The sequence below is a fragment of the Suncus etruscus genome, chromosome 17 (genome assembly GCF_024139225.1).
Source record: "Suncus etruscus isolate mSunEtr1 chromosome 17, mSunEtr1.pri.cur, whole genome shotgun sequence".
NCBI classification, from domain to species: domain Eukaryota; kingdom Metazoa; phylum Chordata; class Mammalia; order Eulipotyphla; family Soricidae; genus Suncus; species Suncus etruscus.
In genome coordinates, this window is record NC_064864.1 from 22457044 (window position 1) to 22598964 (window position 141921).

General features: G+C 48.1%; 5 protein-coding genes and 2 non-coding genes across 7 annotated transcripts in view; 4 read left to right on the forward strand and 3 right to left on the reverse strand.

Annotated features, from left to right (window-relative positions):
• The first annotated feature begins 2037 nt into the window (after positions 1–2037).
• SDF2L1 (stromal cell derived factor 2 like 1) lies at positions 2038–6184 on the forward strand. Its single transcript, XM_049790743.1, has 3 exons — positions 2038–2218; positions 3803–3999; positions 5784–6184. The coding sequence occupies exons 1-3, from the start codon at positions 2038–2040 to the stop codon at positions 6063–6065; spliced, it is 660 nt and encodes a 219-aa protein (XP_049646700.1). The 3' UTR covers positions 6066–6184.
• Positions 6185–14702: 8518 nt separating this feature from the next.
• On the reverse strand, positions 14703–14809 carry LOC125995255 (U6 spliceosomal RNA). The gene has a single exon (XR_007490806.1). It is a non-coding gene; the product is annotated as a U6 spliceosomal RNA (small nuclear RNA).
• Positions 14810–33768: 18959 nt separating this feature from the next.
• LOC126033755 (60S ribosomal protein L35a-like) lies at positions 33769–34189 on the forward strand. Its single transcript, XM_049790761.1, has one exon. It carries the CDS (start codon positions 33811–33813, stop codon positions 34141–34143), a length of 333 nt encoding a protein of 110 aa, XP_049646718.1. The 5' UTR covers positions 33769–33810; the 3' UTR covers positions 34144–34189.
• A 19544-nt stretch (positions 34190–53733) lies between these two features.
• PPIL2 (peptidylprolyl isomerase like 2) lies at positions 53734–76334 on the forward strand. The gene is made up of 20 exons (XM_049790686.1): positions 53734–53872; positions 56375–56424; positions 58978–59023; positions 60723–60785; positions 61675–61726; positions 62978–63029; positions 69946–70037; positions 70893–70982; positions 72255–72330; positions 72779–72939; positions 73136–73211; positions 73533–73639; positions 73816–73905; positions 74087–74120; positions 74481–74598; positions 75105–75161; positions 75602–75674; positions 75754–75816; positions 75902–76041; positions 76125–76334. The coding sequence occupies exons 1-20, from the start codon at positions 53841–53843 to the stop codon at positions 76219–76221; spliced, it is 1569 nt and encodes a 522-aa protein (XP_049646643.1). The 5' UTR covers positions 53734–53840; the 3' UTR covers positions 76222–76334.
• Positions 76335–80762: 4428 nt separating this feature from the next.
• YPEL1 (yippee like 1) lies at positions 80763–107968 on the reverse strand. The gene is made up of 5 exons (XM_049790756.1): positions 107848–107968; positions 86558–86900; positions 85320–85363; positions 84319–84427; positions 80763–81353 (listed from the first exon to the last, which is right to left on the reverse strand). The coding sequence occupies exons 2-5, from the start codon at positions 86672–86674 to the stop codon at positions 81264–81266; spliced, it is 360 nt and encodes a 119-aa protein (XP_049646713.1). The 5' UTR covers positions 86675–86900; positions 107848–107968; the 3' UTR covers positions 80763–81263.
• A 22628-nt stretch (positions 107969–130596) lies between these two features.
• LOC125995233 (U6 spliceosomal RNA) lies at positions 130597–130703 on the forward strand. The gene has a single exon (XR_007490787.1). It is a non-coding gene; the product is annotated as a U6 spliceosomal RNA (small nuclear RNA).
• A 6070-nt stretch (positions 130704–136773) lies between these two features.
• MAPK1 (mitogen-activated protein kinase 1) overlaps positions 136774–141921 on the reverse strand; it is a 78598-nt gene continuing 73450 nt past the window's right edge. Inside the window, exon 9 of the mRNA XM_049790714.1 lies at positions 136774–138432. The gene's annotated coding sequence lies outside the window, so the exon portion shown is untranslated. The remainder of the gene's footprint in view (positions 138433–141921) is intronic.

Here is a 141921-nt window from a genome sequence, read left to right on the forward strand (position 1 = left end):
GCTGGGAGTGACCTAAAACGTTACAATGAGGGTGAGAGAGGTGGCGCTAGAGGTAAGGCGTCTGCTTTGCAAGCGCTAGCCTAGGACAGACTGTGGTTCAATCCCCCAGCGTCCCATATGATCCCCCAAGCCAGAGACGATTTCTGGGTGCATAGCCAGGAGTAACCCCTGAGCATCAAATGGGTGTGCCCCCCCCCAAAAAAAAAAGTTAAAATGAGTTGAGTGTCTGTAATGTGGCTCAGTGCTGGATCACATGGCTTACCATGTATCCAGTGCATGGACTCCCAGAATTGTTTTAAAAAATAAAATACACCCTCTTTGTAAACCAGATTAGAACCACCACAGATGGAGGATAATTCCTGAAAGCTCAGGAAACCGGGGGTTCTGCATGTCTGTGTGCAGGTGAAGATGGTCAGTGAGGCTGCAGAAAATCTGGAATCTCTCTCTTCCCTTTGCCTGCACAGGGTCTGAGAAGGGTGATGCCCCGGCATGGCCACGTGAGGGTAGGCCACCCCACATCCTGAGCATGATTTCCCACTCAAGGGACTAATTTTGTGATTGCAGAGTCCTTAGAATTCTAGGGACAAAGAGTTATGATACTTTTTTGTTTTTTTTTTTGGTTTTTGGGCCACACCCGGTAACACTCAGGGGTTACTCCTGGCTATGTGCTCAGAAGTTGCTCCTGGCTTGGGGGACCATATGGGACACCGGGGGATCGAACCGCAGTCCGTCCAAGGCTAGCACAGGCAAGGCAGGCACCTTACCTTTAGCGCCACCGCCCGGCCCCAGTTATGAGATTTTTTTTCCCTCTGCAGCCAATACAGAACAAATCCTGGTTCGAATCCTGCCATCCCATAGGGTCCCCTGAGCCTGCCAGGAGCTAATTCTGAGCGCAGAGCCAGGAGGAATCCCTGAGTTCCACAGGGGGTGGTTCCCCCCCAAACCAAAACAATAGCAACAACAACAACAAAAACCTATAATCATCCAGCAAATTCAGATGCTGCATTTATTTTATTTATTTATGTATTTATTTATTTTGGTTTGTGGGTCACACTCAGCAGCGCTCAGGGGTTCTTCCTGGTTCTATGCTCAGAAATCGCTCCTGCCAGGCTCGGGGACCATATGGGGTGCGGGAATTCGAACCAATGACCTTCTGCATGCAAGGCAAATGCTTTACCTCCATGTTATCTCCCTGGCCCCTATTTTTGTTTTGGGGCCACACCCGGTGACACTCAGGGATTCCTCCTGTGTCATGCGCTCAGAAATCGCTCCTGACTTGGGGGCACCCTATGGGTTGCCGGGAGAATCGAACCGCGGTCCGTCCTACGCTAGCGTGTGCCAGGTAGACGCCTTACCGCTTGCGCCACCGCTCCTGCTGCACCGGGAAGGGGGCGCGCGCGCTCATATTTATTAGCACCGACGGCGCGCATTCCCCCCCCCCCCTCCCCAGCGCATGGCACCTCACTATGTCCACCTGGCCTCTCATTGGTTGCGCCTTAAAAGCGTGGACCAATCAGAACTCTCCTCGTGTCTCCATTCAGTCCAGCCCGCCCAGCCGCTGGGTAGGCGGGGAGAAAGCGGATCCCCTTCACCGCTCAACCAATGGGAAGGCCGAGCGAGAGTACGAAGGCCTTAACGATTGGCTGCCGCCGCGAGCCTTGTCAGAAGCGGATTGGCCCGTCACCGAGAGAGAGGCGGAAGCGCCCCGGAGAGCTGCAGCTGGGAGGGAACCTCGCGGTCCACCAGCCCCGTCCCGCCCAGTTGCTGGGATAGGGGGCGGATCCCCTTCACCGCTCGACCAATGGGAAGGCCGAGCGAGAGCACGCGGGCCGTAGCGATTGGCTGCCGCCGGGGATAGGGAGCGGATCCCTCCTCCGCTCCACCAATGGGAGGGCCGAGCGAGAGCACGCGGGCCGCAGCGATTGGCTACCGCCGCGGGCCCTGTAGGAAGCGGATTGGCCCGTGGCCGAGAGCGAGCGCGAGAGAGGCGGAAGCGCGCCGGCGAGCGGCGGCCGAGCGGGAGCCTTGCCGGGGGCGATGTGGCTCGCGGGCGGCGGCGGGGCTCTCGGGCTGGCGCTGCTGGTGGCGGCCGTGGCGGTGCGGAACGGTGGCGCCGCCAAGGCGGGCGAGGGGCTCGTGACGTGCGGGTCGGTGCTGAAGCTGTTCAACACGCAGCACCGGGTGCGGCTCCATTCCCACGACATCAAATACGGATCCGGTGCGGTGCGGTGCGCGGCCGGGGGCGGGGCCGGGCCGGGGCGGGGCCTGCAGGGAGATGCGGAGCCTTGAGGGGGCGGGGCCTGGTGGGAGGGCGGAGCCGGGAGTTGGGTGGGGCCTGGGTGGAGGGGCGGGGCGGGAGTTGGGGCGGGGCCTGTAGGGGTGAGGTGGGATTTGGGGGGCCTGGAGGGAGGGGCAGGGCCGGGAGTTGGGGCGGGGCCTGGAGGGAGGGGCGGGGCGGTGGCGCAAGCAGTGAGGCGGCTGCCTTGCACGCGCTAGCCTAGGACTCACCCGGGTTCGATTCCCACTGGCGGCCCATAGGGTCCCCCAAGCCAGGAGCGATTTCTGAGTGCATGAGCCGTGAGGAACCCCTGAGTGTCACCGGGTGTGGCTCCCCCAAAAAGAAGCAAAACAAAAAAGTTGCTTCTTAAAAATTAATGCAAGGAGGGCCAGAGAGACAGCATGGAGGTAGGGCATCTGTCTAGCATGCAGAAGGACGGGGTTTCGAATCCTGGCATCCCGTATTATGGTCTTCTCCCCCACCCAGCCTGCCAGGAGCGATTTCTGAGCTTAGAAGGGTCAGGAGGAACCCCTGAGTATCACCGCGGGTGACCCCCCCCAAAAAAAATGGGGGGCCGGAGAGATAGCATGGAGGTAGGACATTTATTTATTTGCCTTGCATGCAGAAGGACAGGGGTTCAAGTCACGGCATTTCGTATTATGGTTCCCCGAGCCTGCCAGGAAGGATTTCTGAGCACAGAGCCAGGAGGCACTCCTGAGCATCACAGGATGTGACCCAAAAACTGAAAAAAATGGGGGGCCTGGAGAGATAGCCTGGAGGTAGGGCGTTTGCTTTGCATGCAGAATCCGGTATCCCATATGGTCCCCCGAGCCTGCCAGGAGCGATTTCTGAGCTCAGAGTCAGGAGGAAGGAACCCTTGAGTGTCACCGGGTGTAACCCAAAAACCAAATATAAAAGTTAGAGGAACAGGGGCCGGGCGGTGGCGCTGGAGGTAAGGTGCCTGCCTTGCCTACGCTAGCCTAGGACGGACCGCGGTTCGATCCCCCGGCGTCCCATATGGTCCCCATATGTTACCAGGAGCAACTTCTGAGCGCATAGCCAGGAGTAACCCCTGAGCGTCACAGGGTGTGGCCCAAAAACAAAAACAAAAAAAAAAGTTAGAGGAACAGAGCCATAGGACAGTAGTTAGGATATTCGCTTTGTACACATATAACCCGGGTTCGATCCCCAGCATCCCATATGGTCCCCTGAGCCTGCCAGGAGCGATTTCTGAGCGTGGAGCCAGGAGTAACACCTGAGCGCTGCCGGGTGTGACCCAAAAACAAAACCAAAATAAGAAAAAAGAAAAGAAAAGGGGAAGAAAGGGGGTTCAGGCCTTGTAGCAGTTTGAGGTGATCCCGGGGGATGTTCCCAATGGAGAAGTGTCCAGGGAACGGGGTGCTGGAGGGAGACCTGCCTGGAAGCTCAGCAGAGAGCCAGCGGGCAGTTGGGGGGAGCGTGGACGCGGTCCCAGGCCCTCGAGGTAACTCAGGTTGTTGGGGTGTTTGGGGTGTCGCCCCTCAGGCAGCCGCCAGCAGTCGGTGACCGGCGTGGACGCATCGGATGACGCCAACAGCTACTGGAGGATCCGCGGAGGAGCGGACGGCGGGTGCCCACGCGGGGCCCCAGTGCGCTGCGGGCAGGCGGTGCGGCTGACACACGTGCTCACCGGCAAGAACCTGCACACACACCACTTCTCGTCTCCGCTGTCCAACAACCAGGTGGGGTGCACGGGGATGGGGGGCTCGCAGGGCTCAGGCTGGTGCAGGATGCAGGGATGGGGAGCACCGACTCCACCTGTTTCCTGCCCTAGCTTAAGATTCCTTTGGGAGGAGCACACCTGGTGACACTGAGGGTTTACTCCTGGCTCTGTGCTCAGAAATCGCTTCTGGGATGGGGCCGGAGAGATAGCATGGAGGTAAGGCCTTCCATGCAGAAGGACGGTGGTTGGAATCCCAGCATCCCATATGGTCCCCTGTGCCTGCCAGGGGCGATTTCTGAGTATGGAGCCAGGAGTAACCCCTGAGCGCCGCCGGGTGTGACCCAAAAACCAAAAAAAAAAAAAAAAAAAAAAAAAGAGAAATCGCTCCTGGCTTGGGGGACCACATGGGACATGGGGGATTGAACCCAGGTCCATCCTAGGTTAGCTACATGCAAGGCAGATGCCCTACCGCTTGCGCCATCGCTCCGGCCCCTAGCTTCAGATTCCTACCTTTTGACTGACTGCGTGTCCCTCTGGGGAGGGGACCCAGAGGAGGCTCGGCTAGATCCCATCTCCCGGAAGACAAGCCATGGGACCCCTACAGCATATGCTCCAGGCAGTCTCCACAGAGCAGAATGCACCAGACTCTGGTCTGGGCCCAGGAACTGGGCAGGAACAGTCCTGATAGCAGGAGGACTTTCCTGGTGCTGCCGTCAGTGGAACTGAAGGGTGCAGCATGGCCTTCCTATGGCTAGTAGGCAGAGATAACACAGCGGTAGGGCGTTTGTTTGCCTTGCATGCTGCTGACCCAGGACAGACCCATGTTTGAGCCCCAGCATCCTATATGGTTCCCTCGAGTCTGCCAGGAGCGATTTCTGAGTGCAGAGGCAGGAATAACCCCTGAGCACCGCTGGGTGTGACCCAAAAACAAAAACAAATTGAGATTGGGATGTGGCTGTCAGAGTTGGACTTTATGATAGGGGTGGGTGGGGTGCTAGAAAGATAAGGGATGGGGGCAACAGATGGAGGACAAAGGAGGCTGCAGCTGTGGGAGGGAGCAGTGCCCACACTGCACAGAGATGTATTTCTTTCGTATTTTATTTGGGGCCCCATCTTGTGAGCTCTGGAGAGTCATCCATAGGATGCTGAGCCCAGGGGCCAAGGACCAAAGCCTGGGCTCTCCCCAATTTGGTTCTCCCCAGTTTATGTTTCTTTTTTTTTTTTTTTTTTGGTTTTTGGGCCACACCCTGTGATGCTCAGGGGTTACTCCTGGCTATGCGCTCAGAAGTTGCTCCTGGCTTCTTGGGGGACCATATGGGACGCTGGGGGATCGAACCGTGGTCCGTCCTAGGCTAGCGCAGGCACCTTACCTCCAGCGCCACCGCCCGGCCCCCTGGTTTATGTTTCTTTTCTGGTTTTTCCTTTCCCTCTTCTTGTCCCCGCTGCCCCTTATCCTGTGATGACTGTCGCATCCATACTTGGTGTTGGTACCTTGCCTGCTTGGCTGTGATGTTCGCCAGAGGCTGCACACACGTTCTGGGCAGCATCGCCCTCCTCTCTCCGCTGCTTACACAACTTTGGAGCTCATTGGGGGTGGCAGACTTTAGGTGTGGCTGAGTATCTGAAGAGAGTGCTGGGTGCTGGGGTCATGATTGGGGTCCCATTTGTGGAGGCTCAGAAAGGGGAAAGGAAGGACATGAGGCCCAGAGACTTGGGACTGAGAGCTGCTGCCAGGCTAGAGACTACAGGTGACCTACTGTGCCTTTAGAAATGACCCGTGTGCTCCCCATCCTACACCCCTAGGAGGTGAGCGCCTTTGGCGAAGATGGCGAGGGCGATGACCTGGACCTGTGGACCGTCCGCTGCTCGGGGCAGCACTGGGAGCGGAAGGCCTCTGTGCGTTTCCAGCATGTGGGCACCTCCGTTTTCCTGTCAGTCACCGGGGAACAGTATGGGAGCCCCATCCATGGGCAGCAAGAGGTGCACGGCATGCCCAGTGCCAACGCACACAACACCTGGAAGGCCATGGAAGGCATCTTCATCAAGCCCAGCCCGGAGCCCTCTGCAGGTCACGATGAACTCTGAGCCTGGGGGCCTCGGCGGATGCAGGGAACAGGGCAGAGGGCCACAGAGCCACTCTTGGTACAGACTGTGGGTTTGAGGGAGTTCTCAAGTGCCTTGATTAAAGAAGACCCGTCAATGTGGGGCTTTTGTTTGGTTCTCTTTCTTTTATAGCCACACCTGATTATACTCGGGCATCTTCCCAGCTTTGTGCTTGGAGGTTGCTCCTGGGGATGCTCAAAAGATTTTTATTGTTACATGGAATGTTTGGATCTCCCAGATATAATGCCTTCACTCCAGCCCTTTTGAGACACCTCTCTGGCTCCGTGATTATGTCTTTTTTTTTTTTTTTTGGTTTTTGGTTTTTGGGCCACACCTGGCAATGCTCAGGGGTTACTCCTGGCTCTATGCCCAGAAATCGCTCCTGCCAGGCTTGGGGGATTTGAACCACCGACCTTCTGCATGCAAGGCAAATGCATTACCTCCATGCTGTCTCTCCAGCCCCATATGTCTTTTTAAGAGTCATATCTGGGGCCCGGAGAGATAGCACAGCGGCGTTTGCCTTGCAAGCAGTCGATCCAGGACCAAAGGTGGTTGGTTCGAATCCCAGTGTCACATATGGTCCCCCATGCCTGCCAGGAGCTATTTCTGAGCAGACAGCCAGGAGTAACCCCTGAGCACCGCTGGGTGTGGCCCAAAAACCAAAAAAAAAAAAAAAAAAAAGTCATATCTGGCAATGTTCAAGGCTTGCTTCTAACTCTGCACTTAAGGATCACTCCTAGTGGAGCTCAGTGATCATATGGGATCTAGGGATCAAACCTGAGTCAGCTGCATGCAAGGCAAGTGCCCTGTAGCAGGTCAGCCCCTGAAGAGGTTGACTGATGGAGGGATGGAGAATGAGGCCCTTTTCTTCCAGCTCGGAGCACGCGTCTGCCACCCTGTCTAGCCCACGGTTCTGAGGTGAAACAGCGGGTAAACAGCTCGCAGACAATCAGGCTCGTGGAAATATTTGCTTTATTCGGATGGACAAAACTGAAGTCCAAAGACTCAGATTCAGTTCCAGCCAGCAATAAGCTCCTCGCCTTCCACAGACCCTTGCTCTTATACTCCAGAGTCAGGTCCCACCCAATGGTGGGATCAGATACCAACCAATGGTGGAAGCAGAATCAGGTCCTACCCTAGGGTGGGGGCAGAATGCCAGGTCACACCCTAGGGTAGGGCACAGATTAGGGTGAGCAACATAGTAATCCCCCAAAATATTTACATACACAACAATTCCCCCTTTTGTTTTTAGTAAACAAACAATATTTCTACAATTATTAAAAGAAAAATTAGTCAATAATAAAAGAGCGGCTGTTTGCATAAGCGCATCACAGGAAAATGTAAAGAAAAACTTCTAACCTAAGCACAGGGTGTCTAAAACCAGAAACATGTATCAAGGAATCAACTACAAGCTCCTGAGAAGATAAATCTAAGACGTACATAGATCTTTCGAAGAGACACCAGAAAGGTTGTGTAGCAGGCAAGAAGAAGCACCTTTTCTTTATTTGTTGTTGTTGTTGTTGGTGGTGGTGGTGGTCGTTTTTGGGTCACACCTGGCAGTGCTCAGGAGTTATTCCTGACTCCACGTTCAGAAATCGCTCCTGGCAGATACCGGCATTTGAACCAATGACCTTCTGCATGAAAGGCCAATGCCTCACCTCCATGTTCGGCCTCCATGCTATCTCTCCAGCTCCATTTTCATTCAAGTTCAGGTAGACCAGAAAGCCCATCTTTGAGGGCATTGAACTAGGCCTTTATTTCGGAAGAAGAGGCACATACACCCTCTGCACAGTGGGGAGCCACTGCAATGATGATCAATAGGTATCTGAACTTGGTCCAAGTTCTTAATCCAGTCTGAAGTCCATAAGATGTCTGAAATTGATGTCGACTATTTATAGATGGGAGCTTAAGTCACAAACCAAAACAAAATGTTTAAGGCAGAGACCCTCCCTGTGTAAATAAACAACTTGAGGGCCCATCCAAAATGGATGGAACCTTCTATAAACCTAGTATTTTGCCTATGATGCACCCACGCAAAAAACCCTGAGAACAGACAAAAATATCATTTGGGAAATTATAGACAATAATATATAACTCACAAACCTAAAGTCAAGAAAGCAAAACCTTAATGTAATACAACATCGATTCCTAATATTAAAAACTAAAATAGAAAAACATTAATTACGATAGTCAAAAGAAGTGTAGTACCAAACATAACTTCAAAGGATTACAGTTATGGGAAAAACAACAGATGTAATTTCTACAGAGTTCAATACCAATCTGTAAATATGAGGGGTCTGGAACTCCAAAAAGACCGGCAGAAGACACTTGATGGGTCTGGAAAAGCGGGTTGAAGCCTTGTACAGGAGATAACATCAGCTGAATGAAGAAGGAAGGCCAGTACAGTCATCCATGTATTGGGGCATCCCCAAGCGTTACATCATTACATCATAAGTTGGTTGGGCTTCTGTATTTCCTTTGGGATCGGTGCAATCTTGGGGTAGCCATTGTAGAAACGGTCAACAATAGCATTTTGTATGTGGATGGAAAACCAGAAATTCAGATAGCACAGTTTAACTGGGATCCAGAGACTGTGGGTCTTGTCCATGGATCTTTTCTCTGGTGTTACATTGTGACACAAATCCCAGGTGGCTTCATTTCCAACAAGTTTGCAGCATATATGGTGTAAAACTCCAACAGTCATGGATTTCTTCTTCCCGCCGAGATCAGGAAGCTTGTAGTTGTGGGTGAAGGAGATGGGTTGCACATGTGAAATCCTGAAAATTAAAATGTTAAGGACTAGGAAGAGAGAAGGAAGGATAAGGAAGACTAATTTGGGGAAGATAAAGTTAGGAAAAAGGAAACTATATACAAAATATGCAGAACAGACAGACACTAAACAAGACATACATACACAGACTTCACAAAAAATATGGCCATAACACTCACTCATACTAAAAAATATTTGTTGGAAAGGATCCAAAATAGAGCAAAAGAAAAGAGAATTCAGCTGAATCAATTAAAAGCTCCTTAAAATGTAATAGCCGGCAATTGTTTAGATAAATCATTTCAAATTCACTAAAAATATTTTTTTGCCTAGCAGATCTGAAAGAGAATTTCATGCGTAATACAAACATGGACAACTCTACTATACGTGTATATCAGTATATATACAAAGTTATTGTATAACAGTAACTTTATGATAATCATAGGCAAGAAGCACTGTGAAGAAAGTCCACCTAAAATTATCATTATGTAAGCGTCTTAAAACCTAAATTGAGGGAAATAAAGCAATGATGTTAAAATAAAAAGAGTGAAAGTCGTTAAATGAGTATACCTAGAAAGAAAAACAACATTAATATGATGAGAAATTTCTCTTTCAGGTGAACCTTGACTAAATTAATTTGTAAAATTTCATGATTAACTGAGACCTAGAGCAATAATGAAATTAAGACATAAATCCATCCTACAAGGAAACACATTGGGGATTCATGATTTTCAATCTATATTCATTGATCATGCCTGTGGAAAGAATCCTAGAGCATTAATAACAACTGATAAGGAAGTAAAATGATTATCTGGTGTTCATTGTAGATCTCTAAGAAGTATAAAACAGGATGTATGCTGCTGTGGATTTCACCAATGTATTAGGGACTTTTTTGATCTTCTTGTCATCAAAATTGATCCAGTGTTGTTTTGCAGCAATTTTACAGTATGAAGTACAGTGTCCATAGTGAACTTTACCATAATGGTTTGACACCGATGATAAGTTCTATTTCTTAATCTTGCTTTTATTCTCTGAAGTGAATTCCTCTAAATTGAGGTCTTCTAAAGGAAAATCTACATAAGTATGCAATTTTTTGGGGCCGGAGAGATAGCATGGAGGTAAGGCGTTTGCCTCTCATGCAGGAGGTCATCGGTTCGAATCCCGGCGTCCCATATATGGTCCTCCCGTGCCTGCCAGGAGCAATTTCTGAGCCTGGAGCCAGGAATAACCCCTGAGCACTGCCGGGTGTGACCCAAAAACCACAAAAAAAAAAAAAAAAAAAGTATGCAATTTTTTTATTTGTTGGCCATCAAAAGCAAAACGTTTCAAGTGTATTATAAGTACTGGTGGCAGTTTCCATAAGTACGTTTTCTTTGAAAAATCCCTTCTATTTTTGCAACTGTTGCACAGAACTTTGTTGTCATTTCTTAATTCTTCTTCTTTAAAAAATTCAGAGAGGCATTCCTGTAATGTACATTTATCTGTAGATGTAACAGCCAAAGACAAATGAACAAATGTCTCATAAACCTCAGACTTTTGGTGGCAAGTGAGACACTGGAGTATAGATTTGAATTGTCCTTGAAAGAGATCATAAATAATAGATTTATGAGCCTTTTGGTGTTCTGGACTAAATTGTTCATAATTTTCATTTCCCATGAGATGTGTAGTTTTGTCTGTCATTAGATTTACAGTAAGCAAGTCCTGATGTAATCCCTCTATTAGGAACATCAGTAGTTCGTGAGGATCCTGCTGATTGTGTCCAGCAAACTGGTCATTAAGTAAACCAATTGTTACTTTGAAGCTTTCAGGGTTAATATATCTATGAAATCCATTTCCCATGGTTTTGATGAGCCGACCAAATTCTTCGGCTAATTTACCTTCATGCCCCATCGGATTTTTCTTGTTAATATCCTTTTTATAATGATCTTTATAAAAATACTGAGTTAAGTCTGAAATATTATACAAGCATTGCAATATTGAGTTCATGTAGCAAGAGTTTCCTATATTTTGGAGCCCAGTTAAGACAGATTCCTGTCTTTCCTTTTGCATCTCGGAGTGTAAGGGTTTATCACTACCATCAGTCTCACTCATTGTATGGTGTGTGACAGCTAAATCGTTCCCCCCCAGAGACCTCAGTAATATTACTGCTGTTAGTGTCTGAAGTATTCTGTTTTTTCTCTGAAGGGGAGTTTGTAGTCTGAACCTGATCATTTGTGCTAGCCCGATTTCTAACAAGACATAATGGAACCCAAAATTTCTTGGGAGGGTCATCATTTATAGAAACATAGGCATAACCCCTTCCTCTTAGGAGAAGATAGCCAGCTATCCATTTTTCATCCTCCTTGATCCAAATAGGTTTATGGGTTGTTTCTTGTCTCTGAATATCTTCTTTAAAATGTCTTTCCGCTGCAGTGTAACTTTCCCCTTGGGGTAAGTTAAAGTAATTTAGTGTGATAAGAGTCAAAGATAGCAAATCCGTTGGTGGTAAACCTCTTTTTCTATTTTTTTGCAATTGAGTTTTTAAGGTTCTGTGAGTCCTTTCTACAATGGCCTGTCCCCTACAATTGTAAGGAATTCCTCTGAGATGTCTTATCTGCCATTCCTTACAAAAAAATTCAAAAGTTTTGCTAACATAGGCTGGCCCATTATCAGTTTTTATAGAATATGGAATACCCATCACAGAGAAACATTGTAAAAGAAAACTACAAGCAGCCTTAGATTTTTGAGAAGACATGGGAATTGCCCACATAAACCGAGAATAAGTGTCCACCACAACATGAAGATAAGGTTTCCTTGGAAATAAATCTGTTTGAGTTATATCCATTTGCCAAAGTTTGTTAGACTGTAAGCCTCTTGGGTTTGCTCCTGCTATGTGAGTCTTTTTTGTTAACGGTGCACATACGTTGCAGTTTTCTACGATTTCTCTAGCTTGCCTCCATGGAATTTGGTAATTCACATGTAAACGGCGAGCATTTGTGTGTAGGGCTGAATGTTCCTCTATAGGTGATTTAAATATAGGCATTGCTAGCAAGTCAGCAGTTTTATTTCCTTGAGCCATAGGTCCTGGAAGACCTGAGTGGGCTCTAATATGTGTGATGAAGATGGGCTCAGTTCGTTTTTGAAGAAGCTGCTGTAATTGTTTAAGTAAGTCCTGTATGATCGGGTTATTAGCATTAAGGGATGCAGTGGCTATCACATGACATAAATTTACCACATACAAAGAATCAGAAACTATATTCATGGCTTCAGATACATTTTCTAATAGGTAAATTAACGTTGCTAATTCAACTTTCTGTGCAGATTTATATTTGGTATCTATGGTCATATTAATGTTGTCTCCAGTTATTCCTCCTTTTCCATTTTGGGATCCATCAATGTAAAAAACCTTGGCATTGGGAATAGGGGAATCCCGAACAATTGAAGAAATAACAAACTGAGTTTTCTTTAAAAAGTCCCAAATTTTTCCTGCTGGATAATGGGAGGATATTTCTCCTGTGAAATCTGAGAGGGCCCTTTGTAGAGATTCATTAATTGGCAATATTGACTCAATTTCCTTTTTTGGTACTGGCAAAACTATTATATCTGGATCAAAACCTAGTAAGGATATAGATCTGAGTCTTGCCTTGATAATAATCTCTGAAATCAGTTGTAAGTAGGGGACAACTGAGCGAGGTTTTTTGTTATGTAAATACACCCATTCCAAAGGTCCTGACTGTTGCATCAAGGCCCCTGTGGGGGTTTCTATAGTAGGGAAGATTAACAGTAATACCTTTTCTCCTGGGATGAATCTTGAGAGAAACGATTTTTGTAATCTGCTCAAGAAGATGTCCAATTCATTTTTTGCAGCTGTTGTTAAATTTCTCGGGCTATCTAAAGCAGGATCACCCTCCAACGTTTTAAACAGATTAGATAACTCTGCATTTGGGATTCCTAGTGCAGGGCGGAGCCAATTTACATTTACGTCACCTAAAAGTCTCTGAAAATCATTAAGCGTTCTGAGGTTTTCTTTTTTGATAGAAAATTTTTGTGGACGTATAGACGTCCGGTCCAAAATAAAACCCAAATATTGATACGGTGGCATTATCTGTATTTTTTTCTAAAGCTATTTTCAGTCCTGATGTTTGTAAACAGTCAGTAACATAAGAGTATAATTCCTGTAAATCTGTTTCGTTGTTCATTGTGAGCAAGATATCATCTGTATAATGAAATATCATGGCTTGAGGAAATTTTTCACGAGCAGGGCTCAAAACCTTATCTACAAAAAACTGACACATGGTTGGGGAATTCAGCATGCCTTGGGGGAGAACAGTCCATTGGAAACGTCTGCAGGGATGGGTATTATTGAGAGAAGGAACTGAGAATGCAAAACGTTTTTTATCATCTGGGTGGATAGGAATATGGTAGAAGCAGTCTTTCAGATCAATTATAATTAGTGGCCATTCCTTTGGAATAACTACAGGTGATGGTAAACCAGTCTGCAATTTGCCCATAGGTATCATGGATAAATTTATAGCTCTAAGATCCATCAAAAGTCTCCATTTACCGGATTTCTTTTTTATAGTGAATATAGGTGAATTCCATTGAGAAAAAGATGGTTCAATATGTCCTAAACTTAGCTGTTCCTCCACTAATTCTGTCAGCACCTTTAATTTATCAGTTTTAAGGGGCCACTGACCTGTCCAAATTGGTTCATCAGATTTCCATTTTATTTTTATTGGTGCTGGTGTTTTTACGGCAGTGGCCCCCACTAAAATTTTTTGGTTTTTAAATCAAAAGAAGGTTCGGGCTCTTCTGGAGCTAATGGGATGTGGAATTCTGCTTTCCACTGTTTGTGTAGGTCACGGCCCCACAGGGATGGTGAAAATGGGCCCACGTGAGGTCTGATTATTGCTTTTTGATTTTCTGGGCCGTAAAATAGTATAGTCCTCGTACTCAACAGACAGGAACTCAGGCCTCCTAGTCCTTCTAGGGAATACGGGATTTCCTGAAGAGGCCAATTTTCTGGCCATTCTTTATCAGAAATTACGGTAACCTGAGCACCCGTATCTATCATTCCATCAAAGGGTTTGCCTTCCAAGTGAAGTTTGATCATTGGGTGTTCATCTTTACATTTAGTAACCAGAGCCACGATTGGGTTTTGAGCAGCATCCGGATCTGTGCTTCCAAAACCTCCAATTCTAGTCTTATCTGAAGTCCCAAATTTGACATAAGGCACTATTACTATCTGGGCAATCGCTTCTCCTTTTTTAAAGGTCCATGTAACTGGTACAGTAATAACTACAATGATTTCTCCCATAGAATCTGAGTCAATGACACCAGTGATTACTGATATACCCTTTATGTTGAGGGAACTTCTTTTTTTTTTTTTTTTTTTTGTTTTTTGGGCCACACCCTGCGGTGCTCAGGGGTTGCTCCTGGCTATCTGCTCAGAAATATCTCCTGGCAGGCACGGGGGAACATATGGGACACCGGGATTCGAACCAACCACCTTTGGTCCTGGATCGGCTGCTTGCAAGGCAAATGCTGCTGTGCTATCTCTCCGGGCCCTGAGGAAACTTCTGCCAAGAATCAAACCCATGGTATCTGGGGGTGGCGGGCCTACAATGCCAGTTTCTAACATGTAAGGGCATGCTCCTGGGTAAATTGTAATGTCCTCTGGGCATAATATGTCTAATCCGGCACTCCCTGAAGTAGAGTGGATTAATTCCCTTATCGTGATGAATTTTCTTGGGCTGGGCTTGGAAGGATTATTGTCTGTGAACTTTGCCCCTGATTTGGAAGGGCCTGGGGGGAGGCCCTGTGGGCGTTTCCCTGCATCTTGTATGTGTGTTCTTTTTTTTTTTTTTTTTTTTTTAAATATGGAACGCTTCACGAATTTGCGTGTCATCCTTGCGCAGGGGCCATGCTAATCTTCTCTGTATCGTTCCAATTTTAGTATATGTGCTGCCGAAGCGAGCACGTATGTGTGTTCTTGGGGAGCTGAATTTATAAGGAGACGACAATTTCTTTTGATATGTCCCTGTTTTCCACAATGGTAGCAGGCGATTTGCCTCCTGGGGACTGTGTTGAAACCTCTACTTAGGTTATTATTAATGAGGTTTCTGGATCTGCAATCTTTCGCCCAGTGGCGACCCCTTTTGCATTTTGGGCAAAGACCTGGTTTCCGGAAAGTGTTCTGTCCCCGAGGGGAGTAAGGCATTGTTCCCTTGGTAACTGGGAAGGTTTGTACTGAGTCTGAGTGGGGTGGGGGTTGGGGTTCCACAGAGACATTCCGGCAGGCATAAAGGTAATCATTCAGATCTGACTTTTCATTTAATGTATTCAATACTAATCTACAGGCTGAATTTGCATTATGATAGGCCAAAGATTTTACTAGGAAGTTTCTAATCTCCTCATCTTCCACCTGTAACTTCAGAGCATCTTTAATCTTACCTACAAACTCTGCAAATGACTCATAAGGGCCTTGGGTAATTTTTAAAAAGTTTCCTCTACCAATGCTGTTAGAATCAATTTTTTCCCATGCTGACAATGCAATCTCCCTGATTAAATTTAAGATTTCCTTAGGTAAAGCTGCTTGTGTCTGAATATTTGCAAATTGATTTTCTGCCATCAATAATTCATACGATAGAGTAACACCTGCCACTTGCTTTTTCATACCATCCGGACTATATAATTTAGCTTTTACGCCTTCTGAATAGTACATTTCCCATTCAGTTCGCTGTTTAGACGACAGGCATATTTCAGCGATTCTTTTAAAATCATACAAAGTCCAAGATGAGTTATGACTCCAAAGTCTTAATAACTCCACACTGTATGGCGATTTTGGCCCATTTTCTTTACATGATCTTTTAAACCGATCTAATTCTTCCATCTGATAGGGTACATAGTTAGAAACATTTACCCCGTCTATAGGGGATAAGGCCTGATTAGCAAAATTACTCTGAATAGAGCTCTGAGACCGAGCATGTGGTTCATCGTTTGAATCTGCTCTGCTCTGCGATTCAATTTTGTGACTAGAAGGAGGCATACTTCGGGGAGTTAGCACTGGAGGTAGATCATTATCTGAGTCACTACTGTCAAGCAATTCACTAGAATCAGGCTTAACATTCTGAGTTGTTTTTCTTCCAGCAAAAATTTCTATATTGTTGATGGTGGGGCTGGATTCGTCAGCCTGCACCTTGGTCTGAGTTTTCGTCAGATAAATTTCCTTATTATCTATACTGGTTTTAGCCTCACCATTTCTACACTTTCTATTTCCTAAATAGAAATAACAGCAAATAACTATGCTCATAATAATAACGTTAGTCAACACAGAAATTCCACAAACTATGATGGCTAGAGACACTACACTTTTCATTTGAAATATAGACCACAACCATCCAACTGCAGTGATTGTCCTTAGATCAAAACCAATTAGTTTTAAACAAAATGGAATGATCCACTTGTATACTAGAGCACCAATGCGTAAGACTAAGGGTGGTAAAATCCACATGACTAACCACAGAAACCATTTGATGGTCAGCATAGAAAATTTCCAATGAAATATTTCACTTACAGTTCTGAGGGTCCAGGGTTCAGGTCCCTGTCCGGGCGTCATTATGTAGCAGGTCAGCCCCTGAAGAGGTTGACTGATGGAGGGATGGAGAATGAGGCCCTTTTCTTCCAGCTCGGAGCACGCGTCTGCCACCCTGTCTAGCCCACGGTTCTGAGGTGAAACGGCGGGTAAACAGCTCGCAGACAATCAGGCTCGTGGAAATATTTGCTTTATTCGGATGGACAAAACTGAAGTCCAAAGACTCAGATTCAGTTCCAGCCAGCAAAAAGCTCCTCGCCTTCCACAGACCCTTGCTCTTATACTCCAGAGTCAGGTCCCACCCAATGGTGGGATCAGATACCAACCAATGGTGGAAGCAGAATCAGGTCCTACCCTAGGGTGGGGGCAGAATGCCAGGTCACACCCTAGGGTAGGGCACAGATTAGGGTGAGCAACATAGTAATCCCCCAAAATATTTACATACACAACAGTGCCCTACCTGCTGTACTATCTCTCTGCACCTCCCCCATGATTGTTTTGCTGTGAAGCTGGACATGGCCATGTGTCCGGCCTCCCTAGCTCACAAACCTCTTCCTCGTTGCAATACTATGTCCCCAGCATAGTCAGACAGCCGAACCCTTTTAAGCCTTCTCGTACTTTTTCATGCACTCAGCACTCCTCAGGCCTTTCACAGACCCCAATCCAACCTCCAGTGATCTGGTGGCAGGTGACCCTGGTTTACCCAGAGGCTCCTGACGAAGCATGTAATTTCCTGTTTAGAGCTGGGTCCTGAGTTCAGAGCCTCAGCTGGACTTGGGTACAAGCTTTCTGGTGTTCATTTCTTCAGGTAAGCCCCCATTTTCTGGGCAATACCCCTCACTTTCAGCCCTAAAAGCAATTCTTATGTTGATGGCACCTACCCACCCCAACTTGCTCAAGCACATGGTATCTTATTTCCCCATCTCAACTTTCCAAAGTCCCTGAGAGCTATAAAAACTTTCAAAGATTCTGCAGAGGAAAGTAACCAAAAGTAACTACTGCCTGCAGAGATCTAAGGCATCCTGGAAGTGGCAACATTTGGAAAGATAAAGCTTGGTGATTTTTTGTTTTGTTTGAGACACCCAGTGGCACTCAAGACTTACTCCTAGCTCTGTGCTCAGGGATCCTTCCTGGCAGTCCTCAAGAGGACCACATAGGATGTGGAGGATCAAACTCCAGTCGACCACAAGCAAGGCAAGCACCCTCTATACTATTGATCTAGCCCCATTAAAATGACTTAAAATGTTTCATTTTAGGGGCCGGAGAGATAGCATGGAGGTAAGGCGTTTGCCTTTCATGCAGGAGGTCATCGGTTCGAATCCCGGCGTCCCATATGGTCCCTCGTGCCTGCCAGGAGCAATTTCTGAGCGTGAAGCCAGGAAAGGAAGAACCCCTGAGCACTGCCGGGTGACAAAAAAAAAAAAATGTTTCATTTTATTTCTCCCCATTTCCTTTTCTCTGTTGAGATTGTGATAACCTGGGTCACACAGATGTTGGCAGTGCTTACATACTTGGCCATGGTGTTCACTGGGGTCACACAACTTGAGTTGTATTCACACTCACGCTCACCAGGAAACTGTAGTCTTAGTCATTGCGCTTGCATATTTTTATTTTGGCCACTCTCTGCACAGTGCTCGGGGCCATGTGTTTTGGGGCATTGAATCTGGAGCTTTCTCATGCAAAGCCTGCACCCCAACCCTGCTCCCTCAGGCAAAGCCTGCCCTCCTTCTCCCTTGCTCTCTCACTACTTTTGTGTGTGTCACACTAGAGTGGATTGAGCATCTCATATGCAAATTATGAACCACATCCATGCCCCACATCCTTTCACTGTGGAGCTCAGTAGGTACAACAGCTTAAGATGGCACTTAAAACAGCAGGGAGCAGTGGAGAGTGGATTCAGCCTCACCTGTGCAAGGTAGGTGGCTGTAGTCAAAGAGCTTACTCCTGCCTTCAACACATTGCAGTTGTTGTTCTAGGGTCACAGCCAGCAGAGCTCCGGGATATTTCTGATCTCTGCTCAGGTTCACTCCTGACTGGTTTAGGGGACCATATGCAATGCCAGAAATCAAACCAGGGCCACTCACATATAAAAGAAGAATTTTTTACTCCTGTATGATATTTCTTCAAAGCATTGAAATTAAAAAGTTAAATACCACGATGTATATTGCTGTTTTTTTATTTGTTTGGTTTTTGGCTTTGGGGGCATACCTGGCGGTGCTCAGGATTCCTGGATCTGCACTCAGAAATCACTCCTGGCAGCTGCATACAAGGTGAGCACCCTGCTCGCTGTACTGTCCTTGTGCCCCCCAATCCCCCCAAAACCAGCTCTCTTCAACTCAGCTGGATTTGGCCCTGGTAACATGAATTAAAGGCTGGAACAATAAATTGGCCTCTAATGAAGGAACTTAACTGTTTTGTTGGTCCATGGGTGACCTCTAGTGGTAATGACGAGATTACAGTCTTGGTTCTAGCAGTATGGGCGGGTAGGAACTTGAACGGAGGGGTTTAACGTTTGAGGGTAGAGGATGTTATTTTTGAATGAGAATCCGCTAGAGGCTAAGGGTGGCAACTAATTGGAATGGACCTAAGTGTGGGCAGAGCACTTGACATTTGAGAAAACTATTGATCTCATGGGGGTTGAAGAGAAATTCCAGCCAATTGTGAGGCCTGAGAGGAGGAGGCTCCAGGCCTATTCCCTGTTTTGTTCAGACACCCTCTCTGGCACATTCACTGCTGATCACTATTTATAATGCTACAGTTTTTGCTTTGTTCTGTTTTGGGCGGAGCTCGGGAGTTATTCCTTGGCTCTGAACTCAGGAATTATTTCTAGTGGGCTCAGAGGACCATATGGAAAGCTGGGGATCAAACCCAGGTCATCCAGGTACAAGGCAAGTTCCTACTTGCCGTACTATCTCTCCTGCTCCATAAGGATGGCCACACCTGGTGGCACTCGAGTTGAGTTACTCCTGGCAGGCTCAGGGTGGGACCATATTGGATGTTAGGACTTGAACCCGGGCAGACCGCATGCAAGGAAAGCACCCTACCTGCTGTGCTTTCACTTCAGCTCCTACCTAATTCTACATTCTTGAGAAGCTGAACAGCATACTTGAAGTCCTAAACTTGATTCCACAGGTGTTTGTTTGTTTTTTTTTTTTTTTTTTTTGTGGTTTTTGGGTCACACCCGGCAGTGCTCAGGGATTACTCCTGGCTCCATGCTCAGAAATTGCTCCTGGCAGGCACAGGGGACCATATGGGACGCCGGGATTCGAACCGATGACCTTCTGCATGAAAGGCAAACACCTTACCTCCATGCTATCTCTCCGGCCCCTTTTTTTTTTTTTTTTTTTTGCGAGGGGGGGCAATACATGATGATGCTCGGGGGTTACTCCTGGCTCTGTGCTCAGAAATGAAATCACTCCTGCCTTGGGGGACCATCTGGAACGCCAGTGGATTGAACCTCGGTCTGGCCTCGGTTAGCCCGTGCAAGGCAAACATGCCCTACTGCTTGCACCACCGCTACGGCCCTGATTCCACAAGCAGTTTTATGATACCTTCGCCACATCTCCCACAACTAGCACCACCAATTGTAGCTAGCCCCAGTGGTTGCTTCTTAAGAACCAGTAGCCCTGCCTGAGCACTGGCCATGAAACCTTCAAACCTGCATAGCCAGCTGAGTATCTCTGGGAGTGTTTTCCCCCACCCCTTAATCTCACCTCACCTGAAACAGGAGAGGGTGAGAGAGTAGATCAGAGAGTGAACAGGAGTAGCTGGTGAAGGCTGCATGATCCAGTACATCACTCCTGTGGCTGGCTCCTGGAGCTTCAGCCTACTGGGGAGCTCTGGGCGCCAGTGTAGATAATGGGGTCACTTAATCTAACCAAAGTATCTTTCCTCCTGGACTGAGGACGGTCCTCCTGGGTCAGTGGAGGAATTATTCTGAACGTCCTTCGGGTCAGGGGCTCCAGCCAGAGATGAGTGTTCATGAACCCTAAGTGCTGGCAGTGAGCATTCTTGCTGCAGAGATGAACGCCAGAGCTTTGGGTGGGTACCTCGGGGAGATCCAGCACAGCAGTACTCCTCTAAACTGCATAACACCATCAATCCATCTGGGGTCAGAAAGCTCTGTAGCTGAGTGTGGGGGTGAGGAAAGCGTTGGTTTAAAATAAATTAAGGAGGCAGGAGAGGTATCTCAACAGGCTTAGCACATGTTTTGCATGGGGGAGACTGAAGCTCGATTCCCATGGTCCCTTGAGCACTGCTGAGAACATCTCCTGAGCATAGTATCAGGAGTTGCTCCGAAGCATGACTAGGTGCAGCCCCCAAAATAAAACTATTATCAGTAAAAGTTTCGTTTGCATACCTATTTTATATACCCGGGTCGCACTAAAATCTTTTTTTTTTTTTTTTTTGGATCACACCCAGAAGTGCTCAGGACTTTTGGCTCTGCTCTCAAGGATTGCCCTTGTGGGCTTAGAGGACCATGTGGGGTTGGCCACATGCAAGGCTAAAATTCTACCTGCCTTACTATCACTCTGATCCTCCCCAAAGTCTTTTTAAGTGAAAGATCTTTTAAGGACTGACTGGAGAGAAAACATTTAACTTTCCAAAGCAACTTAAAGCTCTTGCTTTGCATATGGCTAACCTAGATTTAATTCCCAGCATCACATATGGTCTCCAGTCACCACCTGAAATGATCCCTGAGCACAGAACTATAAATAAGACCTAATCATCATGCATTGCCAAGTGTCCCAAAACATCCAAAAAAGAAAAAGAGGAAGAAGAGAAAGAGAAAGAAAGAAAGAGGAGAGGAGAGGAGAGGAGAGGAGAGGAGAGGAGAGGAGAGGAGAGGAGAGGAGAGGAGAGGAGAGGAGAGGAGAGGAGAGGAGAGGAGAGGAGAGGAGAGGAGAGGAGAGGAGAACAGAGGAGAGCAGAGGAGAGCAGAGGAGAGCAGAGGAGAAAGAAAAAAGCCAGAATGATAGCACAGTGGGTAGGCTGTTTGCCTTGCACACAGCCAACCAGGGTTCAATCCTCAACGTCCCATATGGTCCCCCAAGCTTAGCAGGAGTGATTTCTGAGCACAGAGCCAGATATGGTTCAAAAAAACAAAAACAAAACAGAAAGAAAGAGAGAAAGAAAGAAAGAGGAGAGAGAGAGAGAGAGAGAGAGAGAGAGAGAGAGAGTTAAAACAGGAACAATAGTACAGCAGCAGATAGGACGCATGTCTTGCAAGTGTGTGTCTTGCATGGATTTGTTCCTTGTACCTCATATAGATCCTCTGTCACCAAGACGGATCCCTGAATGCAGAGCCAAAAATAATCTATTAGCACAGCTGGGTATGTGGCCTCCAAACCACACAAAAACTAAAAAAGGATTAAAAAAAGAGGTTACAGGGGTTGGAGCAATAGCACAGCAGGTATTCTGTGCTATCCCATATGGTTCCCTAAGCCTACCAGGAATAATTCCTGAGCGCAGAGCCAGAAATAACTACCAGGTATGGCCCATAAAACAATAAAGGGGTGGGGGTTTGCACAAGTGTTTTGACCCTATCTGCAGGCAAGAGAGCAAGAGTCAACTTCTTTCTCCCAGTGCGTTTAGGGACCACGGCACAGACATTCCCCGCAGCTCATGATCTGGAAAGAATGGGTCCCAGGCTGGTGACCAGAGACAGTTTGTTTCCTTGCAATAGTGCTTATATAGGACCAAAAGAGGAATTGGGATAGCTGAAGGATAACAGGACTTAGGGGAAGGGGGATAGTTGAGGCACTGGGAGCTCAGCCTGAACAATGGGGTTCAGGACTGCCTTGGAGCAAGGCATTTGCCTTGTACGCAGCCAACACAGGACAGACCCCGGCTTGATTTCTAGCATCCCATGTGGTCCCCTGAGCCTGCCAGGAGCGATTTCTTAGCGCAGAGCCGGGAGTAACCAACCCCTGAGTGCTGCCAGGTATGGACCAAAATCCAAAACCAAACAAACAAAAGAATCGTGGGGCGGGGTATGGCACCCCCCTTCTTCTTTGTGCTGTCCGTCCCCATCTCTGGTGTGGTGGTGTCTCTGAAGCTTTCAGACTCAGAGAATCCCTGTAACAATCGCTCTAGAAGGCCCCTTGGAACAAATAGCTTTACAGAGGTTCAATCTAAGATTCAGGCACTTTAAGAACAGTGCCACAGAGGGCTTCCAGCACACAGGAGAACATTTAAGAAAAGCTCTGATTTTATTTATTCATTCATTTAATTATTTTTGGTTTGGGGGCCACACCTGGCAGCACTCGGGTTACTCCTGGCTCTGTGCTCAGAAATTGCTCCTGGCAGGCTCGGGGATCATATGGGATGCCAGGGATTAAACCTGGATCTGTCCAGAGTCAGCTGCGTGCAAGGCAAAATGCCCTATTGCTGTGCTATCTCCCCAGCCCTATTTTTCATATTTTAAGAAACCCTGATTTTAAGTTAATTTTTGGTGCTTACATATTCAGAAACCTTTTACTGTTGTCAAAAACTTTCCACAACCCCACATTTAGTTATCATATCGGGTCTCAATGCACAGTTTTAAGAAATGAGGCTCAGGGCCAAAGAGATAGCACGGAGGTAAGGCTTTTGCCTTGTATGCAGAAGGACAGTGGTTCAAATCCCAGCATCCCATATGGTTCCCTGAGCCTGCCAAGAGCGATTTCTGAGTGTAGAGCCAGGAGGAACCCCTGAGCGCTGCCGGGAGTGACCCAAAAACCAAAAAATAAGAAATGAGGCTCTTGAGGCTGGAGAGAGAGCACAGTGGTAGGGGTCATTTGCCATGCACTCAGCTGACCTGGGACAGACCCGGATTTGATTGTCGGCATCCCATATGGTTCCCCCAAGCCTGTCAGGAGCGATTTCTGAGTGTAGAGTCAGGAGTAACCCCTGAGCACCGCCGGGTATGACCCAAAAACAAATATATATGTATATATATATTATATTTTTGAAGGGAGCCAAATCTGGAGGACTTACTCCTGGCTCTGTATGCAGGAATTACTATTCCTTGTTGGCTCTGAGATGCTGGGTATCAAACTTGGCACAGCTCTGTACAAGGCAAACTGCCTATCTGTTGTATTAGTGCTCTGGTCTCCAAATAATTTATTTTGCAAAAATGGCAACCAAGGTTTACAAAGATCAAAGTCCAGGGCAGAAGAGATGGTACAGTAGTCTGTAGCATATACTTTGTATGCAGTAGATCTGGCTCAATCTTGTCATCACATGGTCCCCAGCATCCCTCTACCCCACACTCAGTAGCAGTCTGAGAGTACCCAACTCCAGCACTGCTGGGTATGGTTCCCAAAATGAAGGGGGAAAAGATCCAAAGCCAATTCTGTTTTCTCAAACACATTTGCTCTAGGGCCAGAGAGTACAAAGGTGAAGATGCTGGGGCTTGCAGGGAACTGGAGAGATAGCACAGTGTTAGGGTATTAGCCTTGCAAGCAGCCGATCCAGGACAGACGTTGATTCGAAATGCGGCATCCCATATGGTCCCCTGAGCCTACCAGGAGCGATTTCTGAGCGCAGAGCCAGGAGTAACCCCTGAGCGTTGCCGGGTGTGACTTCCACCCAAAGAAAAGAAAAAGATGCTGGGGCTTGAGAGAAAGTAGAGTGGGCAGAGGGATTGCCTTGCATGTGGTGGACGTGGTTTTAATCTCTTGCACTCTATAGGATTCTCCAAACCCCACCAGGAGTGATCTGCGAAGGCAGAGCCAGAACTAAACCTTGATCAAGTTGGTTGTAAACCCCCCCCCCCAAGAGAAACAATAACAACAATAAAGGCTGAGGAGCTTGTGTAACATGTATTTGTGGCTTGAAACCCTGGTTTGAGTTATGATTCTCCACGAGATCCCCAGTGCAGAGCTAGGTGTGGTCTCTTCAGAAAATCAAAACAAACATTTTTTTTTTCTCAGTTATTGGATTGAAAATAAGAGGAAGGTGCCCAGTAAAGGCCATTTAAATGCTCATGTGGAATTAGGTGAGAAACTTGGAGATAAAAGCTCAGGGCAAGGCGGTAATGAATACTTATCCCAAGATGGCCATCATGTAAAGACCAAAACAAACACCCTTTACCTCCTACAGATAGATCCAAGAGCTTCCATGATCTACCGGACAGGGTGGTCCAGACTCAGGTGGTCTCAGCCATACTCCCTTAAATCAAGCCAGGGCAATTCAGTGAGGTTGAAAGGAAGGGCTGGAGAGAGATAGCACAGCGGTAGGGTGTTTGCTTTGCACGCAGCAGACTCAGGACGGACCTGGGTTCGATTCCCGACATCCCATATAGTCCTTAGAGCCTGCCAGGAGCGATTTTTGAGTGCAGTCAGGAATAATCCCTGAGCACTCCCGGGTGTGGCCCCAACCCCCCCCACACCTCCAAAAGGGATTTAGGGTAGTAGGGGAAGGGAAACAAATGATATTACCGTAGCCGTTGAAGCCCACCAGTCACCTCAATATCCCATTCTGGAGGTCCAGGGGGGCAGATCCCAAAGGGGGTTCTAACCCACACACAGTTTGAACCTCTTTATTATTATTATTATTATTATTATTATTGTTATTATTTTGTTTTTTGGGTCACACAGCAGCTTTAAGAAATTACTCCTGGGCCCGGAGAGATAGCACAGCGGCGTTTGCCTTGCAAGCAGCTGATCCAGGACCAAAGGTGGTTGGTTCGAATCCCGGTGTCCCATATGGTCCCCCGTGCCTGCCAGGAGCTATTTCTGAGCAGACAGCCAGGAGTAACCCCTGAGCACCGCTGGGTGTGGCCCAAAAACCAAAAAAAAAAAAAAAAAAAAAAAAAAAAAAGAAATTACTCCTGGCTCTACACTCAGAAATCGTTCCTGGCAGGCTCAGGGGACATAAGGGATGCTGGGAATCGAACCCAAGGCTGGTCCTGGGTCGTCTCTGTGTGTAAGGCAAATACCCTACTGTTGTTTTTTTTTCTTTTTTGTTTTTTGGGTCACACCCAGCAGTGCTCAGGGGTTCCTCCTGGCTCTACGCTCAGAAATCGCTCCTGGCAGGCTCTGGGAACCATCTGGGGAGCCGGGATTCGAACCCCCGTCCTTCTGCATGCAAGGCAGACGCCCTGTCTCCACGCTATCCCTTCCGCGCGAGCCGAGAAATGGCGGGCAAAGTTCCCCGGGCGAAGTTGTGAATGGGCCGCGCGTGTGTGTAGAACTCATTGTTAAAACCGCAGCCCGCCGCCGGCCAATCAGCGGCCCGGGGCCACTTTGAATCGCTCGGCTCGCAGCCAATCGGCGCGTGGGAGGGGCCGCCCCGCGCCCGCGCTGGCCAATGAGCGCGCTCGCCTGCGCGGAGGGGCGGGGCCTTGGCCCGGCCCGACTGTCAGCGGGTTAAAGATGGAGCCGGCGGGCGAGTGGGCGCCATGAGGTGCGGAGCGGTCCTCGGGGGAGCAGGGGGACCCCTGCACGCCATCGCGACGGCCCTCTCTTCCTGTGCCATGCCGTGTCGGGCTCCAGCCCTGCGCTGGAGTGGGGGAGGTCTGCCTGGTGAGTATTAGGGTTCAGGATTTGGGGGGGCGTGGGCCCTGGCTCACAGGAGGAATGTTGGGGCGCAGTCTTGGGGGGGGGCCCTGAACTCCCCAAAGTTCAGAAAAACATCTGTTTCCAGCCCCTCTCCTGAGCAGCTAAATGGAAGAAACTCTTTAAAGCCAGCATGCGCAGCTCAATTTGGGGCTAGCACCCAGAGATGGGGAACCCCCCCTCAGCCCGCAGGGGGTCCCAGAGTGGGACTGAGCTTATACCGGAGTTTCTTAAGGACCAGGTAAGAAGGGTGACCCTCCAGCCCCCCCCCCCGGGCGGGCACTTGTGAGTTTGGGGCTGTGGCAAAGTGTGGTCCCCCCCTCCTTTGTGTATGCACCCCTTCCCCAAGCCCCTCATCTGCTTCTGATCTGCTCTGGGACCGGAATATCCTCGCCCCCACCCACCTCCCTCCCACCCCAGCTCTTTTCTCCACTGTATACTTTTATTTATTGCACGCTCAGGAAGATCAGGGTTGCTCTAGGGAACTTGAGGGGACCCCAGGAAGACAGCCCCCTCCTCCCTGAAATTCTCTCAGCTCTGAGCTACAGGAAAGGGGCCATCTCAGCTCACCCATGGCTGAGCTTCCGCCCTGCTGTTTCGGGGTTCTGTGGGGTCCCCCCTTGCCGGCCACAGGTGCTCTGACGAGGTTGCACTACTGTGCTCTGAGAAGCAGTGCAATGATATTGTCAAAGCATCTGGGACCAGCCTTGGGGACCCCCTCCCCCACACCTCGGCCTGGCCTCCCTCCTCCGCCTGGGCCCCTTGGGCCTGCAGGGCCTCCCCTCCCCCCTGCTCAGCTCTTTTCCTTCTCCATGGAAACTTGAGATCCTGTCTGGGCCTGGGCCTCTGGGGTCAGAGGGCACCCTTCCCCCCAGGCAGAGGCCCCGCCCTGCCCGGCCAGCATTCCTGCTCGAGGATCCCCCCCCCACTGATCAGCAGACCCCGGGGAGCCACTGGCAGGCCTGCCTGATACTCTTTCCCTGTTGCACTACTGTGGGCCTCAGGAAGCAGTGCAATGATGAAAGGGCATCAGCCGGCCTCAGACCACCACCCAGAGTGCCTAGGGGAAGGATCCTGGCTACTTCACTTCACTTCCCAGCAGTTTTAGGCCCAGGCTGGGAGCTCCAGGGCTCTCAGAGATCTAGACCCTCCAGAAAATCTAGGCAGTGCTGGCCCCAAACTCAGAAAAGTAGTGATTTGGAAAGACTTTTCACTTCCACTCCCCAGGGAACTGGGAGCTGCAGGTTTGGTTTGGACTCTGAAGAAAGAGAAGTCCACAACTTTGTATGGACAGTTGCTCTCGCCCAGGCCGAGCTCTACCTTGGCCAGGGGAAAGGAAGAGGATCCAGCCTTCCCGATGGCTTTGGGGGGCCCAGGCTCTGGAGAAAAGATTCTGGTACATTCTCAGCAGGGGCTGGACCTCATGGGGCAGGTATGTGCCTGGGAGGGAAGTACAGGAGGATTTGAGATTCAAGATTTGGAGGTGAATCACACCAACCAACCATGCTATCGTGTAATCTTCAGGAGGATAAGCTGCCCTGAGGCGCCTGTATGTCCATTCCCCTGGCTGGAAATGGGGAGTCGATATTGAGCTGCCAAGGAGCTGGGTCCCAGATAGGCAGTAAGGTCACCTCTACCTTTATAAATCTGCTATGAAGACAAAGATCTGTGTGTGCCCATTAATAGTCCTTCCAGCCTGGGTCCCTAAGAGGGGGTTCAGATCTTTAAAGGGCTGAGCACATGGAGGCGTCAGTTTCACCCCCAATCTGGAGATGAAGCTCTGGGCTCCATTGGGGAATGAGGGTTACTGTCACTTATCTTGTTACCAGGGCCCTGAGAGATAGCACAGCAGCGTTAGCCGATCCAGGACCAAAGGTGGTTGGTTCAAATCCCGGTGTCCCCGTGCCTGCCAGGAGCTATTTCTGAGCAGATAGCCAGGAGTAGCCCCTGAGCAACGCTGGGTGTGGCCCAAAAACAAAAACAAAAACTTATCTTGTTACCTGCCAAGTATAACCCAGGATCCTTCCATCCCCAGGCTATCTGACTCTTGTTCCTTCCTGCCCCTGGGCCCTTGCACCAAGGTGACCATTCCTTCCTCATGTGTGGTGCTCAGGGGGTACTCCCTGCAGTGCCGAGGAATCCAGGGTTCCCCCCACATTGCAAGGTATGTGTTCCAGAACTTTGAGCCACCCCCCTGGGCTACATGTACCCGTGATATTCATATACTGCCCTTCTCTTCCTGAACTTACGTATTAGAGGAGGTTCTGTTAGGGTCCAGAGTTGAAGGACGAGACCACACAATTGGAGTAAAGCAAACAAAACTTTAATCCATCTACCAACAGCTTCAAATTGACCAGTGGAGGTTGTCTCTCAGATGAACTCCGCCCAAGGTCACAAAAATGGCATCTGTTGGGGCCAGAGAGATTGCATGGAGGTAAGGCGTTTGCCTTGCATGCAGGATGGTGGTTCAAATCCGGACATCCCATATGGTCACCTGAGCCTCCAGGAGCAATTTCTGAGTGTAGAGCCAGGAGGAACCCCTGAGCGCTGCCGGGTGTGACCCAAAAAAACAAAAATAACAAAAAAAAAAAAAAAAAAAAGAACTACAAATGGCATCCCTCCTCATTCCCTCCTCTTTTTTCTTTTTCTTTTTTTTTTTTTGGTTTTTGGTTTTTGGGTCACACCCGGCAGCGCTCAGGGGTTCCTCCTGGTTCTTCTACTCTCAGAAATCGCTCCTGTCAGGCTCGGGGTACCATATGAAATGCTGGAATTCCAACCACCATCCTTCTGCATGCAAGGCAAAAGCCCTACCTACATGCTATCTCCAGCCAGCACAAGCATCTTTTTTTTTTTTTTTTTTTTTTGGTTTTTGGTTTTTGGGCCACACCCGGCGGTGCTCAGGGGTTACTCCTGGCTGTCTGCTCAGAAATAGCTCTTGGGGGCCCGGAGAGATAGCACAGCGGTGTTTGCCTTGCAAGCAGCCGATCCAGGACCAAAGGTGGTTGGTTCGAATCCCGGTGTCCCATATGGTCCCCTGTGCCTGCCAGGAGCTGTTTCTGAGCAGACAGCCAGGAGTAACCCCTGAGCACCGCCGGGTGTGGCCCAAAAACCAAAAAAAAAAAAGAAATAGCTCCTGGGAGGCACGGGGGACCATATGGGACACCGGGATTAGAACCAACCACCTTTGGTTCTGGATTGGCTGCTTGCAAGGCAAACACCACTGTGCTATCTCTCCGGCCCAGCACAAGCATCTTAACTGCACCTATGCGTGAGATGGATGAGGAAATTATGCAAGGACCTATTAAGAGCATCACGAAATGAATAAACTGCCCTAGCCAAGGTAGTTATCCCGGGTGATGGAGTAAAACACAGTTTATACCTGGAGGTGAAATCTTCCTGTTCCTGCACACTGGCCTTCACCTGCTGTAGGATCCCCCAGAGACTCCCCCACTCTGTTCCCCTTGGGCCATATACAGTCCACCTTGTTTTAAACACCTTAAGTCCAAACTTCTGTTCTGCAGAGCCACTTCTGTTAGGGAGTCCAGAGAGTGCTCTAAATGTATGCAAAATCAACTGTCTGGCAGGGCTGGAGAGATGCGGTAAGGAGTTTGCCTCATAGGCCGATCGGGGATGGACCCAAGTTCAATTCCTGGCATTCCATATAGTTCCCCGAGCCTGCTAGGAGCGATTTCTGAACGCAGAGCCAGGAGTAACCCCTGAGTGCTTCTGGGTGTGACCCCCCCCCCAAAAAAAAAAAAAACAAAAAAACAAAAAAATCAGCTCAAATTATGTAATTATGTTATATATTTTTGTTTTGCAGGTTAAAGGTTTGTTTTTTTTGTTTTTTTTTTTTTTTTTTTTTGGTTTTTGGGCCACACCTGGCAGTGCTCAGGGGTCCTCAGGGGTTACACTCCTGGCTGTCTGCTCAGAAATAGCTCCTGGCAGGCATGGGCGACCATATGGGACACTGGGATTCGAACCAACCACCTTTGGTCCTGGATCGGCTGCTTGCAAGGCAAACACCGCTGTGCTATCTCTCCGGGCCCAAAGGTTTTTTTTTTTAATAAAGATACTATTTACGGTTGTGGGGGGGTGTGTGTGAAAAGTGTTTTCTTCTTCCTAGGGGTCCATGACAGAAAATAATTGAGAAGAACTGCTTTAACTGAACCGTCCATACTTGGAAGTAATTCTAGGCACATTCTCTTCTGTTTCACATTTTCTCTAGAAATTTCACCACCTTAGAAATTATTAAAGGGGAGTTTAAGTTCGTCATCTTTAACTTCTTTGGGGAGGGGGTTGGATCACACCCAGCAGCACTCGGGTCACTCCTGGCTCCACGCTCAGAAATCACTCCTGGCAGGCTTGGGGGACCATATGGGATGCTGGGATTCGAATCACTGTCCTGCATGAAAGGCAAACACCTTACCTCCATGCTATCTCTCCAGCCCCATCTTTAACTTGGCAAAGGACTGTAGGCTCTTCCTATAAGAAGGGGTAAAATCTCATGCTACCTTACTTCTTAATGAGGGTCCAGGGAATTGACTGGTTCAGGTCTGCAGTTATCAACATCTGGAAAAAGATCAGACTTTTTTCAGGAATATTAATTGATCAAGCCCTGAAGCAATAAATGGTTCCTTCTTGGGAGGACAGAGCAGAAGAGGATCTCTGGGATGATGACACAGAAGTTAAGCAACAGAAACCAAAGCATCATAGCACTATATTTGTTCCCTGAGTATTTTTGGCATCTGTGTGAGGTGACACTGCCAGTCTTCCTGAGCATATGCTCTCTAGTGTTACAGGTGTTGCCTGAAGAGGAGACCCAGTTACGCCCACTAGGATTAGTAACAGCACATCTACATTCCCCAATGTCCTCCTGCTCAGCCTAAGTTCTCTCTGGTAAAGTTCTGGTTTCCACTATTCTAGCCAGACTAATGATCACATGTACAACTTACAGTTCTTTTTGACCAGTCTATTACAACCAGTTAGGACATTTTCATATGGGTTACCCAAGAGGAGCGCTTTATTAAAGACTTAAAACAGTTCTATAGATTTTTCCGTCTTTTAGATATTAACAAGTACCATTACATTTAGAAAGAAGTAGCCTTGGCCCGGAGAGATAGCACAGCGGTGTTTGCCTTGCAAGCCAATCCAGGACCAAAGGTGGTTGGTTCGAATCCCGGTGTCCCATATGGTCCTCCATGCCTGCCAGGAGCTATTTCTGAGCAGACAGCCAGGAGTCACCCCTGAGCCCAAAAACAAAAAAAGTAGCCTTTACTGTTTACCATAAACTACGAGATTTTCTCAAGTACATTAAAGTTTGATGTGTTAAAATGATGTTTTAAGTTACCTTAATGATAGCATGCTCTCACAAAACAATATTGTCTAAAAAGGCTAATCATAATTTGCAACATTTTTTTCTGTTTAATTCTTCATTCTTAGAAGCTTCTAAAAATTAGAGAAAATTTCCTCCTACTTGGAAGTTTTTTCCCAATCATTAGCAATATAGACAGTAAGTTCTCTAGGAGGAAGGAGCTAGGAAAGTTTCCCTGCTCAGGTAATGAGAAAATTCCAATCCTTAATCACCGATAGGATCAATTCAGTATTTTAAAAATCACATGCTCGGGGCCTGCGAGGTGGCGCTAGAGGTAAGATGTCTGCCTTGCAAGCGCTAGCCAAGGAAAGATCGAGACCTGGTTTGCTCCCCGGGCGTCCCATATGGTCCCCCCAAGCCAGGGGCAATTTCTGAGCGATTAGCCAGGAGTAACCCCTGAGCATCAAACGTGTGTGTCCTGAAAAAACAAACAAACAAAAATCACATGCTCTAGTTCGTTTGGATTGGATTTAGAAAGTCATCCCCCATCTCCAGACAATTCCCATCATTGGAAAGGGGCCGTGCTGGTACCCCTACACCCATCTTCTAGGGACTTTCTTCCTTGATTTTTTGTTTGTTTTTTTGGGTCATATCTGACAGCACTCGGGTTACTCCTAGCTCTATGCTCAGAAATCACTCCTGGCAGGCTCAAGGGACCATATGGAATGCTGGGATTTGAACCAATGACCTGCATGCAAAGCAAATGCCTCTCCTCTATGATATCTCTCTGGCCCCTTCCTTGATTTCTTAATTCCACCCTCCCCCTCTCTCTGTACACGTGCAGATAAGCTCAGTTGATTTTCCTTCCCCCACCCCAAATTAGAATGGCAGGAAAGCAGCAGAAGTTGATTAGAATGACCAGACTTCTACAGAAGGAAATTAAGTCCTGTCAGCTGACAGATTTGTCCAGTGTTTACGACCCGCCCTTGCTGCTCCCTGGCCTGTGGTCTCTGGTGGAGCAAATAATATCAGACTTGCAAATCAAGCTTTACACCAAGGACAGACACAAGACTCAATGACAGGCATATAACATAATTTTAGCTGAACTCAAACGAAATGACACCAACCCTGAGTGGCATTTTCCATAGAATTTGTCTCTTGTGTTCTACCCAGAGAAGACAGTGGTATAGAGAAAATAACATTACTGACACAAATACAGGGAAACACCGTGACTTGAACCCCAGTGGGACTTTTTTTTTTTTTTTGGTTTTTGGGCCACACCCGGCGGTGCTCAGGGGTTTCTCCTGGCTGTCTGCTCAGAAATAGCTCCTGGCAGGCATGGGGGACCATATGGGACACCGGGATTCGAACCAACCACCTTTGTTCCTGGATCGGCTGCTTGCAAGGCAAACGCCGCTGTGCTATCTCTCCGGGCCCCCCAGTGGGACTTTTAACCCACATTGGTGTCGTCCCTGGTGGTGACAGTGGTCAAACCCGCCTTCTGTGGTTGAAGGAGTGGGGCATTTCCACACATCATTCACTCCTGGGGAGAATTGCTGTGTCTAGTTTCTCCTCCTTGGGCCCCCATCGGAGCTTCGTTCCCTTTAGGGTTTCACCACTTCGCAGGGGTCTTAGTGTATGTTTGCAGGACCTAGGCAGCTTTGTTGGTGACTGCATTGTTCAATCCTGGACAAGCCCCCCAAATTTAGGGTCTGGAGTTGAAAGACAAGACCACAAAACAAAACTTTAATCCATCAACTAACAGCTCCAAACTGACAAGTCAGGGTTGTGTCTCACAGGAGATGAACCCTGCCCAGGTCACAAGCCAGTTTATATAGGGAGGGATGAGGAGATTCTAGCTTCTGATGATCTTAAAAATGATTGGCTGCTGTCTAGTTGTCTACTGCATTGTCTACTAGATTGTCTACTGCATCTTTGTGTCCTTTACAGATAGGCTACCTGGTATAGCCAGGTAGTTTAGGGTGGTAATGGAAAATTAGGTTTAAGAAAGATGTGGTCCTTTCCAAAACGGCATCCCTTTTATTCAGGACCTAGGCCCCCACAGTCTTTGACCAGCAGCTGCTTCCTGTTTTTGTGGAGAGTGGAGTGTGGAGCAAGTCTGGTGAACTCATCTTGACTCAGATGTTCCTTCCATTTCTGTGGGAACCCTGCCCTGGGTTCAGGCATCCAGCATCCCTCCAGGAGATCTGTCTGAAATTTTCTCCCTGTGGCTTAGACCCTCTGACAGAATATAGGTACCAAGTCTTTACTTATTTGAGATAAAAATTGGAGGGACACACCCAGATATGTTCAGAGCTTATTCCTGACTCTGCAATCACTCCTGGTGAGGTGGAAGAACCGGAGGGATTGAACCTGAACCAGAGAACCAAATCTTTAAGCCTGTATCATGTGCTTTGCCAGGAATGCACCAAACATTGGGGGAAATACTGGGGAAAAGTCCTATAAAAATTCATAAAGACGTCTTTCCGCCATCTTGGACTCCCGTGGAGGCCCGGACTAATTAGGAGACAGACATGGCTGGAAGGCTGTGGTCTAAAGCCATTTTTGCTGGCTATAAACGGGGTCTCCGAAACCAGAGGGAACACACAGCTCTTCTTAAAATTGAAGGTGTTTACGCTCGGGATGAAACTGAATTCTATCTGGGCAAGCGATGTGCTTATGTGTACAAAGCAAAGAACAACACTGTAACTCCTGGTGGCAAACCTAACAAAACCAGAGTGATCTGGGGAAAGGTAACCCGTGCCCATGGAAACATTGGCATGGTTCGAGCCAAATTCCGAAGCAACCTTCCTGCTAAGGCAATTGGTCATAGAATCCGTGTGATGCTGTACCCCTCAAGGATTTAAGCTTACTGAAAAGTAAATAAATAAAATGTAGATACTTAAAAAAAAATTCATGGGGCCGGGAAGGTGGCGCTAGAGGTAAGGTGTCTGCCTTACAAGCGCTAGCCAAGGAACGGACCGCGGTTCGATTCCCCGGCGTCCCATATGGTCCCCCCAAGCCAGGGGCGATTTCTGAGCACATAGCCAGGAGTAACCCCTAAGCGTCAAACGGGTGTGGCCCAAAAAAAAAATTCATAAAGACATACTAAAAAGTGTCAAGTATAGTTGGTATAACATAAGGTACCAAGGGTCGGCTAGATTTCTCATAGGAGGCTTGACCAGTTTCTAAAATGGCATATAAGTCAAAGAAAAATTTCATATTGTAAGTCACATGGATATGCACAGCGGAATTTTTTTTGTAGTGTTTGTGTGTGTGTGTGTGTGTGTGTGTGTGTGTATTGGGGTGGGGTCATACCTGGCAGTGCTCAGGGCTTACTCCTGGCTGTGCTCAGGAATTCTGGCTGTGCTCAGAGGACCATATGTGGTATGAACTCAGATTATCTGTGTACAAGGTATACACCTTATTGCTGTGCTATTTTTTTTGGGGGGGGTGTCACACCTGGCAGCGCTCAGGGGTTACTCCTGGCTCCATGCTCAGAAATCGCTACTGGCAGGCTCGGGGGACCATAAGGGATGCCGGGATTCGAACCACTGACCTTCTGCATGCAAGGCAATCGCTACCTCCATGCTATCTCTCTGGTCCCGCGATGTGCTATTTTTCTAGCACCCCTCAGAGCTCATTTTTGGTAGGATCAGGACCATATGGGGTGCTAAAGTTAGGTCAGCTACATGCAAGGAAAATGCCCTCCCTGCTCTACTATTATTCCAACCCTATTATGGTGAGTTGTTTGTATGATCTGTATGCATCTGAGAGTAGCCTGACCTGTGGACAAACAACAGACTACATACACCTTTCTCTGTGGAAGTTGTCTTGAGGAGTGCCATGGACTAAGTTGGAAGAACTAGAGCAGATGGTTAGTTGATAAAATCTAATGAGAATTTTTAGGTGCACTCTGATTTGGGGTGGGGGGCAGGGAAGACACAATTCAATTGCATCCCACTCTGGTCACTTGTGGTTTGAGCACTGACAGAGAAGAGGTAGAGGAGAGAAGCAAATTTTGGGTGGAAAGGAAGAAGCGTACCATCCTAGTGTGAAATGTCCAAGAAACTATTCCTGCCAATCCATGAATACATATCAAATTTGAGGGAGATCTGGGCCTCAGGCATAGGTTTAGTTCAGTTCTGTGTTGAAATCTAGGTGTAAGATCATCCATGACGGTATGACTACAATCTTTGAAAATATCTAAGAAGAGGCTGAGAAAAATGGTTCAGAGGCAACTGAGGACTGCAAGAATACAGTTCAACATTGTACAACCTTGCCTGGGGTTTCTTGGTAAAGCCCTGGGTTTACTTTCCCAGTTGAACATAAAGTAAAAATAAAGGCTGGGGAAAGGACAGTGGAGGAGACAATTACCTTGCACAGTCAACCCAAGTATGATCCCCAAAACCGTGGCAGGAGTGACCCCTGAACAGAATCTCAGTAATCATAGGGAAACTGGAGTGATTGTACATGCTTGCCTTACACACGACCACCCTGGATTTGATCTCTGGAACCCCATATAGTCCCTTCCAGGAGAGATCCCTGAGCTCAGAGCCAGAAGGAAGTCCTAAGCAGCATCAGTTGTGCTCCCCCACCCAAATGAAGAGGAGCGGAAAAGATTAAAATTGAGAAGTGAGGTGTTTTTGTTTTTGTTTTTCCCACATCCAGCGGTGTTCAGGGATTACTCCTGGCTCTCGCTCAGAAATTGCTCCTGTGGGGTCAGAGAGATAGCATGGAGGCAGGGTGTTTGCCTTGCATGCAGAAGGACAGTGGTTCAAATCCCAGCATCCATATGGTTCCCCGAGCCTGTCAGGAGCGATTTCTGAGTGTAGAATCAGGAGCAACCCTAAGCGCTGCCGGGTGTGACCCAAAAACAAAAAATAAATAAATAATAATTAAAAAAAAAAAAGAAATCGCTCCTGGCTTGGGGGACCACAATAGCATGCCGAGGATTGAACCTGCGTCCATCCTGGGTCATCCGTGTGCAAGGCAAATATCCTACCACTGTGCTACCACTCTGACCTGGGAAGTGGATTTAATGCTGTAGAGTAAGCCAGAAAGAGGATGATGGAAAGTCTGGGGGAGAGATTCACCATTGCAGGTCTGGGCCTATCTGCGTGAAGAAGAGGGGATGCCAGCATGTGAAAGGGCTGAGGCCCACCCAAGGGAAAACCTGGCTGAAGGAAAAGTTGAGGTGCCTATCCTCCCCAGATCAAATCCAGCTAGAGGGCCGAGAGACAGAGAGTACAGTGGGTAGGACTCTTGCCTGGCAACGGGGTCCAATCCCTGGCATCCCATAGTCCCGGGACCACCTCCAGGAGTCATTCCTGGGCTTGGAACCAACAGCTGAAAATCACCAGGTGTGGCCCAAACCAACCAAACTAAATTTTTTTTAGCTAGCTCTCAGCTTAGCGGTGCCCCAAACCGGTCCCCAAATGTTTATGCCATCAATGGCACGAGGGCACATGCCCAGAATGGCTCATTGTCACGTGGAAGGGGCTCCCCGGGATTGCTCTGAGCGTTGGGAGCCCGGCAAGTAGCCGAGGAGCCAGCGGCGGGCGGTGGCACAAGGGACCAAGTGTGCCCCTCCATCCTGGGGACCTGAGCCACTGCACTGGGCACGTCGGGCCCTCGTGTGCCCGCTGTCGGCCGCCCTTTTCGGATGGAGGTCCTGGATGAGTTTGACAGCGAGTTCCCGCAGACCATGACCTTCTGCCAGCGCATCTCCAGCGAGGACTTCGAGCGACAGGCGGTCACCTACACGGGCCGCGCCCTGCGTCGCCTTTTCCGCAGCCTGGACCGCAATCCCGCACTGGCAGAACGCGTGGTGCGCCAGGGCAAGCAGGCCGAGCGCGAGCAGCGTGGGCTCATCTCCTTCCTCTGGGTGCGGGTCTCCCCCCAACACCCCTTGGGCTACCCGGTGCAAGGCAGTGTCACCATGCAGGGCAGGGCCTTCTAGAAGCCCAATGGACTGGGTGGGGAGGCGTAGCTAGCTTCTTCAGTCCTGCTGTGCCCCACCTTTTGCAACAGGCCAAGTTCCTCTGTGCTGTGCAAGGGGACATGAACTACTCTAACCGAATGGGGTCCCCAGAAATGCACCAACGTCTGGACCAGTTGAAGAGGAGCATCTATCGCGTGTATCTGTATTCCCAGGGTGAGGCTCAACCGATGCCTGGTTTAAGTCACCCAAACAGATGTGATTGGGGACCCACTTAGTCCCCCTGGTCCTGGGTTCAGCATTTAAGTATGAGAAAAGGTGGACTGGGGAGAGGGCGCAGTGAGTTGGAGCGTGGTCGATTCTCCCAGAGTGCAGAGTTTTCCTAGCATACCGCCAGGAGCCATCCATCCTGAAGCACTGAGCTTCGAGTAGCTAGCCCCTGAGGGTGTCCCATCCCCCCACAAAAAGAAAAATATTTTAGGCACTGGAGATGTATGTAGTACAAGGATTAAGGGACTTTTTTTTTTGGGGGGGGGTTTGGTTTTTGGGTCACACCCGGCGGTGCTCAGGGGTTACTCCTGGCTGTCTGCTCAGAAATAGCTCCTGGCAGGCACAGGGGACCATATGGGACACCGGGATTTGAACCAACCACCTTTGGTCCTGGATCGGCTGCTTGCAAGGCAAACGCCACTGTGCTATCTCTCCGGGCCCAGATTAAGGGACTTTCCACACAGTAGATCCCTGGTACTACATATTATCTCTTGAGTCCCATCAACAGTGATCTCTGAGCACATGACAGGAGTTAAGCCCAGAGAACAGAGTATGTTCAAACCTCTCAGAGTTATTTTGTTTTTCTGTTTTTTTTTTTTGGGGGGGGCCACACTCAGCATGACACTGGGTTTCTTCTTGACTCTGCATCACAGGGATCGCTCCTGGTGGTGCTCAGGGACCATTTGGGGGACTGAGGCTCTATCTGGGATTGACCAGATGCAAGGACTTTACTAGGTGTAGTAGTAACTCGTAGGCCAAGTTTTTTGTAGTTAAGGTAACATGGTTACTATGGTGTTAGGATTTATGGTTTTGATGTACAAAATCACTACCCACCGCCACCACCAAAGTGACCATGATTCTTTTCCATCACTGTCCTAATATCCCCTCTGGTCTGATCATCCCCCCCCTCCTTGAACCCTCCCTTTGAAGCTGTGATGAGTTTCCCCAAGTGCTCCCATGTTCAGCGAGGCATTGTGTTCGGCTTGCTTCTGTACCATCTCAGGAGAATCTGCTATTGTGGAAGGGGGTTGGCAATTCTCAGGGATTACTCCTGGCAGTGCTTGGGAACAAACACATGTTTCCTGCATGAGCTTGTTGACTGATCATTCTAGCTCAGGGACCGTTCCTGGGGTGCTTCCCATCACTTTCATCTGCCTGTTGTCTTCATGGCATGTGCAGGTCTCATCAGCTCCTAATCAAAGAGGATGTGGAGTGGAGGAGATCTACAGTCCAGAAAAACTGGACCCCAGGGAGTTTGGGACACCTTGGAAGATCATGTTGGGAATGAAGAGACTGGACTAAAACTCAGGTCTGGGTCCAGAAACTTGGGTCTGAGTTCTGGAATTTGGGTCTGAGTTCTAGAACTTGGGTCTGAGTACTGAAACTTTGATGATCCCATTACTGGCTCTGAGCCTCCAGCCAGTGCTTTGTGGTATGTAGAAGGGTGCATCTAAAGGGCTATGTGAGGAGCCTGTTAGCACTGCTTTGCTGATCATCTCAGACTACAACTAGACAGACTTCAGACCTCTTATTTTTTTTTGGGGGGGGGGGAGGGATTTGAAGTGTTGGTACCATATCCTGCAGTGCTCAGGTCTTACTCTTGATTCTGTGCTTAGGAATCATTCATGGCAGGTCTTATGACCATATGAGGTGCCAGGGATCAAACCTAGGTTGGCTACATGCCAGGCAAACTTCTACTGCTAAACCATAGCTCCAGCCCCCTAGCCAGACTTTTTGATGTAGGGGACCTAAATGGAGGGAGGAAGAAGTTTCTCTTCCTGAATCCACCTTTGCAAGACCTCCCCCATAAGGGTTTCTTGTAGAGGAAGGGACCCTGCTTGGCCCTGTTGCTGGGGACAATTATTAGTCCTAGGAATGCTTGTGAGACAGACAGGTTTGCCCTTTTTCTCTGGGGTAGCTGTGGAGTTGTTGAAGTGGCATATCTTGGAGCCTATGGGGTATTTCTAGGCACCACAATGTCCCATGGAGCCTTTTGGGCTCTTCACCACCTTGTTGGAAGAGTCATGTGGACCCTTCAGCCCCCTTCTTGGCACCTTTTTTGGTTTTGTTTTGTTTTGGGGCTACTGTATTCAGGGCTTACTCCTGAAGAGATCCTATTCTTGCACTAGCAGGCTCCGGAAACTATATGTGGTACTGGGGATGGAATCCAGGTCAGCCACATTCATGCAAGGCAAGCACCCTACCCACTGTACTATCACTCTAGTCCTCACTGGCACCTTTAAGGTTTTTTATTCTAGGGCTGGAGAGATAGCACAGCTGTAGGGTGTTTGTCTTGTACACAGCCAACCCAGGACAGACAGTGATTTGATTCTTGGCATCCCATATGGTCCCCCAAGCCTGCCAGGAGTGATTTCTGAGCGCAGAGACAGTAGTAACCCCTGACTCAAAAAAAAAAATGTTTTATTATAACACTGATTTGTTTTTCTTTTTTTTGTTTTTGGTTTTGGTTTTGGTTTTTCGGTCACACCCGGCAGTGCTCAGAGGCCACTCCTGGCTCTATGCTCAGAAATCACTCCTGGCAGGCTCGAGGGACCACATGGGCGCTGGGATTCGAACCACCGTCCCTCTGCATGCAAGGCTTCTGTTTTTAACTTTCAAATATAATTTGACGCATTCCTACTAGGGTGTCAGTACTGAGGAATTTGGAGGTGTCTTATGGCAGGCTATGTGGCCACAAGCTCTAATTCAGGATCTGTGGAGCTGGACTGATGAGTTAACATGGGTCCTCAGTGGGATGTGGGTGTATGTTGGGGTGGCTACCTGCCCCTTACTCTGAGAAGGCCCCAGAGTTTCGTTTTGTTTTGTTTTGTTTTCTTTTTTCTTTTGGTTTTTGAGTCACACCCGACAGCTCTGCTCTCAGAAGACTCCTGGCAGGTTTTGGGGACCATATGGGATGCAGGGATTCAAACCAGGGTCTATCCTGTATTGGCCGTGTGCAAGGCAAACACCTTACCACTGTGCTATCACTCTGGCCCCAGAGTTTTTAGCACAAAAACCAGCATACATGGAGTTTTGTTGGTTAGGTGTCTGCAGAGATTAGTGGTGAAGCCGTGAAGTCGTCGGGCTTTTCTTTGGCAGGGCAGTGGGTATGCGGGTGGATGTGGTTGGTTTCAGCAGGTGTGGGACTTGGTTCACCCCACTCCTGAGGGAACCCTAGAGTTTTCAGATCAATGCACCTGTGAATTTTTGTGGCTTGGCTTTCATCTCTTCTGAGAACAGTGTCAGTATGTGGAGCTGGCAGCTATGGGATGTGGCTGTCACTGAGGAATGATTTGTAGTAATTGTTATAGTTCTCCATGGTATTACTAAAGTCAGTGTTTAAAGATTTAGTGGCTGGTGCTACTTGAGCCTTCTGTGCTACTGTTTAGGCTCACTGTGCTTGGTGATCTTCTGTGCAATTTTCCCATCAGATTTGCTGTGATCCTAGTGGGATGACACTACTATGAAATGTGTTTTGTTTTGGGTTTTTGCTTGTTTGTTTTTGGGTCACACTCAGCAGTGGCAGTGTTCAGGTGTTACGCTTGGCTCTGTGCTCAGAAATCACTCCTGGCAGGCTTGGGGGACCAAATGGAATGCCAGGATTTGAACCACCATTCGTCCTGGTTTGGCTGTGTGCAAGGCAAATGCACCAGCGCTGTACTATCTCTCTAGCGCTCTCTCTCTCTCTCTCTCTCTCTCTCTCTCTCTCTCTCTCTCTCTCTCTCTTTGGTTTTTGGGTCACACCTGGCGGTGCTCAGGGGTTACTCCTGGTTGTCTGCTCAGAAATAGCTCCTGGCAGGCCCGGAGAGATAGTACAGCAGTGTTTGTCTTGCAAGCAGCCGATCCAGGACCAAAGGTGGTTGGTTCGAATCCCGGTGTCCCATATGGTCCCCCGTGCCTGCCAGGAGCTATTTCTGAGCAGATAGCCAGGAGTAACCCCTGAGTGCTGCCGGGTGTGGCCCAAAAACTAAAAAAAAAAAAATAATAAAATAAAATAAAATAAAAAAAGAAATAGCTCCTGGCAGGCACGGGGGACCATATGGGACACCGGGATTCGAACCAACCACCTTTGGTCCTGGATTGGTTGCTTGCAAGGCAAATGCCATTGTGCTATCTCTCCAGGCCCCCCTCTTTTTTTTTTTTTTGCCACTTACAGTAATGCTCAGGTGTTACTCCCAGCTCTGTGCTTAGGAATTACTCCTGATAGTGTTAGAGGACCATATGGGAAGCTGGGGGATTGAACCTAGGTAGGCCTCATGCAAGGCAAGCACTCTACCCACTGTACTATTGCTTCTGTCCCTACTATTAAATTTTGAGGTGGCATATGGCTGTGTGCAGCTATATTATTTGGGATCTATAGATCTGGAGCAAATTTGGTGGCTTGACAGCTTGATAAGATTAGTAGTGGCACTGGTCAGGTTTCTATCAGTGTCTGTTGGGTGTGACTTTGGATTACTGTGTCTTCAGGCAGAAAAAGGAACCTACCTACCCTCATTCTGAGAAGGCCCTCAGAGTTTTTAGCCTGTAGACTGGTCCCACCTGGGGAAATTCAACTGCATATCATTTTGTTTGTGGGGAGCATATCCAATGATGCTCAGCGGTTAATCCTGGATCTACACTCATATGGGATGTTAGAGATCGAACCCGTTTGTCATGTGCAAGGCAAGCACTCTACTTACTCACTGTTATATTGCTCTGGCTTTATGTGCATCCTATTTATTGATTTTGAGGGAGGGTTGGGCCACACCCGGTGATGCTCAGGGGTACTCCTGGCTATGTGCTCAGAAATGACTCCTAGCTTGGGGGGCCATATGGGACGCTGGGGGATCGAACCATGGTTTGTCCTAGGCTAGCTCGGGCAAGGCAGATGCCTTATCGCTTGCACCACCACTCTGGCCCCCTATATCATATTTATTGAGTTCAGTTGTGGAGCTGGGCCATTTCTGTCAGATGTTGTTGGATATGGCTGTTTTGCTGCTGTGACTTTAGGTAGAAAGGGGAATCTGCCTGCCTGTACCCTGCAGAGACGGCATCTCACTGGGACCTTTTGTTGCAGACAAGAAGAGAAGACAAGACAAGAAGCTAAAACGGAAGACACCAGAGCCCATCATCTTACAGGACCGATCAACCTCCCCGCACCTGCCACCAGCTTTGCTATCTCCTCCACCACTGCCCCCACCTGTCACCACCATGTCTTCTATCCTGGCATCGGCATCCCCTGTTTACACTATGCCCAGGATGTTTGGTCCCTTCCCTCCACTGCTCAACAACATGGTCAGTGGAGAAATCCCCTACAGTACGCACAGCCTTGGAAGGGCTGTGACTGCCCTCCCCCCCCCTTTTATTTTTTTTTGATTTTTGGGCCACACCCGGCAGTGCTCAGGGGTTACTCCTGGCTGTCTGCTCAGAAATAGCTGGCAGGCACGGGGGACCATATGGGACACTGGGATTCGAACCAACCACCTGTGGTCCTGGATTGGCTGCTTGCAAGGCAAACGCCTCTGTGCTATCTCTCCGGGCCCTGCCCTCCCCTTAATTCAGACCCTCATAGTGACCTGCTCAAGTCCCCACAGTGACTCATGGACTTTGCATGTTAGCTTCCAAAGTGGGTAGCAGCACTTCCTTTTTAAGCAACAACATCATTTGTGCAGAAGTGTCTTGGGAGTGAGGTCAACAGGATTCCAAATAACGGGTGGACTGGAGGGCAGGGAAGAGCCGGGTGGAATCCAGCAGGCCCTGAATATGCAGTTAGTTCCACCTGATGAGTCTTAACTGAGTCCCTGGCCCCAAATACCTGAAATAGAATCTTGGGACTCCTAAATCTGGGTGGGTGAAGAATCCTGGGCCACCTCCAGTCTCACCTCTCACCAGTCTCACTTGTTTCTCAGCCCATTTCATCCCTTGTACTACTACCGAGTTCACTGGGATTAAGTCAAAGCCTAATGAGTTTGATGAATGAGTGGAAGTCACATGGCTCTCAGAGGACTTGTCTATGGGGTTTCTTTTTTGGGGTTGGGGTCACACCCGGCAGCACTCAGGGTTTACTCCTGGCTCTGCGCTCAGAAATTGCTCCGGGATACCATATGTGTTGCTGGGATTCGAACCATTGTCCGTCTTGGGTCGGCTGAGTGCAAGGCAAACGCCTTAATGCTGTGCTATCTCTCCGGCTCTCTGTGGGGTTTCTTATCCCACTGGGGTTTCCACAATAGTCCTAAGATATCCTTTGTTTTCTGCAGATGGAAGAACTGAATGTTTCAAGGTCTAATAGGAGATCAAACTGGTGTGGCTTATCATCAAGCCCAAAGAGGTGGGCTTGATACGGATGAGAAAGGAATTTTGGAGGATATGTCAGGATCAGTTGTCATTTTTATTTTAATTTTACTTATTTATTTATTTATTTGGTCTTTGGGTCACACCCGGCGGTGCTCAGGGGTTACTCCTGGCTGTCTGCTCAGAAATAGCTCCTGGCAGGCACGAGGGACCATATGGGAAACCGGGATTCGAACTAACCACCTTGGGTCCTGGATCGGCTGCTTGCAAGGCAAACTGTGCTATCTCTCCGGGCCCGTCATTTTTATTTTTATTTTATTTTGGGAGGAGGCAGGGTTGGCACTATACATGATGCTGCTCAGCGTCTATTCTTGGCTCTGTGCTCAGAGATCACTTCTGGTGGTACTCATATGGAATGCTGGGGATTCAAATTGGGGTTGGATGCAAGGCAAGGACGTAAACCCCTGTATTATTACCCCAGCCCTCAGTTACTATTTCTTCGTCACTTCTTAGTTCATCCTTACCACAGTCTTGAGGGTGAGTTTCTTGTTACATGGCAGGAGCCTGCTGTGCTGTTTCTGGGATTTCATGTGCTTACGTCATAGAGGTGCCCATCTAGTGGTAGAGAACCTGAAGCTGATGTCCCTTTCTCTCCCTTTTCTTGCAGCCACATGGTTGATCTGACTCCATTGATCCTCAATCCAGGAGGTTGCCATGTCTCATACCTGGGTCCAAACAGTGCACAGAAGCTCCATTGCACTGGCTCCCACTGGTAAGTATCTCTGAGGTTCTCCTGATTATACCAGCTAGGCCTTGCCCAACCTTGTGCCTGCCCCGCACTTTGCACAAAAGCTAAAAAAATGTTCAGTGTGTTGGTCTCTTCTATTTCCAAGAAGGTTCTTAAAATAATATGGGTCCTCAATGGGACTGGAGCAATCGCACAGTGAGTAGGGTGTTTGCCTTGCACATGGACGACCTGGGTTTGATCTGGCACTCATTATGGTCTCTGAACCTGCCAGGAGTGATTCATGAGCTAGGAGTAACTCTGAACACCTCTGAACACCAGAATGTACCTCCCAAAGGAAATTACACATATATCATCTAGGGAGGCAGAGTGATAGCACAGTGGAGAGGATATTTGCCTTATATGTAGTCAACTTAAGCATCCCGTATGATCCCCTGAACCTGCCAGAAGTGATTGTTTTGTTTTTGTTTTCCAGCAGCACTCGGGTTACTTCTAGTTCTGCACTCAGAAATCACTCCTGGCAGGCTCGGGGGACCATATGGGGTGTCAGGGATCAAATCTGGGTCAGCCGTGTACAAGGCAAATGCCCAAATCAGAGAGCTATCTCTCTGGTCCTTAAAAAGGTTATTTGTGGGGGCCGGGTAGGTGGCGCTGGAGGTAAGGTGTCTGCCTTGCAAGCGCTAGCCAAGGAAGGACCGCGGTTCGATCCCCCGGCGTCCCATATGGTCCCCCCAAGCCAGGGGCGATTTCTGAGCGCATAGCCAGGAGTAACCCCTGAGCGTCAAACGGGTGTGGCCCAAAAACCAAAAAAAAAAAAAAAAAAAAAAAAAAAAGGTTATTTGTGGGCCCGGAGAGATAGCACAGCAGTGTTTGCCTTGCAAAGCAGCCGATCAAGGACCAAAAGTGGTTGGTTCGAATCCCAGTGTCTCATATGGTCCCCCATGCCTGCTAGGAGCTATTTCTGAGCAGACAGCCAGGAGTAACCCCTGAGCACTGCCGGGTGTGGCCCCCCCAAAAAAGTTACTTGTTTTGTTTTGGGGGGTCACACCTGGTGGCGCTCAGGGGTTACTCCTGGCTCTGAGCTCAGAAATCGCTCTTGGCAGCCTCAGGGGACCATATGGGACACCTGGAATCATATAATCAACTGTCCTAGGTCAGCCGCAGGCAAGACACATGCTCTACTGCTGTACTATAACTCTGTGGCTCTGCTCTTAAATTATTTGTGTGTGTGTGTGTGTGTGTGTGTGTGTGTGTGTGTGTGTGTGTGTGTGTATCTGTTTGGGCTATACCCTGCAGTGCTCAGGGATCACTCCTGGTGCTGCTTGGGAGGTCATATGGATGCTATGGATTGAACCCAGGTCAATTGTGTGCAAGAGTAACATCCCACCCTCTGTAATATCTTTCTAGCACTGAGCTTTAGAGCTCTTAGCATGTTGCATGCCTAATGCCCTGGCTCTATCCCTGACAATGCAAAAAAGAAAAACAAGCCCTAAAAACCTCAAAATAGTCTGTTGTGGGGAAACATGGTAGTTGGGCTGATATATTGTGGCAACATGCATGCGTTTGAAGAGGTGTGAATATTACTCTAGATTAGAGCATGATAGGTTTAGGATCCAGGATATGGTTCAGTGGTAGAGCACATGCTTTATCTGAGTGAGTCTCTGGGTTTGATTATGCACACACACACACACACTTGAACACACACTTGAACACACACTTGAACACACAAAGGCAGGGACTGGCAGAGAGCTCAGAGTGGGAGAACACATGCCTGGCCTGCTGGACACCTGGCATTGCTGGGTCCCTGAGCATATGCCACTGTGACAAGTGTTGTTGGGAGTTACTGCCAGATTTCCTGAGGACTGGGAGGTTCCTATTAAAAACCTAACAAGGGTAGGCCGGAGAGATAGCATGGAGGTAGAGCGTTTGCATGCTGAAGGACGGTGGTTCGAATCCTGACATCCCATAGGGTCTCCTGAGCCTGTCAGGAGCAATTTCTTTCTTTTTTTTTTTTTTTGGTTTTTGAGCCACACCCAGCGGTGCTCAGGGGTTACTCCTGGTTGTCTGCTCAGAAATAGCTCCTGGCAGGCACGGGGGACCATATGGGACACCGGGATTCGAACCAACCACCTTTGGTCCTGGATCGGCTGCTTGCAAGGCAAACGCCGCTGTGCTCTCTCTCCGGGCCCGCAATTTCTTTTTTTTTTAAATTAATATCTTTAGTTAAACACCTTGATTACAAATATGATTGTAGTTGGGTTTCAGTCATGCAAAGAAAACCTCCCTTCACCAGTGCAACATTCCCATCACCAATGTTTCAATTCTCCCTCCTCCTGCCCCACCTCCACCTGTACTCAAGACAAGCTTTCTATTTCCCTTATTCATTCACATTGTTAGGATAGTTCTCAATGTAGTTATTTCTCTAACTGCACTCATCACTCTTTGTGGTCGTGAGCTGGACCTTCCAGCTTTCCTCTCTTTTGTCTTTGGGAATTATTGTAAGAATGAATTTTATTTTTCTTAAAACTTATAGATGAGTGAGATCATTCTGTGTTTATCTCTCTCCCTCTGACTTATTTCACTCAGCATAATAGATTCCATATACATCCATGTATAGGAAAATTTCATGACTTCATCTCTCCTGACGACTGCATAATATTCCATTGTGTATTTGTACCACAGTTTCTTTAGCCATTCGTCTGTTGAAGGGCATCTTGGTTGTTTCCAGAGTCTGGCTATTGTAAATAGCGCTGCAATGAATATCGGTGTGAGGAAGGGATTTTTGTATTGTATTTTTGTGTTCCTAGGGTATATCCCTAGGAGTGGTATAGCTGGATTATATGGGAGCTCAATTTCCAGTTTTTGGAGGAATCTCCAAATCGCTTTCCACAAAGGTTGAACCAGACGGCATTCCCACCAGCAGTGAATAAGAGCTCCTTTCTCTCCACATGCCCTCCAGCACTGCTTGTTCTCATTCTTTGTGATGTGCGATAATCTCTGTGGTGTGAGATGGTACCTCATAGTTGCTTTGATTTGCATCTCCCTAATGATTAGTGATGTGGAGCAATTTTTCATGTGCCTTTTGACCATTTATGTTTCTTTGGCAAAGTGTCTGTTCATTTCTTCTCCCCATGTTTTTGATGAAATTAGATATTTTTTTCTTGTAAAGTTCTGTCAGTGCCTTGTATATTTTGGAGATTAGCCCCTTATCTGATGTGTATTGGGTAAATAGTTTTTCCCACTCAGTGGGTGGCTCTTGTATCCTGGGCACTATTTTCTTTGAGGTGCAGAAGCTTCTCAGCTTAATATATTCCATCTGTTTATTTCTGCTTCCACTTGTTTGGAGAGTGCTGTTTCCTCCTTAAAGATGCCTTTAATCTGGGCCCGGAGAGAGAGCACAGCGACGACGTTTACCTTGCAAGCAGCCGATCCAGGACCAAAGGTGGTTGATTGGAATCCCGGTGTCCCATATGGTCCCCCGTGCCTGCCAGGAGCTACTTCTGAGCAGACAGTCAGGAGGAACTCCTGAGCATCGGCCAGGTGTGGCCCAAAAACCAAAAACCAAAAAAAAAAAAAAAAGATGCCTTTAATCTCAATGTCATGGAGTGCTTTACCTACGTGTTGTTCTAGATACCTTATGGTTTCAGGTCTGATATCAAGGTCTTTAATCCATTTGGATTTTACCTTCGTACATGATGTTAGCTGGGGGTCTGAGTTCGCTTTTTAGCAAGTGGCTAACCAGTTATGCCAACACCACTTGTTGAAGAGGCTTTACTTGCTTCATTTAGGATTTCTTACTTCTTTATCAAAAACTAGGTGATTGTATGTCTGAGGAGCATAGGGGCAATTTCTGAGCATAGAGCCAGGAGTAACCCCTGAGCGCTGCCAGGTGTGACCCCCCAAAAAAAACCTAGTGAAAAAAAACCTTATTTATTTTTGGTTTTGGGGCCACATCTGGTGGCATTCAGGGGTTACTCCTGGCTCTGCAATCAAAAATAGCTCCTGGCGAGCTCAGGGAACCATATGAGATGCTGGGGATTGAACCTGGGTCTGTCCTGGGTTGGCCATGTGCAAGGCAAACTCCCTACTGCTGTGCTATCACTCTGAACCCCAAACCATTTATTTACAACTTTCTCTTTTTTTTGGGGGGGGGAGCATTACTCAGGACTTATTTCTGACTCTGCTCAGGGATCACTCTTTGCAAGCTTGGGGGAACCATATGGGGTGCCGGGATCAAACGTGGAGTGGTTGCCTGCAAAACAAATACCTTAATCTACTGTGCTGTCACTTTGGTCCCCAAACAAACCCTATAAATTCATCCATAATTGTAACTAGAAAACACCTCATCATGAGACTGGAATAATAGAACCGCGGACAGTATGCTTGCTTTGCACACAGCCAACCTTGTTTCTCCAGCAGCATCAGGAGTGATTTCTGAGTGTAGAGGCAGGAGTAAGTAAGCCCTGAGCACTGCCAGATGTGGCTTAAAACCCAAATCAAACCAAACCAAACTAGAAAACCTCATTAAATAGGTGGAACATCCTTTATACAGCTGACCTTGTTTGTGGAAATATTTCTCTAATGGAGACAATTTTAGGTTATTGGTACCTGCTGCTTCTAAGTGAACTGTGCTTTCATGGCTGAATCACCAAATTGGGGTTATTTTTAACTGCAATTTTAAGGTCACAAAGCAAAACATGGTCCATTGGGAAAAAGTTCTTAATATAGTCATGAATATATAAATAAATATAGAAACTATAGGAAGAGTCCTATACTACTAAGAGCTCTATAGCTAAGGAACTTATTATTTTTTGGGGGGCTTTTTGGGGCCAGCAGTGATCAAAGCCTACTCCTGGTTTTGTGCTCAGGGATCACTCCTGCTGGGCTCAGAAATCCTATGGAATACCAGGAATCAATCTGGATCAGCTGAATGCAAGGCTAATACCCTACCTACTGTACTATCTCTCTAGCCCCCTATGATGCTCAGAATCACTCTTAGATGTGCTCATGAAACCATGTAGTGCCAGAGATGGAACCAGGGTTGACTTTGGGCAAAGAAAATCCTTTAACTCCTATGCTATCTTTTGATCCCCTAGCTAAGGGTATTTTTTGCGTGTGTGTGTCCTTCCAAATATTTTGTTTCCTTATGTACAGAAATGTATTAACTTTGTTAAGATAGAAGTTGCTTGTATTTCTCTAAATTACTTTCCCCTAAACCTGCATTACTATGCTATTGGAGTATATTTGCCCAGGCTATACAAACCTGCCTCTACCCTTTATTTATTGTTATCTATTTATCTTTTGGACCACACCCAGCTGTGCTCAGAGGTTATTCGTGGCTCTGTCTTTGGGAATTACTACTGGCAATGCCTGATTATAGGGGCTGCTGTAGACTAAATTTATGTTGGTTGTGTGCAGGCAAGTGCTCTATCCGATGTACTAGCTCTTCAGCCCATGGGGTAAGTGAGATTCTTGAAACAATTACTTATCTGCTGCTACGGTTTCTACTAGAGATGCAAGAAAAAAATTGTTTGGTTGTGGCAGCTCATATTGAATGGGGGAATAGCAGGAAAAAAACCAACCAACCAACCAACCAACCAACCAACTAACCAACCAAAACAAGTGCAGAACGGTAGCCTGTCTCTATGGTTTTCTTAACTATTTTCTAATGGATGATCATATTGTGTCCAGGTTATCACTGTCACAAACATTGCTGCAATGAACAGCCTTGAATAGAAACTCTCTAGGATGAGATTAGAAACATAATGAGACAGACCCATCCCTAGCCTGGTGGTCTGTCATATATAACTCAGTTGGCAGTGTGGCTGGTGACCCCTCTCATGATGTGTCTTGTTGTGTCTTATACAGGAGCACAGCCTGTGGTGGCTCTCCCAACATCAAGGACATGCCACTTTCGCCTGGGAAGGCCTCCATCTCCTCTCCGCTCAAGTTCCAGCCTATATCAAAACCCAAAGATGATTCAGAAAATGATCCTGGGAGTTCAGAGTACTTGCCCCAGAAGAGCCCATAATTTTTTCCTTATAGACCATGGTTGGAGGAATGAATAAAGTTTTATGGGCGAAGGTCCCAGGTCTGTGTCCCAGAGTTTTCTCTAAACTGCAAGGTTAGCAAGTCCAACCAGTGGTGGAGTCTGCTGCATGCAGAAGAAATGAATATTTTCCTCATCTTTATTGACTCAGTGGCCCCTTTGGACATCACATGACTTCATAGAATTGTAGATACCTTTCCCTTCACCCTCACATACCTCTAGCCCCTAAACACAAACCTTATGTGGGTTCACAGGTTAGAAACCTGGAAATGGCCCTTCTCAAAGGAAAAGGAGTGGGAGATGTAGAGTCAACTTGATGCCTCCTTAAATTCCAAGATAGAAGACATCAACATCTGACATGCTGACCTTAGAATCAACACTTATATGTGTGATCAAGTCTTTACCCACTGCTTGATGATGGCAGAATATCAGCAGATAACCCTGAAGCCATGGGTATGCGCCCTCCCTTGATAGAGAATGGCACTGAAGATAAACCCAAGCAGTTGGGCATTCTCTGTCTTTAAGGTGTTTACATCTTATCTTTCCCTTGTACAGGGCAGAGTGTGGCTGAGGGGAAACTGGTATACAGAGCAAATCAATATAGGATTATGTACCAATCATGATAAACCTTGTGAGACCCAAGATGGAGAAATAGCGGGGGGGGGGGGGCAGTCATGGATTTCTCTGAAGAGCTGAGACCTCGAGTGGGGGGAAAAACTCCCTCTCCCTCTCTACCTCCCTTTCTCCTTCCTTTCTCTCTCCTTTCCCTCTTCCTCTCCCTCTCTCTCCCCCTCCCTATCCTTCTCTTTCTTTCTCTTTCTCCCTCCCTCTCTTCCTCTCTCCCTCTTTCTCCCTCCCCTTCTCCCTCCCTGTCCCTCTCTTCTTCCCCTTCCCTCTCTCTCCTCCCTCTCTCTCCCTCTCCCTGTCACTCTTTTCTCTCTCTCCCTCTCCCTACCTCTCCCTCCTTCTCCCTCTCCTCCTCCTCCTCTCTCTTCTTTCTTCTCTCTCCTCCCTCTTCCTCCCTCTCTCCCTCTTACTCCTTTCTTCTTCTCCTTCTCCCTCTCCCTCCTCTTCCTCTCACTCCCTCTGTTTCTGTCTCTCTCTGTCTCTGTCTGTCTCTCTCTCCACTCTAAGAAAAAAAAAAAGAAAAAAAAAGAGACCTAGAGTGTGAAGGCAAATGGGGGTGGGGGGGGATAGGGTAAGGCCAAGTGGCTGTGAGTGTTGGGTGTGGATTGTGATACCTTTTAGCAGAGTGGGTGGAGAAGAGGGTAGATATGGAATATCTGCTTTGACTAGATGCTTATTTTTTTTTTAATTTTATTTTTGGGGTCATATCCGATGATGCTCAGGGGTTACTCTTGGCTATGCGCTCAGATATCACTCCTGGCTTGGGGGACCATATGGGATGTAGGGGATCTTTCTAGGTTAGTGTGTGCAAGGCAAATGCCCTATTGCTTGCACCACTACTTTGGCCCCTACATGCTTTTTTTTTTGGTTTGTGGTTTTTCGGGCCACATCCATTTGATGCTCAGGGATTACTCCTGGCTAAGCGCTCAGAAATTGCCCCTGGCTTGGAGGGACCATATGGAATGCCGGGGGATCGAACCGCAGTCCTTCCTTGGCTAACGCTTGCCAGGCAGACACCTTACCTCTAGCGCCACCTCGCTGGCCCCTGCATGCTTATTTTTTTTTTTTTTTTTTTTTTTTTTTGGTTTTTGGGCCACACCCGGTGACGCTCAGGGGTTACTCCTGGCTATGCGCTCAGAAGTCGCTCCTGGCTTGGGGGACCATATGGGACGCCGGGGGGATCGAACCTCGGTCCGTCCTAGGCTAGCGCAGGCAAGGCAGGCACCTTACCTCTAGTGCCACCACCCGGCCCCCTTATTTTGAGATCAGTAGATACCTAAGTAGAGATTTGGAATCTGGAGTGAAGAAGTCAAAAGTTACTAGTCAAACAGATGCAAGAGGTACTTCAAGCCACATCCAGGATCCAGGCAAGGCCACCCCAGTGCTTGAGCGTGTACACAGGAATGTAGCTGGGACCTTATAATCTTAGTGATGAAGTTGAAGGAAGAAACAGAGGGATCAGTGAGGATTCTCGATCTTGAAGTTTGATCTCAGTTCTTACTTGGGTCTCACAAAATAACTCCAGAGTAAGCAAATAGATTACTAGAGTGCATGAGACTTTAGACCGAGGTATGCCCCTCTTGAAAGAGCAATGTATGGGGCTGGAGAGATAGCATGGAGGTGAGCATTTACCTTGCATGCAGAAGGATGGTTCGAATCCCGGTATTCTATATGGTCCCCCAAGCCTGCCAGGAGCGATTTCTGAGCATAGAGCCAGGAGTAACCCCTGAGTGCTGTCGGGTGTGACCCCAAAACAAAAAACCAAAATAAATAAATAATAAAAAAAAGAGCAATGTAGAAGTAAGCTTGTTGAGGCTCGTGGTTTCAGATAGTATTTTTATTTATATTTATTATATTTTATTATATTTATTATTACATTTTTATTTATATTTATATTTTGACCAAAGTGGATTACATATCTTTCACAGTAATATTTTAGGTACGTAGTGACATTGACTCAGGAGCATTCCCACCACCAATGTTGTCCTCCCTCCACCCCTGTTCCCAGCATGCACCCCATATCCCCCTCCTTTATCCCCCGGGCTGCTGCTAGTATAAGTGGTCCCCTCTGTGTCTAGCTTGTTGTAGATTGGGCATCGATTCTGTTGTCGTTGGCTTTGGATTTTTGGGGGTGTGTGTGTTTGGGTCACACCCGGCAGTGCTCAGGGGGTTACTCCTGGCCCTATGCTCAGAAATCGCTCCTGGCAGGCTCAGGGGACCATATGGGATGTCAGGATTCGAACCACTGACCTTCTGCATGCAAGGCAAATGCCTTACCTCCATGCTATCTCTCTGGCCCCTAAGTCTGATCATTTTTTATTTCTACTTAATGATCATACAACTATTTAGTCTTGGTACTTTTTTTTTTTTTTTTTAAACTTGATTGATTGATTTTTGGGCCACTCTCAGCGGCACTCAGGAGTTTCTCCTGGCTCTGCGCTCAGGAATAGCTCTTGGCAGGAAGCCCAGATGGGATGCAGGAGCTCAGTCCGAGAACTGGGTCGCTGAGCCGAGTGCGCATGCGAGTGACGTCGTGGACTACAACTCCCGGCATGCTCAGCGCGGCACCCGGAAGTGGCTTTGGAGCTAGGCCTAGACCTGGTTGTTAGAGTCGCCTGCTGTCGATTTTCTTCGGGTTTATGGTCACCCCGCTACCTTCGCCATGGGGAAGCGACAGCACCAGAAGGACAAGATGTAAGTAGAGCCTCAGGGGGTCTGCCCAGGGGGTTCGTCGCTCCCTGCAAGCCGGTGTCTGCAGGAGGCCGCTCCTCCAGCCACACCAGCCCTACCTGGTGTGTTTCCCCGCCACTTCTGGGGCAATTGCTGCAAATTGCCATTGAGTGAGACCTGCGGGCTCTGTTGGCTCCTGAACTCTTCTTCCCTCTCCCTCATTCGTCTCTGCTCCCCAACCTGGGTCTTGTGTGATTGCAAAGTTCAAATTGCTGAACCTCCTAACTGGCTCACCCCACATTTTATCAGGCCTCTTAGTAAAATGAGAGTGGGATGCTTTAGGGGTCTGGAGTATAGCACAGTGGGTAAGGTGTTTGCCTGGCAAGTGGCAGACCCTATGGCCTCCTGAGCATCACCTGGAGTGATTCCTAAGTGCAAAGCCTGGAGGAATCTCTGAGCATCTTCTAGTGTGACCCCCAAACAGAAAAAGTAAAAAAAAAAACCCCAAAAACCTCAAACCCTGAAAATCTCATTTGAGGTTAAAGCATTTGCTTTGCACAGGGTCCACCCTGCTTTGATCCCTGGCACGATCAGAAGTCTGACCCCTGGAGCACTGCCGCTTTTGCCTTTACCCCAAACAACAACAACACAGCAAATGCACAAAGCCAAAACAAAATACTTCATTCTGTCCCAAGACTTGTTATTCAGCTTGTAAGGACCAAGATTCAACCCCTAAGTTCGTGATAAGGAACTCTAAGACAAGGCTAAACCCTAATAAAGTATACTTTTCCACTCCTAGCTGAAGGCAGAGAGAGTTAACTCGGAAATAAAACCAAAGTTGGTGCCCTCTAGGAATAAGGAACTAGGGGTTGAGTGAACTTGGAAAAAGGGTCCCTTAATAACCAAAAGTTTGAATCAAAGTTACCCCTGACAACCAGGTTCTGTATCAGAGTATTCCTTGAAAACCAAGGTTTGAATCAACCTAGACAACCAAAATTGAGCCAGTAAAATCAGTGACTATTTAAGACATCTATACAGTGAAATGATTGTTGGCTTGGGGGACATATGGGATCGAACCATGGTCTATCCTAGGTTAGCGTGTTCAAGGCAAACACCCTACCGCTTGTGCCACCGCTCTGGCCCCTTGTTTTCTGTTTTGTTTTTGTTTTTGTTTTTTTGGGCCACACCCCATGTTACTCCTGGCTATGAGCTCAGAAATTGCTCTTGGCTTAAGGGACCATTTGGGACACTGGGGGGATCGAACTGTGGTCTGTCCGCTTGCGCCACTGCTCCGGCCCTTGATTTTTTTTTTTTTTTTGGTTTTTGGGCTTCACCCCGTGACATTCAGGGGTTACTCCTGGCTATGCGTTCAGAGATCTATCCTGGCTTGGGGGACCTTATGGTATGCCGGGTATTGAACTGCGGTCTGCCCTTGGCTAGCACAGGCAAGGCGGACACCTTACCACTTGTGCCACCGCTCCGACCCCATTGATTTTATTTTTATTTTTTTTGGCCATGCACAGTAATTATTCCTGGCTCTGTGCTCAGGCAGGGATCACTTTTGACAGGGCTCAGGGACATAAGATCAAACCATAGTCAATTACATGCAGGGTTAGTGCCTGACCTGCTGTGTTCTCTTTCTCTGGCTCCAGGGACCGGAGCAAAGAATAGGACTATTTGTACTTGCTTTGTAGTTTGTGCAGACTCATCTTCTGTTGTGCTTATCTTTGTGTTTTCTTTTGTTGTGCTGTTGGGTTTTTTTTTTTTGTTTGTTTGTTTTTGGGTCACACCTGGCTGTGCTCAGGGGTTACTCCTGGTTCTGTGCTCAGAAATTGTTCCAGGAAGGCTCAGGGGATCATAGGGGATGCTGGGATTTGAACCGCTATCCTTCCTGGATCTGCTGCATGCAAGGCAAATGCCCTACCGCTGTGCTATCTCTCCGGTTCTATCTTTGTATTTTCAATACATAGTTTCAGGAAGGTGGATCGACCCACATCTGGTGGTGTTCAGAGGCCACTTCTTTTGTGCACAGGGTCACTCCTGGCAGTTCACAAGAACACAGTGGTGGAAGCAGGAGAAATAGCATGGAGGTAAGGCGTTTGCCTTTCATGCAGAAGGACGGTGGTTCGAATCCCGGCATCCCATATGGTCCCCTGTGCCTGCCAGGGGGCGATTTCTGAGCATAGGGCCAGGAGTAACCCCTGAGTGGTGCCGGGTGTGACCCAAACACCAAAAAAAAAAAAAAAAAAGAACACAGTGGTCATGGGTGCCAAATTGGTCACGCACACACAAGACAAGCATCTTTCTCACTATCATCTCTGGATGTTTTTCTGTTTGGGATAAGAAGGGTTGCCAGTTTTATTTATTGGTCCTTAAACATGCAAAGCAACTGCTCTACCACTGAACTGCATCCATTGCCATATAGAGCTGTTTATTTGCTGATCAAATGTCTCAGATAACAACTTCTAGGGACTGTGTCCTCAGTGGAAAGGTGATGGTAGTTATATTTTTTTCTCTCTCCTTCAGGTACATTACCTGTGCAGAGTATACTCACTTTTATGGAGGCAAGAAACCAGGTAAGTTCTTTTTCCTTCTTGAGGGTGTTTGTTTACATGCATGTATTCTGCATATGTCACTACATAGCAACTCTGTAAAAATTAATAACAGTACAGAAAATGTAGATCAGTTGACTGAGTTTCCATTGCACAGAAGAGGAGACAAACATGAAATAGCACATGAAATGACACGTATGAAAATGTTCAATCTAGGGGCCGGGGCAGTGGCGCTAGAGGTACGGTGTCTGCCTTGTCAGCACTAGCCTAGGGCGGACTGCGGTTCGATCCCCCGGCGTCCCATATGGTCCCCCAAGCCAGGAGTGACTTCTGAGTGCATAGACAGGCATAACCCCTGAGCGTCACCGGGTGTGGCCCAAAAACCAAAAAAAAAAAGTTCAATCTTGGTGTGTGATTTTGGGGGGAAGGTGTTGCTTAGTGGTGACTCTGGACACTGGGTTTTATTTGTTTTATTTTTATTTATTTTATTATTGTTATTATTTTTGGGTTTTGGGCCACACCCGGTGGTGCTCGGGTTACTTCTGGCTATGCGCTCAGAAATCGCACCTGACTTGGGGGACCATATGGGACGCCGGGGGATCGAATCACGGTTTGTCCTAGGCTAGTGTGGATAAGGCAGATGCCTTACTGCTTGCACCACTGCTCCGGCCCCTGAGCTTGGTAAGTTATTGTATGAAATTTCCATCAGATGTTCTACTGGGCTGACACTATTATAATATTAACATGTTGCTTGGCTGCAAGTGTTCCAGGATTTATAAACCTGACACAGATTTGGTGGGTTGGCAGTTTGATAAAGTTAAGTTGTAAGGCTGGGCCATTTCTATGGAGGGTATGGTATGGACTGTGGTAGTTCATATAGAGAGAGTAATCTGCCCCTCTCCCCATTCCTTCTGAGAATACCACAGAGGTGTCAGCCTGGACCGGATTACCTGGGAAGTATCAACAGCCATTATTTTCTTTTGGAGCTTGATGGAGGAGCTGGGCCATTTTTTTTTATTGGAAGATGGTGGCTGTGGGTAGACTGCTGGCTTTTCCAGGCATCAGGTTTTTAAGACAACCACCTTAGCTCTTGTTTCTCTGGCCCTAGCCTATACTTTTTGTTTGTTTGGGGGTTATACCTGGCAGTACTCAGGAATTGCTCCTGGCTCTGCACTCAGGGATCATTCCTGGCAGCCCCACTTGGTACCAGGGATCCAGACTAGGTTGGCCTGGTGCAAAGCAAGGGCCCTAATCTCTCTTCTATATCTCCAGCCCCTCAGCCTACATTTTAAGAAAAATCACCCCTGTGGTGTTGGAGATATTACAGGGATTAATGTGCTTGTGGCCAGTCTGGTTTTCTTTCTTTCTTTCTTCCTTTTTTTCAGTCTGGTTTTATTTCTACCATCACATACAGTTCCATGCACTGCTGTGTGTGACTTTAAAAATGACCCTGTCCAAGAAAAAGGTTAAGATGACTTCTTTTCTTTTGTTAAAAAGAACAAGAAGAGGGGCCAGAGAGATAGCATGGAGGTAGGGCGTTTGCCTTGCAAGCAGAAGGACAGTGGTTTGAATCCAGGCATCCTATATGGTCCCCAGAGCCTGCCAGGAATGATTTCTGAGCATAAGCCAGGAGTAACCCCTGAGCGCTGCTGCTCAAAAAGAACAAGAAGGAGGTTGGAGTGGTGGCACAAGCGGTAGGGCGCTTGCCATGCACACACTAACCTAGTATGGACCACGGTTCCATCCCTCGGTGTCCCATATGGTCCCCAAAGCTAGGAGTAATTTCTGAGCGCATAGCCAGGAGGAAACCCTGAGCATCACTGGGTGTGGTCCAAAAACCAGAAAAAAAAAATAAATAAAGAACAAGAAGATTGGTAATACCCCAAGTTGTTAAAGCTATAGCAAATAGAGCAGCACCAGGGTTGCTGTTGGCTTCATTGTGCCTCAGCCTTCTCATCTTTTTTTTTTTTTTCAGTTTTTGGGCCACACCTGGCATTGCTCAGGGGTCACTCCTGGCTGTCTGCTCAGAAATAGCTCCTGGCAGGCACGGGGGACCATATGGGACACCGGGATTTGAACCAACCACCTTTGGTCCTGGATCGACTGCTTGCAAGGCAAATGCCCAGCCTTCTCATCTGAGGTGTGGGCAGGCTTAGGGCAGAAGCTGGAAGGCCACAGTGACTCTATGGCGGTGCTTTTCCCTCAGGCCTGGCCTCATGTTAGCCACATGTCTGGGATTACCTGTTGAGAGGCTTCTCATCCATAGCAGTAATTGCTCTCTGATTTGTAGAGATCTTCTTTGTTTTGTTTTTTTATTTTTTTGGGGGGGCCACACCCGGCGGTGCTCAGGGGTTACTCCTGGCTGTCTGCTCAGAAATAGCTCCTGGCAGGCACGGGGGACCATATGGGACACCGGGATTTGAACCAACCACCTTTGGTCCTGGATCGGTTGCTTGCAAGGCAAACACCGCTGTGCTATCTCTCCGGGCCCGATTTGTAGAGATCTTAAGATGTCATTGAATAAAACATGTAATTGAATTTATTTGCATACTAACCAGATCTTTTCATTCTAAACAGATCTCCCACAAACAAATTTCCGTCGCTTACCATTTGATCACTGCAGGTAAGTAAGCGTGGTGAGTTATTTCCTCCTGTTAGTTCTCCCATAATCAGTTATTTGACTGAATCCCATCCTTAGAGATGTGGGCCCTGCTTTCATCCTGTCCCAGACCTAGCCCAGACTGGAATAAGGCGGTGCCCAGTGACAGCTCGGGAGTGTCCACTTCTGTGTGTGGGTCCCCAATAGTCTGTCTCACCTCTCAGCAGGATTCTATCGAGTTTGGTGCTGGGAGCTAAAGTTCCCTTAGTCCAGAATCCCATCCAGGGATGCCTGGCTCTGGGCCTTTTACCTTTTTCTTGTTTGCTTTTTTGTTTTAGGGCCACATCCAATGGTGCTCAGGGGTTACTCTTTGTGCTGCACTCAGGGATCACTCCTCGAAGTGGTTGGGGATCATATGGGGTGCTGGGGATGGAACACATATCAGCTGCATGCAAAACATCAACAAAGGATCAGCAAGAACCCTACTCATTATGCTATCTCTCTGGCCCCTCATTTTCAGTTCTGAGTCTGGGTGTGAGAGGCAAAGCTCTCAAAAGCTGGTAGAGGCAGGTCTGCCCCTGTGCTGAATAGTAGGGGAGTGGGGTGAGCACCTGAAGGCCTCCCTGAGAGGAGCTCAGGGAGGTGAGCAGTGCATCCCAGCTTCCTTTAGGGTAGGCCCGTCTGGTTTTAGGGAAATACTAGCTAGCCTCCTTGTTCCAGTTCCTGCAGGTCTCTGGCTTGCGCTTTGGGTTCTAGGTTAAAATGTGTCTCTTTGGGTCTCATTTGAGAGAAAGTGCCTGCACGCAGTATGTTGCTGCTTGGGCCTTGCTTTGGTGTTTTGGCCGGTTTTCTGGGGGCCATATCCTAGGAGGTCACTCCAGTTCTTGGTTGCTTAGATCTTGGGAACTGACCCAACCAAACTTCCATGAACTGATGCATAAGCAAGCCAGATGACTTGGGCTAGTGACGGAAGCCCCAGCGAGAAAAGATATTGGGGGCCAGAGAGTGAGTACCGTAGGTAAGGTGCTTGCCTTGCATGCAGCTACATGTTCGATCTGGGACACCAAGTCCCTTGGGAGTGAGTGATCCCTGAGCTTAGAGCCTGGTAAGCCCAAGCACCACTGGGTGTGGTCCAAACCCTCTCCCGTTCCAAAAAAGAAAAAGAGTGTTTTTAGTTCCAGGCATCTCCTGGCCTGGGCCCACTGTTTCATGGTCTTGCCTGCCCTATGCAGATCTGTCTGCAGGTAGGAAGTGGTGGTGTAGTGTGGGCTGATGCAGACCCCTCTTCTCCCACGTCTGTGGGTCAAAATGTCTCCATGGTTCCTGCTTTCAGGTCTGGATGACTCACCCATGGAGATTTGGGGTGGGAGCACTGAGGAACGCTCTGTTGTCACCCTCAGGAGCCCTAGTAGTCTCAGGGAAATGGTGGGAGGAGTGTACCTTTTCCTGTGCCTGCTAAGGGGATCTGTCCTGCTTCCCAGGGCTTCTTCTTTGGGACTTGATCACCTTTGTGCCCTGTGACATGTGGAATGGGGGGCAAGCTGTGGTCCTCTGGACCCTCGATACTTCTGAGGACCAGTATCTCATTGTCCTGGCTTGTGCTGGGAGCTTTTGAACGGTAAAGGAGGATGGAGGAGCAGGAGCTGGGGTTAGCCTGACCAGTCCCCCATGTTCCAAGCCCATTCTGTGCACTGACCAACGTAACCTTTGTTTTCTCTCTTAGTCTTTCTCTGCAGCCCTTTGCCTACCCTGTCTGCACTCCTGAGGGCGTCGTCTTTGACTTGCTGTGAGTTTGAGCTTCCCCTCACTTTTAATTTTACAAATGGGTGAGGGGCTCTGGGTTTGTGTCATTTTGTTGTTGTCATTGTTTACCTTGCTAGGAATTGAAGTGAGGGTCTCACACATATAAGACAATCTGAGTTGCAGCCGTAACCCCAGTGCTTTATTGTAGAGCACAGCTACTTTCTATAACCTTCTCATGTTCCAATTTCATTTTAGAAAATAAGAAAAATGCTTCCATGTAAAAGGAAAATTTACTAGGGACCATATGGGATGCCGGGATTTGAACCATCATCTTTTTGCATGCAAGGCAAACCCTACCTCCATACTATCTCTCTGGCCCCACCAAGAAGTATAATTTTTTAATACCAACCCAGTATTTTCTTGTATAGATGTATCAACATTTATGTTCTTTACACATAACTGCAATTAAAACCCTACACATGGGGCTGAAGAGATAGCACAGCGGTAGGGCGTTTGCCTTGCAAACGGCCGACCCAGGATCGAAGGTGATTCGAATTCCGGCATTTCATATGGTCCTCCGAGCATGCCAGGGGTGATTTATGAGCACAGAGCCAGGAGTAACCCCTGAGCTTTGCTGGGGGAGACCCAAACACCAAAAACAAAACACATGCCTTTGTGGTATTTGTTTTGGGGCCACACCCAAGTTGATGCTCAGGGCTTACTCCTGGTTCTTACTCCTGCCAGACTTGAGGGATACAGATGGGATGGCAAGATAATATTGGGGACTTGGGGCTTGGGGGACGGTACAGATGGAGCATTGGGATGGAGCCCGAGTCAGCCAAGTCCCTGCCTGCTGTGTTGTCACTCTGCCCCCCTGAGTATACTTTGTCTTTATCTGAAACCATCCCCTCTTCATTCTCTTCCAACTCCAGGAACATTGTCCCTTGGCTTAAGAAGTTCGGCACCAATCCCAGCAATGGCGAGGTAGGTGGCTGTGGGATTGAGTGGTGCGGGTCATGCTCTCCTGGTCCACCTTTTGTTCTGTGGTTTTCCTGTGCCCGTTCCTTCCAGGAGACACTGCGAGGGGTCTGTCCATTCCCTTCCCTGTTCCTTTCTGCAAATGTTTCCCCCATGTGCAGGGCACACTTGTGTATATTCTTTTTGTTTTTTGTTTTTGAGTCACACCCGGCAGAGCTCAAGGGTTAATCCTGGCTCTGCATTCAGGAATCGCTCCTGGCAGGCTCAAGGGACCATATGGGATGCCGGGATTCGAACCACTGACCTTCTGCATGAAAGGCAAACACCTTACCTCCATGCTATCTCTCCGGCCCCCACTTGTGTATATTCTCTTGGGCTGGGAATATGCTCTCCTGGCATGCACGCATGCATCTGTGTATCAGTCAGTCTGTCTGTCTGTATCCTCCTGTTCCTTTGTTAGTAAATGGAGTTGTAGACATGTTCAGTTACAGCGCTTGAACATTTGGTGGTGCTGCACCTAGCAGTTATATCCAGCTGTGCTGCTTTCATGTGCGGTTGTTGGGGATCGCATGTATTTGCTGGGGATCCCACTTTTCAGGCAAGTGGCGGCCACACTGCTTCAGTGCTGCTAGGACCCATGCTCCTGCTCACCGTGCTTGCACATCTTCTTAGTCACGATACGTACCTTACTGCCCTTCTCCACTGTTGTGGCACTGGGGGCCAAGAGAACAGAGGAACAGGGAGGCTCGGCCCCCGGTAGGTGGAGTGCAGGGGATCTTGCTCTGTTCCTGTGTGCGTGCCAGGCAGCATGGGATTGAATGTGCCAAGAACTGAATCATGGAATCAGGTGCTTTTGCCCTTCAGCCCCCTCGGCCCTCAAAGGCTTTCCTTGTCCAGTGTTTGGTTGTGTTCTGGGCCCAGACAGTCAGCAGCCCAGGCTGTTTCTCTGTCTGAGCTTCAAAGGCCTGGATCAGTGATGGCTAACCTTTTTGAGTGCCCAAACTGCCGCACAATGCCTGATCCTCCCAAAGGCCAGTCCAGCCCTGTTGCCAGGTGAGCTGCAAAGCAGACACCGGCACACTCGCCTCCCACCGAGTCGTAAATCTTAATTGCGGACCTTCCCGAGTGCCAGCTACAAGGCCTTCGTGTGCCACCGCTGGCATGCATGCCAGAGGTTTGCCATTGAGGGCCTGGATGGTCAGAGATCGTGTTATGTCATTACTTGTTAGTTTTCACACTCAGTTGTGCTTCCTGCAGAAACTGGATGGGAGGTCCCTGATCAAGTTGAACTTCGCAAAGAATAATGAAGGTGAGTGGTTTTTTGACGGCCACCTCTGGGTTGGCTTTCTGTCCAGCCACTCAAGAGTCCAGTATTCTTTTTCCTCAGCCTTGTTTTGGGGCGTGGTGCTTGGGACCAGATGGTACAGGAGCTGGAACTTGGGTCCCCCTGCACAGAACATGCAGCCACCCTCTGAATCTTCTCCCTGACTCTCTTTTTCATCCAGCGTAACAACATTTTTTGGTTGTTGTTTTTGGCTACACCTGGCAGTGCTCAGGGCTTACTCAGAAATCACTTCATGGAGCTTGGGGGGTCATATGGGATCTTGGGGATTGAACATGTGTTGACTGTGTGCAAGGCAAGCGACTTACCCACTATACTGTCTCTTGGGCCCCTCAGTCATTGTGCTTATTCTCAAAGATGTATATACTTAGGGGATGGGGCTCCTGTGAGGTTCTCAGGGCCCAGGAGATATTCCTCACAAGGCTGGACTGATTGGGCTAGTGCTCTATATTTGGGACTGGGATGCTCAGGGCCACTAGGGTCACGTTGGCAGTGCTGGGGCCCCTTAAGGGCCACACTCATGATGTTGGGTGGTGGGGCATGTTGTAATGATTGAATTAAATTGAACGAGATTTGATGTTTGCACGGCACACAATCAAATGCTTGTATTCTCTTCTTAGCTTTGGGGATTTCTTTTTTTTTTTTTTTTTTTTTTTGGTTTTTGGGCCACACCCGGCGGTGCTCAGGGGTTACTCCTGGTTGTCTGCTCAGAAATAGCTCCTGGCAGGCACGGGGGACCATATGGGACACCGGGACCAACCACCTTTGGTCCTGGATTGGCTGCTTGCAAGGCAAACACCGCTGTGCTATCTCTCCGGGCCCGGGGATTTCTTCATTAAAATTTTTTTTTTGATAGTTTAAACACTTTGGTTTACAAAATTGTTCATAATACAGTTGTTTCTGGCCTTGAGTATTTCAACACCAATCTCATCACCAATGTAACATTCCCTCCACCACTGTCCCCAGTTTTCTACCCATCCCTAAGCCTGAACCTTTGACAGGCACAAAATCACTTCTATTGCTGGTTACAACTAAATGCTAATGGAATCATTGAAAAAATGTTCAGTAAAAAAAGAAATTTGTGGCCGGAGAGGTGGTGCTAGAGGTATGGTGTTTGCCTTGCAAGCGCTAGCCAAGGAAAGACGGTGGTTCGATCCCCCAGCGTCCCATATGGTTCCCCCAAGCCAGGGGCGATTTCTGAGCACTTAGCCAGGAGTAATCCCTGAGCATCAAATGGGTGTGGCCCAAAAAAATCAAACAAACAAAAATTTGTAGGGGCGGGAGAGATAACACAGAAGTAGGGCATTTGCTTTGCACACAGCCAACCCAGAATGGAATTCAGTTTAATTCCTGGCATCCTATATGGTCCCCCGTGATTCCTGAGCGCCGAACTGGGAGTAATTCCTGCCACCGGGTGTGGCCCAGAAATGAAAAAGAAAAGGAATTTATAAGGGGCTTGAGTGACAGCACAGCGTGTAAGGCATTTGCCTTGCACATGGCCAACCTGGGTTCAATTCCTGGCATCCCATAGGGTCCGCCAAGCCCACTAGGAGTGATTGCTGAGCACAGTGCCAGGAGTAACTCCTGAGCACCAACAGTTATGGCCCCGAAACCCCCCCAAAATTGTGAAAATTGTTATAGCTTACAATGGGGTCATTAAGTTATAGACTGAGGGTTTACTAAGCTGTTCATTACTAGTTGAGCCTTCTGTGTTAATGTTTTGCTTGTTGTGTTTAGGTGGTCGAGGCTACTTACCCGTGTAACTTGGTACATTCCTACTAGGGTCTTGGTATTGAGGAATTTGGAGATACCTGGAGCTCCATTGTCTGGAGAAATGTACAATGAGCTGACATGTGGTAGCTGTGGGACGTGCCTTTGGCTGCTGGGGCTTCCAGAAGAATGGGGTGTGGGGGCTGCCTGCCCCCACAGCCAGAAGACCCTAAAGTTTTCAGTCCCATAACTGGCATTACCCAGAGTTTTTGTCAGTTTGGTGTCTCTGCAGAGATTAGTCATAAAGCAGTGAAGTTGGGCCGTTGGCGTGACAGCACCGTGGGGTGTGGGTGTAGCTGTTGGGGCTTTGGCAGGGCTGGGGCTCCGCCCGCCCCCTCCCGAGGCCACCTCAGAGTTTTTAGCTGCAAGGCTGGTGCTCCCATAAATTTATGCAGCTCGACTTGCATCTCTTCTGAGAGCAGTGTGTCTGTAGAGCTGGCTGCAGAGCTAATAGGGCAGCTGTGGGAGCGGGTTTCTCTCAGAATTTCCTTTTAAAGTGTTTAAAGCTTAAAGGTTAAAAGTTTAAGGTTTGGGCCCGGAGATGTAGCACAGTGGTGTTTGCCTTGCAAGCAGCCGACTCAGGACCAAAGATGGTTGGTTCGAATCCCGGTGTCCCATATGGTCCCCCGTGCCTGCCAGGAGCTATTTTTGAGCAGACAGCCAGGAGTAACCCCTGAGCAACGCCAGGTGTGACCCAAAAACCGAAAAAAAAAAAAAAAAAAAAAAAAAGTTTAAGGTTTAAAATTGGGAGGGCGGGAAAACCTCAGGCACCTGACATTTCTCTGTTCCTAGGCCTGGTGGGCCTTTGTGAGCATGAAAACTGAGACCTTTCAGGCTGCTTCGCTTTGCTTCTCTGCCCCTCGTGGAGGCGGAAAGATGCTGGACATAGGGTGTGAGATGGATTTGCCAACAGTTCTTGGATTGAACCTATATCCGTCCTCTGGCCCTGAAGTCCCAGTACCTTGGGACTAGAAGGATAATATAGCATGTAAGGCACTTACCTTGTGCGCAAGTTGCAAGGGTTTGATCTCCAGTATCCTATATGGTCCCCTGATCCCTCCAGGAAAGATTCCTGAATGCAGAGTAAAGAAGTAAGCCCTGAGCACCACTGGGTATCTTTGGAACTTTCTCTCCCCTCCCCCTAAAAAAGACTCAGCCCTGAGGTCTTTCTGCTTTAGGTTCTTGCACACCTTCTGCTTTTCTCAGTGACTGACTGGATGCCTGAGCTGAGACTGCCACATGACATTGGCAGTTCTGGGGTCTGGCACGGTGTTCCTGCCCATATTGATGCTCATGGTTGGAGGTGATGGTGATGGGGGTGATGAGCCCTCGGGGCCGGTCCATGCCCATAGTCATTGTTTGTCCAGGAATGAAGGAACCAAATCTAGCAGCTACCTGGATGGACCAGGCTTGGGTGCCCGGAGTCTCCCCTTATCACAGGACCAGATGGGGGCCATTGCTAATCTCTCCTCCCACAGATGCTAAGATGCTGCCATGTGTATAGACCAAAAGGGGCACGTGTTCTACCAAGGGAAGACGGAGACAGCTCTTACACTGCTAGAGGGGTCCCCTGCTCCTCTGGAACAGAGCAGACTAGGGCAGTGGGGAGATGGCTTGGGGACTAGTGTGCAGGAATTCTGGCTCCAGTGGGCACTGCTAGGTGCGGCCCCAAGATCAAAACAAATCTTGTAAGAAGAAACTGAAACAGGGAGAGGGTCATATTGGGATTTGCAGACAGGGTGGGTGGGGCAGTGTGAGAGGAGGGAAGATGTGGGAAGCACTGCTGGCAGAGGCCACAGCTGATGTGTAGTCCCCAGGCCTGTCCAGCATCACTAGACCCATCTAGTGCTCCTGAGCCTTGTGAGCAAGCATGAGCTATGGGCAGGGGCTGCGGTCAGGCAAGCTTGCAGGCTGGACTGTTGCAGAAGGACCCCAGGAGGTGAAGTTTCAGCTGACTTTGACCCAGCAGTCACCAGTTTCTGTCTGGTTGCTGATGAAAAGGCATGAAGGGCGGTGCCCGGGTCCAGGCCCACGCTCAGTTCCCCCACACACCCACTCACCAGCTGTCTGACCTCATCCACACACCCACTCCGCACCCCTGACAGAACTTGGAAGCAAATTTCACATATTGTATCACTTTATGCCGAACTATTTCAGTGTGGATTCCTAAAATATATGGATGATAAAGATGCTTAGTACAGTCCCTTTAGCACATCTGAAGCATCAACAGGAAATTATTTCTGTTATCCAGTAGCCAGTGTCAAGTTTTTAGAACTCTCTCATAATTACTTTTTATTTAATTTGTTTTTTATGGTTATGGAGTCAAACCCAAAGATGCTCGGTTACTTTTGGTTCTGCTGTCAGGAGTCACTCCTTGCTGGAGTTGGGTGGCCATATGGGATTCTGTGGCTTGAACCCGGGTTGGCCTCATGCAAAGCAAGTACCTTGCCTGCTGTCCTCTCTCAACCTCTCATGATGACTTTTATTTATTTATTTTATACTTGGGTCACACCTGTCGGTACTCAGAGGTTACTCCTGACTCTGCTTAGAAATCGCTCCTGGCTTGCCTTGTGTGCTGTTAAGAAATATTATAATGTGCTACAATCTGGGGACTTGAGGGACAAAGTAATTGTACATGGATTCTGTTTTATTTATCTTAACTTTCTTTGGCTGAAAGTTCAAAGTTAAAATATCAGCAAGGGGACTTCTGAGAATTATGTTATGGGTGATTGTCCTTCCACTGTAACTTTACCTTGTCCTCTTTCTTTGCATCTTTTGTTCTCATAATTCAAAATAAAAAAAATTAAAAAAAAAAAAAAGAAATCGCTCCTGGCAAGCATGGGGTGGGGGGGACCATATGGGATGCCGGGATTCGAACTACCATCCATCCTGGATCAGCTGCTTGCAAGGCAAACGCCTTACCACTGTGCTATCTCTCTGTCCCTGGGTCATGATGACTTTAAAATTAGTTTTCTGGGGCCGGAGAGATGGCATGGAGATAAGGCATTTGCCTTACATGCAGAAGGACGGAGGCTTGAATCCTGGCATCCCATATGGTCCCCCGAGCCTGCCAGGAGCGATTTCTGAGCATGGAGCCAGGAGTGACCCCTGAGCGCTGCTGGGTGTGACCCAAAAGCGAAAACAAAAAGTGTTTTCAAATCACGACTTATTTGGGTGGAGTGTTTGGGCATACATCTGGAGGTATTCAGGTGTTATTCCTGAGGCTGGGCTCAAGATCACTGCTGGTGCTGCTTTGTTGGGGGCGCATATATGGTGGGCCTGTGTGGTGGGTCAAACCTTGTTGGTTGCATGCAAAGCAAGTGCCTACCTGTTGTGCTATGCCTCTGGTCCTCAAATCATGCTTTAATAAAAAGTCCCTATTGGGATGGGAGACACAGTATAGCAGGGATGGTGGTATTTTTTGGTTCTATTTTGGGTCACTGGTGACACAGAGCTTACTCCTGGCTCTGGGGACCGCACGTGATGCTGAAAATTGAACCTGGGTTGCCATGTGCAAGACAAACGCCTTCCTCGCTGTACCATCACTTAGCCCCCAAAATAAATGCAATTTTAAAAGTTCTTACTAATGGGCTGGAGAGATAGCATAGAAGTAAGGCATTCGGGCCTGGAGAGATAGCACAGCGGCGTTTGCATTGCAAGCAGCCGATTCAGGACCAAAGGTGGTTGGTTCGAATCCCGGTGTCCCATATGGTCCCCCGTGCCTGCCAGGAGCTATTTCTGAGCAGACAGCCAGGAGTAACCCCTGAGCACCGCCGGGGGTGCCCCAAAAACCAAAACCAAAAAAAAAAAAAAAAAAAAAAAAAAAAAAAAAAAAAAGTAAGGCATTCGGGGCCGGAGAGGTAGCATGGAGGTACTAGGCGTTTGCCTTTCATGCAGAAGGTCATCGGTTCGAATCCCGGCGTCCCATATGGTCCCCTGTGCCTGCCAGGAGCAATTTCTGAGCATGGAGCCAGGAGTAACCCCTGAGCACTGCCGGGTGTGACCCAAAAACCACAAAAAAAAAAAAAAAAAAGAAGTAAGGCATTTGCCTTGTATGCAGAGGACAGAGGTTCAAATCCTGGCATCCCATATGGTCTCTGAACCTGCCAGGAGTGATTTCTGAGTGTAGAGTCAGTAGTAACCCCTGAGCGCTGCTGGGGTGTGACCCAAAAAGTGAAAAAAAAAAGTTCTTACTAACATGGACAGTGTCTCTGAGATGCTCCCCGCTTTAACTGCTCATTTGTAACCTGGGCAATATCAAACAGGTTCCCTGGCTCCAGGACATGTGCTGTAGTGTCCTAGATGAAGGGTTGGGGCTGTGGGCATCGGTTGCTGATCAGAGTTGCAAGGCAAGTGAGGCACCAAGACCTTTCTTGTTTGAGATGTTTGTACAGGAGCCCTGATACATGGCATGTGAAACAGCTTTTGGAAATAAACATTGATACAGATTAAGCCATAAAAGATGTATTTTCTTATTTATTTATTTATTTATTTATTTATTTATTTATTTATTTATTTATTTATTAGTTTTTGGGTCATACCCGGCAGTGCTCAGGGTTACCCCTGGTTCTACACTCAGAAATTGCTCCTGGCAGGCTCAGGAGACCATATGGGATGCCGGGATTCGAATCATTGTCCATCGTGAGTCGGCTGTGTGCAAGGCAAACACCTTACTGCTGTGCTAATTCTCCGGCCCCTATTTTTGTTCTTGAGCCACACCCGAGGGTTATTTCTGACTCTGTGCTCAGGAATCACTCCTGGTGGGGCTCAGGTACCATATGAAATGCCATGTGGGGATCAAACCCAAAGCGACCACGTGCAAGGCAAGTGCCTCCCTCCCCCGGTCACTATACTATTTCCAGCCCCAAGACTGTATTTTAAATCTACTATAAATGTTTTCACTGCCTCCACATTCTGTTAAGGTTCCGATCCCGATTTATGCAGCATGTTTAGGATCTGCCCCTCAGAGGTGTAGGAAGAGGAAGCTGAGGATCCTCTTCGCAGACCAGGCAGAGGAATAGGAGTGCCCGTTGCAGGGCCGTCCCCCATCATTGTTCCATCTTGTGTCCTCCTTCCCACACCCACCTTGCTCCTCCCACTTGTGCCCGTGCAGGTAAATACCACTGCCCAGTGCTGTTCACCGTGTTTACCAACAACACGCACATCGTGGCCGTGAAGACCACTGGCAACGTCTATGCCTACGAGGTGGGTCCCGTCAGATGCTCCTTCCCCTTGTATTTGTTTTGTTTGGGGGCCACATTCTGTGGTGCTTGGGGGACCATTTGCAGTGCCAGGGATTGAGTCCAAGCCTGTGTATTCAGGCAGATACCCTGCCCATTGTATTTACTATTTCTCTCACTCCATCTTTTCTTTTTTCTTTTTTTTTTTTTTTTTTGGGGGGGGGTTTGGGTCACACCTGATGGTGCTCAGAGTTTACTCTTGGCTCTGTGCTCAGAAATTGTTCCTGGCAGGCACAGGGGACCATATGGGATGCTGGGATTCCAACCACCGTCCATCTTGTATTGGCTGCTTGCAAGGCAAACGCCTTACCACTGTGCTATTTCTCCGGCCCTCCACCTTTTTTTTTTCTTTATCCATTGTTGAGAATTGAACCCAAGGCCTCATATAGGCAGGGTCAAAGTTCTGCAAGTGATCTATGTCTCCAGCCTCCCCAGCTGAGCTGTCCTGATGCCCTGGGCTGCAGGGTTGCAGCTCAGCTCCTGGGGATCCCAGAAGGGCCAATGCTGGCTGGTGGGTAGGTGTGGGGAAAGGTCAGAGGGTGTGGACAGTAGGGATGGGGACACTGACTGGGCTGTGCCCAATGCCATGCAGGCCCAAGGTGTACCTGCCAGGCAGATTTGTCTGGTGAGCCCCATCTGTGGGCACAGACAGAAAGATGTGTTCTCCAGTGTTCTTTGGCTGAGGGGGTGGAAATGGAATCTAGGAACTCAGCAACCCTCCCAGCCTATGTGTATGTGGGGGGGCATTTCTTCCTGGAGGGTGGCCACAGGGGGCTGACACTGCCCAGACTTGGGGTGACCAGGCTGCTTCATGACACAGGCCGTGGAGCAGCTGAATATCAAGGCCAAGAACTTCCGAGACCTGCTCACGGATGAGCCCTTCACCCGCCAGGACATCATCACCCTGCAGGTAGCACCCACCCACGACCTGTGGTCCCTTATACCTCCTGGGCCGCGTCCTCAGCCTGGCTCTGCTGCCTGCTGTGTCAGCCAGCCTCTTTTCTTATTTTGGTCTTTACTGTGCTTGGGTGCTCCTAGCTCAGTGCTCAGGAAGGAAGGAAGCGTCTGCTAGAGGGCCTTCCGTGGAGGGCGGGGTAAGCCTGAGCTTTCTTTTTCTTTTTTTTTTTTCTGGTTTTTGGGTCACACCCGGCGGTGCTCAGGGGTTACTCCTGGCTGTCTGCTCAGAAATAGCTCCTGGCAGGCACGGGGGACCATATGGGACACCGGGATTCGAACCAACCACCTTTGGTCCTGGATCGGCTGCTTGCAAGGCAAACACCGCTGTGCTATCTCTCCGGGCCCAAGCCTGAGCTTTCTATTTGATTTTGTTTGTTTGTTTGGTTTGGGCCATACCCGGAAGTGCTCAGGGTTTATTCCTAGCTCTGCGCTCAGAAATCATGCCTAGCAGCTTCAGGGGCCATATGGGATGCCAGGGATCAAATCCGGGTTGGCTGCGTACAAGGCAAACATCTACCCAAACTTCCTGCACACAGGACCTCTCTTCTAGCCCAAGCTAGTTCCATACCCCCAGCCCAAGCATCCTCCTTGTCCCCAGAGCCATCTCAGCAACCCTCTTTGCTGGTTTTTTTACTCCTTCCCTGGGCTGGTGTGTGCTCCGTACCATGGTTATCAGGGCAGCTAAGAAGGTTTATTCAGGATGCAAACCTAAAATAATGTGGGCTCGGGGCCGGGAAGGTGGCGCTAGAGATAAGGTGTCTGCCTTGTAAGCTCTACCAAGGAACGGACCACGGTTCGATCCCCCGGCGTCCCATATGGTCCCCCCAAGCCAGGGGCGATTTCTGAGCACATAGCCAGGAGTAACCCCTGAGCGTCAAACGGGTGTGGCCCAAAAACCAAAAAAAAAAAAAAAAAAAAAAAAAAAATAATGTGGGCTCAGTGAGATAAACCCCTGTCCCCCATAGCTTTTCCCCTTTCGTCTGAGGGTAGCAAGTGGTCTGCCCATGGGGGCTCGCCCTCCTCAGGCCATAGCACCGAGGGTTTTGCGAGGCAGTTGACGGGTGCCTGTGCAGCCTGGGGAGCCTGGAGCCAGGTCCCTCCTTGCAGCAGGATGCCCCTATGCCTTGGCAGCTCCCCTCACCCTGCCTGGTTCTCTGCCTGTCTCACCTGCCCCACATCCTCCCACCACCGCTGGAATTCAGCTCACACTCTTTTGTTCTTACAGGACCCCACCAACTTGGACAAGTTCAATGTCTCCAACTTCTTTCATGTTAAGAATAACTTGAAAGTCATAGACCCGGGTAAGTATGTCTGGCAAGGCCAGTGTGGCTGCCAGGGCAAACTTGACCCCTGCCTTGTGGTAGGAGGCTTGGCAGGACCTGAATCTGTGGTGCCTGCAGCTCTGGGTGTGGAGGCCTGGCTGCTGCCTCTGCTTCTCAACTCCTTGTTCTGGGATCCCTGGCTTATTCCCAGGCCTTAGGTGCTAGGTGTGTCTGGCCCTGCCCTTGCTCCTAAACACTGTCTATCCTGTGGGATAGTGGATGTGAGCACGTCCAGGCAGCCAGGCAGCCCCTTCAGGGTGCAGGGACAGGGTGGGCAGGCAGTGGGCCCGTTTACGCTGCATGCGGGCACTGCCAGAGTAACCAGGGCATTCAGGCACCATCCCGCAGCTCGATTCTGCTTGGGTGCTTGGATTCCACACACCTGGGCAATCCTGACCTTGGCTGCTAAGGCCCTTTCGGCTTGTAGACGAAGAAAAGGCCAGACAGGACCCATCCTACTACCTGAAGAACACGAATGCCGAGACCCGCGAGACGCTGCAGGAGCTCTACAGAGAGTTCAAGGGCGACGAGGTGCTGGCAGCCACCATGGCGGTGCCCGAGAAGAAGAAGGTGGACAAGTTGAACGCTGTGAGTGTGCGGTACTGGTGCTTAGTCCCTGAGTGGCCCTGGCACGGGTGACGGGGGGTCCTGGGCAAGTTTGGTTGGTGTTGGGTTTTGGGTTTCACACTTGACGCTCAGGCTGGTTTAGGGTCGGGGTTAGGAATCAGTCGGGGTCTCCTCTCTGGAGCTCCGTGCAGGGCTGAGGCTGGGGCTCTCCTGGCAGGCCCACTATTCCACCGGCAAGGTCAGCGCTTCCTTCACCTCCACGGCCATGGTTCCAGAGACCACCCATGAAGCAGGTAGCTGCCCTGTGCTTACGGGCCTTAGGGTGGTGGGGTCGTCCGGGTGGGAGCGGGCTGTTATCTGGGATACTCGGCCCAGGCTCTCCTTGTCCTCTGTACAGCAGGCCACCGGGCCCTCCAGGAAGGCTGCCTTGGCATCAGCCCAGCACCCCACTCTCATGCTCCCCCTCTGCTCTGAACCTCAGTTCTATCTCCATGCTATTCCTTCACATCCTCCCCTTTGACTGCTGGGCCCCTACTCGCCTCCTCCTGCCCCCACTGAGGGCCCATCAGACTCTGCCTGGTGCCAAGATGCCCACCAAGCGGGTCTGTTTGCAGCTGCCATTGATGAGGACGTTCTGCGCTACCAGTTTGTGAAGAAGAAGGGCTACGTGCGGTTGCACACCAACCGGGGAGACCTCAACCTAGAGCTGCACTGCGACATGGTGGGTGTGGACAGCCCTGCCACAGGCTTCCTGTCCTGCCACTAGGCTGCACGGGGGGGGGGGGGGGGGGGGGGGGGCGGCCGGCCCAGACAGCTGCTGAATCTGGCCCTGGGGGTGTGGATGACCCGCCCACTGGCTGCCCCTTGTCCCCCAGAGGAATTTGGATGATTTTGCAGACACCAAAGACCTGTGAAAACTTCATCAGACTCTGCAAAAAGCAGTATTATGATGGCACTATCTTCCACAGATCCATCCGGAACTTCGTGGTGAGTGATGGGAGCTGGGGCAGTGTGGTGTGGGACCTGCAGGCTGACCCCTCATGACCCTGATGTGGTTCCACTGGGTTTATGGAAAGTGGCCAGAGCTTACACCATGTTGCTTCCATCTGTGGATGGTGGACAGTGGGCAGGCTGGGGCATGGTTTGTCAGTGGCTTTTGTTCCTGCAGATCCAGGGAGGCGACCCCACTGGCACAGGCACAGGTAGGTGCCACTCTGAGTGGTGGGGTCCTGCTGGGAAACATCAGGCTTCTTGGGGCCAAGGCCTCTCTCTTTGCAGCCTCTCAGATGCCACCATGCCTGAGTCATGGCTTGATGAGCTCACCTTGACCCCTGACTCCCTTTCCTGGGCCTTGGGGGTTGGTGGTGATGAGCTCTTCAGTTGTACGGACGCTGCTCCCTGGGCTGCCCTGACAGCCCCAGCACATTTCTGGAGCTGCCTGTGAGCAAGCTCAGGTGATGGTTTTTCCAGGGCCTTGGGCCTGTTGGGTCGGCAGTGGTTCTGGGCAGGCCGGTGCACAATCACCTCTCCACCCTGTCTCTCTCCCATTTTCTTTTTCCCAGGCGGGGAATCCTACTGGGGAAAGCCTTTCCGAGATGAGTTCCGGCCCAACCTCTCTCACACGGGCCGGGGGATCCTGAGCATGGCGAACTCAGGGCCCAACACCAACAAATCCCAGTTGTGAGTTCCCTGAACGTGGGCTGCTCCCCTGGTCCTTCACTCTAGGGTCCTGCTCCACCCAAGCCCACTCCAGAAAATGCAGGGTCTCCCACACCCCAACTCAGCACAGACCTGTCCTGAGCACCAGGCTAGAGCAACGGGAACAGCCAGCCCAGGCAGGCTCTCCAGCGTAGCCTATAGCCCCCTTTTTATTGGTGTTTGGGCCCCACCTGGCATTCAGGGTTTAAATCCCATCCTCTTTGGCCACGGCTCTGGTGCTCAAAGATTATTCCTGGTGGTGCTCGGGGTAACTCAGTCTTCATTCCCAAGTCTTTGGTCCTTGAGGGGAGCCCTTTACTTGCCTCCAGAGTAGCTGCAGAGGGTGCTCATGAGCCTTTCCCCACCTCCCACCACCTCTCCTGTTTCTGGGAAGCTGAAGCCTTGGAGTGGCCAGCCTGAGAGGCCATCTTAGACCACGGGGTGGGGGCTGTGTACTATGTAGCCCCTGACTCATTGCCCCTTTCCAGCTTCATCACCTTCCGCTCCTGCGCTTACCTGGACAAAAAGCACACCATCTTTGGGCGGTAAGGGGCTCTCCAGGTTTGGTGTGGAATCCTGATTCTGTTTCTAGTTAGGGCTGCTAAGCAGAGCAGAGGCCAGGCTCTGCTGGGTGGGAGGGTGGGAATGGGACAGGGTGGCTTCCTCAGTCTTTTGTGTTTTAGGAGGACAAGCTAAGTGTCCTTGGGCCGAGCCTGTCACAGGTTCGGCATGTTCTGGCTTTCTCATCATCCTTGTCCGCTGGCCAGTGACTGGCCCTGTAAAGCCTTTTGTTTCCCTGGCAACATTGATGGAGTGGGTGGCCAAGGCCTCTTATAGCTTGGCTCTCAGTGGACAGCCAGTTGAACTTGGTCCCGTGGTGCCCTGTCCCTGCTGGCCCATGCCCTACCCCGTCTGCCTGTACCACTCACTGTGGGCAGCACCTTGCCTCCAGCTTGTTTAGAGGTACCCCAAACTTCTGGTACAGGGTTGTTGGGGGCTTTGACACACTGACAGCTATGGAGAACGTGGAGAGCGACCCCAAAACTGACCGCCCTAAGGTATGTACCAGGAGCAGAGAGGGCTGGGTGCAGGCTAAAGGGTGCAGCAGCAACCATTTCCCTGCTTTCTCCGCTGCAGGAGGAGATCCGCATTGATGCCACCACCGTGTTCGTGGACCCCTATGAAGAGGCAGATGCGCAGGTCAGGGGCAATGGCACGCAGGGAAGTAGGCTCAGGGGACCCTGCTGGCTGCAGGACTCAGCACATCACTGTTGTGCCCCCACAGATCGCAGAAGAGCGGAAGAAAACAGAGGTCAAGGAGGAGGCGCCAGAAAGTACAGCAAAGCCCAGCAAATCCAGCGCGAGCAGCCAGGGCCCCCAGACCTACCGCCAGGGAGTGGGCAAGTACATCAACATGGCGGCCACGTGAGTAGGGTCTGGATGGGGGTGGCGGGACAGAACCCAATATCCACCCGTTGGGAAACTCAAGCCACCGCTTCTTTTTCCAGGAAGCGTGTAGCTGAGGAAGAACCATCCACCAGCGCGGCCGCCACTGCAGCCAAGAAGAAACCCAGCCGGGGTTTTGGGGACTTTAGCTCCTGGTAGCGGTTGCTGCTCTGTCTCAGTACAGACATGGGGTGCCGGGGTCCGGCCACCACATCGCTGCTTCTCTACCCTGGAGCCTGCCTGGCTGAGACTAAAGACTAAATAAACATTTTCCTGCACCCATCGAGCAGCTGCTGGGAAGAGTGGGGGAGAGGGCTAGTTCTTGTTTTCCCTGATGACTCTTCCCCCCTCCAGTGTTAATTGGGTCCTGCGTGCGGGTCATTTTATTGGTCAGCTCTGAATGCTGGGGTTTGAGGACCCTGGATGGGGCACTTCTTGCTGGGCTGACTAGGTAGATGTCAGATACGCCCATGATACCCAGGCAGGTGCTGAAGGCCAGTGAGCTCTAGGTGGTGTCTGGACCCTATCGTGTCTGGACCCTAACTTTAACTTGAGCCATTTCTTGCTCTGTGTCATTTGCAGTTTCTGGCTTCCATCTCCTTAGTGGGGGCAGTGTTGCCTGCATTCCCCGAAGTGCCTCTACAGGAGGAGGGACAGCTGCCTCCCTCCTCTCCTCAAGGACCTATTACACAGCACAGTCTCTGAAAGTGTCCTGGCCCTCACACTCCTGTGCTCAGCCTGCTCCAGTCTTCCTCTCCCTAACCTCAGCTCCGCCTGTCAACTGTTCTAGAATGTCCTTGGCTGGCTCCTCCCTCCCATCTCTGATGCGCCAACTCAGGCTCTCCTTTGCTTCCCTGTGTGATGGGCAGGCTCCACACATCTGAACTGGTGCTCGTGATGGGGGTGTGGGGACAGATTGAAAGAAACCATGGGGTGGACCAGGGGCCTCTCCTGCACATGAGCAGAGTTCCCAGGACTAGGCGCTGCCACACAGTGACAGTTGACATTGGAAGCTTTATTTTCAGATCTCACAGGTACAGGACTGTGGGCGGGCACAGGAAGGCTCGGCCACTATTTGCTGTCTGCCTGCCTTGCAGGGAGACTTCAGAGCCACAGAGCTGACACAGCAGATGGGCCTGCTGAGGGCCCTGGACAAGTGAGAGCCGACAGTTTTTTGAAGCTTAAATTGTAAATTGAAATGCTTGGATTTTGTTCAGGACCTGGTGAGGTCATGGGTTATCATTAAAGGACTTTTGGAAAAAAGATTCTCATTCCAGTACTTCCTATTATCTGACAGATACCATCAAGAATAAGCATTAAAGTATAAAAATACTATATATGTATATATAAAACAACAACCAAACCACACTACACTTCAGAAACAAGTGGCTGTGCAGAGGACATGACACAGTCGAAGAAATGTACTGGCTCCATCCTGACTCTTAAGTCTCAGGGTACTTCTTGTTGAGGAATGGAAGTGGGTGGTACATCCCACACTCATCAGCTCCTGGGGGGGGGCCTCAGGATGTTTCCCTGAAGCCAGCTCACAGTTCATTTGGGTTCAGAAGGAGCAGAAGACCAACAAAAGAGAAAAGTTGTGTCGGTATTCATTACAAAACAAATACAAAATAAGTCAGAAAACCACTTGTAAAAAATTTTCAATGCCATAACGAATACAAAACCAAAGTGCTCGACTCTGGAGCAGTCAACCTGCCCGGAACATAGAAAAGCTTTAAATACAGGTTTCACTTATATACAAAAGTCAGAAGCATTTTAGGACCACCTTCAGTTTATATGAAGTGTTCAGGCCTGGCCAGAGGTGCCCTGTGATGTCTGGGCAAGGCTTTTTTTTATTCATTCCCTCACCCTCGAGACGGCACCTCTGCACAGGATCTGGAGGAGCTAAAATGAATGAGCAGGAGCATGCACAGCTTAGTGACTGGTGCTCATCCTTGGAAGGTCTCTCAGGAGCTGTGGGGGTCAGCCTGCCAATGAGGCACTCGAAGACCCCTGGTCCCAGCAGCCAGCAACCATGGCGGTGGGGCTGCTCCACACCGGAGTGTCACCTCAGAAAGCCAGAGCGGGCAGCGAGTGAGCCCAGGGAAGGCCACTCAGCTTTCACTTCCCTTCCAAGTGGAAGATAGCGGGGATGGGAAGCACAACTGTCCCCATATCCAGAGCAAGGAGCAGCTCACCCCATTCCAGGGCTTCCAGGGAAACCAATGAGGCTCAGACTCCTGCCTCCCAGGGCCATTCTCACTGCCCGCCACCAGACCTTGGCTCAAGGAGATCCCAAGCTGGCCTTGTCCAGCCAGACCTTGCCCTCCACACCCCTAACCAGGACCTTTCCTGCCCGTGCCGGATTCTGTGCCAGGCCAGGGTGAGCAATGGGACGCTCTGAGGATCCCTGCAGCAACTACACGCTGCTGGCAGAGGTGGTAAGACTTGAATGCAGGATGTCCCTGTTCTCCGTTTCCTATGAACTGGTCTGCCTGCACAGCCCCTTCTGGAGAGGTGGGCTGAGGCTCTAAAACCCCTGTAGAACAAACTTGGGGCTTGAGCTATGACAGCCTGCCCCAGAACCAAGCTGGGTGGAGAGCGAAGTGTCTGGCAAAGTCAGCCCCTCCCATGCTTCCCCACCAAACTGTCAACTGCACTTGAACCTTCGTGACAGCTCATTAAAACTGGCAAATCTCGGAGTGCTAAGCTATGTGCTCATGCTCCCCTTCATGACCTACAATGCCTACCTCGCCCTGGCTGTGTTGGCAGGGGCTGGCACAGGATACTTGATGTTGCGCCAGAAGAATGCCAGGCTCCTGGACCTGGAATTGGCAGAGAATTCCTCTTTCTCAAACACCCCCCTCTCCCTGTCTGCAACAATTTTATCACCTGGATTTGATTCACACTCTAAGCTGTGTTGACTCCGTCTCCCTACTTTCTGATGGAAAGCTAAACCTAAATTGCAATTAAAAAAAAAAAAAAAAAGCTTGAGTATCTGGGCTCTAATGGGGGGGGGGAATTAAATAAATATAAAACTGGTGATTCTCTCGCTGTACTTCTTTTTTTTTTTTTTTTTTTTTTTTGGGTCACACCTGGCAGTGCTCAGGGGTTACTCCTGGATGTCTGCTTAGAAATAGCTCCTGGCAGGCACGGGGGACCATATGGGACACTGGGATTCGAACCAACCACCTTTGGTCCTGGATCAGCTGCTTGCAAGGCAAACGCCGCTGTGCTAGCTCTCCGGGCCCTCGCTGTACTTTTTTTCATGTCGGTTTTGGGCATCTGACTGCAAAAACGTATGGTGGGAAAGGAAACTCAGTTTTACTTTGTCCAGTGCAAATACTCAAATATTGGGAATCTACTATTTAGAAATGCCACCACACAGCCCCTGGGCACCCCTCTGTGCTGAGTCCTACCTAGTACTCAAGCTTTTTGGATAAAGATGCAAACAGCTCAAATAATGAATTGGCCCATTAATCTCATTTCTCTAGAGCTTATCTAAAATGCTGCCAGTGCCTGCTCCTGCCCAGGCGCTGAAGGGAGGGCTGGATTCACGTGAGAGGGGAAGCATCTTGGAGGTCTCGAGCAGGATGACAAAGAAAGACCCCAAGACAGAAGGCACAGAAGACAACAGCCTGGAAGATTCCCGAGATGGGCAGGCCAAAACAAGCCTGTGGGGAAGAAGCGACCTGATAGGGAGTAAAATGAGAGAGGAGTTGCTTGGTGTAGACAGAACAGTTATGAAGAGGATGATGGAGAAGAGGGTCGAGAAGCAGCCCAAGGACATTAAAAAGGAAGATAAGCAGAAAGAGGGGCCCCCAACAGCCCCTGCATAACCAAATCAGGAAGCCGAGGGATGGAGCAGACTGTGGTCATAGGTTGAAAGGCAAGTTGGTCATCAGCCTGATAGACCGCCAGCAGGTTCACAGAGAGAAGCTTGCAGAGCTTGCAGGACCGCAAGAGGAGGGACATACAGTCCTCCAGGGTCAAGGAGCAGCACTACGGCCCGTGGTGAGACGATGCCTCCTGAACGGAGGGCAATCACTGGGTGGCCCTGGAGGACTAGTGCCGGCCCGGCTTCTCGCAGCCCAGCCACCACAGCTTCCATGAAGTCGACCACCGTGACCGAGGCCAGTACCAGGGACGCCCAGCTAAAAGATAAATAATTCACGGTCTATGTTGGCAGAGAGAGAGAATGGCAGTACTACTTGGACGACAGCCACAAGAGACCTGACCATTAGAGCCAGGATTCCTAGGAGGCCTCTGAAAGGAGTGGGCACAAAACAGTGCGTGGCTTGACGACCAGGAGTGGAGTGCTCCTGGCCCGGTGCTCTGGACTTGGGCACGTGGGCCGTGACTGTGCCAGGTGCCAAGGTGGCGAGAGGGACATATCACTGCCCATGGACCCTAGACAGATGGCCAACCATGGTGGCACCTCCATAACTTGACAGGCCCCCTCGGTGCCCAGCAATGACCTAGAAGGCAGAGGACTGGCTGGCCAGGACTGGGGCAGTGAGGCCCACCCCTTCCCCTACCCCCACTTCACCCAGCACTTTTAAGCCCCCCAGGGGCTCAAAAACCAAAGACAAACCAGAAATGAAAAGAAAAACAATTTTTAAAGGAACTGGGTAAAACACGTCCCCAGTGTCCTCTCTAAGCAGGCTTAAAAACCAACCAACCAACAACAACAACAACAACAACAACAACAACAACAAAATCTCCCCTCAAAATACCTTTGGGGTTCTGAAAGAAGATAATGGGCACTGCTGAGACAGGTCATCTGCAAGAGGAATCACCAATTTTGTGTTTTTAAAATGAAGGAGAAAGTGGGCTACAGTCCCTTCACTTGAAAGAAGTGAGGCCAGACCTGCTCTCCGGAGAGGCCCCACTGATCTAGTGGAAGAATACACCCCAACTGTCTCGAAGGCACAGACTAAAACTGTCTTGACTCTTGATAGCAGGTTAAGTCGTCTGTTGTTGAGTTCTTGCTGTGACACGTGAAAAGACAGGCCACTGAAGACTTTTAGAAACCACCGTTAGGTTGCTGGAGGGACAACTTACCCACCCCAGAGGACCAGCGGGGAGAGGGTAGCCTGCCAGGACTGAGTTCAAGAAACAACAACTACCATTCACATGCTCTAGGTTTGCATTACATTTGAAAATCTCTTTCAGAAAATAGTATCCAAGAGAACAGTTCTGCGTTACTCCCAACCGTTGTCTTTGATCATGTGTGCAAGCTCGATAATAAATTTTCCTTCCTTGTATTTCTGACTGCTCTCAAATGCGTGTTCCTTGAAAAGAAAGAGAAGAAAAGTTTCAGGGGAGAATCTGTTTCACTGTTCAACTTCGTTACCTTCTTCTAAAGATAACAGGTGTGGGAGGCCAGAGACAGAGCAGTGGGTTGGGGCTTGCCTTGCATGTGGCCATTCTGTTCCCCGGCCCCAAAACAAAATGCTAATCTTACCAGGATGGCGAGACCTTCCCACAGCTGGGAGGGGAGGGGTCTGTGGTTAGTAAGTAAGAATGGCCTGGGGAGGGGGGTAGGACAGACTCAGCTAGAAGCAGAGGCAGCAGAGCAGAGGGAGAGATGAGACACAGGTTGGATGAAGCAGCAGGAAAAAGGCTGCTTAGTTTAAAGGCCATGCGAGTAATATGCACATGGTGGTCTGGGCCTTGTAATAAAGCTGGATGTCTCCTGAAATTTCATCTGACTGCTGTGGATCATTTCTTCACCATTATCCTGAACCCAATGACCCTCCAGGCCATGGGGCTGCAGGCGCCGGGTGCACGACTAGGACTTTTTAATTTTTTTGTTTGTTTTTGAGGTCACACCTGGCATCGCTCAGGTGTTACTCCTGGCTCTCTGTTCTGAAATCGCTCCTAGCAGGCTCAGGGGACCATATGGGATGCCGGGATTTGAACCACCGTCCTTCTGCATGGAAGGCAAACGCCCTACCTCCATGCTATCTCTCCAGCCCCTTTTAAATTAATATTTAATTAATTAAACCTAACTGACCTAGGCTCAATCTCTACCACCCCGTATAGTCTTGGGAGCCTGCCAGGAGAGATCCCTGAGCACAGAGCCAGGGATAAGTCCTGAGTACAGCTGGGTGTGACCCGAAGACAAAACATGGTAAATGTGCTGTTCTTTTTTTTTTTTTTTTTGGTTTTTGGGCCACACCCGGTGATGCTCAGAAGTTACTCCTGACTATCTGCTCAGAAATAGCTCCTGGCAGGCACGGGGGACCATATGGGACACCGGGATTCGAACCAACCACCTTTGGTCCTGGATCAGCTGCTTGCAAGGCAAACGCCGCTGTGCTTATCTCTCCGGGCCCTTGCTAACTATTCTATTTCTTTTTATTTTTGTTTTCGGGCCACACCCGGCGATGCTCAGTAGTTACTCCTAGTTCTGCACTCAGAAATTGCTCCTGGTGGGCTTGGGGGGGACCATATGGGATGCTGGGAATCGAACCTGGGTCCGTCGAAGGTTGGTCTCGTGCAAGGCAAACACTCTACCGCTGTGCTATCTATCTAGCCCCTTAAAACTTCTATTCCTAGGGGCCGGCGTGGTGGTGCTAAAGGTAAGGTACCTGCCTTGCCAGCGCTAGCCTAGGGCGGACTGATCCCCCGGCGTCCCATATGGTCCTCCAAGCCAGGAGCGACTTCTGAGCGCATAGCCAGGAGTAACTAACCCCTGAGCGTCCCAAAAACGAAAAAAGAAAAAACAACAACAACAACAACAAAACAACAAAAAAAAACCCCAAACTTCTATTTCTTTTTTTTTCTTTTCTTTTTTTTTTTTTTTTTTTACTTTTTGGGTCACACCCAGCAGTGCTCAGGGGATACTCCTGGCTGTCTGCTCAGAAATAGCTCCTGACAGGCACGGGGGACCATATGGGACACTGGGATTCGAACCAACCACCTTTGGTCCTGGATCGGCTGCTTGCAAGGCAAACACCGCTGTGCCCTCTCCGGGCCCCTCAAACTTCTATTTCTAAACCCAGATATCCTGAGCCATGGGTGAGCTTAAGCCAGTCCATGCAGGTGAGCAGGAGATAGAAATGAGCAGCAGCAGCCAGGTAAGCATCAGCATGGGGTGCTGGATGCAAGGGTAGGGCCAGTGGGTACAGGGCACGAGCAGGCTCTACAGAACTGACGCTGGGCAGAGGACAGGCCAGAGCTATACCCCTATGAGGGGTAGTGGGTATAGGGGGAGGATGGAAAAGAGGTGAAATCCAGAGGTGACAGCTAGATGGGCGGGATGGACCACTTCGTCCACGGACCCAGAGGGAAGGACCAAGAAGGAGTCCATGGCTGGCAGGGGCCCTTTTGTCTTTAGACTCATACAAGTCTTGGGCTAGCAAGGCAGGCTATTACTCCTCCCTTCCTGTGGAGAAAGGTCAGCAACTGCCTGGCCACCAGAAAGCCCCTGAGAGAGGTGGGGGCAGCTTCCCTTACCCACCAAGAGAATGTTCTGCCCTGTTGCCCAGTGGGCCTATGGCCTTGCCCACTATTTGCAGGATCTTAAGAGTAGAATTCTAGCTAGGACCTTGGACTTTTTCAGGGGCTGGTCTTACTGCCCTGTAAATCAATGTCACCTCTCTTCACAACCTGGCTGCTTCTGATTTTTTTGTTTGTTTGTTTGGGTCACACCCGGCGGTGCTCAGGGGTTACTCCTGGCTGTCTGCTCAGAAATAGCTCCTGGCAGGCACGGGGGACCATATGGGACACCGGGATTTGAACCAACCACCTTAGGTTCTGGATCGGCTGCTTGCAAGGCAAACACCGCTGTGCTATCTCTCCGGGCCCTGATTTTTTTTTTTTTTAGCTTTTTGGGTCACACCCAGTGGTGCTCAGGGGTTACTCCTGGCTGTCTGCTCAGAAATAGCTCCTGGCAGGCACGGGGGACCATATGGGACACCGGGATTTGAACCAACCACCTTTGGTCCTGGATCGGCTGCTTGCAAGGCAAACACCGCTGTGCTATCTCTCCGGGCCCATGGGCCCTGATTTTTTTTTTCCTTCTTTTTTGGTTTTTGGGTCATACCTGGTGGTGATCAGGGGTTACTCCTGGCTCTGCGCTCAGAAATTGCTCCCGGCAGACACACAGGACTATACGGGATGCCAGGATTCGTACCACCCTCTGTTCTGGATGCGCTGTGTGCGAGGCAAATGCCCTACCGCTGTGCTATCTCTCTGGCCCCTGCTCCTGACTTCTGAAGGACAAGGGAAGTGGGGCTGGGCGGCACTCACGTATTTCCACCCGAGCGTGGTCTTGCAGTTCTCGCAGTAGATGTCTGCCACCGCATGCAGGCCGGTCAGGAGGACACGCTCCTCTGCAGGGCCACAGCCCACATTCACCCTGGGGAGAGACGACTGCTGGGACGTGCACACGCCCTACCCCCAGGACTCCTCCTCCCTCCCACACTGGGACTCAGCATGGGTGCTCATTTCTCCAGTCAGAAACACAGGGAGTTTCTCTGGCATCCTCTGCCTCGCTCATAGCTGCTCACTAACCACCTTCTATGAGAAGTGCTTCTCTTTCACTTGCCCCACAAGACTCCCAAGGGGGGCCTGCTCAGGAGGCCAGCCTCCATCCTGTGCAGCAAGAAGCCAGGCTGCTGTGAAGGTGGAGCAGTGCACGGAGCAGCACGTGTCACCCACTCGCAGGCACGGAGAGTGGCACAAACTACCGGGTGGTGCAGGAGCTAAGAGAGCATGTGGCTGGCCCAGATTGAATCCCCAGAATCCCATATGCCCTCCACCCCCAAGTATTGCGAGAAGTAATTCCTGAGAACAGAGCCAGGAGTGGCCCCTGAGCATTGCCAAAGGTGGACCCCTCTCTGCCAAAAACTAAGAAGTAAAAATATGGGGCCAGAGCGATAACACCGTGGGTAGGGAGTTTGCTTTGCACACGGCCAACCCGGGACTGACTTGGATTTGATCCCCAGCATCCCATATGATCCCCCAAGCCTGCCAGATGTGCCCCAAACCTGAGTGCAGAGCTAGGTGTAACCCGCTCCCTCCAAAAAACGTAAAACTAGATCATTTTAGCCCGCTTTTCTCAACTAGGACCCCCCAAGTGAAAACTGTAAATGGGGCCACTTGAGGGGAGCAAGGTTATACAGAGGTCATGGCCAGAAACTGTCCCAGTGCCCTGTGGACTCCTGTCACAGGTCCTAGCTGTGTCAGTGTCTGCAGAGAAGCAAGGGACACAGCAGCCAGTGCTCAAGGCCAATAGCATGAATACTCACACTGAGTTGAAGAGGTAGGCTCGTCCCTGGCTTCCCTGAAAGGACTGCAAATAAAAAAAAGTGTCAAAGACTAGGATGTCAGACCAGGGGGCAGCAGGGGGCAGCAAGTCAGGCCTCTGCAGGGCCATTGGCAGAACAGGACAGGAAGAGGGGGGATTTGGGACTCCATTTGAGTCTCTATTTGGGACTTGGAGCTCAGCTGGGGTCACAAAGTCCACCTGTGCAGGGCTCGAGCTCAACCTCGGGGAGCCTGACCAATCTGGAGGCCCAACGGCTCTTTCTAGTCCTTCATATGGGTCCAAGAGGGCACCTGCCTTGCAAAGTCTCCAAAATATTGTGCCTCACGGTGTCCACTTCTTATCCCAGACACCAAGGGACCAGGAGCTACTGAAGCGTTAGGAAAGCAGGATCTCTGGACCTTTCACAGCCTGTTTTGTTACACTTGGGGGCCCAGAAAGACCCTCCAGGATCTCAGTCTTCAGCACTAGCTACTGTGTAGGGATGCCAGGCTTGGAGTCTGGCCCTTGAAACCAGGCACTAGTTATTTCAGATGAACAGAAATGAAAGTCTCATTACCCTCATATCAAAACACAAGTAGGAAAATGTTAAAGTGAAACATCCCTGAAAGACACACGCTCCAGACAGACCTGGTGTTGGAAGGTCAAGAGTGTGCTCAAGGAGGCTAGGAAGGCAAGTACATGTGTGTGTCTCATGCTTGTTGTGAATATGTATAGAAATAACCACTTGTGTGGATCATTTTATTTTAAGTGCAGTGTGATGCTTCTTCTGGAAAGCACCTAAGAGGTCACACCTGGTGCTCTCTCTGGTTCTCCACGGCAGGTTAGCCCTGCCAGACTGAGCATGACTCCCCTCTCTAGGCATTTTTTGAAATCATCATCCCGCTTCCCCCACGCGGTCTCTTTTCTTCTCAATCCCTCCCAGCGTTCTTCCCCCGGCTTTGCTGGCCGCCTCTGCTCTGCCACTGTAACTGGGTTTGCCTCGCTTCTGGCTGGCATAGCTGTGACTCATCCTGATCTTTGGGATCATGCTCTTCACGATCTTTGGGAATCTGGGGGCTGCCCACCCCCTCCATCCACCTGCTCTGCAAAGCTCATGACCAGGATCCTGGGGTCAGAGAACTGATCTCGGCACCAGATGCCCAGCCTGGCCCAGTGTCTGCTCACCCGGCCCCCCCCCCCCACCCCAGCCACTCAGCTCTCGCAAGCCCCGCCACTCGCCTTGGAGATCAGCTCGTCGTGGTTGGCCAGGTGGGCTCTGCAGTGGACACAGCTGTATGTCCGGTGGCAGTTTGGCAGATACGCTTGGAAAGTTTTGGATTTGGTCAACTTCACCATCTCGGCGGGGCCCTCCACACTCAGCCCACAACTGGCACTGGGTGCCAGCCGGCTCTGCGAGGCGCTCGGACAAAGCAGCACTGGATGCACACGAGAGCTGCTGTTGCCAGAAGGCGTGTTGTGGCCTGTGCGCGAAGTAGGGGTGAATGAGGGCGTCCTCCACACAGCGGGACGGGAGCAAGCGGTGTCCCTGCACACAGCAGTGTTGAGACAGCGACGTTACAACCTGTTGGAATGAGGACTTGAGTTAGGCACCTGGCACCGCATTGATTACTTTTAAAGAATGATACCCAACTACAAACACGTTTGTAATCATGGTCCTTAAATAAAGATATAAAAGGAAAAAAAGAATCCATTAAGGCAAAGATTGAGGAAAGAGGGCTGGAGAGAGAGCACAGTGGTAGGACATTTGCCTTATACGCAGCTGATCCAGGACGTATGGTGGTTCGAATCCCGGCATCCCATATGGTCGGTCCCCTGTGCCTGCCATAGCAGACCCAGAACCCCTGAGCACCATCGGTGTGACCCCGAAACAACAACAGCAAAAAAGTATTAAGGAAAGAAAGAAGAAGGGTAAATGAGGGGGAAAGTTACCTGGGAACACTTTCGTCTGTTAGTTTATGGTGCTGGGAATCAGGGCCTTCACATGCTAGGCAAAAGCTGTACTACTGAACCATAGCCCTGGTCCTAAGTATGCTTTCTTTTGTTGTTGTTGTTTTGGATTTTGGGTCACACCCGGCAGCGCTCAGTGGTTACTCCTGGCTCTACACGCAGAAATCGCTCCTGGGGCCCGGAGAGATAGCACAGCTGTGTTTGCCTTGCAAGCAACCAATCCAGGTCCAAAGGTGGTTGGTTCGAATCCCGGTGTCCCAGATGGTCCCCCGTGCGTGCCTGCCAGGAGCTATTTCTGAGCAGACAGCCAGGAGTAACCCCTGAGCACCGCCGGGTGTGGCCCAAAAACCAAAAAAAAAAAAAGAAAAGAAAAAAAAAAGAAATCGCTCCTGGCAGGCTCAGGGGACCATATGGATGGGATTCAAACCACCGACCTTCTGCATGCAAAGCAAACAATCTACCACCATGCTATCTCTCCGGCCTCAGGAGTAATTTCTGAGCACAGAGTCAAGAGTCACCCAAGTGTCACCAGTGTGACCCCCCCCCAAAAAAGAAATGCTAAATAGGGAGAGATAGCAAGCTTGTCAGGAGCGATTTCTGAGCGTAGAGCCAGGAGTAACCCCTAGGTGTTGACGGGTGTGACCCAATAAAACAAAAACAAAACAAAACAAAAAGCTAAATAATTTGGGGGCTAGAGTGATAGAGCAGTGGGTAGGCAATTAATTAGCCTTACATGTGGCCAACCTGGGTTCAAACTCCAGCATCTCATATGGTCCCAGAGTATCACCAGGGGTAATTCCTGAGTGCAGATCCAGGAGTAACTGCTGTGCATCACATTGAGTGTGGATCCAAACAAAACAAAGCAAAAAGAATGTGAACTACTTTGGGGGCTGAAGATAGCACAAGAGGTAGGGAGATCAAAACAACAATGAGGTACCATGTCATGTAGACTGGCACACATCACAAAGAATAAGAACAACCAGTGCTGGCAATGGGGCTGGAGCAGTGATGCAAGAGGATGGGTGTTTGCCTTGCACACGCTGACCTAGGACAGTCAGCGGTTCAATCCTCCAGCATCCCATATGGTCCCCCAAGCCAGGAGCAATTTCTGAGCGCACAGCCAGGAGTAACCAGAGTGTCAGCGGGTGTGGCCCAAAACCAAAAAATAAAATAAAATAAAAGAATTATTATAATAAGACAATAACAATAGAGACGAGGGCTGGAAGGTCTGGCCCATGATATGAAGCTTACCACAAAGAGTGGTGAGTTCAGTTAGAGAAATAAGTACACTGGGCCCGGAGAAATAGCACAGCGGTGTTTGCCTTGCAAGCAGCCGATCCAGGACCAAAGGTGGTTGGTTCGAATCCCGGTGTCCCATATGGTCCCCCGTGCCTGCCAGGAGCTATTTCTGAGCAGACAGCCAGGAGTAACCCCTGAGCACTGCCGGGTGTGGCCCAAAAACCAAAAAAAAAAAGAAAAAAGAAATAAGTACACGGACAACTACCATGACAATGGCAGTGAGAGAAATAGAAAGCCTGTCTTTAATACAGGCAAGGGGTTGGGTAGGAGGGATATGGAGGGCATTGGTACTGGGAATGTCACACTGGTGAAGGGTTGTTTTCTTTTAAATAAAACCCAACTACAAACATGCTTGTAATCATGGTGTTTAAATAAAGGTATTAAAAAAAATAAGAGATAGGGAGCTACCCTTCCATGTAGCTGACCAAAATCAAACAAACAAAAAGTAATAATAGTCTTTTTCCCCCCCCTGGGTGTTTGGGGCTCACCCAGTGTTGCTCAGGACTTATTGCTAGCCCTCTGCTCATGGGTAACTACTGGATGAGCTCAGGACCTCCTACAGTGCGAAGGAATGAACCCAGATCAGCACCATGCAAGACAAGTGCCCTACACACAACCAAAAAAAACAAAAACAAAAACAAAAACAAAAAAAGGGCCCGGAGAGATAGCACAGCGACATTTGCCTTGCAAGCAGCCGATCCAGGACCAAAGGTGGTTGGTTCGAATCCCGGTGTCTGCCAGGAGCTATTTCTGAGCAGATAGCCAGGAGTAACCCCTGAGCACTGCCGGGTATGGCTCAAAAAACAAACAAACAAAAAAAAAAAAACAAAAAAAAAAAAACAAGTGCCCTACACACACTACTATTTCTCCAGCCATTGTATTCTAGTACTTTATCATTGCTTACTTATTATTTATTTTGGCTTTGTGGCCATACCTAGTAGTACTCAGGGTTGACACCTGGTCCCGCTCACATGGATGGGAAATGCCTGGTGGACTTGAAAGACAGATAGGCAACCACCTTACTCACTGGACTATCACTCTGACTCCATAACTATTCTAAACTTAATTGGAGGTTGCAGGCGAATGCCTTTCACAGACAAGAAAGTTGACAAGAACATCTGACCAAAGAAATTTTGTACTTTACGCAGTGCCAGACAATTGAAAAGTTAGACCTGGGTAAAAAATAAATAAAATAAATAAAAGTCATTAGATTCAAGGGTATGCTTCACTCAGAAGAAAAACCAAACTAAAGACTCAACTTTAGACTCCAGAGGAGGTAAAGAATGATGACCATGGGCCAAAGGGGCAGTACAGCAAGAAAGGCACTTGCATTAGGTAGGTGACCAACATGGCTTGATCCCCGACTTTTCAAATAGTCCCCTGACTATCGTCCGAAGTGATTCTGAGTGCAAAACCAGGAGAAACCTTTGAACATCACTAGGTGTGGTCCAAATTAAAGAAAAAAAACAAAAAAGAAACAAAACAAAAGAAGGAGGGGCCAGAGAGATAGCACAGCAGTAGGGTGAATGCCTTGCAAGCAGCAGATCTAGGATGAACAGTGGATCGAATCCCGGCATCCATCTGGTCCTCTGAGCCTGCCAGGAGTGATTTCTGAGTGCCACCGGGTGTAACCCAAAAGCAACAACAAAAAAAGACAGACAAAAGCCTTGGGGCCGGAGCGGTGGCGCAGGTGGTAGGGCATTTGCCTTGCACATGCTAACCTAGGACAGACCGTGGTTCCATCCCCCGGTATCCCAGATGGTCCCCCAAGCCAGGAGCAATTTCTGAGTGCATAGCCAGGAGTAACTTTAACCTGAGCATCACCGGGTGTGGCCCAAAAACAAAAAAAAAAAGGAAGGACGACATAGGAAACAGAGAGAGTTTAAGGGGCGTAGCATCTGCTTTGCCTGAAGAGGGCCTGGCTATGCTCTCTTAGCACTACATGGTCCGCAGGCATGGCCCAATGCCCTTATCCAGATAAAAGATGTTGTGAAGGCTGGGGGAAACGGGTTCAAAGGGCTGGTGCACACACTGTGCATGCAGGAGTACTGGGTTTCATGCCCAGCCCAACCATGCGTGGTTCTCTGAGCACCATATCAAATATGGCCCCAGTGACCCTGAGAACTGCTGGGCCAAGCTCTAAATAATCTGGCCTGGTCTGCTAAAGAGTGGCTCCAGATCTCTCCTAAACATTGCTTGGGAGGTCCCCTGAAATTGACATTTAATATTCATTCATAATTTTGACATTTCACATAGACTGAAAATAAAGGGTATTTATTTATTCATTAAGGGTAAATACAAAACAAAAATCCCACAGTAAATACCATGCTCATTACTGAAAGTTAAACATTCAAGATCGGGCCCGGAGAGATAGCACAGTGGCGTTTGCCTTGCAAGCAGCTGATCCAGGACCAAGTTGGTTGGTCCGAATCTCGGTGTCCCATATGGTCCCCCCATGCCTGCCAGGAGCTATTTCTGAGCAGACAGCCAGGAGTAACCCCTGAGCACCGCCGGGTGTGGCCCAAAAAAAAACAAAAACAAAAACAAAAATTCAAGATCAGGGCCAGACTGATAGCATAGCAGTAGGGTGTTTGTCTGGCACTCAACCCAGATCCAATCCCCACATCCCATCTGGTCCCCTGAGCCTGACAGGAGCGATTTCTAAGTGTAGAGCCAGGAGTAACCCCTGAGCACTGCCAGGTGTGGCCCAAAACCCGAAACTAAAACAAAACAAAACAAACCCCATTTGAGTTCAGGATGCTCTCTACACCGGGGTTCCCAATCTCTCAACACCATGAACCACCGACACTACTCATTCAACCCCCGCCACACACACATTCAGTTTGACCAGAGACCTGGTAAGGCCAGTAGAACAAGGTACAATGTTTATAAGGAAAGGTGAAGGAAGATTTAGCTATCACGAGAGTGCCTGGCAGGTTGGATTTTATGGTCCCCACACTCTGCTGTCTGGGACCCCAGCACCTACAGAGTGGTGCACTGCCAGGTGTGCGAGCACCTCCACTAATGCGTGTTAACTCCTGGTGCACATCACAACTAAGATAAATGGTGACTCTGGTCAGGGACCAAGTCTTGGGACCATATGCATATGAGCATGGGTATGATCCTACAAACACCACCATCAAATTTGTATGAAGCCCCCCAATGAACCCCACAGTTCCCACAACAGCAACAAAGTGAAGGGAAGGGGGCAATTTGGAGCAGATCTTAAGAGAAAAATGCCTCACACAATAGCAGTTTAAGCGTAAACTGCAAGACAGGAGCCATCTTTACATTGAATGGCACAAAACTGAGGTCCGAGGGCCTGAGAGCAGGTAGGTGCTGACCTTGCACTCACCTTACCACCTGCTTTGCTCCTCAGGATCACATATGGTTCCCTGAGCTAGGTCCGGGGTGATTCCTGAACACAGAGCCAAGAGTAAGCCCCGAACACCAACCACTGTGATGGCTCCCAAATGAAAACCAAAATTCAGGACCAGCAGGGAAGAATGGAAAATAAGGAGACATAGCTGATCTCAGAGGAAGTGACTATGCACATAGGAACCCTCACAATAAGAATCTTGCGTTGAGTTATTTTGATTGTTGGGGCACATGCAGCAATATTGGCTCAAGGGTTACTCCTGGCTCTGCATTCAGGATTCACCCCTGAAAGATTTGAGGGGCCATATGGAACACAGGTCAGCTAAAGACAAGGCAAACACCCTACCTGCTGTACTAACATTGCAGCCTCAACAATAACTTTTTTTTTGGTTTTGGTTTTTGGGCTATACCTTACGGCACTCTGGTGTTACCCGTGGTTGAGCTCAGAAATCATTCCTGACAGGCTCGGATGACCATATGGGATGCTGGGGATTAAACCTGGGTCTTGTGCCAGGCAAACGCCTTATCCTCTGTGCGATCACCCTGGCCACTCAATACTCTTTTAGTGGGTTCTGGAGACCCACAGCTACTCGGGTGAAGCTTGGCCCAGGGAGGCAGCAGGTCTCTTGGTTTGGTGCTGATAGTGAGCTGCCTGGAGCTGGTGGTGCTCAGGGTATGATGCAAGGCCTGGGATCAAATTCAGGTCTTCAAACATAAGTAGGCAAGTGCTCTCCCTCACCTGACACATTTTGTTTTTGGGCCACACCCGGCAATGCTAAGGGACATGAGGTTTGGGAGACTGAAGTGGAGTCAGTAGCATGCAAGTCAGTTCCTGAAAGTAATTTTTGTTTTTGTGTTTTTGGGCCACACTAAGTAGCACTCAGGGGTTTACTCCTGACTGCGCTCAGAAATTACTCTTGGCAGGCTCAGGGGACCACATGGGATACCTGGGTTGGCTGTGTGCAAGGCAAATGCCCTCCCGGTGGCGCTATCGTTTGGGCCTGAAAGTAATTTTTTTGGGCCTGAAAGTAATTTTTTTTCTTTTTGGATTTCTGGGTTACATCCAGTTCAGGAGTTACTGCTGACTCTACACTCAAGAATCACTCCTGGCAGGCTTGAGGGACCATATGGGATGCTGGGGATCAAACTTGAGTCAATTTCATACAAGGCAAACACTCTTCTCACTGTGCTATTGCTCCCAGCCCCTGAAAGTAAAATTTTTTTTGTTGTTTTGGGCATTGTTCAGGGTTTACTCCTGGCTTTGCACTCAGAAGTTGATCTTGGCAGGCTCGGGGGACCATATGGGATGACGGGATTTGAACTGGGGTCCGTCCTGTGTTGGCCTCATGCAAGGCAAACACCTTACCGTTGTGCTATTGTTCCAGCCCCCTTAAAGTACTTTTTTTTTTTTTTTTTTTTTTTTTTGGTTTTTGGGCCATACCCGGCGGTGCTCAGGGGTTACTCCTGGCTGTCTGCTCAGAAATAGCTCCTGGCAGGCACGGGGGACCATATGGGACACCGGGATTCGAACCAACCACCTTTGGTCCTGGATTGGCTGCTTGCAAGGCAAACGCCGCTGTGCTATCTCTCCGGGCCCCTTAGAGTACTTTTTAAATGAAACAAGTCAAATAAGAAACCAGAAAGGTATGTGTATTGCAAGAACACTAGGAGCCAGAGCCAGAGACACACAGGCCTGAAATGTATTGTTTTTGTTTTTATGTCACACTCAGCGATGTTCAAGGATTATTCCAGACTGTGTTCAGAAATCATTCCTCAAAGTGGAATTTTGACCAGGTTGGTCGGTCGTGTGCAGATCAAGCACTCTGCCCTATCACTATACAATCACTACCACCATAGCACTGAACTGCATTTTAAGGGCAAGGGACATGCTTTGGTGGGCGAATTAATACATGACTTATTAGTATGAGGTTGTGGGCTCAGGTGCCTGGCCTGATGGCCCTAAGAACTGGGGGGGCCCATGTACTACAGCAACAATCAGCACAGCCAACCCCCAAAATAAAATAAACCTGTTCTGTGTGTCTATAGAGGAATGAGACATTTTGCTTGACTCTCCTCATGGAATCTCCTGTGTCTAAAATTTCAGCTGACAAAAATTAACAGTAGAAAAATCAAACTTCACTGGATGTTCATAGTGCTAGAGGCACTCAGAGGAGAATGAGGATCTTGACAAAGTGAAGTGAAGGAAACCTTTATACCCTTTGGCAAAGGGACAGCACATGTGTTTGTTATTGTTTGGGGGCCACACCCTGCAGTGCTCAGGGATTACTCCTGGCAGTGCTCAGGGGACTATACTGGATGCGGAGGAAGGACTGTAACCAGATAAGCCATGTGCAAGGCAAACACCATACCCACTGTGCTATCACTCTGGCCCAGGAACTGACAAGACAAAGGGGTAAAGTGAGGATAGTTATTCACTAGGACAGTGATTGGCAAGCCACACGAGGCTCTTTATACTTTTTTTTGTTTTGTTTTTGGTTTTTTTGGTTTTTGGGCCACACTTGGCAGTGCTCAGGGGTTACTCCTGGCTGTCTGCTCAGAAATAGCTCCTGGCAGGCACAGGGGACCATACGGGACACCGGGATTCGAACCAAGCACCTTTGGTCCTGGATTGGCTGCTTGCAAGGCAAACGCCGGATGTGCTATCTCTCCGGGGCCCTCGGGGCTCTTTACACTTTTATTTTGGCTCTTCTGTGTGCTGGGCAGCCGCTCTAGGAGTCAGGACTCTGCTCCTAGCCTCTGTCAGTGCGCACGCACCCTGTGTGGCTCTCAAAATAAATTTCAATTGTGGTTTTGGCGACATTTGGCTCAGTTGAAAAAAAGGTTGCCGACCACTGCACTAAGAGAAATGGGGGGAGACAAGGTTGGAGTTTTGAGTCTAGTCCCTAGTCCTACACCTTCTGGGCTGAACCAAGTACAAGGTAAATACATGGCCTTGCATGTACAGATCTAGTTTATTTTCTAGCACAGCACGTGATCCTCCAGGGGTCAGTGATAGCACAGCAGGGAGAACATTTGCCTTGCAAGCAGACAACCCAGGTTCAACCCCCAATATCCCATAGAGTTGCCTGAGAGCCGCCAGGAGTAATTCCGGTGTGCAGAGCCAGAAGTGATGCCTGAACATCGCTGGGTGTGGCCCTTCCCCAAAACAACAGCAGCAGCAAGACATGAGCCAAGCACATCCAGGAGTCTGAAGTGACCCGTAAGCACAGGGCTAAGAGGAGCCATTGAGCATTGTTGGGTGCAACCCAACCCTCCACCCACCAAAAAAAGGACACATCTTTCCTCCTCCTGCAATGAGGGAGTTTTTGAACTTGTGAAGGAAGAAGGGATGGGGAGAGGCAAGTTAGAGCGCTGACTTCTCTGCTCTCCCCCCAAAGTCCTGGGAGCCCTCTGAGGTCATGGTGTCCTTTGGAACAGCATGTCTAACAGCCTTTTATATCTGAAGGCCAGAATGGGGTGTCAGGAACAGCTACTGGCCCAGAGTATGCCAAAGGGTAAGTGCTGTCACTCTCCATGATTGTCACCGCAAGTATGAGACCAGCTCAGGACAGGAACAGCCAAAGAGTAAGAAAAAAAGCCAGAATCAGCCCTGGCACAGACGCGATCTGGCCACAGCAAAGGGTCCCACAGCTCATCCAGAAGGCACTGTGCCCCCCCCCAAATGAACCTAAACAACTAGGTATCTATCTAGAGGAGAGAAAAATCAAAGTTGGGTCGTAATCACACCAGGAAAGAGAATAAGGAACTCACCGCTTTCCCAGCAGACACAAATGTGGAGAGAGATCACTGAGAGGAATTTCCTTCCATGCACACACAATCCTGGCTCCTGATTCCAAAAGGGAGCCACATTTACTTCTCCAGTGTGGGGTCCCCAATGCTAAGTGGGGAAGCAGTTTGACTACCAAATAGGCCATTGTGATTCGCCACCCCCCACAATCCCTTAGCTATCTTTATTTTTTTTCTTCAGTTTTTGGGCCACACCCGGCATTGCTCAGGGGTCACTCCTGGCTGTCTGCTCAGAAATAGCTCCTGGCAGGCACGGGGGACCATATGGGACACCGGGATTCGAACCAACCACCTTTGGTCCTGGATCGGCTGCTTGCAAGGCAAACGCCGCTGTGCTATCTCTCCGGGCCCAACCCTTAGCTATCAAGCTCTATGTCAATTCTGAATTTCCCCCCAACTTTCTTTAGAATACAGGATGTCGGGGCTGGGCGGTGGCGCTAAAGGTAAGGTGCCTGCCTTGACTGCGCTAGCCTCGGATGGACCGCGGTTCGATCCCCCGGCATCCCATATGGTCCCCCAAGCCAGGAGCGACTTCTGAGTGCATAGCCAGGAGTAACCCCTGAGCGTCACCGGGTGTGGCCCAAAAACCAAAAAAAAAAAAAAAAAAAAAAAAAAAGAATACAGGATGTCATGCTGATACTCAAATATTGATTTTGGGGGGTGTGTGACTGGGTGCTGTCATACACCTGTAAAATCACTTTTACTTTTTTTCCTCACTTCTTCTGAGTTAATCAGCACAAGTATGTCAACCCTGGCCCTCAGGGTTAAACGCCAGCTATAAAGGTGTCAGGGAGAGTAGCACAGAGAAGCTTGTCTGGCTCAATAAGACCCAAGTTCCCGCTCAACAACCCCTGGCCGAAATGTACTCATTCCTACGACTCATCTGGTTTCTTATGCACCGCTCTCTCCTGCCAACCCATCCATTCCAGGGTCAGCAAAGACACAAACATGGTGAATGCCACGAACTGCAGGTGGCTGAAAGCAAGCTTCATGCGGCAGCCATCAAGTCCGGGAAACCAGCCAACCAGCGAGCCCCAGAATTACCCCCACATGGAAGGTCCATACTGGTAGTCTCAGGGATTCCTCTTGTCCCTGAGCTCAGGGATCATTCCTATTGTAGTTCAGGGGACCTATGTAGTGCCAGGGATCAACCTGGGGTTAGCTGTATGCCAGGCAAGTGCCTTCCCCACTGTATGGTCTCTCTGACCCAGTTACTCATATCTTGTCTTTTGCCCCAATCTACCAAATTATTTATAAGTTGAACCCTGGCATTCCTGCCATTTGACACAATTTTTGTTTGTTTGTTTTTGGATCACGCCCAGTAGCACCCAGGGGTTACTCCTTGCTTGTGCTCAGTAATTGCTCCTGGCAGGCTTGGGGTACCATGTGGAATGCCAGGAATTGACCCCGAGTCTGACCTAGATCAGCCGCATGCAAGGCAAATGTCCTATCACGGTGCTATCGCGCCAGCCCTGACACTAGCTTTTTATTTATGTGGAATGCTATTCAATGTACTCTTTCTTCAGTCCCTACTTTTTTGTTTTTGGGCCACACCTGGCTCTGTGCTAGAAATCATTCCTGGCAGACTTGGGGGACCATATGGGATGCCAGGGATTGAACCTTAGTCAGAATCTGAGTCAGGCTTGTGCAAGGCAAACACCCTACCACTGTGTTATTTTTATTGGTTTTTGGACCACACCCGGCGGTGCTCAGGGGTTACTCCTGGCTCTATCCTCAGAAATCACTCCTGGCAGGCTCAGGGGACCATACGGGGTGCCGGGATTCGAACCACCATCCTTCCGCATGCAAGGCAAATGCCTTACCTCCATGATATTTCTCTGGCTCCCACCCCTGTATTATTGTTCTAGCCCCAGCCCCTTATTTGGGGGGGGGGTTTAGGTCACACCCAGTGGTGCTCAGGGGTTACTTCTGACTCTGCACTCAGAAATCACTCCTGGCAGGCTTGGGGGGACCATATGGGATTCCGGGCAACAAACCCAGGTCCATCCTGGGTCGGCAGCGTGCAAGGCAAACAACCTACACTACTGAGCTATCGGCTAGACCTCAATTTTTTTTTGTTTTTGGGCCACACCCAGTGACGCTCGGGTTACTCCTGGCTCTGCACTCAGAAATTGCTCCTGATAAGGGGACCACATGGGATACTGGGAATCGAAACCGGGTCCGTCCAGGGTCTACAGCATGTAAGGAAAACATCCTATTACTGTACTATTGCTCTGGCCCTAATCTTTTAATTAAATTGGGAAGAGGGCTTGGAGCCACAAACACCGATGCTCAGGGCTTACTCCTGGTGGGCTTGGGACTGTATGGGAGGCCAAGGATCGAACCAGTGTCAGTCACATGTAAGGCAAGTGCCCTACTTGCTGTACTACTGCTCTGGAACCTCCCATCTTTGAGAAGCGCCTTAATTTGGCCCGTGTGGGTCACAGAGCAAAGCGTCCTCAGGAATACCACCTGCTCCCATTCAGCTACTTCCTCACCCCACACATACTCTGTCCATTGGTGCCCATACCATCCCCTTTAATGACTGTTAGATCCAAGCTGCCATAGATAGATATATGGCTGGTTGGGCCTTTGCAAATGGAGCCCTTAACAGGTCAAGTGAACCCTGGCTTCTACAAGGATTTCAGAAAAAGAAATTAAAAAAAAAAATAAGGGGGGCCCGGAGAAATAGCACAGCGGTGTTTGCTTTGCAAGCAGCCGATCCAGGACCAAAGATGGTTGGTTTGAATCCCGGTGTCCCATATGGTCCCCTGTGCCTGCTAGGAGCTATTTCTGAGCAGACCGCCAGGAGTAACCCCTGAGCACCACCGGGTGTGGCCCAAAAACAAAAAAAAAAAAAAAAAAAAAAAGGAAAATGTAAGTAAAAAGATGATTGAAAGAGAGGAATTAGGAGCCGGAGAGATAGCATGGAGGTAAGGCATTTGCCTTTCATGCAGGAGGTCATTGGTTCAAATCCTGGCATCCCATATGGTCTCCCGAGCCTGCCAGGAGCGATTTCTGAGCGTGGAGCCAAGAGTAACCCCTGAGCGCTGCCGGGTGTGATCCCCCCCAAAATAAAGAGAAATTAAATGAATACAGAGAGAAATGAATGTGAGAGAAAGTGATTAAAGAGAGAAAAATTTGGGGCCAGAGAGGTAGCATGGAGGTAAAGTGTTTGCCTTTCATGCAGAAGGTCATCGGCTCAAATCCCGGCATCCCATATGGTCCCCTGTGCCTGCCAGGAGCCATTTCTGAGTGTGGAGCCAGGAGTAACCCTTGAGTGCTGCTGGGTGTGACCCAAAAACCAAAAAATCAAACAAACAAACAAACAAACAAAACAAAACAAAACAAAACAAAAAATAGAGAAAAATTTGTAAAAACTAAAGAGAAAAACATTATATAGTGAAAAAATATTAAGACACAGATAAACAGAAAATGAGGAAAAAAGGTTACATAGAGAAAAAAGTTAAGACATAGAGACATAGAGAATATCTGTCCCTTAGATAGAAATAGAAAGTGAAAAACTGTTAACCCCCCACAATTGTTCCTATCAGCAGGAAGCAGCTAGAATGAATTTGTCTCCTTTACCCTCAAGAATTGGAATTTTTCACTTTCTTAGGTTAGACACAGGCTTGATAAACAGTTACAAAGTTCATATTTTGTTCTTTAAACACTGTTTCATTTCTTTCCCATGCCTGTCTCTGGGCCTTGAAGCTTCTCAATGACTATCAATGACACGCAGGGCTGGAGAAATGGCATGGAGGTAGGGCATTTGCTTCGCATGCAAAAGGGCGGTGGTTCGAATCGCGGCATCCCATATGGTCCCCTGAGCCTGCCAGGAGCGATTTCTGAGCGTAGAGCCAGGAGTAACCCCTGAGCGCTGCCGGAACAAAAACAACAACAAAAAAGAGATATGCAGCTGAAAACCACCATGGCTTTTGCAGACCATGACCGCTGAGGATAACTTTCCATATATAAAAACAAACAAAAAAAAAACATAAAAAGGTGGAAATGCAAGATCCTTTGGACACATCCCTTGGATTCCCCACGCACACTATTAATGACTATTGAACCTAGACATGCTTCCTGGACATGCCTCCTGACATGCCTGGTATAAAAGGAAAATCTTGAGACTGTTGCAAGGGGTTGGCAGAATAGTGACCAGAGCAGCACCTGCTGGTCTGTGGAGGAAGAGATAAAGCCTTGGAGAGATGCTGCTTTGCATATATTCACTTTTTTTCTTCTTTGTGCCAGGTCCTCCCTGAGACCCCTCTGGCCAGTGAATTTCCATCGAAGTATACTTGGTTTCAATTTCTCTCTTCTCTCAGTCCTGGGTGGGCGGTTGCTACATGTTGGCATCCCTGGGTGGGCATGAGGCCCCATCCAACAGCTGGCCACAAGGGCCCCTTGGAGTTTTGCAGCACTGGGCCCTGGCAGCCTTGGACCTCAACAGCCTTGGGCTTCTGCAATGGCCACAGCAAGGAAAAAAACCCTTGTCAGGAGGCTGGACTGGAAATCTGCTCTGCCATCTCTCAATTTCTTTCTTTTTCTTTCTTTTTCTTTCTTTTCTTTCTTTCTTTCTTTCTTTCTTTCTTTCTTTCTTTCTTTCTTTCTTTCTTTCTTTCTTTCTTTCTTTCTTTCTTTCTTTCTCTCTCTCTCTCTCTCTCTCTCTTTCTTTCTTTCTTTCTTTCTTTCTTTCTCTCTCTCTCTCTCTCCTTTCTTTCTTTCTTTCTTTCTTTCTTTCTTTCTTTCTTTCTTTCTTTCTTTCTTTCTTTCTTTCTTTCTTTCTTTCTTTCTTTCTTTCTTTCTCTCTCTCTCTCCTTTCTTTCTTTCTTTCTTTCTTTCTTTCTTTCTTTCTTTCTTTCTTTCTTTCTTTCTTTCTTTCTTTCTTTCTTTCTTTCTTTCTTTCTTTCTCTCTCTCTCTCTCTCTCTCTCTCTCTCTCTCTCTCTCTTTCTTTCTTTCTTTTTGGGCCATACTCAGCAGTGTCTGGGGTTTCTCTCTCTCTCTCTCTCTTTCTTTTTGGGCCATACTCAGCAGTGTCTGGGGTTACTCCGGGCTCCGCACTCAGAAGTTACACCTGGTAGGCTTGGAGGACCATATGGGATGCTGGGGACCAAAGCTGGATTGTCCCCATGCAAGGCAAGTACCTGCTGTACTATCTCCCAGTCCCTGCTTCTCTTTTATTGGATAGCAATACAATGCAGTTGATTTTGTTTTGTTTTTTTGGGCCACACCTGTTTGACACTCGGGTTTCTCCTGGCTATGTGCTCAGAAATCCTCCCTGGCTTGGGAGAAACATATGGGATACGGGGGGATCGAACCTCGGTCCGTCCTAGGCTAGCGCTTGCAAGGCAGAGAGGCCTTACCTCTAGCACCACCTCTCCAGGCCCTACATTGACTTTGGAGGCAGAGGACACAACTAGGCAGAACACTCTTGTGGACTTGGTCAAATCAGTGCAGGATCTGCCTCCCGAGCCGTGGCTTTTTTTTTTTTTTTTTTTTGGTTTTTGGGTCACACCTGGCAGCGCTAAGGGGTTACTCCTGTCTCTGCGCTCGGAAATCGCTCCTAGCAGGCATGGGGGACCATATGGGATGCCGGGACTCGAACTACCATCTGTTCAAATCAGCTGCGTGCAAGGCAAATAAATGCCTTACCGCTCTACTATCTCTCCCACCCCTTGAGCCGCAGCTTCTCATCTATTTATTTATTTATTTATTTATTTTGGGTCACACCTGGCAGCGCTCAGAGGTTACTCCTGGCTCTACACTCAGAAATCGCTCCTGGCAGGCTTGGGGACCCTATGGGATGCTGGGATTCGAACCACCATCTCCTTCAGCATGCAAGGCAAACGCCCTATCTCCATGCTATCTCTCTGACCCCGTTTTTAATTTTATTTAAACACCGTAATTACAAACAGGACTGTAGTTGGGCTTCAGTCATCAAAAGAACACCCACCTTTCACCAGTGAAACATTCCCACCACCAATGCACCCCCATCTCCCTCCTCCCACACTCCCTGCCTGTATTTGAAACAGGCATTCTACCTCTCTTATTAACATTGTCATGGTAGTTGTTAGTGCATTATTTCTCTAACTGCACTCACCCCTCTTTTAGCTGAGTTTCATATCATGAGCCAGTCCTTCCAGCCCTCTGGGCATTATCACAATAATGTCTTTAATTTTTAATTTTTTTTTGTTTTTTGTTTTTTTGGGCCACACCCGGCGGTGCTCAGGGGTTACTCCTGGCTGTCTGCTCAGAAATAGCTCCTGGCAGGCACGAGGGACCATATGGGACACCGGGATTCGAACCAACCACCTTAGGTCCTGGATCGGCTGCTTGCAAGGCAAACGCTGCTGTGCTATTTCTCCGGGCCCTAATTTTTAATTTTTTAATTTTTCTTAAAACCCATAGATAAAGACTATTCTGTAAGCCAGCTTCTTAATGAGTGGCAGCACTCTGCATTATAGTTAAAAAGGACTCTTGGGTGGAGTGACAGCACAGCGGTAGTATGTTTGGCTTGCACGCAGCTGTATCCCGGATGGACCCGGGTTTGGTTCCTGGCATCCTATATGGTCCTCCAAGCCTACCAAGAGCAATTTCTGAGCATAGAGCCAGAAGTAACCTCTGAGCACTGCCGGGTGTGGCCCCCCAAAAAACAAAAATAAACCAACATTTGTTAACAACATCCCCCCAATAAAACCCTAGGCTTTTACATGTGGCTGGGGCACCTCCTGTCAGGCAGGCTCTGCGGGTGAGGAAAGGGCAGAGTGCAGGGCCACAGGCCTGCACATGGGAATGGCTGGGTGGCACTGTTGATGGTCTCCACAATGATGAGCAAGCAAAGCAGTCATATGCCAGGGGCTTTTTGTTGCTCCTGAAGTTCTTGGAGCTACCCAGGGCTGCCTGCACTGCTCACCTCACCCAGGGCCATCCCTGACCTGAGGTGACTCTGCCTGGCCCCAACTCAGCACTCAGGGGTGGGATTGTGCCTCCAGACAGGGGTCTGACTACACCTGCCACCACCTTGCATCTAGCTCCTGCAGACCCTGTGAGAAGGGTACTGGGGGGCACCTGCATTTGTGAATCTGGAGAGACTATGGTCAAGCTTGCAAGCAGCCAGTGAACGGGCAGTCTCATGGAGACCCATGACTGGAGCCAAAGGCAAGAGCTGGGTGTGAGCCTCTGGAAGCCAACAGCCCCTGGGTGCTGTTAGGGTTCTGTGCTGTAGGGCAGCAACCACCTCCAAATAGACACTGGGATGAGAGAATGCTTCAGAACAAAAACATTCTGGATTCCAGAAGTTTCTCCCCTAAAATAAGTATGTGTGATTATTTTAAGAGCCTGTGAATCAGACCCATGTCCATATGGTGCTGTTGCCATACTTCCAAAGACAAACACATCTGAGAAACAGGCCCACAAGTGACAGCGCTGGCGTTCAGGGATGGACTTGGAGGTTGGCTCCCCTCCCCAACCCCAGCTTTACTCCCAGCAGGTAAACTCCCACCTCGGATCCCCCTGAGCCCTCAGGACAAGGGGGCACTGGCAGCAGAGCAGCAAGCTCACAGCGACCAGGTGAGGGGGAACTCCACAAGGATCTGAGCACTGTTCACATGTCAGCCAATGTGGCAGGAGGGAGCCCTGCAGACGGGTGGGTGCACATGGGCTCAGCCATCATGGAAAGGCCCGGCCAGCGCTACACTCAGCACTTTCACTAGTTCCATCCATCTACTAGTTGGGGATGGAGGCTCAAAGACACTCCCCAGCCTGCCACAGTGGCACATCCAGTTCTCTGAGGTGCCGGAGTCTGTGCTACCATCAGGCTGGAGAGAGAGGACAGGGTAAAGACAATACACTGACTCGGGTCTGTTCCCCACCATCCTACATGGTCCCCTGAGCACCACTGGATGTCACCTGGGACCCTTACCCACAACAGTACTGTGGGAAGGGCACCTGCTTTGCATGTAGCTATTCTGGGTTTGATTTCTGGCAGCCCATCTGAGCATAGAGCCAGGAGTAAACCCTGAGCACTGCAGGTTTGACCCCAATCCTCTATCCTGAGAAAAAAATGAAAAAAAAAAAAAACAAAACACTAAAATGATGGGGCTAGAAAGATAGCACAGAGAGTAGGGTACTTGCCTACTTCAATCCCTGGCATCCCAGACTACCAGGAGTGACCCCTGAGCATAGAGCCAACCCGAGTATTACTGGATGTGATCCCCAAACAAAACAGAACATTAACTTGAGAGTCCACACCCAGGTCACTGTGCTTGTAGCCACAGGAACACCACCTGTGAGAACAGAAAGAACTCTTCATGGAGGCCAAAAAGGAACACTGACACACTCAACTAGAAGCCTTGAAGGCTTGTGCTACCTCTGACAAGTTGTCTAGTGCAATGTGGCATGCATCACATGATGACAGCCGTCAGTGCGAGGGGCCCATAGACTGAAAGAGGCCAACCCAGCAGATGGTCTGGCCTGACTTGACATGACAAAATAACTGCACACAGGCCGTTTCAACACTGCCTGCAACAGCCATACACGAGAAGCTTCCTTACATCTAACCAAGAGACTGGCCAAGTGCACTGATGATCATGAATGAGCCCACACTTCCATCCTGGGCCCCCAACCATACTGACTATCCAAACTCACACACAACCCAGCATGTGACCGACCGTGCCAGGCCTGGATGGAGTGGAGCTTCCAGGAGTCCCAGCTTCTGCATACACAAAGACATGCCAACTCCCTATGTGGCTGCAGGATGAAAAGCTGTTACACACCCTGAAAACCAGTAGCTCCGTGTACTGTGCCCTAGCGAAGGAAAAGAGGCACCTGCTTTTTCTTTTTCACTTTTTGGGTCACACCTGATGGCACTCAGGGTTTAATCCTGGCTCTGCACTCAGGGGAACAGATGGGATGTCAGATATCAAACCCAGAACAGTTGCACACAAGGCAGGTGCCCTTCCCACAGTAATGTCGTTGGGTAAGGGTCTGAGACATCTTCTGTTCCTCTACCTGCATCGCTGCCCTTGGCCACAGCCCCTTTGGTGCCCTGCCCTTGCCCACCACGCCCAACCTTTCTCTCTAGGGATCCCAAGAGTCCCTCCTCACCTGTGCAGCAGGTGCTGCTCAGTCTGTGTGTCTCCTCCCACACACAGAACAGCCTCCACTGCTTCATCCAAGACCAGTGAATATTGTACTTTCCTAAAAACCTGCACCTCTGCTATTTTTTTGTTTTTGTTTTGGCCACACCCAGGGCACTCAGGGGTTACTCCTGGCTCTGCACTCAGAAATCGCTCCTGGCAGGCTCGTGGAACCATATGGGATGCTGGGGATTGAACCTTCGGGTCTGTCTGTTCTGGGTCAGCTGAGTGCAAGGCAAAAGCCCTACCACTGAGCTACCACTTCAGCCCCTGCACCTCTGCTATCCAGCTTTTTTCCCTGCGAATGAAGATTTCCACAGCCCCTGCCAAGGATACTCCATGAAGATGTTCTTGCTGGACATGCACAAGGCAAGACTGTGCCCAACTCTCCTCTCCTTTTCATGGAGAGGGCGAGCAGGGAGGAGACTCGCAACACTGGGTTGAAGCAGGAGCTCGTAAATCTTAAAACAATATTATTAATCCCATGCTAAGACAATCAAACACTCCCAACTCTGCAGACACTCAGAGAAAAACAAAGGGGAGCAGTCTCTGGGTGGGTACACTGAGGAAGGCCCCTGCAGGGAACAGGGCTCTGCTCAACCCACATGTTCTCAGTCCAAGGGGCAAACCAGGCATCAGAGATCTGGGCAGATTCTGTCGTCATTCAAAGGCAGAGCTCATCAGCTCCATCACAAGCCCCCAGGATTCCAGCTCCTGGTTTTGAGGCTGTGCAGGTGCCAGAGTGGGGCCCTTCTGGGGTGCTGATGACAGCGTGATCCTGATTTCTTTTCCTTCTCAGCAATGCCTGGGTGGCTTCTTCACCCCGTCCTCCAAGCTAACCTTTGCAGAATCCTCAGGTCTCCATGGTTTTGTGTTCAGAGATTTTCCCAAGTCCCCTTTAAATTCCATCTCCATTCCCACTTTTAGAGGTTTCATGGATCACATTCTGTATTTCTAAATTTTTTAATTTAATATTTTTTATTTAAGCACCATGATTACAAACATGTTTGTAGTTGGGTTTCAGTTATAAAATGTGAATCTAAACATTTTTGAATCAAGTGAATATCAGATAGTCAGAAAACAGATGTGAAGAACAATTCTGTGCTTTTCCTATTTGAACTATTTTTCTACTTATCTGTCTTCCAGGGACAAAACTACATGAAGCCTGGAGGCACAAGGTGTGCCTCCACAGCCCATGAAATGGCCAGGAGATCTACTGCTCTGAAAGAACCTTATGGGGTTGGGGACTAGGCACTCAAGCCAATGGTGACCTGGGTTCAATTCCTGGCACTCCATATGGTCCTCTGGAATAAGCCCTCAGCACCACTGGGTGTGGCGCAAAGACAAAAAAAGAACTTTACAGGGGCCATGGAGATAATGAAGGGGTGAAGACACTTATCTTGCCTATACCCCACACGGCACCCTGAGCCCTGCCAAAAGTGATTCCTGACACTATAAGGTAGGGCTCCAAAATGAGAGCACTTTTTGGTTACAAGAATCCTGTCCAGGTCATCATCTTCATCACGGCAAAGGTGCTGTGACAGTCCAGGGTGGGAAATATGTATGGGACATAGTGGGGTTGTCCACTGAGGTCTTTCAGCTGCCACATCAAGTTCAGATTATCACAAAGTGATGAACTTATTTGCAAAAGAAAAAGACCACTGCTAAGGAGCTCAAGACCATCCCATCTTTTGTTTTTTGAGGTGGCAAGGCTCTGCCGCGAAGACCCGCCTTTCGCCTGCCCTGACGGGTTGCTACAAGCAACAAGCACACTAACTCTCCAAGACACTGGACAGATGCAGCGTGACTCCGGCCATCTGAGCATGGGGTCTGGGGAAGGATGGTATTTTAACACTGGCATCATTTTTTGTTTTGAGGGCACACCCAGATCACTCCTACTGGGGCTGTGGGGATTTATATTGGGGGTGTCAGGAGATCTAATCCTGGTGAGCCACATGCAAGGCAAGCACCCTAATCGCTGTACTATGACTCCGGCCTCAAGCACTGGCATCCTTCAGACAAGCCACTAAGATCCCCAGGACTCCACAATGCTTGGAACCGGTAGGCTCAACCACATCAGGGGTAGGTCTTCGGGTCAGGGAGGGAAGTGCCTTCACAAACAAGTGTCCCGGCTACTAGGAGTGAACAGAGAGGCTGGAGGACAGCACAGGTGCCAGCCGGGACAGTGCGGGGGTGGTGGTGGGGAAACAGCTCAGGTGAAGCAACTCGAAAGGTTAAGGTGAGGCATGGGGTGTGTGCATTTAGCAGAGGTGAGGGATGGGGAGAACCTTCTTGGCAAAGCAAACGGTAGGTCAGGGCGGGAACATTTGTGGTAAAAAAATAATGCAACAGAAAAAGTCATCACAAAACAAAGCAGGGAGCTGTGCTGCCTGGCAAACTCACTATGTAAAATGAAACCCAGCCCCTAACTCGGACATCAAGAACTCACAGGAGACGAGCAGAGTGGGCCAGGCTTCGCACAGTTAGTGAAGGTTTGGTGGGTGTTTTTGTGCTTTTGTTTTGGGCCAACTCTGCTTGGAGAATACCTAAGTGGCACAAATGGTAAACTGATCAACATTCCTTTGAGTCCAAACCCTTCTAACGTATCGGACACACCCTGGAGACCTTGCGATCTGGGAGCCCCTTCCTAATCTTAGGCGACCCTCCCCATTCATTGTCCTTTAGCCTCCTGAGACGTCCAACTCCTGCTCCTGTAAGTAAAACGTCTCACAGGCGGGATGGGGTGCGGGGACGTCAAAAAGGGGTGCAAGGGTGGGAGGAGACGGGGGTGGGCAGGGGAGGCAACAACCCCAAGGACCGGGGCTTCGCGCAGGTTCAGCTCTGTTCTCCAACTCATGCACCCGAGGAGCCCGACACGACCCCGCCCGGGCCACCCCCGCAGTCGGGGTGGGGGGATCCCCGGGATCGAGGCCCACCTGTACTCACGGCCGCTCGGCGCTCCGAGCCCCGGCCCGCAGCGCCCATCCGGCCGCGACCTCGGCGAGCGCCCCGCACGGCCCGGGAAGCGTTGCGGCCGTTGGCGCTCCAGCGGCAGGGCACGCGGCATCCCCCCCGCCGCCGCCGCCGCCGCCGCCCCGCGGGCCGCCAGCCCTTTGTTTTGGAGCCGCGGCCCGGCCGCGCCGCCGTTAACGGCCTGGGCACGCGGGACAGCCAATCAGCGCGCCGCCCTGCCCAAGCCACGCCCACTACCCCCGATCTCGACGGACACGCCCCTCGAAGACCACGCCCCTCGCCCCACCGCCCCGCGCATCCGCGCCCGGAGGCCGGGATGCAGGCCCCCGGGGGAGGTGGGCGGAGCCGCACGTGTCGCGGGGCGCGCCGCGCTCCCATTGGCCAGTCCGTGAGCGCGCTGCTAGCCAGGGAGCGGGTCGCGGCGCGGGTGGGCGCCGTGAGCGAGGCCTCGCGCAGGCGCAGACGCAGAGGTGGGCGGGCCGGCGAGGGCCCTGGGTCCCCGCGTTCCGGCCGTGGTTGCTTCGAATCCCGGGTCCCCTCCCTGGATGGACCTTTCGTGGGCTGAGTCCGCGGAATAGCCGTGGTCCCTCTAACGTGCGAGAGTCTCCTCTGGCAGGCAGACCCGACCCCTTTACAAGCAGCCACCTGTAGCAAGTCCCAGGCAGCAGAACCCGCCCCCCCCCCATCAATCCATCCTCTGGTCATTATTTCTTGGCTCTCAGACCTTTCCTCCAGTTATTTTTCTTTTCTTCTTCGCCATTCCTTCACAGACTTCTCCTTTGCTTTCTTCTTCTTTCTCCTACTTTATTTTCTTTCTTTCCTCCTACTTTCTTCTTCCTCTTCCTCCTTCTTCAAGGGAGGCCTGAGTTCCATCCCCTGAAATGCATGGTCCTGAGCACAGAGCAGGAGTAACCAACGATGATCACAGCCACTTGTAATGGGAAAGCTCAAAAGGAAAACAAACCACTCTTGAGGTTAGTTCCCCCCCCAAAAAAACACGTTTGTAACACATAATATCATTCCTTAAGCCTCTTGGAGGCCAATGTATCTGAAGATTTCTGTGTCTAAGCATGCATCTCTCTATTCTGTAGCAGCAGAAAGGCATACATTGGTTTTAGCTTTTCTTTGGGGTGGGGGTAGGGGGCCCACACCCAGTGAGGCTCAGGGGTTACTTCTGACTCTGAGCTTAGAAATCGTTCCTGGCAGGCTCGGGGGATCATATGGGATGCCGTGGATCTAAACCGGGTTGACCTTTGCAAGGCATCTATCTATTGCTCTGGCCCCCTTAGCTCGTTTTTTTTCCTTCCCGTCTGCAAATCTCAGCTTCCACAGACCTGGTTGTAGAGACTGTTAATATCTTTGTTTGTATGTTTGTTTGTTTGTTTGACACCAGGATTAACAACAGTGCCTTTTAAAGTTTCTAATAGCCACATGGCTCTTTCTTGTGATTTTTCAAGATTCCTTTAACTTGGGGCTGGTAGTAGCACAGCTAGTAGCTTGCATGCAGACAATCAAGGTTTGGTCCTAGGCACCCCATATGGTCTCCCAAGTCGGCCAGGAGTGATCCTGGAGTGCAGAGCCAGGAATAAGTCCTAGCAGTGTTGGGTGTGGCCCCAAACAAACAAAAATCTATCTTAAATTTGAAGTTTTTGTTTCTTTTGCAATTGCCAATATTTCCTCACTTCCCTTTATTGAAACAAAAAAAGTCAAATTTAATAGGGCTATCTTTTTTTTCTTGGTTTTTGGGCCACACCCGGCGGTGCTCAGGGGTTACTCCTGGCTGTCTGCTCAGAAATAGCTCCTGGCAGGCACGGGGGACCATATGGGACACCGGGATTCGAACCAACCACCTTAGGTCCTGGATCGGCTGCTTGCAAGGCAAACACCGCTGTGCTATCTCTCCAGGGCCCAGGGCTATTTTTTCTTATTGTGATTTTTAGTGAAAACCTTAAAGTGGCTGCATGATATTAAAAAAAAAATCTCAATAGCTATGTGTAATAATTTGACATTTCGATTATTTTTGCTATTTGTTTTGTGTGTTTGTATGTGGCGGGTTGGCCCCACCCAGTGGTGCTCAGAAGTTACTACTGATTGCTGAGGGCGAGGGTGTCATTCATAGCAGTGCAAAGATCCATATAATGCCTTGGATCAAAGTGAGGTCTGCTGCAAGCAAGTCAAGTGTCTTTTTTTTTTTTTCTTTTTTGTTTTTTTGGCAATACCCAGTGACGCTCCTGGCTATGCGCCCAGAAATCGCTCCTGGCTTGGGGGACCATATGGGACGATCCCCATGGTCCGTCCTAGTAAGGTAGACAGACGCCTTACCGCTTGTGCTACCGCTCCAACCCCAAGTCAAGTGTCTTACATCTGTACTAACTCTTCAGCCCGAAAAAGACATTTGAAGGATACAAACTTTCTGTTTGAGGTGGAGGAAAAAAATGGGAATGATCTTAATTGTACAATAAAGTGTAGTTCATATCACCTATGATACTCTAGAATGGAATTTTTTATTTTTAGAATGGAATTTTTTTGGGTTACATTACACAGTGAAAAATTGCAAAGCAGGGGCTGGAGAGATAGCATGGAGGTAAGGCGTTTGCCTTTCATGCAGGAGGTCATCGGTTCGAATCCCGGCGCCCCATATGGTCCCCTGTGCCTGCCAGGAGCAATTTCTGAGCCTGGAGCCAGGAATAACCCCTGAGCACTGCCAGGTGTGACCCAAAAACCAAAAAAAAAAAAAAAAGAAAAATTGCAAAACAGTGCTTTTTTTTTTTTTTTTTTTTTGGTTTTGGGTCACACCCGACTGCCTCAGGGGTTATTCCTGGCTCTGTGCTCAGAAATCACTCCTGGCAGGCATGTGTGTGTGTGGGGGGAGGATCATATGTCTTGTTGGGATTCAAACTACCCTCCATCCTGGTTTGGCTGCTTGCAAGGCGAATGCCCTACCGCTGTGCTATTTCTCCAGCCCAAAGCAGTACATTTTATATAAGGCTGTGAAATAGATTTGAGACACTTGTAAAGCCCAAGTTCAATCCCTGGTTTGGGATTCCTCCCCTGCCCCACCAACCCTTCCAGCACTGTTAGTTTAGGCACCACCTCCTAGGCTCACACCACTAGTGCAGTATTGCTACAAGTGGCCCCAGATTGCTCAAGGGCTCCAGATTGGCCTCTAGGTTAAACAAACACATATAGGGGCCAGAGAGATAGCATAATGAGTAGGGCATTTGCCTTGCATGCGGCCAACACAGGACTGACTGGGGTTGATCCCCGTCATGCCATATGGTTCCCCCGAGCCTGCCAGGAGTGATTTCTGAGCAGAGAGCCAGGAGTAACCCCTGAGTGCCGTTGGGTGTGGCCCATAAGTCAAAATAAAACACATATTTAGGGCTGGAGAGATAGCACAGCAGTAGGGAATTTGCCTTGCATGCAGAAGGACGGTGGTTCAATCCCGGCATCCCATATGGTCCCCCGAGCCTGCTGGGGGGCAATTTCTGAGTGTAGAGCCAGGAGTAGCCCGAGTGCTGCCAGGTGTGACTCAAAAACAAACAAACAAACAAACAAAAAAACCAAAAAGAAAAACCAAAACACATATTTATACTATATTTGAGAAACTGTCTTAATGCATACACTTATTATGCTCAATACCTAAGATTTCATATCCTAATTATAATTTTTTTGTTTTTATTTTATTTTATTTTTTTGGATTTTGGGTCACACCTGGGAGCGCTCAGGGGTTCCTCCTGGCTCTACACTCAGAAATGGCTCCTGGCAGGCTCAAGGAACCATATGGGATGCCATGATTAGAACCACCATCCTTCTGCATGCAAGGCAAACACCCTACCTCCATGCTATCTCTCTGGCCCCTGGATGGGTACTTTTGTCTCTCACCAGACCCTTTCCCTCCCGGTTGAATATGAACTGATAGAATAAAGAGAGGTTTCGGGTTTTTTTTTTTTTGTTTTGTTTTTGGGTTACACCCGGCAGTGCTCAGGGGTTATTTCTGGCTCCAGGCTCAGAAATTGCTCCTGGCAGGCACAGGGGACCATATGGGGCGCCGGGATTCGAACCGATGACCTCCTGCATGAAAGGCAAACGCCTTACCTCCATGCTATCTCTCCGGCCCCGGGTTTTTGTTTTGTTTTGTTTGTTTTTTGGGTCACACCCGGCAGTGCTAAGGGGTTAATCCTGGCTCTATGCTCAGAAATCATATGGGATGCCGGGATTCAAACCACCGTCCTTCTGCATGAAAGGCAAACGCCTTACCTCCATGCTATCTCTCCGGTTCCTAGAGGTTTTGGTTTTGTCAGGCCCAGAGAGGCCACAAGGCGGGAAGCCAACCCGACTCCATAATTCTTTCCTGACTGGCTTGGTTTATTAATTTGCGTAACTCTGCTTCAGACCAGCTCACCTGGGGTTGGAAATAAGGGATGGGGATTCATTTTACAGAAACTCAAGGCAAACTGGGCCCTCCCCTTTATGCCATCTCTCTGGGTCTTTTATTTTAGCTTCACAATGACATCTTTTTTTTTTTTGGTTTTTGGGCCACACCCGTTTGACGCTCAGGGGTTACTCCTGGCTATGTGCTCAGAAATCGCCCCTGGCTTGGGGGGACCATATGGGACACTGGGGGATCGAACCGCGGTCCCTCCTACGCTAGTGCTTGCAAGGCAGACACCTTACCTCTAGCGCCACCTTCCCGGCCCCCACAATGACATCTTGCACATGATTTGGAACCTGCACAAAACAAATTATGGCCTGCTGTTGGCACTACAATCTGCTACTGGCACTGGCCCATCACTGCACCCTGCCCCATCGCAATTCCAGGCAGGTAGCTCAGCGAATCTCTAAACTCTGTCTCTCTCCAGTTAGTATCCCAATTCCAGACACCTTCACAGTGTGAAGCAACCTGCAGTGTGAAATTGAACCACCCAGCCTCACCTGGGGGCAGTCCTCTTGCTTTCTGTGCATGCTTCCTGCTTCAACTCCCTCACCCACACATGTCCACATATGCCCTCGATAAATTTGTCCACCTTGACACCACTAGCTTCTCAGACAGGGAGGTCCTCCTGGCAGCCCTCTCCAGCTCCATCGCTCCTGTATGTTCAGGCTCCCCCTTTCCTGGAAGGTGATCCTCAGTCTCCTTCTTGCCTCTCTCTTCCTCACTGTCCTGCTTTAATGAAAACACAAATGCCTCTAGGGGTACATTCCTCCTGCTCCCCTCTGAAATGTCCCACCAGCCTTTCCACCATGAACACTTTTTCCATGGCGCTGTGCCACCTATCCTGTGCCTGCCCCCCCCCCCCCCAGCCCGCACATTCAGGAGGCTTGCTTCACACTTTTTGTCCTGTATCCTTTTTTTTTTTTTTTTTTTTTTTGGTTTTTGGGCCACACCCATTTGACGCTCAGGGGTTACTCCTGGCTATGTGCTCAGAAATTGCCCCTGGCTTGGGGGACCATATGGGACGCCGGGGGATCGAACCGCGGTCCGTTCCTTGGTAGCGCTTACAAGGCAGACACCTTATCTCTAGCGCCACCTTCCCGGCCCCATTTGTCCTGTATCCTTAATGTCTTTACCGGGGTGTCTCTTCTGGACATGCTGAAATCTCTACACTGTCTTAGATGATCCCCAGGCCTCTCTACAGAGTGGCCTGATTAAACTTCTCCTCCCCAGTCCAACCTGTCCACAGTGCATGCCCAGGTCAAGTTGCGTGTCTGGTTCAGCTACGTGTCACCATCTAAGTTCAGAGTTGATTGTGTTCAGGGGTCACTCCTGGCCAGTACAATTTGAGGTGCTGAGGATCAAACCTGGGTCAGGCCTATGCAAGCCAAGCATCCTACCTGCTGTACAATGCTCTTCCCACCTGTGCACTTCAGTTCTGGCAATTCCACTTTTTCTTCCTCACTTCCTCACTTTGCTGTATACTTTCACACTCTCCCCAGTCTCTGGGTGGAAATGGCCCTGGGAGCTCGGTCCTTCAGTCTCTCTCTCTCCCTCTCCTCTCCACCTAGCTCCTACTGAGTACCACTGTAGCTGGATTATCCCTGTGTGGGCCACAGTACAGACAACACCCTCCCAGAACTTCTGGCAGATATAATCAACTGCCAACTATGAATCATCCTTATAGGAATACATCACATCCCAAATTCAACATATCCTTGGGCCAGAGAGATAGCACAATGGTAGGGCATTTGCCTTGCACACAGCTGATTTGAACAAATGGTGGTTCAATTCCTGGGGACCCATATGGTCCCCTGTGCCTGCCAGGAGTGACTTCTGAGCACAGAGCCAGAAGTAATTCCTGAGCGCTGCTGGGTGTGACCCAAAAACAAACTAAAAAAACCAAAAAACCAAATTCAACATATCCAACTTCAAGTTACAGGTTTTTGTTTTTGATTGTGATGGGAGGTGATTGAGCCATACATTTTTGTTTTTGTTTTGTTTTTGGGTCACACCCAGCGGTACTCAGGAGTTACTCCTGTCTCTGAGATCAGAAATTGTTCCTGCAAGGCTTGGGGACCATATGGGATGCCGCGAATCTAACCTGAGTCTGTCCAGGGTTGGCCGAGTGCAAGGCAAATGCCTTACCACTGTGCTATTGCTCCAGCCCCAGATTGAGCCATACTTAATGCAAATTTCAGTGATCATTCCTGGTGGTGCTCAGGGCACCTTATATGATGTCAGGACTTGAAACCAGTCAGCTTTGTGCAAGGCCTTACCCCCATACTGTCTCTGGCCTTTCAAACTGCAGTCTTGCTATTCTGCCGGAGAGGCACTGCAGGGCAGCTCTTTTCTGTTGGGCCTGTAGCCTATCCCTGAGTGCTTCTGGCCTCAGTTCTGCAGCCTGCACGCAGGGCTTGGACCTCTCTCACATCTCTTTCCTAAATTGCTGCCAACGCTCAAGTGTTTCTCAGCAGCACTTTGCCTCCTTGGCTCTATTCTTCACAGACTGACTCTCTAGGAACATGAAAGAAATGACCCACTCACTTGCTCTCACAAGCTTCCAGAAGCTTACTATTGCTCAGACAAAAAGCCAAGCTCCTTGACCACAGAGACAAAGACAAAACAAAACAACAAATGTGACATCAAATTAAAAACAAAAACGAAAACTTCTGCACAGTAAAGGAAAGTCAAGCTATAATAGATACCCTAATGAGGCATCTTCTCCCCAAATTTAACTCCTAGGTTTGAGGCCAAAGTGACAGCCCTGTGGGTAGGCACTTGGCTTGTTGTGGCTGCCCTGGTTTGAGTCCCCAGCATCCCATATGGTCCCCAGGGCCCACCAGGAGTAATCTAAATGCAGAGCGAGGGGAGTAAGCCCAGAACAGTGTTGTGGTCCAAAAACAAAAACAAAAAAAGGAATAGAATTACCATATGCTCAGGGATACCATTTCTTGGCATCTACCCAACCCCTCAACACAAAATAATAATTTGAAAGGATACACGCACATCTATGTTCAATGCATGCTTAATATGAGACTAAGGTATAAAATCATCCCAAATGCCCAACTACAAAAGTATGGACCAACATTTTGTGGTATTTCCAGAGCAGAGAATTCTTCAGTTTCCTTTTCATCCTTTCTAGGGAATCTGGAGCCAATTAAATATGCTAAGAATAGCTTATGAGGGCCAATACAGGACGGACCCTGGTTCGAATCCTGGCATCCCATATGGTCCCCTGAGCCTGCCAGGAGCGACTTCTGAATGCAGAGCCAGGAGTAACCCCTGAGCACCGTCATTGGGTGTGACCCAAAATCCAAAAAAAAAAAAAAAAAAGGCCGGGAGTCTCTAGCAGCATGGGGTTTGGCAGGCCTCCACCATGCCAGAGGCCTTCTTAACCAGGCCTGGGGGGGTGCAGGACTTGAGTGACCCCAACACCCCTCTACTGCCTTGCTCCAGATCTCCAGGGCTTTCCTGGGCCACATGCCTGGGCAAGCCAACGAGGTGGGTCCCTGGCGGAGCTTGAAGGCACCCTAGGCTTTCCCCCATTCCCCACTCGGCTCCTTAGGGAGGGTCTGGGTGGAGGCCCTGAACTTCCGGCCTCCCAGCTTCTTGAAGCAGTCACTGGTAATCTCTTACCAGTCTATATTTTCAAAACTGTGCAGGGCTAGCGCCCCCGCGCACACAAGATACATTAATAGTACTCACTATCATTGGATTATGTTTTTATGTATGAAGAATGTCCATTTTGTACTCTGCCCTTTCGCACACCCCTACAAAAATCATTTTTCTCTTTAACTCTCTCACCCCCATCATCATTACTCCACATTTACCCCTTTTTTAACTTAAGTACTGTAGAGTCCTAAGTCACAGACCAAAGTGGTTCCCTGGATTTAACACCCCCCCCAACTATTCCAAAAGGCATAAAAATGACATGTATGTCTTTTCAGCATCTTATGTGTGTTTTCTTTGATGGCTATGACTCTTGCTGAATATTTTCTTATACAGTGATGATCCCCCCCCTTTTATCTTTTCTTCTCTTTGTGAACTGTTTAATAGGGAATTTGGTGAGAGTCCCTCTGTTTAATGCTTATGTTTGAACCAAGTCATGGGTATTGTTGGACGTGTTCTTACGCCCTCATATACTCTGATATGCCACGTGGCTTTATTTCTTGTTTGCATAGGCACATTAAAACAGGAAAATACTATACATACAAATAAGTTCTTATCTAATAGAGATGGGAACACACAAATCTTGTAGTGCAATGGAAACTTACACCCTGAACATTGACATAAAGACCTGGCACAGGCCTCAGAAGAATGGGCATTCTCCATCCACCCCTGATCTAGGGAAGACATCTACAAAACATCCAAGGTTGTCTATAACATCACCTGGAGGAAATCCTCTACCAGGGAAGACCCTACCGCTGCTCTGACATCGACCTACTCAAAAGAGACTTCCCTTAACACTGAGAAGACTTAACAACAATGACCTGCTTACTGGACTGGGCTTTCTATATTGCCCCTTAATTGTAAGGTAAAACTAGAGGATACTCCACACCAGCCTGACTTCAATGTAGGATGTGCAGATTCCAGGATCTTTAATACAGAAACCTGATGCCAACAATAGCGACTGTATGAAAAATAAAACTGTATTGGCACTACAGACACTGACTTGGATTGAATAAACTAGTTTGCCTGGAGCCTAGAATTGGTCTTATGCAAGGAAACTTCAGGGGTAGGGTCTTCTTGTATTTAGACCAAGGCTTTCCCTTTCCATGTCCCCCATATTTTGGTGGGCCTATGCAAACAATATTTGCCACTCTAACACCATTTTTACTGTGCTCTTTTGACTTTAACCCCCCCAAAAAAACCCTTAAACTTTTGATGTTAACTTAAACTAAAATGCAAGTGCATGAAAATATAAAAAAATACTATGCCTTCAATGTTTAAGGAGTCACATAAATCTCATGGCTTTAGATTGCTTTGTGTACTGCTAAGAAATGTAATGTACTACAATCGGGGGACTTGTGGACAAAGTAATTGTATATGGGTTCTGCCTTATTTTTCTTAATGTTCTTTTACTGTAAGTTCAATATTTAGGTGTCAGCAAGGGGATTTTTTTTGAGAACTGTTTATGGGTGATTGTCCTTCCACTGTAACTTTACCTTCTTTTCTTTGCATCATTGTTCTCATAATTAAAAAAAAAACTTATGCATGTCAATAAGAATTGACCCTTTGGGGTCGGAGAGATAGCATGGAAGTAATGCCTTGCATGCAGAAGGACGGTGGTTCAAATCCTGGCATCCATATCGTCCCCCGAGCATGCCAGGAGCGATTTCTGAGTGTAGAGCCAGAAGTAACCCCTGAGCATTGCCAGGTGTGACCCCCCCAAAAAAAAAATTGACCCTTTACCCACTTACCTCATCTTCCTCTTCTTCCTAGAAACACATACACACATAAGGCCCAGAGTGACAGCACAGTGCATAGAATGCTTAAGCACCTTGCATACAGTTGAGCGAGGCTGAAACCCCAGCACCCCATATGGTCCCTGAACCCTGCTAGCAGTGACCTCTTAGTGCAGAGACAGGAATAAGCCTGACAACTTCCATATGTGTCCTCCCACAAAAAAAAAAAAAAACCCCACAAAACTCAACAACAACCCCAAATAATCCTTTGACATTGTCCCTAATAATCATGTTTAGGTATTTTCTTTTTAATTTTGGATCATACACGACAGTGCTCAGGGGCTACTCCTGGCTCTGCGCTCAGAAATTGCTCCTGGCAGGCATGAGGGACCATGTGGGATGCCAGGATTTGAACCACCTTCCATCCTGGATTGGCTGCATGTAAGGCAAATGCCCTACTGCTGTGCTATATCTCTCCTGCCCCTGTATATATACATATATATATAGTTTTGTCTGTTTGTTTTGTTGTAGTATCACTCCCATGCTCAGGGTTACTTCTGGCTCCATGCTCAGAAATTACTCTTGGCAGGCCCAGAGGACCTTATGTGATGCTGGGGATTGAACCCAGATCAGCCACATGCAGGGCAAACACTCTACCTGCTGTGCTAATCAATCACTCTGGCCCCAAGATTTTTACTTTTTTGGGGGGGAGGGTCACACCCGACAGCGCTCAGGGGTTATTCTTGGCTCTATGCTCCTGGCAGACTCGGGGGGACCAGATGGGATGCTGGGATTTGAACCATCATCCTTTTGCATGCAAGGCAAACTCCCTACTCCATGCCATCTCTCCGGCCCCTGGCCCCAAGATTTTTGGGGAAGAGGCTGGCTGCTGGGGATTAAACCTGCAAATGGGACAGCCACTTGCAAGGCCAGCACCCTAACTGCTGTATATTTCTCATTTTTTTTTTTTTTTTTTTTGGTTTTTGGGCCACACCCAGCGGTGCTCAGGGGTTACTCCTGGCTGTCTGCTCAGAAATAGCTCCTGGCAGGCACAGGGACCATTTGGGACACCAGGATTCAAACCAACCACCTTTGGTCCTGGATCGGCTGCTTGCAAGGCAAACGCCGCTGTGCTATCTCTCCGGGCCCTATTACTCATTTTTTAAAATTATTTTTCTTTTTTTCTTTTTCTTTATTTTATTTGGGGGGGGTTTGGGTCATACCTGGCAGTGCTCAGGGGTTACTCCTGGCTCTAGGCTCAGAAATTGTCCCTGGCAGGCACAGGGGACCATATGGGATGCCAGGATTCGAATCACCGTCCTTCTGCGTGAAAGGGCAAATGCCTTACCTCCATGCTATCTCTCCGGCCTCCTATTTATTTATTTGTTTGTTTGTTTTAACTGAAACCCAACTACAAACATGTTTATAATCACAGCGTTTAAACAAAGACACTATTATAAGAAATTAAAAAATATTCAGTCCATTTTTTTCTTCTTCCTTTCTCTTCTTTTATTCCTCCTCCTCTTCTACTTTTTCCTCTTCTTTTTCTCCTCTTCATTTTCTACCTCTTCTTCCCCTTTTCTTGTCTTTTTTTTGGGGGCCACACCCATTTGATTCTCAGGGGTTACTCCTGGCTAAGCGCTCAAAAATTGCCTCTGGCTTGGGGGGACAATATAGGATTCTGGGGGATTGAACCGACGTCCTATCTTGGCTAGCGCTTGCAAGGCAGACACCTTACCTCTAGCGCCACCTCACTGGCCCCCCCTTTTCTTGTCTTTTTCTTCTTTTGCTTCTTTTCTTTTGCCTCTTCTTTTTCTTCTTCCTCCTCTTCCTTTTTTCATTTTATTCTTCTTCCCCTTCTTTCTCTTCCTCCTTTTCCTCTTCTTACTCTTCCTCCAACACCACTTCTTACTAATCTCTTCTTGGATCTCTGAGATTCCAATGCTTCCGATGTTGTTTCTTGTGAGTTTCTCAAAGATTTCTATTTTCTTTTTTCTTTTTTTTTTTTTTTTGGTTTTTGGGTCACACCCGGCAGTGCTCAGGGGTTATTCCTGGCTCCAGGCTCAGAAATTGCTCCTGGCAGGCACGGGGGACCATATGGGACGCCGGGATTCGAACCGATGACCTCCTGCATGAAAGGCAAACGCTTTACCTCCATGCTATCTCTCCGGCCCCAAAGATTTCTATTTTCATCTGTTCAGATATTTTGAGTAGTTTACTCATTGTCTTATCATTTGCTTTAAGGTTCTTTTCCAATCTCTTCTGCTATATGAAGTTGTTCTGCATCTCATCATCTGGCTCACTGACCCCATCTCAGCTGCTGTTACTCCTTTGAAGAGGCTTTTCATTGAGGTGTTCATTTTATCTAATGAGTTTTTCAGACCTATTTCAGTTGTAAGTTCTGTCGTTATGGGCTGTTCAGATCGATCTTTTTGCCTTCACCCTATCAGGGGTGTTTTGTTATGGTAACTGGAGAAAACTATTACACAGGCCTTTAACACTAGAAAGTAATTTTAGGAAGGGCCTATCAGCTTATCATCCACCATCCATCCTGAAATTCTGCTGAAGACCCTTGCAGAGTAGGCCAGAGCAGGCAGCCTGCGTAGGGGTGACTGTGGCAGTCTCCATTTCTGGCCAAGTGAGGGTTGGGGGAAGGTGATTGCGCACACAAGCCCACCAGGGTCAAAGTCCTGTGAGTTTCTCATTCCCTTGATGCAATTCAGGCGAATCAGGAAGTATGCCACTCTGTCGCCATAGCAACCACAAGTCATCTTCTATTCTTTCCCAATTAAAAATGTCCTGGCTTTGCGACCAAGGAGAGAAGGCTGTAAATGCAGAGATGAAATGAAGCTCCTGACGGAAGCGGTTGCCATAGCAGTGTGGTGTCCTTGGCGTGTGCCAGCTGCCACTGATTCCTCTGTGCCTGGTGCCAGTGAAGGAATTGGGAGAAAAGAAAGGCCAGCCTCTCACAGAGGAGAGGAAAGACAAAGTCTGGCTTTATTAGAAATAGGAACTTATAATGGAAATTTCTATTTTTGAGGAATTATACATGCAACCTGTAGCGCTCTCAAGATTTCAATGAGTCACCTGGGATCTTGTTAAAACTCAGGCACAAAGTATAATATGTGTAAATCAAGGCTTGGGGGGGGTGTGGAGCTTCCCAAGCTCAGGTACCACTCCCAGGAATACTCTGCCTAAGCGGTCAGGTCTAAGTCTAGGGCTCAAAGATAAGGCTCATTTTAGGAGCCCTGGTCTGGGAACCTTGGTGGTGTTTAAGGGTCATTCCTGGCAGTGTTGGGAAGATCCTGTAGTACTGGGGATCTCACCTAGGTCTCTGATGTGCAAAGTATACACTATAGCCCTTTGAATCATCTCCTTGACCTTAAACTTTAAAAAATAAATAGTTTTTTAGATTTTGTACCACTCCTGGCTGACTCCTGGCTCTGTACTCAGTGATGACTCCTGGTGGGTTTGGGGGACCATGTAGGATGCTTGGGATTGACCCATGTGGGTCATGTGCAGGCAAGCTCCCTAGACTTTTTTGGGGGGTTACTCCAGGCTCTATGCTTAGAAATCACTCATGACTGGCTTGAGGGACCACACGAGATGCTGGGATTTGAACCACTCTCTGCCCTGGGTCGGCTGTTGTGCGAGGCAAATGCCCTACCGCTGTGCTATCTCTCCAGCCCCAAGACTTTCTAAAATTTTTTTTGGAATAATTCAGTGCTGGAGATCAAACCCAGATCTCAGCAAAGTATATATTACAGTCTTTTGAGCCATCTCCTTGGCCCTAGGTTTTCTTAAAAAAAATTTGGGGGGGGGGGCTTGTTTTGGGCCACATTTGTGTTCAGGACTTACTTCTGCCTGTGCTCAGGGATCACTCATGGTGGTGCTTGGGACCCAAATGCAGTGCCAGGGATTGAACCCAGGTCAGGTGCTCACAAGATTAAGTACTTTATTTGTACTATCTCTCTGGTTTCTAGATTTTCTGTGCTTATTGCCCCAGCAACAGGGGACCCTTGTACAATTGAGAGTAGGCCTGCCCCAAAGAGCAAACTTCACAGAAATAACCCAGGAACTTTTTGGCAAGGGTGAAAGAGAAGAAACAGCACAACCTCTGAGAAATCAACAGAAAACTCACAAGTGTGGCTGGGACCTAGGGGTAGAGGGAGGCTCAGAATAAAGGAGCAGAAACCTAAGAACACCTCATGTTCTCTGGCTGTCATCTGGACTTGTTAATTTTGGGTGTGGACTCTACTTACCTTTTTATTTTTGCAATTACAAATAATGCTGGAACATACATCTTTGTACATAGGGCTGTTCTTGCTTGAATCACTATCTAGGGAAATAAATTCCAGTAATGGAATTGCTGACTCAAAACACATCTGATTGGTTCCTTCAACATTTGCCAGATTTCAGTCCTTATTTATAGCATTATACGCAGTGCCAAAGGGGACATATTTCCTTACATCACCACATTTGGCTTTTATCACTTTTATTTAAAAAAATACAAAGTAGGGCCCGGAGAGATAGCACAGGCGTTTGCCTTGCAAGCAGCCGATCCAGGACCAAAGGTGGTTGGTTCGAATCCCGGTGTCCCATATGGTCCCCCGTGCCTGCCAGGAGCTATTTCTGAGCAAACAGCCAGGAGTAACCCCTGAGCACTGCCGGGTGTGACCCAAAAACAAACAAACAAACAAAAAAATACAAAGTAGGGTATACACTAAATGGTATTTGACGAATTTTGAATTTTTGGTGTCATACCCAGCTGTGCTCAGGGAGGTGCTTTGGTGATCATTTGTGAGGCTGGGAATTGAACTAGAGATGGTCACATGAAAAGTGCTTTAGTGATTTAACCTTGGCACTCTCTCCAGCCTAATATTTATCATCTGTCTAGGGGCCATGACTGGAGATGCTCGGGGTTACCAGGGCTACAGTCACTGGTGCTCAATGGGAAGGGCACGTGAAGGAACAATGGAACTCAGGGGTTTTGAACGTCAGGCTAGTGGTCTACTCTTGAGATATTGCCTAAGTCCCCTCCAACCCTCCCTCTTCTTTTTCATTTTTGGGTTATAACCACACTACTCAGGGCTTAATCCTGGCTGTGCTCAGAGATCACTCCTGGCAGGCTTGGGGGGATCATATGGTTGGCAAGGATCGAACCTGGATTGACCACATACATTTATAAGGCAAATCACTACCTTTAGCTTTTCATCATTTTAATTTGCATTTTCCTCAGTACTAACAACATTGAGTGCAGGTTATCAGGCAGACAATCTTTTTTTTTTTTTTTGGTTTTTGGGCCACACCCAGTAACGCTCAGGAGTTCCTCCTGGCTATGCGCTCAGAAGTTGCTCCTGGCTTGGGGGACCATATGGGACACCGGGGGATCGAACCGCAGTCCGTCCAAGGCTAGCGCAGGCAAGGCAGGCACCTTACCTTTAGCGCCACCGCCCGGCCCCAGGCAGACAATCTTTAACTGACTACTGTTGTGGTGATGCAAGGTGTTGGTATTTTTGTGGTTCTGAGTGTTTACGTATGTGTAAGATAAAATCAAGGTCTCATACCTCTAACACATGCACCTTACTAGTGGGTCACATCCCCTGTTCTGTAGAAGTTCCAGTTCTTCAGCTTGCCTCCAGTAAATAGTTTTCCTGACCACAACAGGCAAATGACCACACTGCTCCTTTAGAAGCTTGGAAATGTAAAGAAATAGTACAGTTGGTACAGTGCTTGCTTTGCACATGGCTGGCCCAGAATCAACCTCCAATACCCATATGGTTCCCCACCCAAATAATTCCTGAGTGCAGAGCCAGGAGTTACCCCTGAGCACCACTGCATGTGACCCCAAAGCCAAAGAGGCACTGGAGGAGCCGGAGTGATAGTGCAGCAGGTAGGGCACTTGCCTTGCACAGAGCTGACTTGGGTTCAATCCCCAGCACCTTATATGGTCTCTTGAGCACTGCCAGGAGGAGTGATTCTTGAGTGCAATGCAGGTATAACTCCTGATACTTTTTTGGTATGGCCCTAAAACAAGGCATAGGAAAACAGCAAAGATTTTCATATTTAGCTTCCATGAGAAGAGCTTGAAAGCTATTACTCTTGTCTTCACCAGAAAAATGCTGAGCTGAAAAATCAATCAGACTTCTCAGATCCACCAGAGCATTGAAGTCATGGGACAAAGCACCACTCTCAAACTGTTGACAGTTGAAAAGAGACAAACTGCAGCCTTCTAGCAGCCAATGGAGCTGGGGGAAGGGAGGAACATAAAAATTAACCTCCATGGGGCTGGAGTGATAGCACAGCAGTAGGGTGTTTGCTTTGCATACAGCCTACCTGGGGACAGACCCGGGTTCGATCCCCAGGTCCTCCATATAGTCCCCCGATTCTGCCAGGAGCAATCTGAGCGTGGAGCCAGGAGTTATCCCTGAGCATCACTGGGTGACCTCCCTCCCAAAAAAAATTAACCTCTTGTGTAATAGTGACAGATTCACTGGGAACAAGAGATGGAGGCAGACAAGCAGACACTAAGGGGGAGCGGACAAGTAACCACTCTACTTTTTTTTGTTGTTGTTGTTTTTTGGGTCATATCCAGCTGCGCTCAGGGGTTCCTCCTAGCTCTACGCTCAGAAATCGCTCCTGGCAGGCTCAGGGGACTATATGGGATGCCAGGGTTTGAACCACCATTCTTCTGGATGCCTTACATCCATGCTATCTCTCCAGCCCCACTACTCTACTTATTTTTTTTAACTTTGTGGCCATGCTCAGTGGTGCTCAGGCTTAATCTTGGCTCTGTATTCAGGGGTGACTCCTGGCAGGGTTAGGAGGATATGTGGTGCTTAAAATTGAACCTGGGTCAGCTGCATGCAGGGCAAGTGCCTTACCCACTGCACCCTATCTGGGCCTAAGATATCACTCTGAAGTAGACCTGGCATATTCTCCACAATATGAAGTTCAGTCAGTCAGCCAGCAAGAGACCTTCCTTTCTCCAATGTGGATGCAGGGATAGATTTAACTCAGCTTCCCTATCACACATACCATCAGTGTCTGCTTTTTTCCACCATTATCCCAAGACCTCTCCCTCAACTCTTCTCTAAAGGCTAGAAAGGTGCTTACCTTGTGTGCAGTCCTCTGGGTTCAATGACCAGCAGCACATGTGATTCCTCACTTGCTGCCAGGAGTGACCCGAGTGGAAGGACAGGAATAAGCCCTGAGCATCACTGGGTGTGGACACAACCAAAGGAAAGGAAGTTGAGAATGTTCTCCAGTATTCCTAGTATGTTAGGATTTGTGAACATGTGATATGGGATTGGGGTATGTGCGTCAAACCTAGGGCCTCCTACATGAGAGGCACATGATTTAATCATATCACAAACCTGTTTAACTGGGTTATTTTAGATTTCTTGTTTTTGGTTTTTGGTCACACCTGGCATCGTTCAGGGATTACTCCTGGCTCTGTGCTCAGAAATTGCCTCTGCCATGCTCAGGGATCACATGGAATACCGGGAATTGATGAGGTCCCTCCAGTGTTGGCCATGTGCAAGGCAAACACCCTACTGCTGTGCTATCACTCTGGCCATTTTTTAGTTTTTAAAATCGTGCCCCCCTACAGTGTTCTGAGGAGGACTGTTAGTGATGCTTGACTTGGAGGTATGACCAGAAGCTCTGCTGCTCAAAGATGTGGTGGAGAGTGGGGCAGCTACTAGTGCTATACCTGGTGGTGCCAGAGATTTAATCCGGGGCCTTGGACATGCTCCACCACACTTTGAGCTATCTTTCGGGTCTTTATTGGGTTTTATTTTTGTTTTTGGGTCATACACAGCAGTGCTGAGGAGTTACTCCTGGCTCTGTGCTCAGAAATTGTTCCTGGGAGGCATGGGAGACCATATGGGATGCCAGGATTCGAATCACCATTCTTATCTGCTGCGTGTAAGGCAAACTACCAACTGCTGTGCAATCTCTCCGGCTCCTTTTGGTAATTTTCATGATGAATGCCATTTCTGCCACTGTTGGTATGAACATGCTCTTCAATTCACTGATGTACCAGGCAGGCGTCACATTACTTGATTGTTGAACATGAGTGTAGAGCTAGGAGTAGCCCCTAAGCGCTGCCAGGTGTGAACCAAAAACCAAAAAAAAAAAAGGTACTTGGGTTAAGGGTCAAGGACTGAGAGACTGCACAGTGGTAGGGTGTTTGTCTTGCAAGTGGCTGACCCAGGACTGACGTTGGTTCGAATTCTGGTATCCCATATGGTCCCCCCACTGCCTGTCAGGATCAATTTCTGAGCACAGAGCCAAAGTGCCACCAGGTGTGGCCCAATCCCCCTCCCCCCCAAAAGTATTTGGGTTAAGTATGACAACAATAGTTGGAAATGATCACTCGGAACAAGAAATAGGTGCTGGTAGGAGGTAAAGTGATGTGCATGATACCCTTTCAGGAACAGTATTGCAAACCACAGTACTTAGAAGGAAAAGAGGGGAAAGAGAGAAGGAAAGTGTTTACCATAGTGGAAGGCTGGGTGGGAGGGGTGAGGGAAACTGGGATACTGGTGGCGGAGCGAGCATTGATGAAGGGATGGGTGTTGAACACTGTATAATCGAAACTCAACTATCACAACTTTGTACCTGCACATCTTACGGTGATTTAATTAAACACGTTTTTTGGTTAGTAGCTTTCTTGTGCTGTTTCACTATTATTATTATTATTATTGTTTGTTTTTTTGGCCACACCTAATGATGCTCGGGGTTACTCCTGGCTATGCACTCAGAAATCGCTCCTGGCATGGGGGACCATATGGGACACTGGGGGATCGAACCGTGGTCTGTCCTAGGCTAGCGCTGCCAAGGCATATGCCTTACCGCTCCATGCCACCTCTCTGGCCCCCTTTTGTGATTTTTTTGGTATTTTTTTTTTTTTTTGGGTCACACCTGGCAGCGCTCAGGAGTTACTCCTGGCTCTACACTCAGAAATCGCTCCTGACAGGCTCGGGGGACCATATGGGACGCCGGGATTCAAACCACTGTCCTTCTGTGTCTAAGGCAAACGCTCTACCGCTGTGCTATCTCTCCGGCCCCTCCTGTGATGTTTTTATATCTAGTTTTGACATTATCTACCTGTCTATAGAGAGTACGGTAGATGTTTTCCATCTGCCTTTTTCTGGGAGTTATGTTGGAGAATTTATAGAATTTCCTTTTTATACATCTGGGCCGGAGCAAGAGTACATACAGCAGGTAGGGCACTTGTCTTACATGTGGCCAATCCAGGTTTGATCCCCAGAATCTCATATGGTTCCCTGAGAACCATCAGAAGTGCAGAGCCAAAAGTAACCCAAATGTATTGCCAGGTGTGGCCCCAAAACCAACCCCCCTCAAACAAAATAAAAAATACTCCTGAAAACTAACAGCTATGCTCCTGAATGAACTGGTTACATCTATGTAATAATTTAGGCATGAATATTTATAGTAGCTTCACTAATCATTTCTCAACATTATGGTTTGTTGAGTAGATCTGAAAAGGTTTCTTTTAACTAAACATAAAAAATGACTAAGTGAGGTGACGTGATGGATGCGTTCATTAATCTGACTGCGATAATTGTTTAAAGGACATCTACAGACACATTCATTGCCTACTTAAATATGTAAAATTGTCTCAGCAAGATGGAATGAACTCTGAAGTTATGAAAGAATGTTGTAGTACTTAGAGGCACAATGCTATGTGCAGAAAACCAAACTGAAAACTGCATTGTTTCCATCCAAATGTCATTCTGGAAAAGGCAAAACTATTGGTATGGTCAAAAGTGGTATTGTCAGAAGTGAGTGGGAAAAACAGACGCTGAGGGGAGAAAGGCAGGTGCTTAAAGCTCCGTGTTCTTTCCACCCAATGATTCTGTGAATCTAAAACTGTACCCGATATAGTGAAGGTGAAAAATCAGGACTGCTGGTCAGAGCTGGTGGTAAGCAGGGGTCAGAGGAATTAAGGGGGGACTTGAGGGCCACCCCAAAGAAACAGGCTCATTATGGGCCAAGAGCAACACAAGGAAGGAATGTTACCTGCTCTCTGGACTAAAGCATAGCTAAGGGCCAGAAGGAGCAGATCAGTTGCAAATGTGGTTCAGGTTTGCAGAATAAAAGAGAGTGTGAATGGGAATAGGTCAAATAAGAGATTCATATACATAGAATCCTGTCCTGGGCTTAGTTTTTGTTTTGGGGCCACACCTGATGCTCAGGGGTTTACTCCTGACTCTGTGCTCAGAAATTAATCCTGGCAGGCTGAGGATCGGATGCTTGGGATCAAACATGCAAGCAAGGCAAATATCCTACCCTCTGTGCTATCACTCCAGCCTCTGTTCTGGGTTTCTTGACCTGCAAAACAGCCTCCCACTTCCTAAAGACATGGGATATTCTATGCGATGTCTTGTTTTAATAATTCCCAAATAAAATAAAAAGCACTAAATCTTTAACATCCATTCCTGGTAATCACACTTTACGAAGTCCAAGAAATGTTGCAGGAATAGGGCTCAGGGAGGAAGAACTGAGTTCTAATTGGCCCAAACTGAGCAGGCTCCCTCCCACATTCTCACACTGAGATAGAAAACTGAGCAATTTCACTCTGGATTGTGTGTGGGACCCAGAAGAGAATAGCACTGTGGGTTGGTCCAGCCTTCAAGGACCTACAAGGGGTTTCATTTTTTTTGTTGTTGTTGTTGAGCCATACTTGGCAATGCTCAGTGATTACTTCTAGTGGGCTTGGGGACCATATGGAATGTGGGAAATCAAACCTAGGTGCAAGGAAAATGTTCTACCTGCTATACTATTGTGCTGGCCCAGAGTTTCAAACCGTGATCTCATTTCTAAGGCTTGAGGTTGCTGAGGGGCTGCCAAGATCCAGAGTGGAAGGGACTTCTAAAGAGGGACCAGACACAACTTTCAGAAACAGAAACGTACAACTGTACTTCTAAGGAAAAAGTAACCACCAAACCCAAACATCAAAACAAGACGAGAGGGGAGGACAGAGCACCATCGTGAAATTTCTGTTTCTATCAACTGCTGGGAATCCTTGGTAGGCAAGTGTTGTCAACCCAATGTCACCCATCAACTGCAAAGACAGTTTTGTTTGAAGGCTCTCAGCAACTCAGGGGCAGGGTCAAATCAGGACTGATTTGAGTCGACCTGACCTGGTTGTTCAGACCAGAACAATTTGCAGCCCTCTGTACAACATTTTGTGGTCCTGCCTTAGAGGAATCTTTTTTTGTTTTGTTTTGTTTCATTTGTTTGGGTCACACCCCCCAATGTTCAAGGCTTACTACTGACTTTGCACTCAAGGATCACCCCGACTTTGCCTCCTGTGGCCCCCAGGTAAATTGAGTTTGAGACCCCTGGATTAAATGAATTTCCAACAGTTGCACCCAAATGGAGTGTGGGCACCAGATATACTGAGTATTTTGTCTAAGCCCTGACAAGTCACTCAGGATAGCTGAGGGTGCATTTTTGGGTGTCTTCCTTCTGCAATTATTCTTCTTGTCCAGGGAAACCTGTGTTCTTTGATCTCAGAGGGTCTATACTGCCAAGCTCAAGTCAAGATGCAGGCTCACAGAAAAGTGCTAGCTGTGTCTGCCATTGGTCAGTGTGTAGTGGTCAGTGGGGAGTAAAAGGACTTCCTGCTTATTGTGCTCCAGGTCAGTCTCATGTCTCTCCAGGGAGCAAGCCTGTCACTCCATCCCACAGTATTCCTAATGTCTACTTGCAGGTCAGTCCAACTCATGGGATTTGGAAATGAGAAGGCATGCTGGTTTAACTTGCCCTCACACAATCCTCCGGGTGTCTATTTTAGGACCTCTTTTCTCTCAGAGAGAAAGCTGTGCAGAACAGAACAATGCTGGCTTCCCCCCTCTGCCTTGCATCTGGTCACTAATCCTGAGAGGAATCCCAGACTGAATGCACCTGCACAGGCTATTTGCTTACAGTTTCCAGTCTTTTTATTTCTGAGAGAAAGATGAGATGGGTGCTAAAGCATTCTGTTTTCTCTTGTCATGACATCATCTGCCTTTTCTTTTGTCCTTCTAATTTTCATGAAGTCATTCTTTGTCTTCTTGGTACACTGCACCAGCAGTTCTGAAAAGAGTCTATTTTTCTTAACAGCCCAACAACCTGTCACTGTCAGACTTTTTCAATACTTCTTCTGTGGCCTTAATTTTAATTCTGCATTTTAGAACCAGAATTACCTCACCTTGAGATGCCCTTGAGCTGTGACTGCCATGCCAGGGACACTCCCTGGCTGTAAACTGATCAGTAGTCTTACTCTTGTCTATTTACTCTGTGACATTTGCTCTTCTATTATTCCCACAATCTTTTTTCCTCTCTAGAGCAGAAATGTATTATTCTGTGGAAGGGAGAGAGGTATGGGTGTTAGGTGTCCACATTTGTTTATCAACTTTTTTTAGTTTTTTGGGCCACACCTAGCAGTGCACAAGGGACCATCTGGAGTGCTGGGAATTGAACTGGGCCAGTTGCATGTAAGCCAAGTACTCTACCTGCTGTATTATCTATTACTCGGGCCTAAAAGGGAATCAATAAAAATATGTGAGGGCTGGAGAGGTAGTACAAAAATTTTAAAATATTTTCCTTGTGCATAGCCTACCCAGGTTTGATTCCTGATCCCTGAGCATAAAAGCAGGTGTGAGGCCAAAGAGAGCATGAAGGTAAGGCATTTGCCTTGCATGCAGAAGAATGGTAGTTTGAATCCCATATGGTCCCCTGAACCTGCCAGGAGTAATTTCTGAGCATAGAGCCAGGAGAAACCCCTGAGTGGTTACTGAGCTGGGTGTGACCCAAAAACCAAAAACCAATACCAAAAACAAAAAATAACCCAAGTGCTCGATTCGGCAGCACATATACTAAAATTGGAACGATACAGAGAAGATTAGCATGGCCCCTGCGCAAGGATGACACGCAAATTCGTGAAGCGTTCCATATTTTTTTCTCAAAAAAAAAAAAAAAAACCCAAAAAACAAACCACCAGGTGTGGCTCAAATATAAAGAAATATAGCCAATCTTCAGTTTGTTGAATTGATTTGAGAGCAGATTCATAAACCAGTAGTCATATATCAGAATTGGTGTCTTCTATTGGGTGATGTGAAATGGACAAGGCTTTGTCTATGTGTGCTACTGTCATCACCCTCAAGTCATTTCAGTATCACCCACAGGTGTCAAGGCCTCAAGGCCTCACTGATCTCACAGCAGCCTTTTCCTGTTTATCTGAATCTCCCACTAAATCAACTTGGAACTTTTTTATATGTAAAGAAACAAAGCAAAGGAATGAACGCTGCCCCATGGTTCCCTTGGACTCTGAATGGTAGCGCAAGCAGTAAGGCGTTTGCCTTGCATGCGCTAACCTAGGATGAACCGTGGTTTGATTCCCCTGGTGTCCCACATGGTCCCTCAAGTCAGGAGCCATTTCTGAGAGTATAGCCAAGAGTAACCCATGAGTGTCACCAGGTGTAGCCCAAAGAACAAAAACAAAAACAAAAAAATAACATAGAAAATAGGGTTGAAGATTGGACTGACAGGATCTATCTAATATTATTACGGTAGAACAATAATGGAGCACTCTAGAGGTGGGCCTGGTATGGTCACATTGTATCAAAGCATGTAAACATTTAAGCCAATGTTATCAATAAGTTGTTTTGTCTTCAATTAAAAAAAGCATCTTTGGGTCAGAGAGATAGCATGGAGGTAGGACATTTATTTGCCTTGCATGCTGGATAGTGGTTTGAATCCTGGCATTCCATATGGTCCCCTGAGCCTGCCAGGGGCGATTTCTGAGCGTAAAGCCAGGAGTAACCCCTAAGTGCTGCTGGGTGTGACCCAAAAACCAAAACCAAAACAAAAAAAAAAAAAGGGCATTCTTGAAAGGTTGAGAGGAAGTACAGCAGCTGACCCCGTTAAGTCCCCAATACCCCATATATTGCCCTAAGTACTGCCAGGAGTGCAGGAGTGATTCCCAAGCAGACCCAGGAGGAAATCCTGAGCACTGCTGGATGTAGCCCAAATACAAAACTTAAGGGAGAAAAAACACATTCCGACAAATACATGTGGCAACACCCAATCCACTGAGGACCTAAACATCTATCGATCTGGGGCCAAAGTGAATATAGAGGGTAGGGCACTCCATGTAGCCAACAACCCCAGCATCCTGTATGGTACACTGAGCCTGCTAGAAGTGATTACTGAGTACAGAGCCAGAGTACTCCCTAAGCACTAAGTCCTGGGGCCCAGGAAGAACCTCATTTTCCTTTCATATCTTCCATATCCTCATGATTAACTTCACATCAATTTATCTGAAAGTCCTATTATGGGGCATGACCTCACCCCATTTCCTATCTGCCTAATAGATTACCACTGTCTTCAGCCACCCTTGGTGAGAGACTGAGAATAAGCCTCCACGTCCCATGGCCTGTGACAGACCCCTCATCTGATCCTCAGTTTAATAAGGTTCAGCTCCATTCCTCTTAAGAAATCTTCAGGGCCTGGAGAGATAGCACAGCGGTGTTTGCCTTGCAAGCAGCCGATCCAGGACCAAAGGTGGTTGGTTCGAATCCCGGTGTCCCATATGGTCTCCCGTGCCTGCCAGGAGTGATTTCTGAGCAGAGAGCCAGGGGTAACCCCTGAGCATTGCCGGGTGTGCCCCCCCCCCCAAAAAAAAAGAAATCTTCAAAGGAAAAAAACTCTTTCACCATTCCTCTGTACTCACACCTAATCCATCTTTGTCCCTCCACATTTGGGATCTCAAGGGTGGTCTGCATCTTGCTTCTCCTAGCTCTATAACATTCATCACTCGATTTGGTGTTGCTCCTCTAAAGAGGGAGCTCTATGATCATTGGTCAGTTTTGAATATACCAGTTCTTTGAAAATACAGCAAAACACACCTGTGAAAACTAGGTGAAGTCAACATCTTCCAATCAACTAGAGTGAACAAGAATGGCTATAATGCTATGAAGTCAAGGCATGCCTCACGATTACATACAGGAAAAAATTAGATCCTTTTAATTGCTTTCTATAGAATTTAGAAAACCAGCGAGTGCCAATTTCTTTTTTGGTTTTTGGGTCACACTCAGTGGTGCTCAGGGGTTACTCCTGGCTCTATGCACAAAAATTCCTGGCAGTGCTTGGGCGACCATATGGGATGTTGCGGATCAAATCTGGGTTGGCCATGTGCAAGACAAATAAACGCCCTACGCGCTATCACTCTGGCTTAATGTTGATTTCTTTTTTTTGGGGGGAGGGGTGGGAGGCACATCCAGGAACACTTAGGAGTTACTCCTGGCTCTGTAGTCAGAAGTTTCTCTTAGCAGGCCTGGAAGACCATATGGGATGTCAGTGATCAAACCTGTGGCCCCATAAGTGCTAATTTCTTTTTTCTTTTCTTTTCTTTTTTTTTTTGGTTTTTGGGTCACACCCAGCGGTGCTCAGGGGTTACTCCTGACTATCTGCTCAGAAATAGCTCCTGGCAGACACCGGGATTCGAACCAACCACCTTTGGTCCTGGATCGGCTGCTTGCAAGGCAAACGCCACTGTGCTATCTCTCCGGGCCCGAGTGCTAATTTCTTAAAGAAAAGCAAATTTATAACCACAAGTAGGGTAAATACAAACCAGAAACTAACATTTAGGCAAGTTCAAATAATTTCCCTGAAATAAGTTTCAAATCTTTTTATTTTTTAATTTGGGGATTGGGGAGTTTGGCACCACTCAGGGGTTACTTCTGGCTCTGTACTCAGAAATCACTCCTGGCAAGCATGGGGGACCATATGGGATGCCGGGATTCAAATTACTGTCGGATTGGCTGCGTGCAAGGCAACGCCCTACCTATACTATGTCTTCGCCCCTAAATCTTTGTTTAATAGAAAGCAGAAAATTTAGTATCACCTTCTAAAGAAGTTTAAATTAAAAAAAAGCATTAAGATTTGTTGTGTAGGGGCCAGCGTGGTGGCGCTAGAGGTAAGGTGTCTGCTTTGCCAGCGCTAGCCTAGGACGGACCACGGTTCGATCCCCTGGCGTCCCATCTGGTCCCCCAAGCCAGGAGCGACTTCTGAGTGCATAGACAGGAGTAACCCCTGAACATTATCGGGTGTGGCCCAAACCCCCCCCCCCAAAAAAAAAAAGATTTGTTGTGTAGGGCCCAGAGAGATAGCACAGCGGCGTTTGCCTTGCAAGCAGCTAATCTAGGACCAAAGGTGGTTGGTTCGAATCCCGGTGTCCCATATGGTCCCCTGTGCCTGCCAGGAGCTATTTCTGAACAGACAGCCAGGAGTAACCCCTGAGCAATGCCGGGTGTGGCCCAAAAACAAAAACAACAAAAAAAGTCAGTGTTGTGTTTTTTCTACGCTATCACAATAGAAATACTGCCAATATTTTAGTTTTGTAAATAGGTCATTGCAATGATACTCAATATTGACAAGAACCAAATGTCCATAATGACTTCTTGGTCTGAAAAAAAGAGGCTGCTAAAGGTACTGCTCGAATAGTAGAATCGCGAAAGTTCAGGAAGATGACAAGACATGGACACGAATATTGCATTAGGATTCCCAGCACTGCCATTTTACATTCTAAGGTGAAAGGTCTGAAGACAATCTAGAAAATCCAATGGATCATTAAAATTCTTTTGAACTCCAAAACCAGAATGGTTCTATTACCAATTATTATAAGCAAATTCAAATTAAGAAGACACAGTTATTTGGGGAATGTAATAAAGGTATAGATCATTTCATATTTTCACATACGAAATTTCAATTCAACTATACATGCACAGCACTATTATTTTGGTAACACAGGGACACAATTTAATGATTCTAAGTTTTTTTTGGTAGTTTTCTTTTTTACAAGTCAGGTGCCATAAACATTCAAATAATCCATCTTTTAAAAAGTACGTTTACAACATCAAAAAAATTAAGATGAAATATAAACCTTTCTACTTACAATTTTTATACAGATTAACCAAATCACAAATACCACAAATAAATGTTAAATTGTAACAACATAATGAGTAAACATTCAGGTTCTTAATAAAATCTTCCTTTAACATTTTTTAACTTACCATTATACTAAATAATCTATGCAGAATTTTGGGGTACAATACCAAGAAGGCACCAACAGTACAAAGCAGATACAAAGCAGTTTCAGAACTTTCTTGAGTGCTCTACGTGGATAAACAGCACAAAAAAAGGCAACGAGCTTTAGGTAAACCTGGTGCAATCCTAGATAACTCTTTCTGGATTCCCAGTTATATTTGATCAATTATGCCAAGCTGAATTACAGTGAGAGAAACCACATATTTACTATTACATGCTTCTCATCTGTACTATAAGAACATCATATTTCAAATACCAGCATGACAATTTTAAAGCACAAAAGCTTTAAAAATGTAGAAGCAAAAGGATTGCTCAGATTTCAAAACCACTACATTTACAAAAATATTTCCCTTTAAACTTGGGATTGCTTCAAAACATTGATTTACAAATATAAAAGTATTATGGAAGGACCCAAAGCATGTGTGCATATGTATGTGTATTAACATACTGTTACCGTACTATATAAAAATTACCAATTAAAAACCGTATTAACATAGAAGCAAATAAGGTTAAAACAGTCTCCTCTGAATGGTCTGAATATTATGTGGCACATGATGTGGGCAGTATACCTGCGATTCCTTAGAGATAATCACTGATGAGCCAGGTTTGGCTCCTGGAAGCTAATAGGTATCTCCACGCCCATCATCTATGCCTGCAGCAGAAGGAATTACTGTTAATACACCACACACTGTGTACCGCACACAAAATACAATGTTATTTTTCTACCCATGCATCAAAAGGGTCTGCGTGTTTCTATCAGCTTTGAAGATTTGTGTCAGCAGAGTTGTCATGATTCTCAAAACCATCTCATTCGCTTGCTAGGTACTGTTTCTACTAAATGAGATTGGAATGTTTTAACAGGAAGCCTTGGATTACATTTCGACAACCCAAAAAACACAACCCAAAACATTAGCCTGAAAGTCTAGCTGAGCATTCTAATAAATGGAGGTCTTTATATCACCTATAAGACTTTAGATGACTTAATCTGTACACTTGAGAAGATCATCCAAATAATGAGCCTACCATACCTTATGGCTAGCATTTTCTGAGCGAGCTTGGCATGATTAATAAAAAGCACACAACTTATGGCTATTGTGGTTCTAGAATGCAGTTAGTGGTTTCATGCCAATTAGACTACTGTTCCAGCAAGAGGGATGGGAAAAAGCCCATAGTTCCCAGTATTAGTAACCAAGACTATGGCTTTCTAATTAGAGAACTTCAGATTAGCTTCATAATAACACTAACATTCCATTTTAAAAGTACGAATAAACAAGAGTAATAAAACTGTCAATGCTCCTTTTAAAAGGAAAACTGGTTTATTATTTACCAAGTAATAGTCAAATCTCAGTATTGTCAATGCTGTATGGACCTTCACATGATGTTCTGTACACGGAGTTGAAAATCACGTGTTTAGTTAAGAATCACTATTTGAAAAAAAAAAATCACTATTTGGTTTTGATTTCTGCAGATGAGTCAGTCAGTGATCCCTTAGCCTGTGAGGCCTGAGCATCTGCATCCTAGGTTGGGGTGTATGTTAAGTCCTTCCCAACACTAAGCCTTGCCCAGCAGTAACTTTGGGCACACGACCAGGTCATCTTTAGAAAGAACCAGAGAATCCAACTTGAGACATTTGGGTTTCTTCATCAGCCTTATAGACCTATAAACCTATAATCTGAAGAAATTTTTAGTTTTTAAACCTGTAATTTGAGAAAGGAACATATTGGAATTGATGCTCTGCAGTGCAAGGGGAGAAAAGGACCCAAGAGAAATGCTTTGTAAATCATCTATATAAACCAAAGTATTGGAATAGTGCCCAGATGGGAAGGTGAGGCCCATAAGCATTTCTAAGCACAGACTGAACTTGACTGTCCATTCGGACACGCTGATCCCGGAGGAAATCAACACTGAATCTTACATGAATATGAAGATAAAGGATGTACATTTATTTCCATGAATTACAAGTGCATTTCTGTTCATATTAAGCAGGCAGTCTTTATATAATTCATTCTCCACTGCTGTCAAAAATCAAACAAGAAAAAAAGGACAGCTGAGAAATGAAAGCTAAAAATAGAATTATTTTTCCTAAGTGAGCTGCTGTATAGATTTTCCGTGGAACACAACTTGGAGGTAACAATAGATTTTTCGTTTCAGTCATAGGCATGTGGCACTTGGACAGTCATCTCTGCACAGAAAGCTGTAACAGTCATGCGAGGGTACAGTAATTATTGAACAAGGCAAATTTCTCACCAGAGAGCACTGGGGGAGTCAGGAAGAGGCACCGCACTGGGACAGAACACCGAGTCAAGGCCACAGTGTACAGTGGCAGGGACAAATACTTAAAGAGGTCAGGAAAATATGGGATAGAACTCCAAACATGACATGTGCTAGCTTTTTCTTATGGTCTTAACTCAGCAGTATTAGAAACATTTGAGAGTACTTGACAACAGAATAGTGCTTCATGTCATGAGCTCATGAAGGCTTTATTACAAATTTTTATATTGTAGGTTGAAAAATGAACTTGAGATGCTGACATGCTGTAGGAGGAAAAAGAATTGTACACTTTCTCATTTAAAGACGCAGTGTTCCTCTATGAAGTCCTTAGGTACTGAATGTGGTTACACGGAATGTGGCACACTATTGTGAAGTAGCTTGAGGGGGATACGCAGACCTGAGGGTGTCCCACCCCATGACATCTGGTCAGCCTGCTGGCTACTTCTCCAGATACTTTTCTCAGCACCCTGCTGTGACCTTTACATGCCATCACTTAAATTCTTTTTGCTTATCTTGCAAATACTCAGTACTGCATATAACACATTTTGGCAAGTGTTACATGTATATCAATGGTACAAGTAACCATAGCAAATCTATAGAGCAAAATTGCTGGGTGTAGCAAAAGTCTTCCTTTTATTTAAGAAAATGACTTTTTAGTTTTCTAAAAGCTGGGCAAGTAGCACATACCTTAAATATGCTAGTGACTAATATATGGTATGAGAAAAGACACTAACAAGTGCCTTCACAGATTCTTGAAATAGGTCATTTGCCCTGCAGGTCACAAAATCATCCCAAATGTTTCCAGAGCCCCTGCTCTAGGGAAACAGCTATGGTGAAAAGGTGAAGTGCAAATAAGGGTTGTCACTGACTTAAAGTGCCCTAGGTAGTAGCCTTTCCTATCATAAACTGAGATGCCAGTGACAAGACAATTTAGAAAGAACTCTCTCTGGTGCGACTGCATGGGTCAACAGGTGTTATATAGGAAGGATTCAGGAGCAGGAGGAACCACTGCATCTTTCAGACCAGAAAGCGATTGATTAGTGACAAAAGCAACAGTAAGCAGTAGGTGCATGGAAAGTACACACTGCCATAGGTCACCAGTGAGTGACATACACAAGGGTGTCAGGAACAGTTCTCTGGACTGAAGGAATTCTTTGAAAGCATAAAAGCCACAACTACCAGAAATTGCCCCTCCGAACGGCTCAAAGAAGTCAAGGTGAATTAGCCGAGATGGGCTGGAGACAGGACCAGGGTCAAGAACTGGGAAGAACATCGATGTCTGAGCACGTCCAGTCCTCTGAGCCCTTGTCCTATTGAAAAACAAACAGACCTATGAGTTAAGAAACAATCAGTTAAAAAAAAAAATTCAGAGCTTTGGCTATGTAGCTCTGTAGCAGAGTGCAAGTTTTACATGAATGAGCTCATGTGTTCAATTATACCAACAACAGTACCAGCACCAGCACCAAAATCTCAGTAGCAATATTAGAAAAACTGAAAGGTAAAAAGAATAAATCACATTAAAGCATTACTAACAGCAATATTATGAGAAATGGAAAAGCTGGGGCTAAAGAGAATAATATAGGATATGAGAAATTTTGCATGAGTCTGTGTTGGCCATGACCCTACTTAAATACCCAGTACCCCATATGGTTCCCTGAGCATCATCAGGGTCATTCCTGAGCAGAGCCGGGAATAGCCCCTGAAAATCACCAGTGTGATCACTCCCGCTGCCCCCTCCAAAGAACAAAGAACTCCAAGGTCTTTGTAGTTGTGAAGAAAATAGTGCTTGTGCACCTCTTCTCAGAGCATGCTTTGATCAGAAGGGGATACACAGATATAGGCTATTTTATTAGGTCCCAAGTTGCCTTTTATTTTATTATTATTGTTTTTTTTATTTTGGGCCACACCCGGTGACACTCAGGGGTTACTTCTGACTATGCACTCAGAAATCACTCCTGGCTTGGGGGACCATATGGGATGCCTGGGTATTGAACCGCAGTCCGTCCTAGGTCATCCAGCCCCTGAAGTTCTGTCAAGTTTTGTCATTACACAAACCTTTTGTTTTGTTTTGTTTTGACAAATTCCTGGCTCTGCAAATAGGTGGTGGGCTCATTACACCATAGTGGTGCTATAGATCAAATCCAATTTGGCCACATGCCCTATTTGCTCTACTATTGCTCTGGCCCAAATCTGTAAAATCTTGAGGAAATGCTTAAATATACACCTCAGTCTTCTAAATTTAAAATATGGGTGCCTATGAGGCCAGAGCAGTGGCGCAAGCGGTAGGGTGTTTGCCTTCCACGTGATAACCTAGAATGAACCATGGTTCAATCTCTGGCATCCCATATGGTCCCCCAAGCCAGGAGTGATTTCTGAGCGCATAGCAAGCACCACTGGGTATGCCCCCCCACAAAAAGGAGGGAGGGTGTTGTCCAATTGACTTCAGAAAATTTTGCTATGTGAGGCAAAATAAAATGTTTATCTAAGAACCTGGCCCAGAGTTTAATGGCTGCTCCACTCTGCCATTCTTTGGGTTCACTTTTATTTTCTAGATCAGTGTTTTTCTATCTGTGGTTCCCCATCCTATCAGTTGGCCCTCTAGACTCATGCCATAATGAATGCCATTTATGTGATTTTTCACCTATGGCCCCTTTAAGCCCTATAGAGAGTTGAGGATCATTGTTCTGGATAATTAAAATACATCAGTTTAAGTGTTGATAACTTTCTTTGAAATGCATTAAAAAACAAACTGATGGAAAAAAAGGAGGAATGATCATCATAGCAAAACACCACGGACAGAATCTTGTTCTGGTTAGTGAAAATGAGTGTCAATTATAAAATTTTAATAACTTTTCAGAAAAATTTAAAAATTGAAAATTATAATTAGGGGCTGGAGAGGTGGCACAAGCCTTAAGGGGTCTGCCTTGCACGCACAAGCCTTAAGGTGTCTGCCTTGCGTGAGCTAACCTAGGACAGACTGTAGTTCGATCCCCCAGTGTCCCATATGGTCCCCCAAGCCAGGAGCGATTTCTGAGTGCACAGCCAGGAGTAACCCTGAGCGTCACAGGGTGTGGACCAAAACCCCAAAACAAACAAACAAACAAAATTATAATAAAAAAAAAAAGAGAAGATAGCTGCTGACCCAGTGCTAGCTGATACCCCTGTGGCGTTCTCAGAAAGGAGAGACGGGGAGGGCGACAAAAGCAGCAGCAAATTCCCCTTTCTGCTTGGACTACAACAAAGCAATGCCACCCGACACCCTCCAACAGAAATGACCCACCACCACAATGTAACCAAATCAAACTTCCAAGCCACCAGATTTGTTTTAGATCTATAAATCCTGGCTCATGTGGCTGTATGTAGCCATTTAATACCTCTATTTTTATAGTAGTATCATATCAGCCCATTTATATCACAGAAGGTATAATGAAAAAGTGACATAGAAATCTGCCAAATTTATTAAGTATAACAGAAGCCTCAACTAGCACCAACCACAGCCCGGTAAATCCCTAGACAAAGACTTTAGTAATACTATGGAAAGATATAATGATCATTTAAAACTGACCTGTTTTGATCTAAGCTTTGATAATTCCATTTGCCTTTGTATTGTAACAAGCAATATAAAGTCAATTTGTGCCTGCATGGAAGCAGGCTAGGATGGTGAGTGGGTGGGAGACCAGGCTCACTGGTGAAGGAAGGTCACACTAGTAGTGGAATTGTTGTTTGAACATTTGGTGCCTGAATTTACTATATTATAAACAACTTGGTAAATCACAGTGCTAAAATAACAATTAGGAAAAAAATATATAATCAGGGAGCAGGAAAAAGGTTGCATGAACTGCTTGGAAGTTAGTTTGAAATAATGAATTATGGACTCTGATGCTCTCAAGTCTAGTCTTCAAGGTAAGAAATGTCATTGAGGGGCCAGAGAGATAGCATGGAGGTAAGGAGTTTGCCTTTCTTTCTTTCTTTTTTTTTTTTTTTTTTTTTTTTGGTTTTTGGACCACACCCGGCGGTGCTCAGGGGTTACTCCTGGCTGTTTGCTCAGAAATAGCTCCTGGCAGGCACGGGGGATCATATGGGACACCGGGATTCGAACCAACCACCTTTGGTCCTGGATCGGCTGCTTGCAAGGCAAACGCCACTGTGCTATCTCTCTGGGCCCGGCGTTTGCCTTTCATGCAGAAGGACGGTTGTTCGAATCCTGGCATTCCATATAGTCCCCTGTGCCTGCCTAGGGGGATTTCTGAGCGTAGAGCCTGGAGTAAGCCCTGAGTGCTGCCAGATGTGACCCAAAAACCAAAAAAAAAAAAAAAATGTCATTGATTAGGATTTTTTTGATTAGGATTTTACCAAGTTTAATATTTCTGAAATATTCAATTTTAAAATTAGTAAGTTCTGTATATCAAAGGTAAAGCACATGAACTGATTCCAACAATCCCATAGTTTCCATACTTTCTGTGAAAAGGATTTGTCTTTATTTCATTTTCATTTTATCTATCCAGAGAGGGAAAGTCGCTCCTGGCAGGCTCAGAGGACCATTTGGGATGCAAGAATTTGAACTGGGGTTCGTCCTGTGTTTGCCATGTGCAAGGCAAATGCTATCGCTCTGGCACATTATTCTTTTTTTTTTTTTTTTTTTTTTTTTTTTGTGGTTTTTGGGTCACACCCGGCAGTGCTCAGGGGTTATTCCTGGCTCCAGGCTCAGAAATTGCTCCTGGCAGGCACGGGAGGACCATATATGGGACGCCGGGATTCGAACCGATGACCTCCTGCATGAGAGGCAAACGCCTTACCTC

Coding starts and splice junctions, on each gene's coding strand:
- LOC126033755 (XM_049790761.1), top strand. CDS start 33,811: ATGGCTGGAAGGCTGTGGTCTAAAGCCATTTTTGCTGGCTATAAACGG.
- PPIL2 (XM_049790686.1), top strand. CDS start 53,841: ATGGGGAAGCGACAGCACCAGAAGGACAAGAT. Junction 56,425..58,977: donor TTATGGAGGCAAGAAACCAG/GTAAGTTCTTTT, acceptor CATTCTAAACAG/ATCTCCCACAAACAAATTTC. Junction 72,940..73,135: donor AGGTGGACAAGTTGAACGCT/GTGAGTGTGCGG, acceptor CTCTCCTGGCAG/GCCCACTATTCCACCGGCAA.
- YPEL1 (XM_049790756.1), bottom strand. CDS start 86,674: ATGGTGAAGTTGACCAAATCCAAAACTTTCCAAGCGTATCTGCCAAAC. Junction 85,364..86,557: donor ACGACGAGCTGATCTCCAAG/GCGAGTGGCGGG, acceptor TTTTATTTGCAG/TCCTTTCAGGGAAGCCAGGG. Junction 81,354..84,318: donor CCACGCTCGGGTGGAAATAC/GTGAGTGCCGCC, acceptor TTTCTTTTCAAG/GAACACGCATTTGAGAGCAG.
- SDF2L1 (XM_049790743.1), top strand. CDS start 2,038: ATGTGGCTCGCGGGCGGCGGCGGGGCTCTCGGGCTGGCGCTGCTGGTG. Junction 2,219..3,802: donor CGACATCAAATACGGATCCG/GTGCGGTGCGGT, acceptor GTCGCCCCTCAG/GCAGCCGCCAGCAGTCGGTG. Junction 4,000..5,783: donor CTCCGCTGTCCAACAACCAG/GTGGGGTGCACG, acceptor CTACACCCCTAG/GAGGTGAGCGCCTTTGGCGA.